The following is a 144,179-nucleotide window of genomic DNA, read 5'->3' on the forward strand; positions in this document are numbered from 1 at the left end:
TCCCCACTTCTTTAAAATTTGAGAGTTGGCTTCATCAAGTCCCCCTTCCCCTCTTCAGGGATTTAAATGAGTTAAAAGAACCCAGTCGTTCCTGGATAGGTTTATTTCAAATCATAGCAGCCACAGCATATTTAACCATTTGAGAGCTCGGTTTGGTCGTTCTGTGACAGGGTCTCGTTGCCACGGTGGGCTCCGGTGACACTGACCAAGACCATGGGAGTGGCATTGGCGAGAGCAGCTCAGTGGACTGCTGCTGGCTCTGGAACTGGCACACTTGAAATCACCCCTTTGAACGAATCCCTTTTAAATCAAATTATTAAGTTTGCAGAGGACTTCAGCACTAAGCATCCTCAGGAAGCAGCGTTTGTCTTCAGAGAGCCTCTTGAGTGGAAAACGCAGTTGGACTCTTCAGTGTTTGGAGAGGGTTATGAGATCAAGTAAGTCTGAACTGCGGTGTGTTTTCAAATGCAGATGGTGAGCTATGATGAAATATTGTCTTCATTTAGCATAAACAAAACCTTTTTGTATTTGGGAGGCTGAAACAGGTGGAGGTTTTTTTGATATATATTGAAAATTTTGAGCTAATATTAGTAGAGTGTAAAAACTTGCTTTTTGAGAGTTTGAGACAGTTCTGTTTGTTTTGTGATGCAGACCTCTTTAGCCAGTGATCTATATAACTTGCCCTGTCTAGTCCCAAGATTTTTTACAGCATGTGTCTAACAGTGATTAACTGTGTAATTTTTCTTGGTGTTAGGAGTTACTCCTGGTTTGGTGGGTTGACCTTGGCTGGTTGCCAGGTGTCCAGTAAGCTGCTCCCCCTCCTATAATGGACAGGAGAGAAAAGTACAATGAAAGGCCCATGGATTGAGATAAGGACAGGGAGAGATCACTCACCAGTTACCGTCATCAGCAAACCAGACTTGAGTCACGGAAATTAATTTAATCTACTGCCAATCAAAAATCAGAGTAGGATAATGAGAAATAAAACAAATCTTAAGACCTTCTACCTTTGTCCCACGCCTACCTCTTCCCAAGCTCAACTTCACTCCTGATTTTCTCTACTTCCTTACCCCCGAGTGGCACAAGGGGACAGGGAATGAGGGTTGAGGTCAGTTTTATTCTGATGTTTCTTCCTCCTCACACTCTTCTGCTCCATCGTGGGGTCCCTCCCACAGGACAGTCCTTTACGAACTTCTCCAATGTGAGTCCTTTGCAAAGCCTGCAGGTCTTCACAGCCTGCTCCAGCATGGGTCCCTTCTATGGGGTGCAGTCCATCAGGAACAGGCTGCTCCAGTGTGGGTGTCCCTCAGGGTCCCTAGTCCGGCCAGCAAACCTGCTCCAGCGTGGTCTCCCTTCTCCATTGGTTCATGGGTCCTTTCAGGACCCTGCTTATTGTGGGCTTCCCATGGAGTCACAGTTTGCTTTGGGCCTATCTATCTGCTGATGTGCTGTAAATAAATTGGTTTACCTTGGAAGTTTTCTGAAATACAGTTTAAAGAAATTGTATGTCATGCTTTATTATGTGATGCTTGAATAACATTCAAGATTCTTCTCTATTCAAGTTCTTATTTTAAAAAGATAACAATTTAATTTTTCTAGTGAAGCGACTGTTCAGTCTGAAGCCAAAGGTAAAGATGGCCAACCATTGCTTATCCTCTCGGCATCAACTCTCAGAGTTCGCAGTTTTGACCAGCTGTCCCGTTTGCTACAAGTTGCTATGGAAAAAAAGTTAAAGGAAGCACAGGCATGCCTTGAAGGTTTTCTTTCTTCTTTTTTTTTTCATCTCTCCTCTTTCTTAAGAAGTATATGTCTTCTTCAGTTCATATTTATGAAATGTCCGGGAAGGAAGATATGCCTTCATTTTAAGTATATGAGAAGGTGTTAATTCATGAAAGTGGCTAAAAGTGCTGATCCAGAAGTAATGGAGTTTCTATTTCCTCTTTTATTTACATAGAAATTAATAACCCAGAAATTTGGAATAAAGTTAAATAAAACTGTTGAATCTCATATACAAATTCATGTATACTGAGTAATATCCCAGCTATTGCAACAGACAGTAGATTTAAATTTTGAAAAAAAAAAGGAATGTTTTATTTGAGGCTAATAACAGATTTTCCTATGTATGTAGTTTAATACTCCTTTAAAATGCTACATCCTTTAAAGATAGCCAAAGAAAAAATAATATGCTTAAAGCCATTCTTACCTGCACAAGGTTCACTGTGAGCACTTCTAGATTCCTTCTCACAATGGCTTTAAAACAGAGGTACAAGTACTTCCACTGTGTCATCTTCAAGTCCTAGATTTTCAAACTGACAAGACTCTTGATATGCTAAACTACTTATCATTCTCCTACCTAGAGGTAGAAGAAATCAGTGGTATTCTTTGATAGTAGTAGTGGAAACTGCCTTAATAAAATATACATACTGGATCAAGTTTCAGAGCCATCTAATTATGGGTCCTGTCATTGATCAACCATGAATATTAGGGAAGAATAATATGGACAGTGTATCATGCAGAGCCATTCACAGATGCATGGGACTTCATTTGCAGGAACAGAGCAAAATGGTTTTGTAAAACACATTGATATGCAGTTATGTCACTGTTTACCAAGAAGAACAGCTGGCATAGCTGAGGAAGTAATGGGGCCATTGGGAATGCTGTTAGAAAACCTAAAGATGTTCTTTAACACTAAATTGTATTTCCAAAATGATCAGTTTTCAGTGAGTTAAGCCCATTGATTTCCTGTTTTGGAAATCAGCCAGCCATATTTTTGGATAAGGAGAGAGTGTTGATAAAAGGAGCTATTTAATATTCACCCCTTGGTTGAATGAATCTTACAATCTTTGCTTTGAAAAGGAATTAGTTTGTTAAGGAAAAAAAATCCTTTTGTTCTTAATGTTTTCATATTCTTAAAAGTACATTTCAAATTACAGTAGAGGTATATAAAAAAATACATCATACAGTAATGTTTGATGAATAGCTATGCACATTATAAACTTTTTATTGAAAATTAATAGCCTCAAAATCATTGAGCAATTGAAATAAAAAGAGTTTGTCTTACCTGAGCATTTTAAACATAGTAGCACATAACATGATTCTGTTTCGTGTTTACAGCTAACAGAGATCCTATAGTGAAAATTCTTGGCCCTGAATATGGGACTGTTGAAGGAGAAGATACGTCCATCTTGCATTTATTTGACAAAGTGAAAAAAGAATCTAATTTTGAAACAGAACTGAAAATGAAAATCGTTCTTCTTCTTCATCAGCTGGATTTGCAACTGCTTACTAGTTCTTTGAAACAGATTTCACAGTAAGTGCATTTCAAATAGAAGCTAAGCATCTTAGGCAGTACATTTTTTTGGGGGTTTTTTAAAATCAGATTGGTTTCAACCCACAACATGTGTTTTTGGTGTGACAAAGAAATTTATTGAAATAATTTTCACTGTTTTCTAAGTTAATGAAAAGTCTTTTTTTTCTGAAGTTTTTTCTATAGATGTGGGTATGTAAGTGTGTGCCCACAAGTGTGGGGGTGTTATTGCATTTATTGCATATGTTTTGCATTTTGTTAGCAAATTGAAGTCATTTGTACAAACAACAAAGTCACAGTTAAATATTTTCGAGGAACTGTTTATTTCTTCATGGAATTGTATTAAGTATTACATCGAGTCTGTTTCAGAGTTACAAGGACTTTGCATTAGGTATGGAACTAAAATTTCACTAGCCTATGGACAAAATTAAGAAGATGGAAGATAACCCATTTTCATATTTTTGTTGCTTCTATTAAGACTTGGTGTAAACGAAAAAAAAAGTGTAATATTCTCTGAGTACATCCTTTTCAATGAGTACATATCGGACCATTTTCTATTAATTGCAGAGATGTAAGACTAAATCCAACTGCTGTAAATAATGAAGTGAATCTTCTCAAGAATTTCTCTGGGCAAGGAGAAGATACTGTACTGGAATCACTGGAATATACATCAGGTACCAATCTGACCATATCTCACATTTACATAGACCTTTATTTAAGTACTTGAATTCTGTGTGAAATTTTCTGAATTAATTTCAATAATACATTTGAGGTGTTTATTTCTACCTTGAAGTTATAAAGTAAAATAAAAAGTATTTTCTGATATGCAGTGTTGTTCCTCAGCCTTTACATACAGAAATAATCTCTCAATTATATGAATATTTTCAATGGAAGCAGAGGAAGAGATATGAGTCCCTGATCCTGAAAAGTGCTAAGCACAGTTATAGTTCTTGGTTGGATTGGGCCGTGGGTCACAGAGTTTTGGATGATTAATACTTAACAATATGAATTCTTAAGAGCAAGGTATTGATTTTGGAATTTGATTTGCATACGTGTAATATTAATCATCAAGCATAACTATTAAAATATTTTTAAACTGGATTCAAACACTAATGCTAATTGATTACAGATTACATGTTCTCTAATGGATGCCGAGCTCCTCCCTGGAGACAAGTGCATGGAGAAATTTGTTATTTAGTCATCAAACCACATGACACTGATCCTTTGTATATCACTTGCAGCACAGCAGGAGTGTTTTTAAATGGAGTAAGTAATAATAAAGGATGCCATGGAGTAATGAATATTTTTATGTGCTAAAATCAAAACTCAGTCATGTTTAGGGTGGTTGTATTGGGCTGTAAGACCTGCAGAGCTAGTGTTTTGGTACAGGAGGGAAAGCCACAGTAATAAATGTATGCTAGTTTGCCCATATGTTTTAAGTGCTTTTTCTAAAAGTTTTATACTAGGAATGTATTCTGCACTCTTTACTATCAGTGTTTGATTAGTCTCTAAATAAAAGTTCTTCACACTATTCCTATTTAAAGGTACTGTGGGACTTGATGCCTCTCTGATGCCTCATTGCTCTTGATCTGAGGTGTGATATTATTATGTGAGGCTAGTAGAGCTTGCTTTGGTCTTTTTATAAATGATAAGCCGTTCCTCCTTCTTTCAGCAGAAGTTTTTTAGAAATTACTTCTCTCTTTTCTCCTTCTTTTCCTTTTGGCTTCCTTTTTCCTAAAACCTAAAGATGTGTTTTATTTAGTCCCTTACATGTGTTAAGTGGTGACCAGAGCTCTTACATTAATTTTGAAGAGAGATTGATGTCTGTCAGGCATAACTCCACAGATTGATTTCCTAAGAGTTGAAAAATCCAGGGAAGTTTTGACTTGGCCCATTTTTAATAGATGAAGCTCATAAAGCTCAGGCCGTCAAGTCACGTTATTTTCTGTGCCTTTTAGACATCTGCCATACTGCACAGGAAACTCATATTTACTTGATTGTTTGCCATAAGCCATAAATTCTTTTCAGTGGAACTACACAGTGTACAATTAAATGATGGTTATTGCCTGCAAAATTCTGTGTAAGATCTTGATCATTTGTCCATTGGGGTCCATGGAGATGATCCATGTCTCTTTATGAAGCATTTTTTGAAGTTTGGTCAACTCTGCTGAGCATGAGACTTCTTTATCTAATCCATTACAGTATGACCTTGGTGCTCTTTTGCACTATTTTATGATGCAGATTAAATTATCTGTGTAAGGCATAACTATTAACAATTTTAAATGTATTCTCTTTTTAAGGGTCAGCTAAAGGGTAAAGATATTGACTATGAAAGAAAAAGTGATCTTTATAAAGACATAGTCACATTTTTAAGGGAGAAATCACCTAGATTTGTAGAAAATATGGCTAAACAGGTATGTATTTATTGGTACTGGGTGTACTTCTTGGTGCAAATATACATTGATAAGAGTTACCTTGTAAACCTGGCTGAACGTTTATGTTCTTTATCAAAGATAAATCTAAGATTAAATGAAGAATTTTAAAGACTGCAGTGCTTTTTTAAATTATTATTTGTTTCAGTTTCTAATAAATAAGTTTCTTTTGTAAATAGCAAATAATACACCATTTCATGTATTGTTCTATCATACTTTATGGTGGGGTTTGATCCAGCATGTGAGGTCAGCTTCTAATTTTGCATGAAATGTTTTGCCTGTCTTCTGGTATTGTTCTTTATGGAGCAGTGGAAATGTTAAAGCAGGAAAATATGATATCTGTATGGAAAAGGTCAGCTTTTTATGACAATATTTTTCTGTGATCAAAACCACTTAAAGTTTTATTTTCATTCTTTGTAACCCAAACATAAATAATTGCCCAACTTTTTTTATGAGAGCTGCCTGATTTAAATATCAGAGCTCTGAGAGTTAAGTATCCAGCTTACATACTTTGTCTTGCTTCAGACACTGTAAAATGCAAGTGTTTTGGCTTTTATTTAAAACTCTATACTAGCTAGAATCACACATTACCACTACAATTTTAGTTGTTTCATTGTTCCTGATAAAACTATTTTTTTTTTCAGATTTCTAGTGTGGTTTTAACAGATTAACTTGGTGGTAAAATTCATCACAGGCCAAAACCTGTCAGGAGTTTCATTGTGATTATTTTAATACAATTTTAATTATTGAAAGAAGGAAGTAATTAATGGGGAATTAATTATTCTCTAGTTCTGATTTTCTGGGATGTAGGGCTGATATTTATTTTTTTGAGAAACAGACATTTGACAGTTTTGAAGGAACAGAGCATTCCAAGTTGTGCACATAAATACAGTAGTTTATATTAACAGTAATGGAATGGGATGGAATTAATGGAAAAATAATTTGTGAGTTGTTCTGTTTGAAAGGGTATTAAGTTCCAAATTTTTTCATTTATCTCATAAGCAAGTATTTTTTTAATGTTATACCTAGATATTGGTTTACACTTTATAAATAGGACAACATATGAATGTTTTTAGACATTGGCTTAATGTATTTGCAGTGATTTGGTTTCATTTGATGCTCATAAAAGGTAAAATATGGTAATATTTTACTGGTTTTTCTGTTCTAATCCTAAATGTTAATATAGATTAATGTTACTATTGGTGATAGAGATAACATATCTTTATTTACTAGTTTTCTGTCCTTATATGTTGTAACTATTTAAGAAATGTGTGCACTTATTAAATAAGAGCAAATAAATAGAATTTATCCTGTTTTTCTTCAATTTTCATGTAAATCACATACTGAGTATTCCCTGGCTGTGTAAATAAGTTAATGCAGAAGAGTATACATTATACCTTTTTAATGGTTTAGGAATTTCATATCATCTTGCCTTGCTGAAGAGCAAGTTTAGTATATTTTGCTTTCTAAATCTAGAATTTGAACAAGTTGATACCATAGAGCTGCAGCATATTTGTACCTGAGGGAAAATCTTCTCTGCTCTAGAACTATGAAAATGCAGAGAAAAACTGTAATTTCAGGTTTGCCTAAATGAAGTGAAATGTGAGTGGAACTAGTTTTGATTTATTTTCTGAAGAGAAGAGAGCTTCAGAAAGCTCATTACATACACATATATTGCAAAACCAATTAACTTTTATATCTGCCTGGCCTTGTTTAAGCTAACATTCAGAATTGCTGTGTTGGCATATAGTGCTGTAGCAAACACACTTTTAAAAGTATGTTTAACTGATCAAACTACAGCACTTATTCCCCTGTGGTTTGTCTAGTTTATCATGTGCTAAATTGTCTTGTCTAGAGTACATTTTGAGAATGAGAGAATTAGCATGAGTTAGTTTGGAATTAGACACTTGTGTTGGCAAGGCGTCAACAGCCGATTCTCATCAGGGACAAGAAAACAGACCCTACTGTGACAGTCTCCTTAAAACTGCCCTGAATCAGTCACATAAAGGAATGTCTTCACCTATCTGATACTGACAGCTGCAATAACAATAATAATAATAAGTAACGATCATATGTTGACTTTCCTGTAAGAATTGAATGTGTTCCAATAGAGAATAAGAGTTGACAAGAGTCTTTTCTGTTCTGTATATTATTGATCAGCCATGGTACTAGACACTGACAGCTGAAGGATTGGTAGGTGCCACTCAGCTCCATTCTTGTATGTGACTTGTTCAACAATGTTTTCTCCTGAGACGCAGAAGATGAAAAAAAAAGGAATGTGTTTATATTAGTTCTAAACTATATCAAATTAAATTACTTGGAACTGAAATCTAGCAGTTTATGATAGCCTATTTTCAGTTTTATGTTCATTACTTTTTTGTGGGAATTTTTTGTAAATCCTTTATGCAGGGAAATAGTTTTTATGTAAATGATCCATTGAAAGCAGAATGGCTGACTTTGCAATTCTAAATCTTAAAACTCATTTGGACCTAGGTTCTGTAAAAATGCTTGTGTCACAGATTTTTGACATACTAGAAATCAAAACCACCAAATATGTTCTGGAAGTTCCAAATTTATCAACTTGATTTACTTAAAAGACTTCAATTTACACATGATAACTGCAGCTTTCCAAATTAATGTTTTGTTCTTTTAAAGACAATATAATTTTGTGCTTAGCATCTAATTCTACATTTAATGCATACAATTTTTAAGCACGGCATCCTAGAATTGTGCTTATAATTTACTGTTTTAGTGCTCATTATTCATATAGCAATGAGTGACAAACCATGTCTCCTTTTATTAGGAATATAGTTTTTTCAAAGAACCAGCACAGGAGAAGAATTATCAGCATGTGGAAGGTGCTGGGGTTTCTGGCCAATCACAGAGCCTTCATGATTTTGCAGAAAAGACTTTATGTGAGAAAGGGAAAAGTTCTTCAGCAGGGGGAGGATCCACTGGCCAGAGGTTAAAACCATGTATGAAGTGGAAGAGCAGTGGGCTTTCTGCTTCCCAAAGATAAGTAGTTATCTTTAAAGTTGAATTTTCTTAAAGATCTCTCTAAACTGTGGTAATGATTGGGCTGCATGTTGTAGGTTTCCATTATTGTCTTAAGTTAGGAGGAGTAAAACAAAGCTGACTACATGTTTATTTCTAAAGAGAGAGTTTGGACCACCAAAGAGAGTTGTCAGGTTTTTTCTGTCATGCGACAACTTTGATGTCATTAGGTCATTTCCACAGCAAGGCAGGGAGGAAAACTTGCAATCATCTGCAGTACTGGTCCTCCAGGGCTGTGATATCATCGTATTTTTGGTGTAAAATGCCTTTTAAGGCAAGACAGAGTAGAAAACCTAATCTAAACCACAGTTTCTGAGGGAGGTAAAAGAGGTCCAGGATGGAAAATCAGAATGAATCTTACTTATTACTACCACTTTATAATGATTTCTTATTGTATGAGCTACTTCTCTAGCTCTGCTTAGACATGATATTCACTAATGAGATTATCTCAAAGTTTGAACACCCAAAATAGAGTATACATATGTTGGATATTGTTGGATTTTTCTTCTGAAATCAGAACTCTGTTATGATTTCATGTTTCCTGATTTTGTGTTAGTGGAGGAAGAAGAATATCTGCAGAAAAGCCTTTCAATGTCATCCTACAAAAAAAATAGTATTTCTCAAGTCTGCCAATTTAACAAGTTGCAAGAAACATTTTAAAGAGGTTTTGGATGTGACCTATGGTTATCAGTTAAAAAAAAAATTTGCTTTCCAGAGCAAGAGCTAACCTATTTCTACAGTCATTGTTAAAGTCTTGATGTAGTGAAATTGATTGTAATCATAAATAATATTCTCTTTTTTTCTTGTGACTGTGATAGAGTGACCAGCCTAGGCTCAAAAAGACATTTTGCTTTCATGACATTGTAATTTAGGGACAAAAGGAGCACCAGAGATTGTGGCCAGCTAGGACTAGAAGTATTTTTGGAATACGAGGAAAGCAATATATGTTGTATTCAGCTGATCAAAGCTATGGAACATCTCAGTGTGTGGAAGAACTAGGTAGACCAAAACTGCCTGGAAATAAAATTACTAAAGAAGAAAGATACAGAAAATCATGTCTGGGGATGGTAAATAGGGAACACATAGTCACTGTCAGTTCTAGGACAAAAATACAGGACATCAAATGAAAATGAGGCAGAGAGATCAGTCCTGAACAAAGGAAGAGACTTCTTCATACACCACATAGTTAAGCAATTCTGTGCCAGAAGGTAGTAAATTCATTTGTTTATGTGAGTACAAAAAGCAACCAGAGACATTAATTGAACTATTCATCCATCCAAAACTGTTAATGCATGGACAATCAAGAGTTTTCTGAATCACAGTATACTGAAGAATATTCTGGAAAAAATAATTTCTGTGTTCTTTTCTTTTAAATAAACCCAAATCCGGTAGCGTAAAGGCTTCAAAAAAAAACTCTGAAGAAGAAGGGAAAAGTAGTACCGTACCTCTGACTACAAAAAAGACAGCCAGTGGCAAATCTAAAACTGTTAAAATTCAACAGACTTCAAAATGGTATGGGTTATTTATTTTTCTTCCTTTCAGTTTTAAATTTTTATTTTCCCTATCTACAGTAATTATCACTATACTTACTATTTGGTAATGTGAATTGTATTTTTCTAGTTCTTTTATTAGTCAGTGTTGTCATACCTGTTTGAAATGTGCTTGTCCATATTAGTTTATAACTATTTGAGATTGGTGATTCTGTTTATTTATTTTAGTAAAACATCAAGCAGCCTTGAAGATGTTGGTGAAAGTTCCTCAGAGACTGATGAAGATGAACAGCCTGTACATCGTCAGGAAGGAGGCACCGATTTGTCACCAGAATACTGGGGAGTTCAGAAACTTGCGAGATATGTAAAAGTAAGTAAGCACTGATAAACTGTATAAAAAATAAAAATAAAACAGTTATGTTTGAGGACACCAGACCAGTTCCTTATCCTTATCCACATTCATTATTTCGTATAGTCCTGCAGTATAGTGGACTTTCTTATCACACACTTTCTTTTTAATCTGCTATTTTTGGCTTATATAGCCCTTTAGATTGAACCATCTGTTCAGTGTTATTTAAAACGTAAGATGGCATAATCTCTTTATTAATTATTTGGTTTCTGCTTTTCTTTTTGTATGAAACTTTCAAAGAGATTTCTTTATGTGGATAATAACTTTCAAGAGTTTTTATTAAAACTGAATAGTTGCCTAAAGTCTTTCATCAACTATGATTAATGCATGTCTGAAATAATTCTAACATGGTCTTGTGTCTGGATAGATGCTTTAGTGGACAAGAAAATGTATGATAAACAGGCATCTTCTAAAACAAACCAAAAAAAAGGTTTTTACAGAGACTTGTTGAAAATCTTTTGGAACCTGTAAATATAGATAGTTAGAATCCTGAATATGTCTGAAACAGATCAAAAACCCAACATCTCTTTACTGTTCTGGAAAACTAATTATTTTTTTCCCTCAGGAGAAGTTCCTTTACAAGTTTGTACTGGAATTTATGTTCTGTTAAGTTGCTAATAAAAGCCCTGGCTTATTTATTTTTTTGAGTACAACTACAGAGTATACACATCCGACTGATAAAATGATGGTGCTGGCTTTTGGTACAGCAGAAAGAGTAAGTCATACGAGGAGCAGCTGAGGGAGCTGGGCTTGTTGAGTCTGGAGAAGAGGAGGCTCAGGGGCGATCTTACCACTCCCTTCAACTGCCTGAAAGGAGGGTGCAGCCAGGTGGGGGTCAGCCTTTTCTCCCAGGCAGCCAGAGACCGGACATGAAGACCTGGCCTCAGGCTGTGCCAGGGGAGGTTCAGGCTGGACATCAGGAAGAATTTTTCGCTGAAGGGGTTGTTAAGCTTTGGAACAGGCTGCCCAGAGAAGTGGTGGAGTCGCCATCCTTGGAAGTATTCAAGAAATGACTAGATGTGGCACTTGGTACTGTGGTTTAGTTGACATGATGGGCCTCAAAGGTTGGACTTGATAATCCTGAAGATCTTTTCCAACCTTTATGATTCTATGATTCTACAATTAAATACTTGTGAGGAGTAAGCAAAGTTTTGGCTCCTCACAGTCCATTTAACTATTGTAGAAGAGTAACTCAGTATTTCAAAATGTGTTGAGTACTCACACTGCTTGTTCTCAGTTCGTGTCTGTGGGGCCTTTTAGTGGACCTGGCAAAGAGACGCAGACAAGCATGGATAATGCAAGCCTGTCTACATTTATCTTTTCTAGGTTGGACCTCTTTATTTTTGTCATCTTGGCTATGGTAAAATAACCCTTTGCAAATGTAACTTCGAGCATGTTGACTTGCTCAGCTATTCCTAATGCTGAACACAGCATGTATACATTTTGCATTATAGAATTCTCCCAACTTGCATGTAATTACAGTTCAAGAGGTTGTTTTCAAACCTTTCAGTTTGCTAATAACCTTTCAGCTTGCTTCTGTCTATGAAGCAACTCTTTGTACTTTTCTGAGAGCTCAGAAAAACAACCATGTTACTTTTTAGTAAAGACTCAAGGTCCTTCTGGGGAGGATACTTGAGATTCATTACTGTTGATGAATTCCCACTAATCTTTTCATTGGCCTATTTATGTACCACCCTCTACTGACAAGGCTCTTGTCTCCTGGTTACTTAAGTCTCAAACTCCCTTTCCTCTCTAGAATCTTCATATAGTCATGTTTATATTTTAGTATTGAACTTAAATCAGTATTGAAATTCATATCTGTATTTGCATAAAACCATTCTGAAAGGAGAGCGAGAATGACAAATAGGAAAGCATATTTTTCATGCACCTCTCTTTTAGAAATGAGTATATTTTGTTCCAGCTGTCAACTAGCAAAATTACGTCATGGTTTAGAACTAGGAAATGACAGGGCAGCATTTTTGATCAGATAGTGAGTACCCATTAAGAAGTTTATAATATAAAATTCCATAATATGAAAAGGTTTTGTTGTGAAAATTCAAATATATACTTCTTTATGTATTCACTCACACCTGAGTCTTCCAATAGTTTTTTAAGTTAGATATAAATTAAACTAAGTATTTGAAGATATACTTAAAATAGTTCTGTGTTCAGTCTTAGCTACATAAAGCAAGAACTCCCTAGTGTCAGATAAAGCTGAAAAGAGATGCTTCAGTGCCATACCACAGACAGTGGTTGAAATGTTTTATTGATGGAGTGCTACTTTAGCTTGCACATGGAATTCATTTTAATTCAAGTATAAATACTGCACTTCTGGCCAGACTTGGGAGATTTTTTGGCATTCTTGTTGTTCATGTAGGCAACTGTTCATGACACATGCAACATAAGAGAAAATAGATTTATGACTGTGTTATTTAAGCATCTACAAGCATATTTATATAGAAGCACAAATTTCAAAGGGCTTGTGTTATTTGCCCATCTGAAAAAATTAATAAAATGCCTTAAATAATAGATGTTTGAGATACCAAGAAAATACTGTAATTTGTAGATGCAGTCATTTTTCAAATGTCTGCTAAAGTGAATCACAATTCAGCAAGACTCTATAAATCAATTTGCAAACAAAAAACTCCCATAAAACCTGAAAGATACCTACTTTTTTTATGATGTTAGATTGTCATTAAATGTTAAAAAGATGGTTGCTCTTTGTATAAAGCAAACTTGCAAGATGCTGTGAGTTGTGCCTGTGGGCTCTGTACTTGTATTCCTCTTCACGGAGAGAAAATCCAGCACTGGGGAAATTCCCTTCTGACTTTTTGCCCTTCTCCACTCCCCTTCCTTTCTGGGAAAGAGTATCAGGTTGGAATTGTTCCGCTGGGAAGCAGCTGCTTCTGTGGTCTGGCTCCTTGTCCTACCTTCAATCTTCCCAAGGCTGTGAAGTAGGAGATGGAGCATGTGTGTTCCTGCCACGCTTCCCCATTGATTTAACAGAGAGCAGAAAAATAGATCAGTGAGCTTGGTGATGGCCTTGTGTTAGGCATCCTTTGGGGCCAGAGTAGATAAAATTGGAATGAAGAGCTCTGTTGATGTTTGTCACAGTGAGATTCACCCAGTCTACTTCAGATTTGACATTATTTATTAAATTGGTGCTTCTGAGGAATTGGATTTCTAGAGGAAGGACTACATTTTACATCGGAATAGTTTTAGGAGTAGGATGAAGGGGTCAACTTTTTCAGTTTTCCTTTTACTAGAAATGGGGAACATCAGGTAGAAATGCAGAATATTCTTTGTGGCAGAGCTGGGGCTGTTCACTGAAAAAAAAAGAAAAAAATGGTGAGAGCTGGGCTTTGTGCTGCCCACTGTTGAGCACTGGCTATTGCCAGTTTTATGATAAAACTGAGATGTTGAGATATGAACTGGGGCTGGTGACTGTGCCAGGAATAACACCAATATCCAGAATAAGTCTTTAATCCCTTAAGAACTTTTGCTGTTTGATTTTGGTTCCCTGCAAGGGCGTGATTTATGTGTACACCTATGCCAGGATGAGGATGAAGAGAGTTCTGCAGGACCATTCGGTTTCTTACGTGGAAAGTCATTCTACTTTTGGCTGTATTTCAGGAGTGTGCTAGTGAAACCAGTCAAATCTCACACTTCATGTAAAATATCCGTTAATTTCATATCTGTTTGGAATTACTCCAGTGCAAAAGACCTCATTCCCAGAACAGCACTGTGTTTCTTTTCTACTTTGGAATAGTATCTGGACAAATCTGCTGTCCCTCCCTAGCTGTTTGTGTCCTGTGCCAGGCCCAGGAGCTGGAGAAAGGCTATGGCACTGCACAGGTGCCAGGAGGGATGTTCCTGGGTGTGGCCTTGGACAGCAGCTCCCAGGTGCCCACGTGCAAATGAAAATTGTGTGGTTTAGCAGCTGATGTATACAGCAACTCTTTTATAAGAACCAGTGATAAATTTACAGCACTTGTGAAGACACTGATGTGGCTTGTAGATTTTTCTCAAAATTTACATGCAATAGAGGACAGACGGTATTTTTAAACTGCATCATGGAAAAGTATAGCTTTGTTAAGTTGTAATAGAATTGGAAACATTCCGTATTATTAGGATTACACTACTGCTCATTATAAAAATTTAAATCAGCTTCATGAGCCATGTATTAAGAAATTGATTGTATTTTGGGATTAGCAGAAAAGTAATTCTATTTTATTCTAATGTGCAGGACCTCAGAAAAAGACATGAACATCCCACCCAAAGGAATAAGTAGAAGTAATTAGTCTTCAAGTACTAATTGTTTAAAGTAAATTACACAAAAAGTAATTACAAATTTAGTAAGACAAGGAAAAATAATGTTAGTGTTACAGTTTACCTACTGAAGTACCAGACATTTGGTTGCTTATTTTGCACATTGTAATGCTACTTTTAAAGTTTTTTCATTCTCACAGAAGTCTTAAAATCTCTGTTGTTTATGGGTGTTCCTGTAGTCCTGAAATCTGGCCCTGTATGTATGATAGATGCAAATGTTAGAATCTAAGAGGAGGAGTAAAAGTCCCTATTCTCTGTAGGACATATATTGCACGTCAGTTTTTTCTACAATCTGTGGATAAGAGCTAACTGGTTTTTCTTTATAATATCTTATTGGCAAGACTTGCACAAGATTATATTTTAGCTGGTAAATACATAATAAGCATATGTAAATGCATGCAAAATATATTTGTACATGTAATAACTTTGTCTCTGTATAATGCCTTTTTTTAGGAGTGATCAACTTTGACCAACTCACCTTATTAGTAGAATCTCTAACAACAAATCTTTTCCCTCATGAAAGTATATGGTGGGATAATCTGGAGGAGATTATTCAACTGGACAGAAAAATCAAGATGAAAAATAAATTTTTCTTTAGTTTGGCTAAGGCTATTATTTTTCAGCAAATACCAAATGTATGTGACATAATTGTGTGCCACCTGCTAGTATTTCCTGGCACGTGTTTGGCTCACCCTTCAGTCTTGGCAAACCTATCAGCCTTCCTGTCACTCCCTTCTCTAGTGCTCATGAATGTCTCTTGCTCCCATCTTCCAGTACTAGCCAAGATTTTATTTTAAAATTTGGTAAAGGATGTGATTACTGAAAAAAAAAAGGAAATAAAAATATGTGAAAAATGTGTTTTATAGGTAAGATATGTATTTTCTAAAAACCTAAATAGTGCTGATCATGAAAAAGAAATATTTTTGTGATAACTTTACTAGGTAGGAAATACTGGCAAATGGCGAACTCTCAATTTATTATTATAATTGGCAACTCTGAAGCACTGGAATAGGTCTCTGCTCAAAATACCATACAATCATTCTTCATCCCAAGAGACATATAAAATTCATAATAACCAGTTGAATTTTGACCATTAACACCAACACCAACTCTGATGAATTTCTGTGTAGTGAAAGTTTAATTAATGTTCACAGGGTCACACATTCCTTAGAGTTTCATACCTGATGAGATGAAAGACAATCTATAAATGAAGAAAAAAAGTAAACAGAATTCAGTAAAAAAGGGGAAAGAAGGGATTGTAGATGAAAAAAAAAGGATGGAGGAAAAAAATGTAAAATAACTTAAGTTTGATTCTCCTCTTTCTGCAGGGTTGTATTCTATGATGAAAGCAGGTAATGAAATTAATGAGCTATGGTTTTGACACCATAACTGTAGTACCTCTAAAATAGTAGTAAATTACCACTGTTGTCTCAGTCTGACTTCAGGTTTTATATTCATGAAGTAGATAATCAAATTGTTATGTTTCCTAAATAATTAGAATGGGATTGTGTCCGAAAGGTAGCAAGAGTTTTAAGTAGTGAGAACAACATTCTGCATTGTTTTTAAGTGTTCCACATTATTCTAGGCTCAATTTAATCACAGCTCACTATACACACAGTTATCTCAGAAGCGTGCCTGTGCTTCAGCCATGTCTTCACCCATATTTGTTTTTCCTATGCTCTCACTAAGCCCTGTTTCTAAGTTTGTTTTATTTCTCCAGAGAGCACCCATCTCTCAGTTTTTCATAAACTATTTTTATAATTTTGTTTTCCTTGCAAAAATTTTTTTTGGCCCGTTTCAAATGAGACTGTCTCTTCTGTCTGTTCAGTGCTTATAAAGCTTCAACAGTGTGCAATCTCTCCAGTAGTCTGGAGAGGCAAAGGTCCTTCCTGGTTCAACCTCATTAACTTTTCTTCTCAGATTCACATCCACTGGTTTCCTAAATTAGTTGGATACATAAAATTAAAATGGCTGTAATAACATTAAGGCTTTTATCCTCTTTGTGAGCCAAGTACTAGGCAAAATCAGAAATGCTCAGGCAGGTCTGACACTGTCAGGTAGCACACCTGTGTTACGGACAGCATATGTCTCATCTCCAAGCCTGCAGTCAGAGTTTACAGTGTTAAATTACTGTTGACAGTAGTGCTGTTTGTATAGGGTTTTTTTCTTTTTTGAGTTTATTCTAGACCTTTTTCTCTTCCTCATTCAATCCTATTTCCTTCTAATTTCTACATGTTCTTTTAAAACACATATATGCTTTATTTTCCTCACATGAAGTGTCCTTATAAATTGTCCAGATGCATCTGGGGAAGAAATGCACCCCTAAAACGAAAATTTTACAATGGACTAGAAGATAAACTTGCACTGTTAAAATATTATATATTATCTTGGCCAGGTTTTCTGTGGTTTTGGGGTCACCATTTCAGTTCTTTCCAAGTCTGAGGTTTGAGAAGTTACTAGGAAAAGTATTCTATTATTCCTAGTCCAATGAAGTAAAAGTTCATATGTTTGTACATGAACTGTTAGACTCTTACCTCCTCTATAGCAGAATCCAATTTCTATGAATCAGAAAAGGAAAGCTTACAGAATGGATACATGTCTTGGAAGAGTTTTCAAGAGGGAATCAATGCTTGCCTAACAAAACCTCCTGGTTCACACAAAAAATAATAGACATTCTTTCTTTTGAAAACTCATTTATTTTCAATTTCATAAAATATGACAATTTAAACTGTATCTGGGTCATGATATATGTGTCACTTCTGCCACTGTGTAGGATCAAGGTCAAGATATTAATCTGCAACTAAAACTGTGCAGCTTCTGTGCATTGTTGTAGTCCAGTGTGAATGTTTTGAAACTTTGTGATGCCTGTGATTTTCCACTGGCTTTACTTATATTAATCTGTATGGTTTACATACTGCCAGGCTGGAGCTAAAGAACGCCAGAAGATTCAGGAAGTGGGTCAGGGAATTATTCCATAACTCAGTTATACTTGTCCATAACTCATGTCTTAACAAGTTGCAGCTTGTATGTTTTATAAACTAAGATGAAAAATTTGAACTAGTATTTAAACCATAACAAAACTCAGAGTGTTTAGAGATTCACTAGCATAGAAAAATTGCCTTGCTGAAGCATATTATGTATTTTATATTGCAATACTCAGTCTTTCATTAAGCTGTATCAAAATTTATTTAGATGTGGAAGTATTTTCTAGCAGAAAATTACAAAAGGGTCTGTGATTTAAGAGAGTCAAGTTCAACAGAAAATAAAAAAGTCACTAACCTTTAAACTAAGAATTCTGTTTCATACTTTACTATTTGTTTTGGATTTCTTGTTTTATAAAAATTACAATATTACTTTGGGCTGGGATTCCACTTAAACAATGCTCTTTTTTCTAGGAGGTTTTTTTTGTTCCCTTAATGAATTCTAATTTAAGAAGTCTGATATAACAATAATATACCTACTTTTTTGAGGCTATCACATTATGCTATTTTGTTTGTTCAGTATTTTTAAAAAATATATTGACTTGGTATGTTTGGTCTTAATTTTGTCAAGTATATTGTAATTTCCATTCAGATTATATATACTCATAATCAAAACAGTGGTATTATAAAGAAGAATGAAAAAACTGCCCACAAACAGCAATTTTCTTTCCTGTTATTTAGCCATAGGCTTGTTATCATAGACATGCACATTTAACTATCTATCCAGGATTTACTTAATACAGTAGAGAAAATACACTTTTACTCTGGCAAAATATATTTCAGCCATTGCTCTAAACAGAAAAAAACCAAAGGTCTTTGACATTGCCATGCAGAGTAAAACAGTATTTCATTTTCTGGTAGCATTCAGTCATGTTCACTCTAAATCGTAAACCAAATGAAATTGGTGCCATATTTATAGAGATACTTGTGAGCCAAAAGCTGTATAATTTTCATTTTACTTAATTTTGCTTTGTCTTGGGAAACTGTAACTTTGTTGTAATGTTTATGTATTTCTATGCATAGACTTCCTGTTGCTACAACTTGGGCTACAAATTTGGAATAATCTTCTTTATAATCCTGTTCATACTTCTATTACTTGTACTCCTATAATGCCTTTAGGTTTCAGCTGAAAGAGATGACTCTAGAGGAAATTTTGTATCTTTCTTTCCTAGCCTGCTAAACTGACATCATCAGTTCAAAAATTAAAGCTTTGTATTGACTAGGAATGGTTAAATTGGGATGGGACATGTGCTATTGAAACTTAAGCTTGTATATTTTATTATCTATTATCTGTATCTATGCTTGTATTAGCTATTATGGGTCTACTATTTTTTTAAAAAAAGAAGTAAATATCAAAACCATTTATTATTTCCAAGATTTCATGGTAGTAAAAGTTCACAAAAAAAAAACCCAAAACCAGAAAATAGGACTAGAGCAGAATGTAGGAAGTCATTGACTCCATCTGCTTGCGAAACAGCATCAATGTGTGTCTTCTGGACAAATATTTCTCTACCTTTTCTTTCCTGCCATGGAGATTTTATGACTGCTGTAGGCAATATATTCAAGAATTCAAATGTTCTTACCAATAAAGCTGGTTTTGTTGAGTCTTTTTTATTACCTAGAATAGATCAACCCTGATGCCATTAAACCCCATTATTTCTTGTCTGGACCTGGAGAACAGGTGATTGGCATTGAAGGTGTTCTTTAAACCTCCTTCTTATTCTCCAGAGTAAACAGCTCCAGTTCCTTCCATTTTTTGGTGGTGATCATAATTCTGAGATATTTTGGTGTCCTCTGGACTTCATCAACTTTCTCTGTATCTTTTTTGAAGTGTAATACCTAGAATGAACGTAATACGTAAATTTGGTGCCAAACCAAAGGAGGATTTCTTGTCTCTTACAGGTTACAAATCTGGTTATAAGTCTCTCTGTAAAGTTTGTTTTTTTGTTTAGCAACACTGTGATATTGATAGGTAATATCAGTGTTGTGTTCTGTTGATAACAACAGATTTCTTTCTACAGTTCTGCAAACTAATCATGGCATCAGCCAATTCTCTCAGTACCGTAGAGCAGAGTCCATTGAGCTCATCTAGTATGAAAACACCTAAGTTATCTAAGTACTAACTGACTAGTTATGTCCTTAGCATAGTCAGAGTGTTCACTATGCCATCAGTGGCATTAAGTAACCTTTAGCAGAATATATTAAAGGTTAATGCAGAAAAAAGACCCCTTAGTGTTTCTGCTTTCTTGGTTCCATTTGTTGAAAGCTTGCCATTGACTAACAGAGTTTTTCCTCTTGATTATTACAGAAGTACCAAACAAAATGATGGTTTGAACTTGTGTGTTCCTTGGTAATTGTATTTTGGTTTGTGTCTGTATTTGCTTGTGTTTTTCTTTTCTTTTCATTCTTTTTTCATCTTGTCAGTAGTTCTTTAATTCTCAGTTCCGAACTGTTCTCAGTTGTGAGTTTGAGTGTTGTAACAGAGACATTGCACATACAGTGCACAGATGTTCTACTGGTACTGTCACAATGATACTGGTTTATTTTCATTTAATTTGTGGATATATATGTTATACCAATATATAGGAAAAGAGACACATTTTTAACTAAGTCTGTGTTCAATTTCAAGCCTTAAAATTGATTGTTGATCTGCCAATAGAGTCTATTTTGCTTCCAACATATCAGATTTCAAATGGTATAGCAACATGATGCAGATTTTATGTCAACTTAATGGAGAGGTAACTATTTCCATGCATGTTAGAATCTATGCTGTAACTACTGCAAGACTTACTGTAATAACTTCAAGAAACGAATAATAATTGGTGAAACCATCAGTAATATTTCTTATTTTGTAGAACGGATGCTTCAGCACATATGAAAAATATTTGATTGTGGTTTTACATTAAAAACCCTTAAAGTGGTGTGTTAGTTTTTGAAGCTTAAAAAATAACGTGCACATATATATTTTTTAATATATACAGTTGTATTTTTTTTCAGTATATGAAAATAAGAAGCTGTTTATTTTTTAAAAACCTGGTCCATATTAAATGTCATATGCCAACCCTTATACATGTAAGGTAAGGGAATTACTGATGACTCTGTTATGTGTCAATGCAGTTTCAGTGTAGGAGAAGCAGTCCTCAGAAAAAGAGACATCACTTTTCAGGTTAGCAGTATACTTCCTACACTTATGTAAAATAATAAAAAGACAAGTTTTCTTTTAAAATACCTGTTGTAAATTTTTTATCATGCAAGGCAAAGTAAAAATCAAAGTCTAATCTATGTGAAAAGGCCACAACTTTCATAGAAGGACAGCTGTTAGTTTTTTTGAGCCGCAGAATATTCTGTGTAGTTTTGTAATCATATTTTACAGATTTTTAAAAAAATAATTTAGACTTTTATATGTGGAGATAAACTGATTTCTCTAGGAAACTGCTTGAGAAATTGTTACATTATTTTATACTCTAGGACATATTTTCAAAGTAGATGAAAATATGTTGTTAAGGAAACACACATTTCATTCTCCTGAAGTCGAGATGTTAAAAAAGATTAAAAAAAGATAATTTTTTAAAATTGTAGGCATCTTCCTCTAGGACACTCTGTTACAGATGTTTAAAAATTACCTTTATATTTAACCACTGTTTTGGGGGAAATTTTGTGGTATCTATTGTTACAAGAAATTTAAGTAAAAATTATGAAGTGCTATGAATATATACTTTATTAGCAGTTTTGTCTGATGTAAATTACTGGTCTGAAACTTTATGAAGTAGTTCTCTCACATTATTTTTGGATGTTTTTTCTCACTTGTGATTCTTTACTACATTTATCATAACTTGAAGAGCATATTAAATTTAAATTCCTTTTGTACTGTATTTGTCTTACTGTTTCTGTTTACATTTAAGAAAAATATGCTTCAGAAGTTCTGTTTTTGTTAGATCTGTTTCATGTTAGCAAACATTACTCAGTTTTTCTATATTCTATGTTTCATTATGATGTCCACAATTTAGCAGAACACTCCTCTGGGAATGGATGGCTAAAAATCTTTTACAGATTCAAAACTCTCATTTAAAAGAGATGGGCTTGGGCAGCACAGTTCGGATTGGGATGGGAGCCAAAGCTTCCCTGGAATGCAGGAGGTGGATGCTGTAGTTTGATTTACTAGGTACTCTTAAGTTGTATCTTCCACGTTAGTACCAGCTGGCAATGTTGATGCACTCCAGCTTCTGTTGCAGCTACATGGTAGCTGATTTCCATGCAAGTCGGTTCATCCCTGATTTTATTGACAGTAAACCTATATTATAGGCTCAAAAAGATCCACTGTCATATGGTTTAACTTTCTGTGTTGTGTTCTTTGATATTTTCTTTCTTTTAGTCTGGTTGCAGTGACTGAAATAGAGCTTATCATTTAGAAAAACATCCAATCTGGTCTGTTCTCAGCAAACCATGTTAGTAATTTTCCACCTGAGCTATGCACTCATTTGAATCTTTATGCCATTTACAGACTTTATCAAGAGCTCAATTTCTTACTATGTTTGTGTTTTTGAACACCATAGAAACAAAATGGTCTACGTTTCTTCTTTAGTAGTAGTTTTACTAGCACGAGTAGAAGTGATTGAATTTTATATTAAATACACTTTACACATCTGTTAATTAATTGCTTTATTTTAGGGAGGTGATCCAACAGCTACTGTAATTGCACTGTGTTCAATGAGAGATTTAAATCTGTCTCAAGAAACATGTCAGCTGGCCATCAAAGACACTGGATGTCTTGAAGTGTTAATTAATTTACTTGACACAGAAGAAATTAAATGTCAGGTAACTAGCTTTGTCAAAAAGAGCAATGAATATGCCTTTTCTATCAGAATATTTTTTCAAGTTTCAAAGTTACAGAGTATAAAGAAAATTCATTTCTTTTCTCATTTCTGTACTATCTTGTTTTATTCAGATTTTTTAGAAAGACATCTCTCTTCGACTTTCAGTTTCCTTTTCCTCTCCCGATTAAATACAAAGAAAAAAATGAAATAACCCATCATTTTAAATAATGTTAATGTTTTTGTATACCTAAATAATGTTTAACTTTTATCATTTCCCATTATTTAGACTGGTTCATTAAAAATCCTGAAGGAAATTAGTCAAAATGTATTGATCAGACATGCAATTGCAGATCTTGGAGGCTTAGAGATCATGGTGAAAATATTGGACTCTCCAGATACCAATCTAAAATGTTTGGCAGCTGAAACAATTGCAAATGTTGCTAGATTTAAACGAGCACGAAAGACAGTAAGGCAACACGGAGGAATCAAGAAATTGGTAAGCAGACATTAGAATTTGTACCCTTGTCATATGCGTATTTTTGTTCAAAAAATACATCATGTGTTGTGAACATGATTATTGTAGTGTTTACCATAATTAGAAAGCAGTGTGATATCAAAGTTCCCTGTAGATATTAAGAAAGTCGTATTTTTTTTAGGTTGAGCTGTTGGAATCTATTTCAGCAGGATCAACACACCAAGCCAAAGACACTGAAACAGCACGCTGTGGGGCTTTGGCACTCTGGAGCTGCAGCAAAAGCACCAAAAACAAGAAAGCAATCCGTAAAGCTGGTGGCATTCCATTACTAGCTAGATGGCTCAAATGCTCACACACAAACATCTTAATCCCAATAGTAGGCACACTACAAGAATGTGCCTCAGAGGTGAGTAAACATATATAGCTAAGTTATTTCTAAGCATTAAAGAAATTGGCCACTAAAAAGAGGTATTACATTCTACAGTCACTTAAATCAGATCAGTTATGCCTTCAGAAAGTAGATGCTTTGTGTAATCAAAGTTGTTTTGAGAAGGTCACAACTTGGATTGAAGTAAAAGCCACATATTTTTTATTTAAAAAGCTAGGAGTAATGCGTGAAAGAAAAAATGTAGAAATGAAAGTCTTAATCAGTTTCTTTTTTTTATTATTTTTTTCATCATACTTTACAGATTTCGCAACCTAAGATGCTGTATTCTGGTTAATCAATGCATTTAAATTCTACAAAACTAACCTGCAGGTGTGGCCAAGAAGATCCAATGCAGTGCAGGGCAGAGTGGTTTACAGTGTCCTTGTGCATTGGGTCTGAACCATTGCAAATAGAAGAAAGGAATATATGTGATTTTTCTACGGATTTCCATGACACATTTTGCAACTTTGAGTATATTCAGTTTTTAAATTTGAATACAAATATTTTTTACCATGACCATGTAAGGGATTACAGGAGTGGGACAGTTCTGTTTAATATCTTTATGAATGGTCTGGTTGAGGGGATCAAGGGCACACCAAGGGTGGGAGTGTCAATGTACTAGAGGGAAGGAAGGCTCTGCAGAGGGATCTGCACAGGCTGGATCAACGGGCCAAGGCCGGTCGTCTGAGGTTCAGCAAGGCCAAGTGACAAGTCCTGCACCTGGGTCACAACAAGCCCTGCAGCACTGTAGGCTGGGGAGGAGTAGCTGGAAGACTGCCGGGTGGAAAAAGACCTGGAGGGCTGAACATGAGCCAGTGAGTGCCCAGGTGGCCTAGAAAACCAATGGCATCCTGGCCTGTATCAGCAATAGTGTGGCCAGCAGGACCAGGGCAGTGATCATCCTCCTGGCACTGCTCAAATCCTGTGTTCACTTCTGGGTCCCTCAATTTGGGAAGGATCTTGAGATGCTGGAGTGTGTCCAGAGAAGGGCAATGGAGCTGGGGAAGGGTCTGGAGCACAGATGAGGAACAGCCTGATGAGGAACAGCTGAGGGAACTGGGGGTGTTTAGCCTGGAGAGAAGGAGGCTCAGAGGGGACCTGATCACTTCCTCCAACTACCTGAAAGAAAGTTGGAGCCAGGTGGGGTTGTTCTTTTCCCCCAAGTAACAAGCAATAGGATCAGAGGAAATGGCCTCAGGTTGAATCAGGGGAGGTTTAGATTGGATATTATCACCAAAAGGGTTCTCAAGCACTGGAGCAGGCTGCCCAGGGGAATGATTGAGTCACCATCCCTGGAACTACTTAAAAGATGTGCAGATGTGGCACTTAGGGATGCGGTTTAGTGGTGGACTTGGCAGTGCTGGGATAATGATTGGACTCAATGATCTTAAAGGTCTTTTCCAACCTAAATGATTCTATTTGTTTATGATTCTGTATCTTCATTTGAATTTGAGGTATATTGCATTTCAGATAAAAAAAATATAATTTGTCTTGGTGAATTTGAGGCACTAAAGATACAATTCTTCAAGAGATTTTACATTATTAAATACTTCGTCTACTAAAAATTAGCTTCTTGAATTTCACAAATTTATGCATGTTCCATGAGACACAAACCTGGCAGATTTTAGGTTCAGTAAGTATATATTGAGAAGGTGTCATTTTTGAGGGTTTCTTGTATGGCCTAACTTGGAAGGAACACTAAATGCATTTCTTACACAGATGTTTCCCTCACTTAAAAAATGATCCTGTTACAATGCCTGTAGGTTAAAATTTGGATTAAAATATCACTAAAAAATGTTAATCCTAAGAACATGTTTTTCTAACCTTGTTTTAGGAATAGATCTGTTGTTTTGGCTGCTGGGTCTCGATGAAGTGAGTGGGTACTTCTTGATCCCATTCTGCAGCATCTTTTGCTTTCTTGGGTCTGAGCAGGGAGTCTGGACACCTTTCAGAATATTCTGCATTCTGCGTAAGCCAAGTGGCTACAAGATAGGCAGTGCAGTACCTCGTTTTACAGGTGATTTGAAGAGCACTGCAGAGAATGTCTGTATCTGCTTACCTTTGAGATCATCAGTAGTATTTTCAAGGCAATGATGACTTGTACTTATGTAAAGTACAAGGCTTCTCAATATGAAACCCTAGAATTGCAGCATTGTATTATTATTGTGACCTATTAATTGTTAATATGCAGGATCTAAAAGATGCAGTTTATCTTTTTAGCCAAGTTACAGACTTGCAATAAGGACAGAAGGCATGATTGAGAACCTAGTGAAAAATCTGAGTTGTGAACATGAGGAGCTCCAGATGCATTGTGCAAGTGCCATATTTAAGGTAATTGTATTATAATCAGTAGATCAGAACCAGCATTAGCCCTTTGTTTTCATGTCATTGGCAGTTTTAAATTTTCTTAATTTCACTATTTCTCTAATGCGTAAAAAATTATGGAAATGTTGTGAATATTTTAGCTTCATATTTAATATTATAATTAGATTCCTACTTGCTCTTCTTGTGTGCAACCCTTAAGTTGCACAGGTAACCAGTGGAGAGAGGTAAAGCATACTGTGCATAGAGCTGTTTTGGGTTTTTTGTTTGGCCCTAAAGTGGACAATGTGACAGTACAAGCACTGCTGCAAATACAGGAGCAGTTTACTGTCAAACTCACTTAGTGAGTTGTTAGCATATTCAGATGCTTGAATATAATATTTATGTTTTCTTCTCTATTAGCTTTTACTAGTTAAAATGTAATTCAGCTAGCTTTTGAAGACATCATTTGACACATTTTTACATCATATATATGTTTAATTCTTTTTTTATAGTGTGCAGAAGATGAAGAAATACGTGACCTGGTTAGAAAACATGAAGGTCTACAACCACTATCTGTTCTGCTTGATAACAGTGAAAACAAGCAACTTTTGGCAGCTGTGACAGGAGCAATCTGGAAATGTGCAATCAGTAGAGAAAATGTGCTAAAGTAACAATTTAATTTTACAAGCATTTATTACATTATCATGTTTTGATTTTACGGGCCTCTATTGTTTTCAAAACTGTTGTGTCATGCTTCTTCATAATCAGTCTTTATAATCAGTTGGGCTTTCAACTTAGGTTTTATAGTACTTAAAAAATTGTCACCTGACCTCATAAGGGTACAGTGTTAAGGTCCTAGAATCTTAACAGTCAATGGAGACAAGTGGTGCCTCTAGTTAAGCTATAGGACATGAGTCAGGAGCTGTACTGGCACATACCAAACATTTGACACGTGGCCATATCTGGTATCGCCCTCCTGTCTGTAGCTTACAAGCCAGAATCACTGCTGCATGGTAGAAAGAGTATGTAGTACACTTAACTTTAACATTTTACATCAAGAGAAGCAGAAACCAAATTATCTCATTGTAGGATAGATATCTAATATGTATTAGAAATACACTGGAGTCTAGGATAATTAGCCTACATGCCTCTCTTCTTGACTACAGAAGGGGCTCAGAAAAGTAGCTTTGTCTGGAGACCCAGCTTCTAAATGAGTGGAATTAGCTGATGAGAGTCCTACTGTAGGTACCAGCAACCCCTCAGTACGAGGGTCCTGAGTAATTATCTGAGAATGTGACAGTAGGAGTTGTCACTCTCCACCTTCCATGGAGCAGCGTAATGATTGAAAAGACTTTACCCTCTCATCTAAAATTAATTTATCAGATGCATGCACCTTACCAAAAAAAGGAATTTGGCTCCACTGCATATGTCCTAAGTTTCCTGCTGAAATTATGCTGCTCTGTACAAAAGAATGAAAGATGGATTAGAAAGGTTAGAAAGAGTATTTGTAAGCAGTAACATCTTCCTGCTGCCCTAATTTTAGTGTACCTTGCTGGATAAGCACATATGACAGATAAAGACTGGATAAAAATTAGGAAGATTTCCAGGTTTTGCATTCTGTCTTTTTACTCTCCTAAATGAGTTCTCAAACTGTTGGCATACAGACCCATGGTCTTTACATCCTTTACTGCTGTTCTACTGCTTTTTTGCATTCTTGATTGCGCAGTAAAATAACTTTTCATGAGGATGTATCCTTCTTTTCTGTGGACTTTGGGTATGTGCAGAGGTATCCTGATTTTGGATCAATCAGTGATGAGATGGACTGAATGGCTCTCTCTGTACTAGTTAACTAAACAGGGCCAAACGTTTCAAGGTTCAGGCTCTGTGTTAGGATTATCCATACTGTTTAACTACCAACACAGTCCCTTACACAGTTTGGCCTGTGCCAGCAAGCAGTCTCCCAGATAATGCCCAGACACTCTTTGGGAACAGTGCAGGCAACAGATTGTTCCCATTAGACAGAATGGGTGAGGCCACCCTGCATGGTGAGGATAAGAGATTTTAGCTGTGTGGATGCTATGTTGTGCTTCTTGTCCTCAGGGCTAGAGAACGAGCCCTAGCCTGTTTTATTTATTAGTATAGCTGTAGGCAATAATTCTGTCCAACTGCAAACAGATTTTTGTTGGGCTACTCACATGTCTTTGGCAAGTGCTTGATGCTCCACAAAGGTTACTAGCCTGGCGCAGCTCAAGCTGAATCCATGTGTTACACAGTGCTGAGTCTGAAGCAGTAAACCCTATCCAAACTCAAGATGGGAGGGCACTAAAGAAAAGGGAGCGAGGATAATACGAAAACACCTAAGTAGATCTGGAGGGATGAGCCTGTCTGGCATGAAGCTAGAACTAACAAACCCTGCTGGCTCCTGCAGCAGCACTTAATTATCTCTAAAGTGCTCCAGAGTATTTCCTGTGCCTGAGGTTCACTGCTGAGATGTTGTGCTGACTCGGCCGTGATCGGGTGCAGGTGCCTGTGCCCGTGTAGCTCCGGGTGCAGTGGGCGTGGGAGCAGCCGTACTGCTCCTGGACACAAGATGGCCCGAGCCAACAGCTCTGTCAGACTGCAGCCTGCCTGTTGCAGAGCCAGCTCATGTCATTCCATCTGTGAAGCAGTTGAAATGCCAGCAAAAATTCGTTTTGTTTTGTTGTGTTTTTTAATTATTTGCTTACTTTATTGCTCTTTTTTTCATTCTGTTGATGTTTACTCTTGAAAAAAATAGTTGTGGGGATACTTCCAAATTACAGTGAACAAAGAGGAAAATTTCTCTTTAAGCAAAGGTTTGGATGATGAAAAACAAAAGTTTCTCATTTCTCAGTTACTTTAATTATTATGCTGATAATCCATCTTGAAAAGATTAGTTTTTATTGAAACAGATCTAGTTCTGCCATAAAAATCTCAGAAATACCAATATTTTTTTGTATGAAAGAAAAGCCACATGAGAAACTGATTCCTGGAAAATAGTTCTTGTAGCTCAAGTAGACATTCCCAGAAGCTAGGGGCTTGGAGGAAAGCACAAATGAGAATTCACTACCCTCAGAGAAATTTTCTCAGATAATTAGATTATATACAGGTTAGATCTAGCTTGATATACCACATGGAACTGTCAAGGTGTATCAGAAAGTGTATAAAAGGAAGATGCAGTATTTGTTAAGTGTTAAGAATCCTCTTAAGTTTTGAACAACAAAAAATAAAACAACTTAGAAGATGATTCCAGAACCGAGGAAGAAGTCCTGTTCTGAGTGATGAACTCCTGAGGTTTAGCACACATCTCTTTGTAGGATAGGACCTCCAAGATTTTAAAAAACATGGTTTTGATTCTCAGTATCAAAAGTTCCATGAAGAACGAGGAAAGTATTAATATAGCAGTCAAGTCAAATTTCTGTCAACTTAATTTTTAATTACAGGTTGGAATCTAGCAGTGTGCTATAGAAGTGTACTAGAACTATGGTTCTGACCTCAGGAAAATGCAATGTATTAGGCCTGAACTAAGTATAAAACTGGTCAGGGTAAACTCTCTAAAAAGCTGATGTTTAGTGAAAAGTAAGGGTGATCCTTTGGTTCAGAGAGGTGGAGGAGGGTCTGGTACAATACTACTCTAGCTATTGTTAACGCAGCAGGGAAAAGTGCTGGAAGTTAGGATAGCACAGTAATTGCCAGTCTTCTGGTTTGTTTTCAGCTATTTGTAGCTGTTGCATGCATATGTGAAGTGTAAAAAAACTCTCAAACTACTCAGGAGATTCTTAGACAGCTAAATTAGAGAAAAGTAATTAGAAAGGTAGAGTAAGAAATTAGGCTGTATGTCACAAAGTGTTTGGAATGGATTACCCGTATTGGGATTTCTTCAACGAGATGATTTACATTCAGAAATTAAAACATATACTTCAATTATAATAATACTTAAATTATAAAATCAAGCTTGTAGTGGTAACATACTGAAAATAATAGCTTTGGATTTATTGTTGTCTTTTAGATTTCAGGAATATAAAACTGTAGAAGCTTTGGTAACACTGCTTACTGATCAGCCTGAAGAGGTCCTTAAAAATGTCATTGGAGCACTGGGAGAATGTTGCCAAGAGCAAGAAAATCGAGGCACTGTCCGCAGATGTGGTGGAATCGCACCTATAGTGAAGTTACTGACTACAACTGATCGGGCACTACTTGTGAACGTCAACAAAGCAGTGGGAGCTTGTGCAATGGAACCTGAAAATATGATGTAAGTTGTTAATATTAATAGAATTTTAAATATTGAAAAAAATTAGTTATTCTGATGCAAAAATAGTCAATTTTAATCTGACTTAAAAGATATTTTACGTTTTTGCTTTTTACAGAACTGTGTGGGTTAGTTACATCCTACTGTAAATGTGCTATAGATAAAAAAAATATTAAGGAAATATATAGAACGTAAAGCTTTTGTATTTTGAGAAAAATCAAATAAACCTTTAGGAAATTGATTTTTGTTGAAGTTGAAACTCAAAGTTACAAAGCATCATTTTGAAGTGCTGCATGATAGGTCCATGTTTTACCTTCTCTTTCTACATCTGTTCTCAAGTAATTAAAAATAGCCTAAATTAGAGAAAGTTATTCTAAAATGAAACATGCACATTTACTGTCATGAAAATATACTTCATTTTTTTGTAGTAGAGTATTACTTGCATTGTATGTCTCTTTTGTCCCTCTCCATCATTCCTTCTGTGAAGTCAGACAGTTTGGGACTCTTTTCTCCCCTTACTCCTTTGCAAAACCAAAGAAATAGACTGTCTTTGATTTTGTGATGTAGATTTGTACAAATTATGAATATTGTTGAGTTCTATGATTAAGTGTTTCAGTTAAATGTTGAGGTCGGCATTTGCTGCACTTACTGTTTTCTTACAAGGATATTTACTTCAAGATTCTCAGCATATTTCCCTCCTTATACATAAGAGAGGTCAGAAAGAGAGTTTTATTAAGCTCCTCCTGTTCTGATTTGCATAATTCACTTGATATTCATATAGCAGTGCAGGGAATTCTTTTCCTGAATAGGGCTTTTGTTTTCATGCTTTGGCTGTCACCCAGTGGCAAAAGGCTGGATGGTACACAACCGTAAACATGGGTTGTATGAGCAGTTAGCCATGTAGCATAAAAGTATAAATAAATGAAATCATTTTAATGACATTTCTCACTAAAAATCAGCCTTTAGCATAAGGTATTAACCTAAGAGAATTAGCATTGCAAATACTGAGAAACTTAAATGCCAATAAATATAAATTGATATTTATAAAACCTCAGACATACTCCAGTACTCAGAACTGTCACTTGTAGTATCCAGTATGGACTGCTTCATACTGGAATGTGTTCAGTATAAGCATAAAAAAAAATCCGAGTTGCTGCTTAAATTGTGATAAAACAAAGTCTGTCTTGTCTTTAAGCAGAAAGTACAGGTTTGGGACAAAATTTATATTCTAGAGTTTATAAAGAGTGAACAAAGGAGTCAAATACTGAATTTGATTTGTATAAAACATTCTCTGTTGATGTTCTCAACTTTAGAAGTGTTTCTAAAAGTATTTCAAAACATTAGCAAGTAAGCAAGATGTTAAATAAGTGTAGAATATACTTTTTGCTACTGCAAAAAAAAAGTTACACAAAAATTATTATCAAAACTGTGCCATGTACCTGATGTATTGTGCTAGCTATGCTTGTAGTACTAGAAGAGATAATGCTGCTCTATTTTTCCCAAAGCATGATTCATCCAAGTATGGATAAATTTGATACTAATTTAGCAAAATGTTTAAAAATACTGCTTAGTTAAAACATTGACAGCAGTGTAACTGTTCGTATGTTTAAATGATTTTCTTGATTGAATGCTCTGCCTCTCACAGGGCAATTACAAGCAACCTCCCCACCCATCACTGACCCCCACTTCTCTCTCAAAAAAAAAAAAAGAAAAAGAAAAAGAAAAAGAAGTATATTCATTCCTCTATCTTCTCCTCCTCTCAGACCAGTACAGCAGAAGTTGAAATTGTATCTTCTCATCTCCTCATCCAAAGTGTTCTCCTTTTGGGGAAGAACAAGTCACCAAAGACATGAAATACACACACAGTCTGTAGTATGGCTCTTTTCCATTTACTAAACTGGGGCCTAAAACAATAAATAGCCTTGCTAGAAACTACTGTGGAGTTCAGTCTCTTTCTGTAAACATCTTCTAGAGTTCTTAACCAAAAAGACACATCTTAACAAGGGTGTGGAAATGTGCCAAGATTGCCTTCTAGAAAGAAGCAAAGCCACTTGTAGCCTGTAAGCATTTACAGGTGATGAGAACTTTCTATTGCAGCAGGTTGATACTTAGCTGTTTATGGTCTTTCAGATTCATGTAACTGGATCCCTATTACACTTTTTATTTCATAATCACTTATTTCTCAGAATGGTTTGACAGGTTCTAGGTAATCAGTTCTTCTCTACTGCCTTTGTCCTGTCAAATTTGGCTGGCAGGTCTTGAGGCTTGGGGGTTTTTTGTCATGTGGTACAGACAGGCTCTGTTTTACAGTGTAATGTTTTTCAGTTTGGCATTATAGAAACTTTGAAAATTATGATGATTTTCCTGGATTCTGCTATCATTGACTTTCATATGTAGAAAAATTGAAGCCCTCATAAGGATTGAGAATTTTCAGATATATTCTTAGTTTCATTAGCTGCAAGTGTGTTTAAGAAAGTGTGGCTTAGAGACTAAATAGTCAGTTGAGCAGTCTTCTACTTTGAATGTGCTTATCCTTGCAGCAGCAGGTATGTGAAGACCACACAGACCAAGAGTGGAGCCCACATAATTTCTGTAAATGATTCAAGGGTATATAATGAAGAGGTTGTGATTAATATAAGAAATAAAACCTCATTATGGACTAGAAAAAGCTGAGAATATTCTGTGAAGCAGTGCAGTTAAGTCCTGAGGGACGTACTATGCAATTATCTTACGTTCCATGGAGGAAGCTTGCACTGACAGAAAGACTAATAGGTGAATAGGTGAATCTACATCTTCTGTATGTCTTTTATGTATTTTATTTCTGCTATGTTTCCTAGTTGACACTGTGACTCTTGCAGCTACTGAATGGGAGGTACACTAGTGTTACTTTTCTGCACCAATCCTTTACTTCAAGGCAACTTGAAACAATTAAATGATTCTTACTGTCTCTATTGAGCTATTTAAAATTAAAAAAACAGCAGCCAGCTTCTCTCACAGCCAAAAATAAGTTCGTTTATCTAAAAAACCCAACATAATTATGTGACTGAACTCCCTTACTCTTACGTAGACAGCATGAAGCTGTTCTCCATACTTGGTCTTCTGTACTAACACTGACAGAGATGCTGCTGTACATTTTCATGTATATTTATTGTTTTGAGGAACTTTTTATAAGTTACTCATTTTCTTTTACTAAAAACAAAGGACTAGTGCTTATTCTTCAACTGACTCTAGATTTATTCATTTGCCCTTTCCATTTGAAAATCCGTAGACTGCATCACTAGCATTCAAAACTGAGGGCTTAGAATCTTATAAACTAAAATGTACAATTATTTTAGCCAAGCAGATGGAGTTTTAGTCATTGGTATATAATACTATTTATCAAAGCAGTCAGCAGAAACTAGTGAAAGTTTTAAGAAAAATGCTAAATTGTGGTTTCAAAAAAGATGAGATTACATTCTGATAGAATTAAACCCTGTAATCTTACCAGTGAGCACAATACAGAGTCCATATAACTTTGTTTATTTACATTTGTATTTGTGGTCTAAATTGGCACGCAATTAAACTGAAGTTCTCAAAGTTCTGGTAAGTAACATTGTAGCAGAGAAAGATGATAGATATGACAAACAGATGTCTAGGCTGTGCGTACACATGTGTATTTAAGCAATTCATGTTGACATTTCTACTGGAAATGTTCAATATTAAGTTTTAATTTGAAAGAGAAGTACTATTTCAGATTAAAGGCTTTGGTAATTTCAGATACATTAAAAAAAGCAAAGTAAATTTCTAGAATTTTAAGCCACATCTTGCTCATACTGTTCAATGATTTAATGATATTGAGATTCTTAAATAATGTGGAAAATCTTCATTAAGCAACTTTTGCCTGTGAATAGACAACAAAAGTAATTAAGAAAATTATCTTAAATTGACCAATCTGCACTGGTCAAATAGCAAATACCAATTCACTTAACCTAAAAATTGCAGTCATCTCTGAATGGGTTTAACTGCATTAAAATTATTTGCCCGTAAAACCTATTCTGTGTACACCATACGTATGTTCTGTGTTGGAAGCAGGGAGATGTTTTGGTCCTACACCTTGCAGTTGCCTTTTGGTAGGAGTGATGATGCCAGCTGAATATATCCCTTCACCTCTACTATGTCTGGCCAGCGCAGGAATACATGACAGGAGTGCCTCTTCAGCCAGTTCTAACTGCCATTGCAACTTCTTGTAGTTATTTTGAGGAGCAGAATAATCTACACCTATTCTAAATTTTATCACTGATCAAATAAGATCAGTCTGTGATAGAGGGCTTTGAATTAGAAGAGGTGGTCCGCTTCTGTTGTGAGATGCCTTTGCTATACTAAGGAATAGAAACTGGATTCTTGCTTTTGAATTCCACATATTTATATATTGTTACGTACTTACAGTGAAGGAACAAGTGCCAATTACTTATAATAAAGTTTACATTTCTACTTTGGGTGAGTTTCATTCCTGTTAAGATTTTGACTATTAATAATGTCCTGTACATTATATACATTACATACATACATAGATACAATAGCAGATCAACTATTCTATAAAGCAGTTAAATATTTGAATATTAAAGTATTAAATAAAGATTTTTATATCAACTAAATATTGTATTATTTCAGCTTTTATGAGATTTCATTCCGCTTTCAAAGAAAATGTTTTACATTTTTATTAAAAAAACCATCTTTTAACAGTCCCATGAGTAGTTCCTTGCTCCAGATTCTACTGTAGTTTAATTTTATCATCAGAATATCAAAAAATTATTATAAAATACATAATTTAACTGCCTGAAACCACAGAGTGAATAATGTGCTAACGATGAATGAATACAAAATTGAATGCCAACCAAAGTAAATTTTATATTTGTTTGTATTTATTGTGGTAAGAAGCTTTATTACTGCATCCTGCTAATAATATTATAATACATTTTGAGAAGAAAATTGGATACAAAAACTATATACAAAAGCAAATCGTAATATTGTTTAGCATAATGTCATCAAAGCTGCAATTTTCAAGATTACAGGACTGTTTTCTTCTCTCTTTCTTTGTTTATTTGTAAAGAAAACTGAATGTGTATTTTTGTCAGCTTTAAAAAGGAATTTTTACATAGGAAGGACTTTAATGTCTAAGCCCTTTTATAGAGGAAACATTGTTCAGGACCATTTATTTTAGTGTTCCCTTTGCTGTTAAGGCAAATACACTCATTCAGCACCCATTTTCTTCATCTGCTGGATTGTGCAGTGAAACCATAGGGAGATAAAAAAATTGAACTCTTTAGCAGTGCTTTCTAGATTGGCAAATGTATATTCTCAGCCAGATGAAAATAGCAAGATTTGTGCTTGCATGATGATTACGCAATAATAATTCTTCCAGAATGAGAATTTAAGAGCATCATTCCTGTATGTGGAGTTCTTTTATTTTTGTTAATCTGGTGTAACTCCAAGTAATCAGAGATGAGCAATGTAATTTGGAGATTTTATTGTTTTGTCTCTACTGTTTCCTAGTTTAAAATTATGCATGTTGAATGGTCAGAGAACTATACTTTCAGGTATTCTGAGCTGGGTTCTGTTGATCTAAGACAACTGGTCTTTCTGGTCCTTAAGGGAAAGGCAAAACACTTCAGAAAATTGACGATAGAGTGAGTCTATTTTACCTTGAAACACTGAAGAGAAGACAAGAAAACTGAAAAGAAAATGAAAGTAAACTTTCAATTGAAAATGAGCTTTAAAAAAAATAGAAAGGAAAGATAAATCAGCCTAGAAGTTGTTTTTTTAAGTGTGGTGGAAAAATCTGAGCTCAGTATTTGGCTTCTATCTCTTGATTTTTACATACTTGTTGGAGCTGGGTCATTTATATTTAGTCCCTCTTGGGAGGAAGTACCTCATGTTGGTAAATGATCAGTAGTCTGCTTGACTAGAGGAAAGATTCATGAGTTCTTTTTTAATTAATTCCAATATAGGAAAAAATTCCTTGTACTTTCTGAAATGACAGGAGAATAATGTTAAAATTGCTTAAAAGTGTTTGGGGTTCAGAGGGACTTAAAAGTTCATTTTGAAGCTTTTACTTAAGTCATCCTTACTATGTGAACGTATATGTGTAGTTGTGTAGTTTGTGCTCATGTTGTTGTATTTTGTTGTGTTAAGACTTCTGAATTTGTCCTTTGCATGATGATTTTCTTGCAGTTGATTTGGAGCTGAGCGTGTAAAATAAGCTATACTGAAACTGGCAGATCTTAAAAAACTTAGGGTTTTTTAGCTTAACCATAGTTTTGTTGAAAAAGTATTATTTTGAAAATCATAGTTGTTTAACCAGTTTGCATAAAAATGTTGTGAATAAAGTCCTTGCTTATTTTAGACAGACTTCATGTCCTTATTTATTTTTTCTGCTTCAAATGATGATAGAATTACATACAAGGTTCATTTTATAGTTAGTTTGAAAATTTCCTGGGAAAGCGTAAATAGTGAACACAAATTAAATGCTTTATCTGCTGTTTTTAAGCTCTCTTAAAAATGTGGTTTGAATTCTCTTGCATTACAGTTAAAGATACAAACATGTTGTATGCAACTGAATTTTTTACTTTTGAGGTTAGACAATTTAGGTGTACTTGCTTTTCTTCAGCTCATCTGCTTTGAGTTTAACACAGTTTTTTGAAAAAAGGCATGTTAGTAAAGGCTATTAAGTTTTGTTTGACCTTCCTTTCCATTTAGGGTACTCACTGGAACCTAATGTGAAATTATGATCCCCAAGCCTGATCAATATGTAAACATAACACAGATGGTGTAGAGATGATTCTGATGATAATTCATTTCTCAGCTAGTCATGAAGATACTTTGATTACAGTATGTTTAAGTAGTTATAACATAGTGCTCAGTGTTGGTCTTGTTAGTAAGGAACATATGGGAAACAAGTTGCACGTTATTCGTGCCCAACAAAGGATGCTCTGTGGTGTGACCATTTTAATTTCTAATGCTTGATTAGAAACATAGTATTTTAAAATATGTCATAGAGCAAGGTAAATACATTAAGCATAGACTGAATAAAAAGTTAAGTACATAGTTTTGGGCATAAATATTTGTTTTGGAGAGTATTTGTTGCTATATGAAAGAAGCCAGTATACTCAAATTCAGATTTCACTTTGCATGCAGATCGTTAAAAAGTCACATGCTTGTTTTCACATTTATGAGTTCTGGTTATAATGTAGTTTACTTTATCTTCTATAAGAGCTCTGAATGACAGCGCTGGAAAAAAATAAACAACATTAATGAGATTTAGTTAGAAAACATTCTGTCTTTACATCATTTGTTCACACCCATCCGTTGTAGTGGGCACTGTTTGCTGAGCATGTTGATGGTGATTAGCTGACAATAAAACACAAGCACTTGCGTAAAGCAAAACAGCGTGTCAAAATCATGCCAGTGTTTCTTAGAGCAGTGTTCCAAACAAACTGATATAATTTGAGATTCAGCATTGTATACTCCATAATTAATTTTCCCTTTTTGGTCTGTTTCTGGAATAGGATAATTGACAGTCTAGATGGAGTTCGCCTACTCTGGTCATTGTTGAAAAATCCTGACCCAGATGTTCAAGCAAGTGCAGCTTGGGCTCTTTGTCCTTGCATTGAAAATGCTAAGGTAAGAAAGTATTTGAAGTAGCAGTTTTGTTATATATATACTCATGTATGATTTTTATATTTGGATAATTTCCAGTAATACTTTGCTGTTTGCTACTTACACACTTTTAATTCTGTTAACTGCCTAAAAAACATATGTATTTACTTTTCAAAAGTGAATAGTCCTCCATCTAGCACCCATTATATAATCTGTTTTGCCTTTACAGTGTTTTCTAGATTGGCAAATATATTTTAATAATTTACCAGGACCTAACCTTACTGTTGCCAAATAAAGCATGATGAAAATCTGAGAATGCTGAAAACAGAAAGCTTCTACTCACAGGCTATGAATAGCATGGGTAGTTCTAGTTGTTCTCCACTGTGAGGAACTTCAGCTGTGTTCTCAAGAGACCATCATTTGGTTTCAGAGTGTATTTTAGACTCGGTGCCAATGTAATCTTCAGGTTTTCTGCTCAGACTGCCAACAAAAAGTGCCAGTTGTGAATAGTGGTAGTTGTGCAGGTCATTTGTGCACAGAAGACTGAGCTATTCATTTATTTCATGTCAGTTTCCAAATAGAGATAAAATAGTGAGGATAATCTGCATGTCATCTTCTATGTATTCTTAGCACTGACATGTGGTAAAATAAACGGGCAAGGTTTTGTTTCCCATTAGAAGTTTCCTAGAGTACTAACTTTATTCCTTAATCCTTGTACAGTACTAGATTCCACTTCTGATTTACCTCTGTGTTTAATGCAACATTTGCATCTTTTCTCTACTATACTAAAATATATATATCCTTCCACACAAAATTGGAGATCCTGACTATGTAAAGAATAGTAATTCCTTCAGAGTGCTAGATATCCAGCATCCTTCTTGGGCAGTTTCCTGTTCGGAATTGAGCACTGCTCAGTTGGCTGCTATTAATTTATGTAGATGATTTGGTGTAGTTAGAGATATATGGATATAGAGATATATGGATATATTGTGAGAATATTTGGTCTTGATTTTTATAACTTAAGCATTTTATATTTCTTCACAATGATTTCTAAAATGGCAGCTTGCTTGTCATTTTTTGCACATGCTAGTTATTCTGAATTATCTTTTCATCCTTTTATCTAAATGTACACTCTAGTGCAGTAAAGTTTTTTGGTACCTAATGGTACAGTCTAAACATGTCTCCTCTGTCAAGATACGAATATACCTGCCTCTCTCTTGAACAATATTGCTATAACTGAATGTTAAAATACTACTTGATCTCAGTACTGAGGTGATACTTCCTGTAGGTAAGACTCTGTGACTTGAAGGGCCAGAGTAGAACTGCACATTGCTAGAACTTCCACTAAAAGCACTTTTTAGAAACTAAGGGAATAGAGTACAACTACTGAAATAATGCATTACATGGATTTTTTTTCTTCATTTTTTTCCCTGGGGCGTTTGATGAGTGCAAGCTATGTACACCCTTAGTGTAGCTACCCTCCTTTCATCTCTCTTGGCTGTCTGCCCTAATGCTAATCTGTGATCCCACAAAGAGTTCTTTGTGTGACACTGAGACCAAGTGTCTCACTGAAACAAACCTACCAATAATACCCTTTCCGCTGACACTGAATAGAAAGAAATATGTATAAAGCAGCAACTACACCCACACTGACAAAGTGCAGCAACTATTTCTATCTAAAGAGAATTTGGGGGTTTTTTGGTCAAAGTTAATATTATTCAACAAATTACATGATCTTCCACAAAGAAGTTTGGTTTATGCAGTGCTTGATTCAAAAGTGGTAATAAGGACATGACTTTAAAGGGTTATGTGTGTTCTGGCCTTTCTAAGCCTGTACTTGGGACTGCAAACTGTGTTTCTAATAGCTGTGAGAATGGAGTCTGTTTTCTTTTTGTGTTTTGTGGAAGCTGTAGTGGTTCTCTTCTGTGTTGTGGAGGTTCACAGATGAAATTGAACTTGTTAGTAGTATCATAAACAAATTTTTATAACAACACAATGCAGCATCCATTTTTCTGCACAGACATTTTCATTTTACAACCAAGTTAAAGGTTATTTTCTGTGTTTATAAAATCTTAGAAGCTAATCAATCATTCTGATAGGATGGTTATTGTCATAGTATGTGATTACATGTTTCTCTTTCATGCTTACTTTCACCATAATCTGTTTAAGAGTACTTCCCACAGAATGGAATTTTATCAGTGTGATGTAGCTAAGTGATATTGTTTATTACAGAAATATGACAAAGGTCAGTGATATTTGGTCCATGACAGATCTACAACTTTTTAAATAGAGGATATAAATTGTACACTCTGGTACATAGACTGTTAGAGCTCTGACAACCACAATATTGGTTTCATGTCAATCATCACCTCATATGCCAGCATTAGTTCTAAATATTTTTAGCTTGATGAATTTCTTGTAGAGTGAAGATCTTGCTGTCAGTGGTATAATTTGTGTAATAAAACTCTCCTGAGAAAATTTGCACAGTACCTGAAAGTGCTGCTTGGGAGTTTTAGACAACTATCTCATGATTTTGGATAAATTAGTTCATACCTTTCTTTAAAATACAAGACATAAAGAGTCACAAATGTCATTTATTCAAAGGAATTATCTTAATAGAAGCAGATTCTTATTAATTAGTTCCTTACTTCCAAAAGGAAAAGTTGCTACTGCAGGCACATTGCTAGTGGCAAAGTGTAAGTGCACTGTCCAAGAAACACAAATGATTATGAAAAATGAGTAAGAGATGTCTATTCAACCCTGTTGATGTTGGAACAGCAATATTTGGTTATGATGCTCCTTTGAAAAACAGTATTTGTAATGTTCTCCCAACATACATCAGCCCAAACATAAACATTTGGAGAAATTTTGCAAAGATATAATTTGGGCTATTATAAAAATCACCCAAATGTATTGTGCCAGTAAGAGGAACACTGCCAGCTTGAGTCTGTATGAAAATTCCTGTTTCCTCACAGAGGAACTTTCTACTAGAATCTTTAAATAAATTAAAAGAAAAAAGAGAAAAGGGAAAAAAGTTCTAGGGGTTATTTTCTGTCCTCATATTTAGTAGAGTTTTGGGTGCAAACATTAGAACATGAATGGTAATGTCAGGCATCGTGGTTTTCTGTCCCATGTGCCTGCGTATCAGCTTTCAACTTTCAGTTTTAGCCTTTTTGTAGCTACAACTGAGAGGCTTTCTTAAAGAACTTCATTAAGCCATCTGTGTATAGAGTTGTCCTGGTTTCAGCTAGGGTAGAGTTAATCATTTTTCAGTAGCTGTTACAGTGCTGTGTTTTGGCTGTCAAAATAATTCAAGTAAAGAGTCAGAAACCAGGCATTTGAAAAACAAGAGTGAGAAAGTTATTCTGTTTTCTTAAAATATTGTAGAATGACATCTCACCCTTTCTGATAAATTGTGATTTCAGTTCTACAGGGGAGTATCATGGGTGTGATGAAAGATCATGAGACATCTGAAGCTGTCTGTGTATTTCTTTCATAAGGGGATAGAGAATGCCCATGCTGACACGAAAAGACCCCAAACCAAATCAAAACTAAACCAGGTTTAAGAGGGAAGGGTCACAAAATGGGTTCATGTGAAGGTCAATTAGTCTTCAGTCCTGCAACAGTATTATGTAATGAGGAAGTGAGTTTTGTAGTCATCAGCCTGGAGTTAACCTATGGGTAGAAAATATGCTGCTGATGGCCTATTCTTACATGGATTTTGCTTGTTATGGAAAGTTTAACATAACCATATGTGTAAAACCACAGAGAGCATTTCTTTTCTAAGAATAACAAAGAAATGTAGTTGAAGTTGGAAATTCTTACAATATTTTAAAAATAGTAAAACCATTTGCTGTTTTAAATACATTAAAATGCTTTGATTACACATTTTACTAATTTAAAACTATAGTGTATAATCATGCTCCGTACTGCACACTGTTGTTCCTTTGTTTTACATTTAAATATTTTAGTTAACTACTACCAATGCATTTTTGTTTATGTACCATTCTTGGGTTAAGCCTAAAATGTCAAAATTACCTTCTTGCACATGTACAGCATTTTCCAGTTTCTTTGTTTGCCTTGCTGTGCTTCTTGCAATTTTCCACAGAAACCTTCGTGGTTCAAACTTAGTGCTCTTACTGCTCTCCTTCCATTTTTCTATTTGTTTTCTCTAGACATTCAGATTTTTTACATCTGTCATACCTACTTCTCTGTATTTGCTCTCATTTTATGCAGTTTTTAATCCCTGATATCTGGATTTAGATCTTCCAAATTTTTAAGCATTTTTTATTAACTAAGCATTACAAGCGTACCATAAGAGAGACAAAAAGGAAATTTTGGCTTGCACCTGAAGCCTTCAAGAGAACCAGGATCCTCAGAGATTTAGGAAGCCCAGGAATCCAGACCTGGCTTGGTGAATCCATGAGTGACTGCGGTGCTTACAGGGTACATACAGAACCAGCTCATCCAATGACTCTTGACACAGGCTGCCTAGTTGAGTGAACCAACTCTCAGGAATTATTTGAGCCTCCTGCAGACATGCTTGAGATCTTGAATGGACTGACATAAATTACCCTGAGGTCTTTAATGTCTACAAATATAGGAGTCCAGTTTCTGTAAAACACATAACGTGGAAGCCGGAAAGCAAAGGGTGTAGCCTGTATCTCCCTCACACAGGAGCCTTGGGCCCTAAGTTCCATGCAAAGCAGCTGCCTGAGAGCTTGGAGACCACGAGATGTCAGAAAGCTTAGGAGCTCCTGGAGACCTGGATTTCCAGCTGTTTGGCAGCCCATCAGGCAAGAAGTCAGGGATTCTATGAAAACTAGAAGCCAAGCAGCCTGGCAGGCTACTCACCAGCCATCTGGCTGACAAGAGAAAAGATGAAGAGACACATTGGTTATTTAGCCTGCCTTTCTGCCTGGTTTCTGTCAAAACTTTTCAAGAAGTCGTTGTGTTCTTATGGAAGGTTTTGGTTCCATTCCATTAGCATTTTCTGGTGGAATACTGTTCCACTGGAAAATATTTGACCAGCTTTTCTTGTAGCTTGGTTTATTAACAGCTACACATGCTAGTCAACAGCGTATTGTGTAGTTTCTTTACTTTTAAGTCTGACTCACTAATTCAATTTTAAAAATCTAGAACAGGATTAAACCCCATCTTCTCTAATTTTTTTCCTCCCTTCTTTGCTTTTCCTTTTTGTCCATGTCCCTCTTTTCCTGTCTTTACCCTCTCACTTGCCACGTGGGACTTCCATTGGTCTTAAAGCAAGAAAAGAGCATGGAGATCATTGTGTTTCATTTGCTACATAATACAAACCAGAAGATTTCAAGCAATCATTTTATCTAGTGATGAAACTTTTAATTGAACTAAAGCATATTTTATGCTGCTTGTTCAGATTCTCAGTGGTCTGTAATGGTGAGTGGTACAATATGATACGATTGCCTTCTTATATCCCACTCTGTTTTTGGAACCATGCCAGACATGCAAAGACAAACATTAACTATTTTAACAACTTCTCAGTTTGTGTTGTCACTGCACTGATTGTTTAGCTAGACTGTCCTCAGAACATCCTAATATTGCTGTCTTGCATCTCTACAATATTGAATTATATATTAGTGATGACTATTTCATAAATGTATTAATGATTATAAGAAGTTTGCTTAGACGTGTTTGAATTCAATTCAACACAAAAGCAATAGAAATGATGTTTTCCCGGTTTTTCCAGTTATTCAATGTTACCTGTTTCTCCTACTTCCATTACTTAAATGCTCCTCAAAATAATCTAAAATAATTGAGACAACTGTAGCCTCAAAGGACTTTGCTATTCATTGTTTCACTGCTTCTGTGAAAAAAAAAATAAAAAAAATAGGATTTTGGCAATTACCCAGGACTGAACTTCAGGTATAGTCTGCCAGACTGAAAAGTAAGGAAAACAACAGACAGAAGGACTACTAAAAGTTGCATTAGTGACTAGGTACTGTTTTACCCCTGCCATTTTTTAGAGAACATGCATTGCATGCCTTCTTGGGCTGTATGCTTGGATAATTGGCTTTGCTTTGTCTTCCTGAAACTGTCGATAGCAATACAGTTGCCAATGATCAAATCCCTGAAGAGAGAGAGGAAATTCTGAAGAGGAATCCTGCTCTTATAGGCTATAGAGTGGCATTGGAACCGTATTAAAGCAACTCTGCTGTGTTGCTTTGTCTTTAGTTGGTTCTGTGAAGTAAAGAGGACAGGAAAATCCATGTTCATTGTCTGCTCTTCTTCTCCCAACACATTGCATTTTCCAATACATTGCATTTTCACACAGAAGAAAAGTTGTGAGATGTAGGGAAGTAGTTTCATCTTACAGTTTCTTCATCTGTTCTGCTACAGTGGAAGCCTCCAAGTTTGTATAGGCGGGAATAAGATTAGCCTTAAAATATAAAGTAAATTGATCAATATTACCACTGAGTTATTTAATAAGAACAATGAATAGAAACTTCCATGTACAAATTGCATTTCCCATTTTCACTAAGCAGCTATGATATAGAAACTTTTTTGCATTTCTTTATTTTGAACTTTAAATTGCCTTGTGCACTAGAATGAGAAGTTATTCCGTTAGAAATAGAAAATGGAAAGGAAAAGCTTCCTTCATTAAAGAAAAGGTAGTTTAAAGATGACTCTTGATAACTAAAGTTTGTTTGCATAGCCACACCATCACTTTTTTGGGCAAAAGTAATTCAATCTGACAAATTAGCTTTGACACCTTAAGCTTTTTAAGATGTCCTAAGAGTGAAATATTACTTCTCTTTAGTGGAGAAACTTTTATCTTTCAAGTGGAGTATATTTTAAAGATAAACACAATGTGTTTTTGTAATAAGGTGTTTAGCTTTAAATCTTTCAAATAAAGAAAACACTTCTTGCTTTGGAAAAAATAAGAAAGGAGTTATGTTACAAAAGAATCCTGTAGTTCCTCTATGAGACCTTTATGTCTCAACTTAAGACTGATGAACTTTATTTACTTAATGAAAATAAGCACAAAAAACACAGAATATGACGATGAGAAAACTCAAAAATCGCAAATTTTCTCCTTGTATAAATACCACAAAGATCAAGTCCTGCAAATACCATAACAGTTTCTGCTCTTATTTTAAAAAAATATGCAAAGCTGGTCTGTCTCACAGTATTTTTTTTCTTGGCTGAAGCTAATACAGAAATAAGTGAAAAGGCAAAGTTAACTGGATCTTGTTAATAGTCATGCAGGCCAGCAAGATGCAAGTATGTAGTAAGAGTAGTGGGATGAGGCTTTTATTAACACAGCAGGTAACTTTTCTGGCCTCAGCATCTATGCCAGATAAGTGGTTTTTTACTGCTTGAGATTGCAAACTCCTCCTCTTAAATCCAATTTTAAAATAGTATTTTTCATACTTTCTGAGGACAAAACCTTTGCTCTCCAATACTTAGAAGATGAGGTGACATGAAGTCATGAAAGATTCTGTTATCTCTTTTTTTAGCCACTTAAAACGTAATTTAACAATCCATGTTTTTTCATATGTCACCTCAGGTTAAGTGTTGCATTAAAAACTATAATAAGGATGAAGATACAAAATGAAGTTTCCTCCTGTAAATACAATAAAGCTCTCTTCCCCCTTTCAGTTTTTTTTTACATTTTTATTACTTCTTTAGCTGTCTTTGAATTTGGCCTCTTACTTTGTTCAGCTCAGGAAATATTATTGTTAAAACAGATGCATTCAGCCTATTGTTAACACATGCACTCAGATATACAATGAAATTATCTATTCATTGCTTTTCAGTGATTTTATCAATGTTTTTCTCTTTAATGACAGTTTCTTAAGCTTTATTCTAGAATTTTTTTCCTGCCTAATTCTACCTGAATAACCTTATTAGGACGACCAAGAAATAAGATTTTGTCACAAGAGGTAAGGGAGTGGAACACATGGATAAAATATAGTACAGATAAATATGAAAGCTTAACACACACCAATAGCTGGAAATTACAAACCCTTTAGGTTGTCGGACAAAGTAAGTTGTTTGTCAATTAATTCAGAAGGTGGAATTTAAGGATAGCATTTTTTTCTAATTGAAACAAAAAGTAAAGGAGTATTTCCAAAGACATGCTATATATTCTTTTTTCTTTTATTTTAATAAAAAAAAAATAAATGAAAATGCCTGAGAGTATTTGAAAACTGAAGTCACAGAAGTTACTTTAGACTTTACACTATGAGCAGTATCTGATCATTAATACAAGTATACTCAAAGAACTTAAGATTCAAAAGAATTAAGTCTAGGCCTCTGCAATCACAGGCACAACTTCATATAAATTTTTTTTTAAATATTGAGATATGGCAATTAAATATAGTACATACAAATACTTCAGTTTAAAAAAATAAATCTATAAATCTATCATACAAAGGAAGTGTGTGGTTTTGCTTAAATGATACAAAAAAGATCATGTTTGTTGTTTAAATTTCTCTGAAAAAAAAAGAAATCTTGTACATAACATCATGGGTTTTAAAGCTCTCATTTTGGTCTTTCTTTCCACTCATTGTTCTTCAAATTTCTTGCTGTTTTGCTTTTCTCTTTGTCTTGCACAGACCACCAGACTACACCCACAATCACATTTGGGAAACTTCCCTGACATGTGGTTTTTGCAGTTTCCCTCTGCTTTTCATCATTGGTAGAAAGTTCAATCCTCGTGTTTAGTTGGTTTCACAGATGATTATTGAAGCTCTTTCCTTTTTCTTACTGCTGGATTGTTTATATGTTATTCCATGACTTTAGTTGGATGTACTCCATTACAAAATGTGGAAAGTATAAGCTTGTCAGAAGAGAAATTAAACAAATAGGGTTATAATCACCTGGAAAGAAAGTATGTACAGGTAGAAAAATAAAAAAGGTTGGTATTGGTTCATTAAGATGAGATAAAGGCTTCATGGAACATCTTTCAAAAGCAGGAATAATAATACATAGATATTGGAACAATGCAGAAACACAGAATCATGTTCAGGGTCCCTTTCAAATCTTAGACCTTGTACTGTAGCATTTACCTGTTGAACAGAAGCCTTTCTCATCTGTTGAGCCAATATTTATACCCAAGATAATGCTGTAGTGACTTTCAAAGAATGAAAGTAAATGTTAAAAGATCTCATTTTCTTTCCTCCTCCCATGTCTTGTCATTTAGCTTCTACATGAATATATGTAGCTAAGAAATTTTTGTGTAGAAAGCTTTCTCAGTAACCCATTATATATTGCCTTGGGTCAAATTTTAAAATTTCAAGACAAACATGAAAACTGATGTGGAGAAGCAGTGTTTTAATTCAGGTGGTTGTCTGTAGATGCATTATATTGTGGTATGCAGCCACTAGCAATGATAGAGGAACATTTATGCTGGTGTATCCATGGGAAACCCTCTGTTAAGCCACCTGCCTCTACATGCAGCTCACATGGTGATAGAAGTGGCAGAGCATTGCCCTTCCTTCTCTTTCTCAACTGCTTTTCTGAGCCACAAACCTTTATTGTTGTTCTTCTGCATTTAGATTCTATTTTAATTTCTATGAGGACCTCTTGTTTGTTCATTTTGGGGGTTTTAGGACTTCTGCATGAAGTTTGCTCTTGGATGCTGCCCTTTTCCCACATGCTGTGGCTTCTGTTTTTCACCATTACACAGTTTGGCTTTAACCTCTCCCTTCCAGTCTCAAGATTTGTTCTGCCTGTGGCAAAAAGTGTTTCATTCCCAATGGGCCTACCCACTGCTTTTGCTTATTGTGAGAAGGAAACATCACAGCTAAGAGTTCTGTTTGACATTTAGACCCCAAACTAAAAAAAAGATAAAACTGAAGCATCTTAAGAAATCTTCATTTACCAAGTCCCTGTGTGATTTGATGGATTTGCTCAGCAAAGCTAACACAATACAGTTGGACCCTACTCTGTCCATAAATCAGCTCCCAAAAAGAAATAAATATAATCAAAACCATGCTTGGTCTTCAGGGTCACTCCCTAGCCCTAGGAAAGTTCATACAATCCGTGTTTGCACTTACATGAAGTCCAAAGGGTTTCAGGAGTGTCTGTTAGTTTTTATTCAAAATACTCCTATTGACCTGTTGAAAGAAACAAAGTAATTCCACTTGCAGACCTTTCTTTCCATTGCTCCACATTTATCACCACTGAGAAGCACAGGCTGGAATTTATCCTACAAAGTTACAACCAACTTGACTCTCGTTCCAGTGTAGTAACAGTTTGACACTAGACCGTCCAATGCCACCCTCAGATGTGCCACCATAACATCGCTTCAGGACTTCTGTGCTCAGGAAATTTCTAAATCAGAGTGAATACTTTCATATTGAATAACCCTTAGGGGATTTTCTTTTTTTCTTTGAATTTGTCTAACATGTAAATTTTTTGAGAGCCATGCAATCCTGCTCCAAGGACTTCCAACTTCTCAACTGCACATTGTTTAAAAACAACTTTGATTTTGAACAAAAATGCCACCTATTAATTTCTTCTGATGATCCCAGATCTTCTCCTAGAGGAGAAATCCTGGTGTGCTCTTCCTACTCTACTCAAGGTTCTGTACATCTATATCACACTGCTCCTTCTTTTTCTTTTATCACCTTGAGTGTCCTAGTTGGTTAGTCATTCCTTCTACAGAGCAGTTACCTACCGCTGATTATTCTTGTTGTCTTTCTAAACCATTTTTAATTTTATGGTAACTTTCTGAAGATGGTAAAAATAGACCAGGTCTGCCCACTGTATTCAAGATCAAGGCACGCTGTTTCCTATTTCATTTTTATGGGCAAACTTAGACATTTTTCCAGGGTAATTTTCATGTCCTTTTTGACATTTTACATTGATTTTTCATACTCTGAGGTGCACCATGGTTCTCCCACTGTTGCAGTCATGACTGGTGGGTTACCCCCTCTTAAATATTCCTGAATACTCATTTGCATTGATACAAGAAAATGGTATTGTTGCTCCTTTGTCTTAGATGTCAGACTAAGTGTAGGAAACAGGAGACACTTTGAGAGCCTAAACAGCAGTGTGTGTTGCTGTGTTAGATGTCCTAAGGTGTGCAAGGCACCCATCTGGCCACTTTGATACTACTGATAAGAGTGACTTGCACCCTTCTAAAGTGACAGCTTGAGACTTTTATATCCCAGGGTATGAAAAATGATAGATAGCTTTATTGAGGCATTGAGTTTCTGCCTGGATGGTGGTGTGCAAAACAGTCTAACTCTCATGTCAATCAAAAGAGCTCCAAGTTCCAAATTAGCCATATTTCTTGGTGAAGGCAACACAGCAATAGCTGAAGTTTTGAATAAATATGTCATGCCAATCTCTTTTTTAAACATTTGCATATAAATACTGATTGAATATTTTAAAACTACGTTTCTTTTGATTCTCATTTAGAATTCTGGGGAAATGGTTCGATCATTTGTTGGTGGCTTGGAACTGATAGTCAATTTGCTAAAATCAAAGGATAAGGAAGTTTTAACAAGTGTATGTGCAGCCATTGCAAATATAGCTAAAGATGAAGAAAACTTAGCTGTTATGACAGATCATGGAGTCGTCCCTCTGTTGTCCAAGCTAGCAAACACAGTAAGTAACATTTAAACATATCATACAAAGCATTGGAATTTCTTACATCAGACTGCATTATGCCCAACTAAAAGGTTATCACAAGAGCAGTGGATTTTGCAGCAGCTACAAGGAAGAGCTGTATAATCATTCCTCTATGGGACATATATTGGACATCAAAACAGTCTGTGTCTGCTACTAAAATTGTATTGGAAGATGAGCTTCATTTTAATAGTTACTGTTGCAGAATATTGCTTTTGAGAGGTGCAGCTGCCATATGAAAAAAGCACAAAGGGTTGAGAAAACAGTAAATCTGAACATGCAGAAAATCTCAATGATGGGGCTATATTTTACATTTTAATGCTGTCTTATCTAATTTACAGTCAGTCTAAAAGTACCTTTGAAATAACATAAAAATTCACAGCACTTGCTATAAAAAGAATATTAAGGGACTTTAATAGCTGTATCCCTTACAGCTCTCTCCAGTTTTAATTGTACTGCAGTTAAATTGGGATGCCTTAAAGATGTGTGAGAATACAATTCTGCTTTCCAATGACTTTTTTGTTGTGTGTGTTGACTTAAATTTATTATGTTTTTACCTTCTTCAGAACAATAACAAATTAAGACGTCACTTAGCAGAGGCCATTGCCCACTGTTGCATGTGGAGCAGCAATAGAGTTGCCTTTGGAGAGACCAAGGCTGTGGCTCCTTTAGTACGTTACTTGAAGGCAAAGGATCCATTAGTTCATAGAGCTACAGCTCAGGCTTTGTATCAACTTTCAGAGGATCCCAACAACTGTATCACCATGAATGAAAATGGAGTGGTGAAGGTGAGGTGGAAGATTTGTCTTATTTGGGGGTCAAACTATTGAAGGGGTGTGGCATGGTCAAAAAAAAAAAAGATCTTTAATTTGAAATAGTTCTTTAATACTGCTGTGTACCTCAAATTTTCTAAACTTTATCCTAAAAATGTTCAGCTAATTAGTGAATTAGGAAACAGGATTTTGGTGCTAAAAATATTACAGCTAGGTGGGTTTTGGGAATAGAAGTATGATGTGGACATTCACGTTTACTTGTCTCTGACCTAGGCTGGTAGTGATGGCATCAGACTTTGACATTCTCGAGTGACATTTGCTAAAGAAGTTGGGTTATCTTAACGGATGGTTGCCTAATATTGCAGAAAGTCACCTAGGAGCTGAGTGTAACTGGATTTGGGTACAAATTAAAATAGAATAATACGAAGGCTTACCTGGAGCTGTTTCGGTGAATTCTGCATTTACTTATAAAAATTTTTATGTTAGGAGTTAAGCACAAGCACATTCTGCAAAGACCTTATCCTAGAACAAAATTTTCTCTCATAAAGATTTTTCTAGCAAAGTTTTGTCTCACTAGTTGAAGGCAGAAGAGTTATTCCTTTGGCACAGGAGAGGTGAGCATTATGGCTTTAGAGATTGAGGTAGTAGGAGTTCTCAATTCTCATAAATTCCCTGAAAGATTCACTATATGCAGACTTTTCATTTTACTTGATGTTCAGGTAAATGTATTCTCAGTAAGAGTTGACTTACAATGTAGTATTTTTATTAATGTTGAGTTTATGCCTGCATTTATGATAGTGTAGTGTATTGTGAGCAGTTTCAATTCTAGCACAGTTAATGGTCCTGAATTGTCATGCTTTTATCTGTAGTTGGCTTTAAACTACAGGATTGACTGGTCAAAAATACTTAAATATTCAGTTTTTGAACTTACTCAAATCTAAGCTACCCTTTCAGCACTGGAGAGTAACACCTTCCTATCACAGTTGCATTATATTGGCAACATATATACAGCACAGAGGAATGAATATATGCTGTACTACACCACCAGCATTTGTCGACTTTTTGATCTTGCTTCTCTCTCCATTCAGCTGGCACAACCCATTTTCTGATCTTCTTTAATTTTATTACGCAGATTTCAGGTTTCATAAGTCATAGCACACTGGACATTAGGCAGATTCTGTTGATCACTTTTAGAATAATTCCATCTCACTCTAGAGTCACCTTCACTTTTCCATCCTAGTTAAAGCATTTAGACTAATAAAAAACATTAATTTGTACTTCCAGATAAATAGGGACGTACAGAAAAGTATAGCAAGTGTTTAATGTTTTTGATTATTCACAATATTCTGGATTGCCTATAATATGATATGGAAGAGAAAACAGAACTGAAAACGGAACTGAAAACAGAAAAAAGAAAGACAAAAGCTGCAAAATAAACCTGGATCATGTTTGTTACATCTAAACTTTTTATCCAGGGTGCACTTCTCATGTACAAGAAACTTGTGTTTTTGTACTAGGGTGGACAAGTGTTTGAATGTGTTGTATGTGGTTCATTACAGAACCAAAGTGGAAGTGCCTCTCATAACTGATGGATGGCCTGAACACGAGAGAATATATGGCTGAATCCCATGTTTGCCAGTACACACATGTATTTGTGTCATACAAGCAGATGTGCATTAGTAGTGTGACAGGAAGCAGCTGCATGTTGAGACTCTCAGCCAGGGTAGCAGTTCTGAAAAAGACCTGGAGTGGAGGTTAAGCAAGTTGAACATGAGCCTGGTGCCCTGGGAGAGGTGAAGGCTAACAGGATCTTGGGCCATGGTAGAGTGAACATAGCCAGTAGGTCAGGAGTTCAGGTTAATAGTCTGTGAAAAACCTATACCTCAGCCTCTTCTCCCTAGATCATAAAGTGACAGAAGTGCAGTGAGAGTCATCGGAGCTGGGTCTCTTGAGCTGTCTTGAGCTTTCTTACCTATCTAGCTTTGATAGCATGGAGATCAGTGTCAGATGATTTGCTTTCTAGTATTACTACTGCAGCATAGGTATATCCATTTTACAAAAAGTATTTCGTTCGGTTTGTCTTTGGTTTTCAGGGTATGGAATTCTCCTACCCACAAGAGGACAACACCTATGGTCATTTAGAGTTTCTAACTCTAAATAAAGTCTGATTTAATTTGCAGTTATCCTGCTGTAATGTTTCCAAGCACTTCCTGATGTTTGTGTGTTGTGTTATACGTAAAATGGCAAGGCAAAGTGAAGAAACAAATAGACCTTTTTGAAAGATATACCAGACCAGTGAGACATAGTGTTTCCTGTCCAGTGAGGACAAGTAAGTGAAATGTGGTGGGCAGTCTGAGACACTATGTTCTGTTGGACCTATGATCGTTTTTCTAGATGTGCTAGTCCAAGTGCTTTTGTTCTGTGTTGCCAGAGCTGAGCAGATCGTGAAGCAAATCAGCACATGCACCATGACAGCTCAGGGCACAGATGACCAATCCAGCACTTACAAGCTTGACTCCCTTGCTGGCACTGTTGGAATTGCCATCACGAATCAATAACTGGAGTTTCAGAAAGGCTAGAGAGGCATTCCCAGATGGCAAGAAGAGTGGGTGGAGGAGATTTAGTTGCTCAAATGCAAGAGTTAGTACAGTGCTGAGTCTTGCCTGGCCTATGCAGTTGGTCTGCCCAGCACAGGGGAGACAGTAGTTGCAGCACTGTGTCTGCACCGTTGGATATCTTTGCTCAGTGCTTTGCAGTGATGACAGAATGTCTGGGTGTTTTCATTCTTCTAGTCTCTCCAGTGAGTAGTTGACTGAAAGCATACTTTGTATTTGTATAGAAGTTGTTATGTACAGGTTATTCCAGGACCAATCATATTTTTTCTAGGAAACTTGTTTGGATTTGTTTGATATTTTTTCATCTTTTACCAGATATCTGGTGTTTCAGTGATCATGCCCAGTTGGATTATTGTCACAGCCTCTGTAGTTCTGACTAGGTTGCAATACATGCCTATTCCCAGGTGTTCTTCAGCACATGTTCATGTGCTGTGTTCACATACAAAGAATGTGTGATGCTTCAGGGAAACATTTAGCCTGTGTGAATGACACAGTTGCTGAGTGCTTGAACAGTTGGCCAGAGACTTTCTCAAAGCGTTAGACTTTCTGACCATTCCCTACTCAATGTGTATATACATGCTTTTGTCCAGGAAACCAGTAATAAAATTATAAACAGAAAGTAATTTTAATCAGATTCTTGTATTTCACATTTTGCCACTGCTTCAAACAGTATTTGCTAATTGCAAAACAACAGTTGTGAGAGAACCAGTGTTGTAAGTTTTCACCTACTTGTAACTGCACCCAAAATACATTCAGTTTTCTCAAGTGAGTCTGTATAAAAAGCTTGGGATCACTGGTGTATGTCAGCTGCCATGTGAAATTCTGAGGAGACAAACGGGGATTTTTGAGAATGTTTAGAAAGGCAGTTTATGAAATTTTTCTTTTATGTTCAATTCCACGATCAATGTTCTTATGACTGGGAATGGAACAATGGTTATGACCTGTGACAGATGAATCAATGCTTTCTTTCTGCCAAACACCAGAACATATTTCCTCTTTCTGAAGTAAAAATTCATGGCTGTGCTGGAAAATAGATTTGCATTTTCAAAGATCCAGTAATGACATGTGGGACAGTAGACAGCAGGAGAAATTGATAGACATCAAACTAAGGAACAAGTATGAATTTGAATTCAAAACTGGGAGATAGCCATCCACAAACCAAGGGAGAAGAGAAATCCAGTGAGGATTTGGCAGTTTACAGCTGAGATAAGCAGGAATATCAGGCAACATTCTTTACACTTTGAGTCCGTCACTGTTACAGACAAGAGAAATAGGAAAATTCACAGGAAACTGGAAGTATCACCAAGCCATCACCACAGTCTTCAGGAAAACAGCAGAACATTACCCTTAAGGCTATTGCAGGGGAACAAATATGTCCACCTATATTTGCCTGCTGCTGAATCTTAGAACAATCAAGCTCGTTCATGAACATGTCTAACTGGGAGCTAAAGAGTACAGGTTTGTTATAGAGATGCCCTTGTAAGATGAATTGTAAAAAGACTGGGGAAGAAATGGGAGACTGAGGAAGTGCAGATAATTGAGTAGTGAAAAGATGAGTGTAAACATGTTTTAAAGGAAGAATTAAAGTCATCAGAAGATGCTAAAAAAATATTTAAATCTGTATCCTACAGACCATGTCAAGCTAATACAATGCTACTCTGTGCTAGAGTCACTCTTTTTCTTGGTCATGTTGGCAAGATGTAGACTTGGATTGTTTCGGAAATGAGCAAGTGAGGATGGTGGTGTGGTCGGATGGGTACTCATGCAACTGCTCATCACATACCTTCTAAAAAGCTTCAGAGATGAAAAAAGATTCAAAGTATATACAGTTGAAAAATATGTAGCTGATTATTCCTGGTCATTCTTCCTTTGCAAATGAAGAAAGATGAAAGATAATCTCTTATAGAAGTTAATTTCTACTATTGCAGAAGTTAATTTCTCACATTTTAAGTGATATAAAGGATTTGTTTTTGTGAATGATGATGATGATCACAATCATGATGATTATTATTTCTTTGTAGAGAAGGCCTAGGATGTTTGAATGGCCTCATCACCTACAGAGTTGAGGCAAGTCTTTTATTATGAGGCTAATGAGACTTTGAGGAGTCTCTGAGGAGATTATTAAAGTAATGAAAAAAGTTAGAACAAGAGAAAATAAGCAGCCAAAATCAGGCTGTGGAAAAACAAAATTCATCAAATTAGTAATTCATCTTAACTTTAAATGTTTACACTGTGCACATGCCAAAGTGCAATAGTCATCCCAATTCATAAATAGTCAAGGAAGACGAATAGGTTTTTACTGTTTCACCTCTCTTAATTTGGACATTTATGCAAAGATAAGGCACCTTGGTTTCTACTGGCAATATTTTGTGGTCTCCTTCAGCTGTAGTTGCAGTGCAGGTTCAAAGGTCAGATCTGCACATCTATGCTGTAGGTATCTATGCTTAATGGGGTGAATCCCATCCAAGGCAGTGGAGAACTTAAAAATGAGCTTACAGTCCATTTCATTATTAGATAGGAATGAAAGAATTCTGACTAAGAGTGCAATAAGAAAGAGCTATTAAAAATATTAATTTTTCTTCTCCTAGAAGAATACAGATGAGTTGAATTTATATTGCTATGGTGGTGATGAAACTCAATCCCAGCTGTAACTGAAGCACACTTTGAGTATGATCTAATATTGCCAGATGTTTTAAATTAGTGGATCTAACTAACTTGAATCCAAGGATTTTGAAAGAGATCTTTGGAGTATTAAGGATGGATTCCTTTCATCTAACTTTGGCCACTTTTAGGTATGGAGTTTAAATAGTCTAAACTAAGACACCTTCTGTAGTCAATGGAAAGAGAGAGACACCTGCAGACTTATCCTAGCTGAAAATAGATGCCCAAGATATCTGCAAGGAATAGACTCATGAAAGTGTCTAATTTTCTCCACTGAATATAGAAAGGACTTAGGTGACTAGCTCAGACTAAACAGCCAGCTCTCAGACAGCTGAATTTAAATTAATATCCTCCTGGATGTTGATTTTTGACAAGCTGGTGGTACAGGGGAAGTTGCAGTGCTGGTAATGTGCCAATATTTAAAATATTTATTATAGTCTGGTAAACTGGACACTGTTCTCACGTTACATAGTTGTAGGTCCATACATTATAATACTGGAAGGATCATTTTAATGACCCAGTCTGACTAGCCTTGCTCATGCAAACCAGAGACATTGCTTCATTTTTTTCTGTTTGGAATAGAGTATATCTTTTAGAAAAACACTGACTCTTTACTTAAAAAATTCCAGCGATGGAAAATCCACCAGAGACATCATAACTTGTTCCAGTAGTTAAATACCTTCCCCATAAAAACATTTGCACCTTGTTTGTAGGCTAAGGTTTGTCTAGCTTTATCTTATACAGTTACATGTATGACACATTTTCTTGGTAAACTGACAAGCCCTATATAACTTCTGTTCTCATATACATTCTTATTGAAAAAAATTAAATTGCTTATCTCAGTGTCGTATTTTTAATTAGCTAAGCAAGTGTAATCACTGATGGAATTTCTATCTTTTTAATTCTTTAATTATATTTGTATGTCAGTTCTGAATTTTTTATTTTTGAACTCCCTTTTTGGACTGAGTTGCAACATACTTAGAAAAAAATTCAGTATTCCAGTAATACCTGTATGAATACTTAAATCAGGTAAAATAACTTCCCTGTTTCTGTGTAAGCTCTGCTTGAACATCAGAGATTTTCATTATTCTGTTTGTCCACAGTATTGCCCTCAAAGTTCATATTTGGCCAATTTTGTACTTTGATTTTCATGTCTTTTTGGAAACGGATCCCCAGGTTAAATCTTTGCATGCTATAATGTTGGCCTTCATGAACACAAGTAAAAATCACCAGTGAATTTAGACCTTGTGATATAAGCTGATTTTTTTTTTTCAGGTGATGAAATCATGTTTTAATTTTTGTCAAAACACTTAATAAATGTCAGGTGACTTAGCTCTCATTTTTTTAAGAATAATTCACAATTCAAAAACAGCCACAAAATATATTCAAGCATTTTATTGTTTTAGAAAGGAAAATTTTCAGAGACCAATATACTGACTCTTCTTGTAATGTCTTTAAAACAAAATACTGCCTTTCCACAGTAGAGGATTGCAGGTTTAGCAGAGATAAGATTCATTAGAAAACTGAAGGAGTTTACTGGCTGAGAAAGTGGTAGATACTTTTGAATTATAGAGACATAAGTGTATTAAGGCCTGTGAAAAGAATACCAGTGGCTTTGAAGCTAAAAATGCCTGTTCTGCCTGTCAATGAAATTCTACCTTTGCAGGTACCCAATCAGATGGTACATAAATATTCTAAAAGATTTAAGGAGATCTTCCCAGTGAGTTGATTTCCAGTATGATGATCCCTTGATATTTTGACTTGAAGTTTCTGCTTGAATTCTGAACTAATTAACTAAGAAATAGTAAAGTTACTAATTTTTCTATTTACGCATTTATTTCTGTGTACTGTGATGATGCTTAAAGGCATTGATCACAGATAAGTAGTTCACTTCACTAGGGAGAAATGTGTACCCACATGAGAAGATGACTCCAGAAAACTTTCAATTTAAATGTAACACACAACGAGGTGGAGGTGAACAAACAGATAGGAATGGAGTGCTAGAAAAATTATGTAAAATATTTAAATGGTCATATTTCATAGTTCAAGAAAACCAGGATACAATTACTGCTAATTCGTATCTGCAACTCGGTCATCTTCAGTAAAAAATAAATAACGAATACTGACTGTAAGCTTTTTGTAAAAATCTAGAACAACTGGATGGTAGCCAGTCACCCAGACTTTAACGCACTCACACCATATGGGAACCATAACTGGTGCTGTTGGCAGGTTTTTGCATGTGTGTGCCTGTGCTGAAGGCTACATGAAGTCAAAGTAAATTAGTCTCTGTTGAGCTTTGCATTGTTCTGAGCAGCTTTTATTTTCCAAATTTATTTAAAGATATTTTTCTATGCTGCACTATGAAAAGGTCTATTTTCTCCTGTTCTTGTTCCATTGTACATACAGAACTAATTATTTTTGGGCTAGAGGAACCATTAACTTAATGATTGAGGTACATACCCGAAATGCAGATGATCAGGCTATTCGTTCATGTTCTGATATTTTTTTATCCTTGAAAGTGTCTACCCAACCTACCCATGCATAAAACTGCTTTACTCTGTGGTCTGGTTTATGCTATTATTTGCCCTACATGGAAGTGCTCTGTTTTCTTAATACTCCAAAATAATAATAGATGCCTTCTAGAATATCAGTTGTGGTAGCTTATAAGAACATCACCAGGGATACTGAAAAACAAATTTCAACTTCTTGGTACAATAAAGTGGACAAAGAAGACACTCATGCCTTAAGAATGGGACTTGATTTGTATAATCATACCTCTTAATATTTTTTTTTTTAATTAGTCCATCAGATTTGTCTTTTCATCAGACTAAAGCCTCAAGAGATGCGTGGGAGGGGAGGTGGGGAGAGGGTGGATGTGTTCAGCTTGGGCTTGTTGGTTGGTTGGTTTTGGTTTATTCGGCAAAGAAGGCATAACAGCTATAATGTATCTTCTGAACCCTGTGTGGAGTTAATAGGAGATATTAGTGCTTTTTGAGTTTAGTTCTTAGTGGCAGGAAGGTTAGGCTCTTCTATTCCCTTGTAATATTCCAAGATATAAAACCAGTTTGTTTAACCACAATTTCTGAAAGTTATTGGAAAACAAAGATTTCATATTTGGAAGGTTTTTTATAATGACTGTGTTAAAAAATACAATTTCTGTAATTTATTGTGCAGAGCTTCCAGAAAACTGGTCATTGTTTGCTAAAGTCATAAATCCCTACAAGAAGTTTTGGCTAACCATTTTATGTGCAAAGACTTTCATAAGACCATCTTTCTGAAATAAATAGATGTGAATTACAAAACATGGAAGACAATTACTGGTAATTTCTACTGAAAACATTCTAAAGCCAACCTTTTATCACATACTATATTTATCTGGAGTATAGAATATGAAATGCAAAAGCACTGGCACCTACTTCTTTACAACTATTTGGCAACAGGTTTGATTGTTTTCTTGTGGGGACCTTTGGTGAGAACATTAAATACACAATGTGGAGTTTTACATTATAAAGCAAGGTTTAAGATATCTTCATAAATCAATCCAAAATATTTCATGTAATATCTATGCAATACTACTATTGTGGTATAATAGTATGTATTTGCAATTTACATATTTATGTTGTAATTTTAAGTTTAGAAGAACCCCCTTTGTAACTGTAATGGTTTGCTCTGTTCAGGCTCCACAGTTCAGGCTGGAGATATGGCGTGTCTGGCACATACTCCAAGCTGATGCCTGTTGCTTTTTGTAACAGTTGTTACAGTTCTTGGACATCAAGAAAGAGGGCACTAGATTCCAAAATTTCTGCATGTCTGTTGTCTACAGAAAATATACCAAATCCCTTCACCCACAGATGTATTGATCACATCACACTTAAATTTTGGATATAAGAGATTTTATAAACTAAGTCCCACAGTAGCATATTTTATTCCATTTCAGAAGGATTAATGTAAATTGACAGTGTGACACCAGTTTCTTTTGTGTTAGCAACTGCCAGGTTGCTTGAAACATTTTGCTTACAGTTTCAGCTCCAGGAAACAGAAATCAGTAGCTGTTCTACCTTTATAATAAGCAAAATGTCACCATTCATAAAATAAGGGTACTTTTATGTAAAACATTCTGCTTTTGCACCACTGACAAAGGTAATGAAGTTTGGCTTTAGTATAGATTAAGCTTCAGACTTTAGATTACTTTTTTCAAAATTTCACATTACTGAAGTTTATGATATGTAGCAAGTGTTCTGTTAAAATCTGGCTGACTGTGGATGGGAAAAAACAGCAGCCTAAGGGAGATCAGCTTTTTTTTGCCCAAACTCTGTGCTTCAGGAGATCTCTAATTTTGTAACATTTGGATAACAAACCTAGAGGCTGGCATAAAGCTCCTCTTGGCACATTTTAAACATCTTTTAGTCTTATAAAAAGAAGCTTGTCCCACTAAGCTGTACGTTTGTTGGAGCTGTTTAACAGTAGCTGTGCCCTGCAGCTCTTTTAGTGATAAATGAGCCATTTCAAATAAGGGCAATTGCAGCCAACTGTGCAGAAGGAAGCATTAAAAAAAATTTGAATAGACATTTTTGAAGCTTAAAAATGCACAAACAAAGTATGTTAAATCAAAATATATGCTGCTCCTTTTAATGGAAAAGATTGCTACTGGCTAAGTCTGCCAGCTTCAATAGGTGTGCCAAAAAGCCAAGGAATCTGGCAGAATCCACAGATAGCAGTTCCATCTTTCATCTATATTTCTTTTCTGTATTTATCTTGCTTTAGAAAATGCAGAGAATGTCTTTTCCTTCCGACTTGGCACTATTTCCAAACCACAGAAATACACAGAGCAGCTTCTTGCAATTGTTTAGCTCCCTGCACCAGTCTTATCCTTGTGACTGTGTGAATCATTTCTTTCTAATTTGGCAATAATAAGAAAAAAAAGCATTAAAATATTTTTATGTTTATGGAAAAATATCTTAGCTGAACTGTCAGATATAAAATTAGTTTTCTTAATTGAGAGACACTGAGCTTAATGTGTAAAGACAGAATGCCAGGTAATTATTTTTGACATTCAGCTGATCAAAAATAGTTTCCTTGAATGTAAGGAGCTATTCAAAGAATCTGAACATAAGAAATACCAAGAACAAAGTTCTTCCTGTAGAATCAATCACTCAGTTCAGCTTGGCTTCAAGCCCTACTCATTGTAATCTCTCTTATGTCGCCATTTCAAAGAGCGCTCTGTGGTATCTTTTAAGTGATAGGGCACATCTTACTGATGTTGCTTTCAAGGTAAAGATACTAAGGAAAAGTCCATTTCAAGTGTGTGGATTATGGGATGGGCTCTAGTGTTAATGTTCCTAGTCAGTGTTCTGTACTTTGGCATCAAATCTAAACACCTGACAAGGCTGCCAGGTGGCATGAGGCTGATGAGAATTCTGTCCTGACTTGAGTGAGGGCAGGGACAGGATATGAATTGCTGATGCAATTATGCTCATTTAACAATCAGTAGCATGTAAAAGCTAAAATGTATCTTCTCCTGGACTATGAGTGAAAGTCCATATGATTTCATTTTATTGAAAATTTTATTTTAATTAATGGTGCTTTTATCTGCAAAGATAATTACTGGCTGTATTTATCAGCTGCTAGTCAGTGCAGAATTTCTTGCCATGGTTTATGATAATTCTTGATCTCTGGAAGCTTTGAAGAAAAAATTGTAATGTTAAAGTGAGAGAATATTAGCCAGTAACACTATTTAATTACCAAAAGAGTCTGATGCACTGCAAATTATATGCTACCTTTGGATTTAGGGAAACTGTAAAGCTAGATAGATGGTGCCTTTGGGTTCATTCTAGTCTACTCATTGCATTTGTGTTGAAGGTATAGATAAAAATAAAAAACCTCTCCATGACATAGAATTGGGAGAACAGCAACTCAAAAAGGTGCTTCCATACTGCTATATAGGTATGACAATTCCAAATACTGGACTCAGGCTAAGATACATAATTAGGGTTCTGTGGAAATAGAGAAAAGTTTAAAATATCAAGAAGGTCTTTAGAACACTTTAAATAAAAACTGCCCCTTTGAAGGTCCTGTCTTTCACCAGTTCTTGTCTACTGTCTACCCTGACCACAGGTGTGTGGGATGAATCCAGGTTTATTTGCTCTTTTTATCTCTTACATTGTATCTGTGCAATCTGCACAAATAAAACATTAATTAGACTTGATTAGCTCCTTCTCAGAATTCCAGAGAGGCGTAATTGCTGGACTCTAGAGGCATTATAAGCTAAGGGACTGTGTATATATCCAAAAAAAGGTCTGTCATACTTTTGCACTGGATCTACTGAACATTCATGGTATAGAGAATATTTTATTAGTCTTTTGCTTCTCAAAGCATGTTGTCTTTCCATCAGTTGATTACTCTATGTAGCGGGTTGAGTTCGAAACCGGGCAGAAACACCAATTAAATGTAGTGGTTTTGGTTCAAAATATTCATTACTTACTTGTTTTCCTTCTGTGAGATAAGAATTAGGAGAAAAGCAAAGCAGGCACAAACCTTAAACAGTTGCAGTACAATGAAAAAGCTTTATTACTAATAGAACTAAAAGTAAAGAGACAATAACAAAACAAAATTAAAGCAAATCCCCCCCCCCCCCTCCAGCCAGCACTTCTCTCCTTTTACCTAGCTCACACAAGGGATAACAAAACATGGGATGTTAGTCAGTGTTCCAGTTCTTGAAAAGTCTCTCTCTCATGCTTAAGGGAAAAAAAGGTTTTTCCTTCAGTTGCACGTGGTTCCCAAACTGCCACTAACAGCAGATCCGCCCGGAAACAAACAATCTGCTGTGTGTAGAACATCTCTCCCATGAAAAATCTCACAGTTCCTTCACACTGCAAAACATGGGCCATCACATGGGGTTATTCATCTTTTTAAGGATAAGTTCTTTTGTCCTGCACACAAAGGCTCTTCTTCGCCACAAGTCTCTTAACAGCCTCTTACTACTATAAAGCCTAGCATCGGCATTCTTCACAATCTTCACAGGCACACGAAGATACTCCATCCCCCCATGTTCTTCAAATGGATTAAAGAGACAAACAGTTTGTGGTATTACAATTTCTTACCACGGCATGCAAGAAGGTTTCTTTTAAGCTGCCCGCCAGAATCGCGGCCCCGCCCTCTTTTCTCCCGTCGCCATTTCCAGCTCCGTCCCATGTGACTCACTTCTTTTTCTCTCTGACTCTGACACCGCCATGCTGAAGGGTGTTCTTGTTCGGGCTTTACGGTGGGGAAAGCCTCGCTCCCTCTGTGCTGCTGGCTGCGTGGTGTCTTCTTCAGTTCAGCACGAAGTGTGCTGGCTGCAGACAGGAGGCTCTGCCGGCTCCCGTTGACTCCGCCGGCTCCGCGTGGAGAGGAGAGGGACCCGCCGGTCCCCAGAAGCCGCGCTGGATGGGTTTAGCTGTGAGCAGTCCATGGCTGGGTTTAGCTGCCTGTGGCTCTGAGGCAGCCCCCCCCCAGCCACCCAGGGATCGTGCCACAGCGTGGGGAGAGGGGGAAAGGGGCAGTGGCCCCGGCCCGGCCGGGCCCGGCGGGGCCGGGAGGCCCCGAGCTGCCCCCACCTCCCAGCAGGCGAGCTCCGACCAAAAAGGGGGAAGTCCCGCCTTTCTGTGCGGTTTAAATATGTAAATTGTGAGAAGCGTAATTGGTCTTAAAGACTGTCCATCAACTCAGGGTCAACCCAATACACTCTATTTGTGTGCAATAATCCTGTTACTGTTTGGAAGAATGGAATTGACCATGCTTGGATTTTAAGAAAGCATTGAGCAGCACTCTTCACCACGAACTGTTAAAGAAGTTAAAATGCTATGTGGTGAGAAGGCACAGTCCCAAAGAGGATAAATAACTCTTTAAAACTGAGGAATCAAAGTGTAAGAATTAGGATGAAGTTTTGGAGCCAGGGGATCTTGTCATTTAGTATTTCATAAATGATAATGGGAAGGGTGGTAAATGGTGGGGTCGCAAACTGCTGACAGTACAGTTCTCCATGGTAGTGCAGAGACAATTGCAAACTGCAATTCACAGTGCAGAGCCATGGAGGTCAAATCTCCTGTGCAAATACATCACAGCTCATTGCAAAGTTTTTCCCTTTCATGGATTTGCTACACTGAACAGTTTTGCATACTGCATGTGCAGAGGGACTGCCAGTAGTTATTGGTTAGAACTGAAAAGATGTCCAAATGTTTGGGTGAGGCAATAAAGTCCTTGCAAACAATTTGGACAGAAAAATGTTCAATGTAAGATACAGTTGGGGACACCATGAAACCCTGACTTTGATTGATCAGGCTGTTTCTGTTAATCTTTCTGCTCTTGGTCTCATAATCCAAGAATCCTCATAAAATTTGCAGTTAAATATAGGTGTTATTTATCTTTAAATTTTTGTTGACATCCTGGAGTGTGAGGGGAGAAACTGATAGTCTGTTTAATTCTTCAGCATCAGAAATTCATATGAGGGAATTGTATTTTGAGAAACCACTCTTTCACAAAATTTATAATATTCTGCATAAAGATACTTCTGTTCAGGGAAGGATGTTAAGTTTCTTAATTGTCATCATGAATCAAGCCCATGATGCACTGTTTAAATGAAAAAGTAGCATGTTTGAGTGGGGAGCTGGTGAAGTAGAGAGTACATTCCCCATGTGGGAGTAGTACTTTCTCTTAAACCAACTTCCACATATTGTTATTATTAGGTGGCAGAATGCCCCAAACATACTCACCCAAGAAAGTCCAACATGTGGTCAGTAATGTTCTTGTGCTTGCCCAGTGTTTTGAAATAATGTCTTGGGTAGCTGGTTAACTCCAACCATTTCATCCTACCTGAGAGACAAAGTAACCACCACACCAGGTTTAAATTGTGATTCTTTTTACCTTCTGCAGTAGAATTCAGGTAGAAGGTTCACATGATTTTTTTTTTTCCCTGTGTCAAAGCACAGAGTTGCATGGTTTTAGAAAATTAGTTTTCACATCTTCCCCCGCATGCTTTAACCAGCTTTAGCAAAGCTTTTACGCATGTGGTACAACCTCCACTTGCCCAAGCACAACTATAACTTTCTTTTTATAGAACTAAAAAAGCTCAAGCAAATGAATAAGCCAAAAACATTTCCAAAACCTGAAGCTTGGAATTGAAGTTGAAAATTTAATAAAAAAATTGAGAAAGAGGCTTTTGCTCTAATCAGAGAAAGTTTTAAATTTAACCTCAATTAATTTTTCATTCCCTACTTCACAGTTACAACTTTAGAGAGGGGAAGGAAGCAGTCAAGCTCTCTAATATTTCCTGGCTGACATACACAAGTCAGACAGGTATTATTGCTTGCTTGTTTGCATGCTACGCAGTATTTTTAAAAGTCTGTGATCTCACAAAGCTTCCAAAAACCAGCAGCCATTCAAGCACTTTGTGGACAGAGTCCTTGAGAGGCTTTGGAGAGATGTTTTGCTTATTTTTGAAAAAATATCTAACTCCCCTCTAAAGAACTGTATGCAAATCAAAAATACTTTGGTTGACTATGGCCTGACTGGAGTGCTAATTCAAGCAACTCCCTTTGTTTTAATCACCAAAAAACCAAAGTATGTATCTGACACAGTAAGTGTACATGGTAATGTTTTTCCACTACACAGACTTTTAAAAAGCACACAAATTTCCAGCACTTGTAAATATATCTATGACAACTGACCAGACTGTTCATAAAGAAATTTGGGTTGGTTATAGGAAGTTGACTCCGTAGTATAAAATAATCTGGTTTTCTCTAGTAACAAAAAAAGCAGTTTGAGAATCTTGGCAAATAAATGGTATCATACATTTAATTTTCTGATATCATACATTTAGACTTACCAGTATGAATGAACCTATTCATGTTCATGGACTATACATGTACCTTTGCCCATGAACAGCCCCAGATCTTTTCTTGCTTCATCACATTCAGTTTCACATTTGTATGAATAGAGCAGATCTGTGTTCATACCATCCATACATTTATTTACCCCGAGTTCTAATTGAACATTTTCTAGTACATTTACTTGTCTAAAATCAGATTATATGTTGAACAGTACCACTCATCTTCCAGTTTATGTAAATGTATGCACTGTTGCCACCCCCACATCTTAAAACATAAGACTATAGAACAGTCTTCTTGTGTGCCACAAAAAAAAAAAAAAACCAAACAATTTTAAAATACCCTGGCTCCTTATTTCAAATAAATGCTATTGTACAAATTCACAAGGAGAACATCCTGCTTTTATCCCCAGACTTTAATATGTAAGGTTTACTAGCAAAAGCACCTCACTGGTTTTGATTATAATGATTGTATATAGGAAGAGAGACAGACCTTTAGACCATTGCACCTAAAGCTATATTAACTTTAGAGATCAAAATCAGCACCTGCAATTGAATACAGAAGAGAGTTTCAAGTCAGTTCATGCATACCAATAGATCTAACACACTTTTAAAATACTGGTGCAGTCAGATTATGCTCTCTGACCCCTCTTCTCAGGATAAGATGCACATGAGAGAAACACGGCAAAATTTGTTAAAAGTCTGAAAACTGTAGTGTCCCTTTACTGCAGTTCAGTGTTGTCTTCAAAGACAGAATAGTTAGAGTGCATTTCAGGAATATCAGACAAACCAGAAGGAAAAAAACTCACATCATGTTTTCAGGGCATTGCTGAGAAATCAGGCAGAACCATTCAGAATGTCAGGGTTAAGGACAGCTTAAACCTCATTTTTTTCCTCTGACTTGCAGCTGATAGTTTATTTGCAACTTCCCCTGATTAAGGTTTATATAATCTTCGTATGATTGCTAGAGATAGGCAAATTTATAGTATTTCTATCCATAGTAATGTTAACAAATTTGAAACAAAACTGAATTAACAATTCTTTCTCCATGTCCTATACTACCTCCTCAGTAATGTTTGAGAAGGAAGGGAAAGGTAAAAGTCATGCTCCTGCAAAATGAAAAGGAAAGCAAAGAGTGAAAAAAAGGTAAGTATGGAAAAGGAGCAGGAAATACAAAGAAGAAAAATTGATCAGGCTTGCAATGATACAAAGGAAGGATAGTCCCCAACATGTTCCTGAGCCAAAGTAAATTATGAAAGGAAAGGGACATCCATGACATAAGTTCACTTTTTAGAATGTCCATTCCATATAATAAGTAAGCAGGCTCATAATTTAATCTTAATAAAGTTTATTTCCCATGAAATTAAAAAAAAAAAAATTGAACTGTCACTCTATTGAAAATACAGAAAAAGTTATTTATTCTCTCTATGCCACCAAAAGCCTTTTATATGTTAATCTTCTTTTGAAAACAACAATGAAATAAAAATAAAATACAGAAAGTGGTTCAAATAAAACTATGCTGTGAGACCCTTGGCTTCATCACTTTTGGATTATCATATCTGCCAATTGTTTTTTTATGGGATGAATTTCATATCCCATAAGACTTTTTGTACACTGGAACGTTCATGATAATTGAATTCTTTCTTAATATCGCACCAAACATCTTACAGCTGAATGTAGATTCAAGCTGTCTGCCTTTAAGGTCTTCAATTAGTTACATATAATTGTACCTTTTAAACAAAGATTAGAAATTATTTTGATCACTACTTTTATTTAGTTACTTCATCTTTGCATTATATGTTTATGTGTAGTTAGATTTACACCTGGAATAGTTGTCAATATTCCTCTGAAATCCTGTAAGTAGCCAACTGAGATGGGAAAACCTTTAAATTTAGTATATTTTAAAGTTGTCTGCAAATTTGCAGTTTTTAAACTATTCTATATTTCACCATTTGGCATTTTGTTGACTTTCTCCTTGACATTGATATTCACAGTTCTCTGCCCATTTATTATGTCTTTGCAGAGAAGGAGGGAATCCTTCTCTAAATAACTATGTAAGAAATGGACAGTAAAATAGATGAGGTGGAGAAAGAGCTGTAGAGTTTATTCATATTTTGTAGCTGTATAAACATTTGCAAGTATGTGTGTGTGTACCGTATTATAATTCCCTTTAGGCATTCGGGTTGTATGTATTTCTCCAAAGTAATGCAGTGCAACATTTAACCATATTAGTGAGTATGACAACTATATTCTTATTTTGTATGTTATTATTTTGTGGTCAAGAGATTTCTTTTCAAGAGTGCTGTTACAATTCAGATGTTGAAGAAATATGGCCCTTGTCCCAAATGCCTTTCAGTTTAGTTGTAACAAAAGAGGGGGCTAAACAAAATAGACAAAAATGGACAGCAGGTAGGAAAAATGGAAAAATGAAGCTGTACCCAGAAGGATTTTAAACTTCAGATCTATCATGGTGTAAAATCTGTTGTAGCTCACTGAAGCTCTTTATTCTAACAAAATAGTAAACATCTCATGGTAAAGTACCAGTAATCATATATTCAGAATCCTTTACTGAGACTATCAAGCCCTACTCTTCTTCTTCCCTCATTTCCTGGTATTTTGTGGGATTCATCTTGCCAACAGTCGTTTTGTCACAGGCAGTCACGTAGGAAAAATGACTTGCCAAGGATGAGTCACCTGTCCTAAGTCCTGAGAAAGTTGAGATGGTTTAAGTGCACAACAAACTGCAGACAAGTTTATTCTCATCATAACTTAAAGTCCTGCACCTCTTTGCAGGAAGTGCACAGGTTTTCTGGCTCCTGTACTCTTCCTGAGGGAGGAAGGGAAAGATGAGAAAGAAGAGACAGTTCCTGGCCAGCCTGCCAGCTGCCACTGCGTTCAGGTGTGCCTTAGCCCAAGCTGCATCCTTTGGACCTCCTCATACCCCCCAGCCATTCTTGAGTGATTCAGAAAGTTGTCCTTTTCCTGTGGCTGCCAGAATGGAGATGTGCTTCATGGGAGAGAGAAAAGACAGAAATAGGACAAGAAAGGAAAAGAAACCAGGTGTAATCTTCCCAGAATTTCTCCCACACCAGCCAGAGAGCTTCAGTTTTACCTCTTTATGTTCAGAATGAGTGAACTAGGCTGCACTAGAGGTTGCTCTGACTTTAGTCCTGGAGAGGAGAGACCCTGTGCAAGGGGGAATCAGCACAGTGAGTGTCAGCCCTGCCCATCCTTCCCCTTTACTGGAATTTCTTGGTACTGGATTTTGTACAGCTGCTAGCTCAGAGTGTTACCTAGTGCATGGGACTTTAGTTTGAAATCTGTTTTCTTTGCGCCCCCTGAGAAATGAAAAAGAAAACAAAAACACGTCAGAACTTACATGAGCATCTTCTTCTTAAGAGTCTGGGTATGGTACATGTTGTCTTACCCTTTCATTCAGCTGAAAGGGGAAATCAGGAAATTGGCCTGAATTTTAGTTTAGAAACAGTGACTTAGCTTAACCTTCATTATGCTTTGATTGTGGAGTATGTTTTATTATTTATAATTTAATTTTATGAGAAGTATTTTCATAGGAATATGTGTAACGTAACACTCAAACTAGGTGCTTTAATATTTTCCAGTGTGCAATATGGTGTTGAAAGTTAGAAAATGCTGGCTGGATCTAGACTGATACTTTCTTGGATAAGCTTCTACCATATGCTTTTATTTAAAGCATTCTTTTTTTCTTTTAGGTTAGATTTATAAAAAACACGTGAAAAATGTCTTTTTTATGTCTTTTTTTGTAAAAGAAGTGTTACGCAATTAGAAAATCACAGCACTAGAAATTTAGCATCCTTCAGGAAATGTTGCATGTAAAAGAAGCCAGATACTAAATCTAAATTTAAAAAAAAAAAAAAAGAAGAAGGCGAGTCCTACCACCAACTGGAAATGCTATGTCAATCTACAAGATGTTGTACTGAAGTATATGTCTTTAGTTCCAGGAATTTTAAGCTCTATCTGAACTCTGAGTAGCTTCCCAGTATAGATATGAATCTTGTTGAAGGAGTTTGTCCATATTTCCTTCTGATTAGAAAAATTCAAATAAGATTTGCTTTACAGGGAAGAAAACCTAAAGAAGCCAGGACAAAAAGGGCATAAATATTTTTTTATATAGTTATTCTTTATTCATAATTTTCTTTCATGTTCACAAGACTCTGGAGTATTGAATAGGCTGATCTTTTATCTGTTTTGTGTGAGCAGGGGAGCCTCTTTATTACAGCTTTGTTTTACACTTTCCATTGTTTTAGAAAATTTGTTGTGGACACATCCCATGACTAACCCCTTATTTAGAGATTATTCCATGCGAACCTCTATACTTCCTGAAAACAGGACACCCTATGCTTCCTGCCTCCCCACTCCAAGTCTGGAAGCTGCAGTGACTGTGGCTGAAGGAAAGTGAGTAATTCTAAGTTATTGTAACCAGTACATGGAGACCGTCTGAGATTTTTTCAGATTTAGGGTTTGTTGGTACACTACTTACCTCTGCTTTTTCTGCTTTTAAACCCCCTTGGGCTACTTCTTTATAGAAGTTAAAAATTCTAGAAAGACATCACTGTTTGCAGTGATACAGGCTAGAGACCACCATGCTGAGGAGCAGTTTCACTGAAAAGGGTATGGAGATTTTGTAGACAAAAAGCAGAACATCAGCCAGCAATGTGTACTGACAGCAAAGAAGTCACAACACTACGCTTACAGCAGGAGCACAGCCAGCAGGTTGAGGGAAGTGATTGTTCCCCTCAGTACTTATTAGATCACACCTAGAATACTGCACCCAGCTTTGGCCTTTGATGTGGGAAAGATAAACCATAATAGGTTCAGCAGAGGACCACCAGGATGGTCAGGACCTGGAGCACTTGCTCTATGAGGAGAAACTAAGGAAACTGGGCCTTTTCAGCCTGGAGAAGAGAGAGCTTTAAGTGGACTCAGTAGCAGCCTTGCAGTTCCTACAGGGACTTCAGTCATCAAAAAGGTGGGCTAGGCTTTTCACAGTGATGCATGGCAAGAGGATGAGAAACAATGAGCATAAACTAAATCAAGAGTAACTGACTGAGCACAGGGAAAACCTTTTGCCCTACCAGGTCAGTCAAACACTGCACTAGGTTGCCAAAGATGTTGTGCCATCTCTAGCCTTGAAGTTTTTCAAGATCAGACTTAAAAACTCTGGGCAACTCAGTCGAACTTTGTATCTGACTCTGCTTTGAGCCTGACACAAGGCTAGAGACCTCCTGAGATCACCTCCATTCTGAATTACTCTGTGATTGTGTTGTCAAAACATAGTATCACAATTCTGGGGTAGTAATGGCAAAATCTTAATTGTTCTGAATATTTAAATGATTTGGCTGTGCATTGCTTTTGGAATCCAGAAATGCTACATATGCCCTGTAAGTTCTCCAAACAGCTTGTATTTGTGCTTATTTACTGGTGTGACGTGCAAACTGTGCAAAAATATTGGACTCTAGCCTTAGAATAGAGATACCTGCCAACAGAAAATGAAGGCTACATGGCGCTGCAAATGCTTTCTCTGTCTATGGAAAGTGCCTTTTGTGTGCCAGAAAGAAGCATTTATACCACATGCTTTTTTTACTGCTTCTCACATCTGTTAACATTTACATGTGTCAGAAAACAATACCTGAACAGTAAAGGGAAGGGATACATGAAGTTCAAGGGTGTTATATCAAGAAAAATGACGTGCCATATTGCACTAATACTTTGGAATAAAAAAAAAGGAAAAAGATTTCTTGTCAAATACACTTAATACATAGGTGTAGTTTGTATATGCTATCTAAGAACACATTTCCATACCTGAACTGGATGACCCAAATGGCCAATAAATGGAACTGAACCCATGAAAGGGTCAAGGAGTGATAATCAGGAGGTGAAAGAATTATAAATGTCTCGGTTTATTAAAAAAAATAATAATTTTTTATTTCATTTAAGGTAGGATTTATATCAAAATCTTCCAAGTTGGATTCCTAAATACAGAATTACCTACTTCTATTGAAATATTTTGCATTTTTTATAATCTTCTCTTCAGCTGTCTTTTTGTTAGTACAAAAGGAATAGGTTAACTGACAAATGTTGCTGTATATCCTCCGTCCTTAGAGGCAGCTACTGTATTGGGCAGTGTTTCCAAGAATAGTCCTTTGAAGTCTCACTGTGCAAATCCTGAGAAACAGTGTAGTACTGGATTTTGTATGACGTGGCAGTTCTTGCAGATGTTAGTTACCACTGGCAAGTGATTTAGAAGAGCAGCAAATTAGAGAGAAACTGATCCTTGATCCCCTGAACACAGAAGGAAAAAATAAGTATTTGATACCTTTGTAAAAATTGGTGTTTGCATTGATTGCATTTGTAGCACTAATTCTTTAGGCATCTGTTTGGGTCCTTGGAACCAGTGTCATGCAGGATTCTGTTCTTTGATGCCTCACCCTGATTTTCCAAAATGCACCTGCAACAAAGAGCACAGACCCTCCCCTACAGCTATTGTCATTGCTTAATATTGAATTCTCTGTGGAAAGAGACAGAAAAATAGCTATTCTCCTATGTCTTTTCAGCCTAGGAAGAACTGATGGCTAAAATAAGAGAGAATTAAGCTTGAATTGAGTCCTACCTAATGTGTAGTCATAATAAAGGCAAAGGTCAATTTTTGTTTTTTCCTATGTTTCTACTAGATATGTATCTCCGAAACATTATTTTTGTGATGAACATCTGCTCTTCCACATGGATACAAGTCATATATGAAATTATTATGGATGTTAGAGTTCCACACTCACTACACTGCAAAAGCCTTGCATTAGATCTGTGAAGATGCAATGAATAATCACATAAGGCAGATAGTTTCCTTGCCCCCAAATTTAAAACCTTACCAAAACCACCATATGAACAGCATGTGCATACATATTTTTGGGTTTGAGTCAGGGATATGAAGGATTTATAGCAGTTTTCTTCTGTAAATTGCACAAGAAAGTTGTGAGGCACCCAAGGAAGCATTTGGTAATTTAAGGTGGTGAGAAATCAGCTCATGGCAAATGGCAAAAAAGAAAGATCTTCATCCAGCAGTATTTCTGAAGAAAAAAATCAAGTTAGGCATTTGATACGACTTGCATTCTGGTCTTTGTGCTTTGTAGAGCAGCTTTATCATTACAGGTAGACCTGGGGTCTCCTTGGTCTTAAGTCCACTGACTTCTCTGGTTGCTGACCCTGGCCCACGTTTTGCACACAAAATAAAGTATAGGAACATAAACCTTTCTTGTATCATTTCTTCTCATGTCATTTTAACTCTGGCATATCCTTTCAGAAGTGTTCATATTTTAAGAATCCTACCTAGCTACTTGGACCTAGACATCTGATTACAGTAATGGAAATTTTAAGAAGGATTGCTAGAAAAAATTATCATTGATGCTTAATTGACATAATACTCTCTCTGATGTAATTCAAGCCTATCACAGGCACTCTTACATGTTGCATGGAGGGGTCAAAGGGTGAAAGGTGACTGGAAAGATGCTTGTTTTGTACATTTGGCTAACACAAATACTTCCTCAAGTACAAAATGCTTTGATCTCCCTAAGTAAATGCCATATGTGTGCAGCTGTGGCCCATGCCTCACGACTGCTGGAAGGTTAGGAAAAGGTAGCGTATGAATTTGATGTCTGCATTCAATTTATGCTTTTATATTTAGCAGTTCATAATTTTGTGTAATATTTTAGCTGTATGAAAAATATGCACCAGAGTTGAGTGATAACAGATTTCTCTGTGGTTTAACTCAACATTGTTTGGGTGAATACAGATTCCTAAGTATTGCAGACTGAAAATACAGGTTTTAATTAGAGTTGTCTGAGCTTCAAAATACCTGAACGCACATTAAGCCTGGCAAATTTTCAGAAATCTGGGGATTGCGTGGAGCTGATTTAAGCTAAGCAAGAGTCTTTTCTTTTCCAGCTCTATTGCATTTGCAGTTGCATCACTGACTTGCAACACAGTGAAGTGAGAGCCAAACCCATTATTAATGGTTTTCTGATATGTAAAAATGTTTTATCACCAAGGCCTGTCTTCTGTCATACTAATGTTGAACAGTACCTTACTCCCAGGGACTTTCCACTGAAAAATTTGAATGATTTCCAGAGTAAAGGGTCTACTACACATGACTGAAAAGTTAAAGCAGCTCCAGAAGTTTGGTGCCTTTCTTGCTTGAGCTTTTGTTTTTCACTTCTACATGCAAATGTTTAAGACTGATATGCCCAGATCTATATCCCTCAAGATGTTTAACATGAGTGTTTTTCTGTGACAATAAAGAAACCTACTGCAGTCAATGGGACACAAGGATCATGAAACCAGTTTCATGATCAAGACCAAAAAAAAAAAAAAAAATCATGGCTTTGTTTATTAAAAATCTTGAGCATGTACAATTATACTGGTGTACCTTGGGGGGAAAATTGTGACTCACATAAAACATGTGCAATTTCTCCTTATAATAAAAAAAACCAAGTCACAACCAATAGACAGACATGTTACAATAACCAAAAAATAAGACATGAAAATATCAATTCACTGGACAAATATGATAAAATATAGTGCATTGCACTTTTATGTGGATGTTAATACATATATGTTTACAGAAGTATACATGTAGTAGATACATGCCTATATCTAATGCAGTGTTGTTAATATGACTGTTGGTATTTTATTTACCAGGAGTGTGAGTAAATTCATGCATTGTTCTAGATATGATTTGAACATCACTGAAACAGAAGCACACTGATTTGGTTTTTTCTGCTCTGTGTTTTTGCTAGCTCCTACTGGCCATGGTAGGCTCTACAGATGACACTCTGCAGGAGGCAGCAGCTGGTTGCATAGCAAACATTCGCAGATTGGCTCTGGCAACAGAAAAAGCAAAATATGGCTGATGCTTCAGCAGCTTTTACCAACACACTTGTTTAGCAATTCAGCTACATTTAAATACATGATTACTCCTTCTAGAATCTGTATTTCATAGCAGAGCTTATCTAGCTGAGGATAATTTAATAAAAACAAATCTGTGGAAACTTAGGTTTGTTTTTAAGTTATTGGTTTGTCGCCCCTAGGTTTGATAAAATACTTATACCTAATTTTCTGTGTCTTTTAGCATTAAATCCATCAAAAGACTATCAGTTAAGACTTGTCAAAAACATTTTCTACTTTTGATATGCTTTAATTTTAATTCATTGTGGGTATAAATATTTTTGCTTATCTGTGACATAACAATAAATTTTCCTTCTCTGCGTGTGTGATTATGCAGCAATTTATGAATGTCTTGAAAAATTCCCTGCATTATAAACTTGCCCAGTCATCCTCTCGTGCTTTTGCATGTTTGATCACTTGTGAGTCATGGGAGAGCAGAAAATGCAGATACATGAATCTCACATCTGGTGTTATATTAAGACTGCAAACAGCTGTAGCAATAGACATCGCTCCAAATTTCCCATTTCTACCAACATCAAACAAAATAGTGCTTAATTTTATAAGTAGTGGTGAAATGTATTTTAATTAACACGTTTAACTCAGCTCTAAATAAAGAATCCAATATTAGATTTAGATTTGCACATTATTTTTTTGTGGGGTTTTTTTCATTTTTTCAAGACAACATTGTATTGATGTAGTTACTTTTTATCTATATAAAATTATGTTCGGAATTACAGTTGCTTTCAAAAAACCACAGAAATTATTATTGATATTATAAATTGCAGACCCACTGTACATACCATGCTAAACAAATAATGCTGAGGTATTTCTTTGAGAGCAGTAATGTCTTAATTACAAGCACAGACTGCTGACAAAAATGAAAAAAAGCAAATGTTTAAATGACTTGAATTTGTCAAAGACTTGCTTCTGAATTATTTTTTTATTTCCCTTAATAATGAACAATTTTCTTGGTTTAGAAGCATTTTGTAACTTCATTATTTTCCTCCAACTAGCAAGACTTCTCAAGGAGACTAATTTCCTTACTGACAGAACTTTCTAAGGAAGACATAATGCCAATCCACCTTTTTATTTGCATTTTCTCTGAAGCAGACATGAAGATTCATTTAAAATTTCATTTTGGAAGACTCGTGCAATTCTGAAAAAGGAGAATTGCATTGGCCCCTTAGGGAAGGTATAGAGACTATTTTAAAGGAAGCCAGCTATGGACAGATGCTGGCAGTGTGGAAATAAAAATGTCAATCCAAGTAGTATTTTTTGATCAGTGCAAACACCAACATAGTCATGGGGTCCATCACAAGCTCCATCAGCATCCAGTGACCACCATGCTATTTTAGGTATTTTCCAGCTCTGCCTCACAGGCCTGGTATATTATTTTGAATAAATGTGTCTATATTATTATACTGACGTCACAGCTGTAGTAGTATCATATGCTTCATTGTTATACCCAAAAATACTTCTAAAATAAATGCTATTTGCCAAATTCATTTGAAAGAGAAGAGGCTTGATTTTATTTTTGTCTTTTCTGTGAGAGAAGCTGTGGATACAAATAGTTTATCACAGTCTCACTTATGAATAACATGTAAAATGGTAGCTTATTTTTCTAACTGTTGAGGGGAAAAAAACTCCCCAAAAATAACTCTTGTCCTTAACATGACCTCTCAAGGAACACTTGACTGTTTAGCGTGGATTTCAAATAGAGTAAGTTCTAAAGCAAGCTTAATTTTATGATACAGGTGTCAGGGCAATAAATGTCAGATTTCTGACAATGAAATGGCTTCAGTTTGCCATTCTCACTCACACTGGTAGCCCTTATGCCTCCAAGTAGTTAATCTGAAACCTTTATTTTAAGACCTCAGACAGTTAATCCCAGACTTAATATAATTTACTTGTGCTGTTTTCTTTTCCTTTACCATGCCTGCAGTTTTTAAGTTCTCTACAAGGAGAAGAACTGTTGAAATAGATACAGATCACCACACAGGCAAAGAACCAGTATTTTAAAAATACATCTTTTTTGGCCAAAACTGGTGGATGCCATGTAATTAATATAAAGAGATTTAGTTTCTGGAAAATGAATAAATTAATGTGATCCCTTGCCCCTCTGAGCAGTGCAGTACAGCGTGTACATTTGAAAAGCTCCCACATTGTCCACAGATCTGCACTTTCACGGCGCTGCAGCCCTCTGAAAAGGGATCCTCACAAAGCTGGGTCCCCCACGCTACTCACACAGCCCTCCACCCCTCCTGGCAGTGCCCGCCGGCCTATTCAAGCCCTGGCATCAACCCAAGGCGCTGCCGCCGCCCAGGCCCAGCATTCCCACCGGGTATAACCAGGCACCAGCTGGCTCCCGCTCCCTGGCTCCCATGCTTGGAAGGGAAATGCCTTCACTCTGCTCTTTCCACCACCTGCTACTTGTCCATGTAAACCTGTAGCCTCTTAGGAAGTATGGTTGTACTATATAGGGGACTCAGTATTATCTTCAACACAGAGCAATTTGATGTACAAATTATCTTAGCTGCAAAAATGTAGTGATTTAGAAGGGGGAATCAGGCTTTGTCCTGTTCATTTACTAACATCTGCTCAGTCTGCTTCCTTCTCGTTTTCTCTGTGTGATTCCTGTAGTTTCACTATCTTGTAATATGTCCTTTTTTCCAGTTTATTTACATTGATGTTACCATCAGCAGGGGGTATCCATCGCTTGTCACAGTTTCGGGAGCCAGCTCCCAGCTCTGCACAGAGCACCATGCTCCAACTGGCAGCCACAACGCCAGGCCTGCTCTTCACCAGCTGCTCATCGTCAGCTTTGTTCCTCAATTACATTAAAATGTCAGAAAACACAGAGTCCAAGTAAGAAAAGTTGTCACAAGAAACTGTTGTTTTGAGTATGGAAATACTAGAGTTGATGAGAAAAAAGCAAAAGAAATCTTTCACCTTTATGCAATTATTTCTAGAACCTTATAGGCCCACCACATCTTTCAGTCTACACATCTGTCAGCAGCAGGATAGCTTTTCTTCTACCACACCATGACTTTATGATTTATTGCTTGGTGACAGATAACCATTATCAATAATTTAGTTGTCCCAGGATGTTCAAACTATACATTTGAATCTGGGATTTATGTTCATTTCCTTTTAGTGTTCATGCTAATGGCAAGTGCATGTGCTCTGACACATGGTATTGTCTCCAAGTTGTAAGAGAAATATAAACTTCACGGCCTGGGTGCAAGGAATCTGTGATGTATTACAGGCTTTGTTATTCTGCTCCATCACCAAAACTTTCCTTTGGAAAGTAAATGAGCTTGAGACTCACAGGACTGTCTCAAGATTTGACTCAGTAATTTGCTCTAGGGTAACAGATCGCTTTGTGTGAAAGTGTGGTACCTCTTTCATTACATTTCTCCTAAAATGAGTTGAGTGAGCTGCTGACACTGGGGGTCAGATGTGAATCATCCCAGGAGGCTGAACTAGATAATATGTTAGTTTAAGAATTTCATCTCACAATAAATTAAATGGTTGTTCCTTGCACATTTCCACCAAAATAATCTTTGTTTTACACGTGACAGCAGGAAGACTGTGAGGGAAACATGTAATGTGTTTCTTCGGCAGTGGAATTCAAGTTTCCATGCAGGCTGTTTGCAGTGCTTATTTCCAGAGTCAGAAGCTCACTGCTCCCCAACTGCAAATTGTGGTTTGCCTCTTCTTTAGCCACTTAAGCTTTTCCACACACTGCTCAGGATCCAGAACAACAGAAGGAGGCTGTGCTGCATCTTGGGCACTCTTTAGTTCAGACAACCTAATTGTGGACTGTTCAGTGATCTAGCACAGGCCAGGACCAGCATATTTCAGCCATAGCCATTGCAGTGGCAAGTTACATTGCACCATTTCTAAAGGGATTAATTTTGACACTTATCGTTCTCACCCTTGCTTTAACAGTGATGTTCCTCAGTGCTATATATCTTAGCTGCTTTGGCTATTGAAAGCAGCCAAAAGTCACCCATTTTCATGAACCTTTTCCTTGAGTGCAATTTTCATTGTAACTTGTGCTTTGCCTAGTTATCAGTTCAGTAATACAACTTTCTGGGAAGTATTTCCATGGACATCATCATGGCTTGTGTTTATCCTCTTGACTTGTTTTTTGTGTTATCTGCCAGACACCTTTCAGTTGGCAAGTTCCTTTCTCTTTTCCAGTTGTTGTCATTGGCAAGTTATGTGTTTTTATCCTGGTCTACATAGTGCAGAGGACCCTTCAGTTGCTTGATCTTTTACAATCACACTCGATTCTACTTTAAACACAAATGTTTTCCTTCTGAAAGGCTCATCAATGCATGTAAGGAAGTCGACTCTGGCTGCCATACAATATGATGTGGCCTAATCCTGCCATGACACAAAGACATCTTCACTAATTTGCAATGTTTTCTTCCATCATTTGAGAATCCCGACATGGTGACAAGATACTACCTGGCCAGTCAAAACCTTTGCTTGTTGTTACTTTGAGTCTGTATTGGAAAAGGAGCATAAGAATGACATTGTACTAATACTGAACCATGAAACAAGAGGTCATAAAACAACAGTTTTTGGTCAACTCCCCATTGCACCAGGATGCTGAATGCCTTTAAAGCTGTTCCATCCTTCAGTAGGTGAGAAGTGGCCAAGAAGCTTTTGGGGGTCCAAATTGTTCTTTGCAATTGGTAATGACGGTTAAGTTTTTGTCCAGCCATGCTGTATCACACCCCACTTCTGCAAGGGCTTGGTGAAGGCAAGAAAGCAACGCTGAGCACCTGTGCTCCAGTGGGTGCATCTGGCAGCAGAGTTTTCCTTCAATGGCTGAGCCTTGAACTGTACCTTCTAATATCCAGATTAAATAGCTAGGGATTTGTGTCCTGTTTCTGAAGGAAAAAAAAAGAGGCTTTAATAAAAATGGTAATTAAAAAAATACAGATGCTGATAAAATTAAAAACACATGTTACGAAGTTGAAATGATTTAGTGCTGAAAAATGTTGGTTGATTCAGTAGTAGTTAAACTTCCAAATAACTTGTCTTGAACAAGCAAATAGTTATAAGTATTTGGCTGTGTGTCTTTTTTAAAAAAAGTGAACACAGATCATGTTGCTGGTTCCCTCTACCACTAACTGGTAAAGGCTGCACTATAAAATTAGTGCAGTAAACCACTCATCTTTCCCGTTGCCGCATTCTCTTCCCCAGTTGACAGCCTTTTGGGGCCTCCTTGGCTCCTCAGCAGAAAGCACCAAGTGCAGTTCTGTTGCTCTAATGAAAACATAACAACAACGTCTGGGAAGCCATAGAATGATGCAATAACCGTACAGCTCTGCTTCCTTTAATGTGATGAAGCTTGCATATTTGCCTGGCTCCAGAGTTTTACTCCTGCCAGTATTGTACTGTAAAGAGACTTGGCAGAACACGTTCAAAGGCTGTTCGTGGTTTTTCACTCAGCATTAAACCTTCCAATGACGGAAGGGTGGGGGAACACATATTGGGACAAACAGACACTCAAAAAGTCAAAAAAGAAGAGGAGAAGGAGGGTGGTGGTAGATGGTCAGCAGTTATGTAAACCTTGGTTATGGGACTGGGGTTGATCAGGGCCGAGCTGAGACACACTGGAGGACAACATCGTGTATTAAACCATGGGTCTTCTCTGCCTGCTTTCCTAGGGGGTGATCAGCCCAAAATAAAAACAGTTCCTAATGTTCAGAGAGAAGAGATCAGTATTGCTTCATTCTCATAACCAAAGTTGTGCTCTCCTTGATAACTGCTCAGTCACAATGGTTGCAGTAGTCAGAGGCTCTAGGATTGCCTTTTTTTGTGCTTTCTTTGTCCAGTATAGGGAAAATCTCTGTCCCCATGGCTGCCAGTCTTGATCTGCAGACCTTCATTGAACTCATTTATGGCTGACTCTTCTTTTTAACTACACCATTTGGAAAGCAGACTACCTAGTCCTTACCCATGCATGAGGTTAAGCAGGAAAATATTCAAAGTGAAGCTGGAGCAACTCTTGGAGAGAACTATTCCATATGCACTTGCAGATGAGGGGCAAAATATGTTCAGAAAAAGAAGTTATGGTCAGATTGATGCCTCCTTCCAACCCGTTCCACAACTGTCTGTGGTGGGGTGTCATGTAAAAGTAAAAATATTTGGAAAAGCGGACATCTGTGGGCCAGCCTTGGTATGCTTCCCAGAATGTAATGACTAGGTGAATGTTTTTCAGCACAGCAACTAAGGAATATAGGTGACTGCCAAGCGCTGGATCTGATGTGGCGTGAAGAGGTACGAAACAAAGAGGAGTGATTTGTCTGAAGAAAGTGAGGTTTAATTATTTCCAAACTTGGCATTAAAAAAAAGCAGTACAAAACAAAGAGGAATGATTTGTCTGAAGAAACTGAGGCCTAATTATTTCCAAACTCAGCATTAAAAAACTAGCAACGCAAAACAGAATTCTTTCCAATCCCTTCAAGTTGCTTTTCAGATTTTTGCATATCTTTAAGACACTTCCATGGTGTGGACATGCTCTTTTCACCAGTCTTGGGGCTCTACAAGTATGGCTGTGTACTCCCTACTGTGGACATTTCTACATCAACAGTTACTGAGGTCAATGTTATGATTTTAGTTCCACTGGCAGTTACTGATACCTAATTACCACTTAATCTGTTCTGAACTTTGTAGGAATGTGTAATAGGAACCACTTCAACTTTTGCTAGAACTGCATTTGAATTGTGTGTCTCCTCTCCTGCAGGACTGCCACATCCATACCCACCATCCCAAAACAGCTGAAATGTATTTCAGTTTTAAGAGGAAAATACTCTGTACTCTACCATGTACATTCTTGCTCAGGGAGATGGGAAATGCAGGCTCAAGTGTCCCACAGCACCCTCAGAAACTGCAAGACTCAGAGTCCTCATCAGAGAAAGCAAACATGAGCAAGGACCCTTGTGACCTTGAAACAGCTATTCCGTATCATGGACAACCATTACAACTAGGACCAAACACAACTGTCATGCTGGGGCCTCACAAAGTGCTGGCCAAAACACTGAACTCCACAAGCAGTTTTAGGGATGTGAAACATCTTTTTGCAACCTCAAGTGTGTAAGTCCTGAGAAGCTGAGCTCAAGCACAGAGCTTCTCCATGGGGTTTCCCAGTACCAGCAGCCCCAATGGAGGTGTTAGCACCCTGCAGCATTGGGCAGGGGGCTGATAGGCAGCCTGGGCTCAGGGCTTCCACCGTGCCATCTGGCAGGGAGTGCACTGGGTGCAGAGGCATATATTTTCATAAGAAATCTAAGTGGCAGTTTAGAAAAATTTACCCAGCCAAAGAAAACCTTGGAAAGCCCTGCAGAATGAATCAATAAAACTGTCTAAAAATTTAATCCAATGAGAAAGTTAGTAATTGTCAGAAGTCCATGAGATTTACATTTCTAAATTAAACAGGCCAACGAAGTAACAAGATTGTGCTTCTGTAATCAACTAGTAGCAATTTTACAAATTAGGGAAAATGTGGAGGGAATTCAGTTACTAAATGTGGCTGCCACCTGCAGATACCCCTTCAAGGTTTCAGTCAAGAAAGTCTGTGGAAAAATAGGTGAAATCTCACTTTGCTGAGACAGGTAACATTTTGCTTTGGCCAGTAGCAAGAATGATTTGGGTAAATATGTCTTGAATAACTGCAAATGAAATGGTGGCAAAACAGCTGAGTGAGAGCCAAAGGGAGGCTGCAGGCTACCCCTGGAGAGCTCCTGTTGGCTGAGGATGTGCTGCAAACCCAGCCTGCTGTGGCAGGAACACTGCCCTGGGCAGCCCTGGGTGATAAGTAACAGCATAAAAATTCCAGACATGGATTGTAGGATATCACTTGTCCAAGGAAACTTTAAGGGGAGGGATAGAGGAGTCAGTTTCAGTGACTCCCACTTGTTGAGCTGATGTGCAAGCACCCAGTGTGCTCCAGCCCTGGGAGAACCAGGGCAGCACAACTGCATTCATGCTCTCTACCTCTCACCTGGCTTTTTGCTGCAGGGCCTAGGTGAGAGCAGCTGCACCATCAGCTGCAGGGGAGGTGCTGGTCAGTCACACTGCTGTATGGAAGAAAGTGAGGTGGAAAGAAAGGTTTTATTAAGGAAAGACCTTAGTAAGAAGCAAGGAAAGATGATGTGGTTTCTTAGCTTGATAAACACAGATTTTGGGATCCTGCACCCAGGCAACCCAGGCTGCCCGGATCCAAAGCCAGGCCCTCTTTTGGGAAATCATTCTGGACAACAAGGGACATGAATCAATGCTGCACCTACTCAGAAAAGGGGTATATGGCCTATACTACTCTCATGCTGCTCCGTTTTCCATAAATACACAAAAGTGCATGGCACTCTGCTATGAGAGAGAGCTTCAGGAAGTTTTAAATTTTTTCTAGTGGGGATCCCATCATCCCATCCCTGTGAGCCAAATGCCTTCTGTCTGTTACAGCATTAGCTGAATTTTATGGGGATGCATCTCATGAGGGCATTACTCCAGCCTATCCAGATCCTGCTGCAGCGAGACCTTGAGTTTGACAGCCCAGACAAGTTGCTGAGACATGAGAGAAGCAAAAGGACTCGAAGAATGAATACGTGCACAGGCTGTCCTGCCTCCAGCTCAGACTGTTTCCTTCTGTCTCAGTCTGATAACCATGCAGTCTCCCAAAACCTTCTCAGATGGCTGCTGTCCGGCAGATCCCAACAGAAGCAGGGTGAAAAAAAGCTCACAAAAGGCTTGGTATCTCTATGAGCAGTCTCAGTCTCTGGTAGATTAGCAATCCAAACAAACGCAAGCGTCTTGGAACCAGCCAGCGACTTCTGGCAAACCCATGTGTTTGTGACTGCTACCTTCATTGGAGACAATTGACATGACTGTGTCCTTTCCAGGCATTTCGAGCATTTCTGTATTATCAGCCGCCTGATCCAGGGCTTCAGAGTCTGTCCAAGGGAGGACTGAGGTATGAGGACTGCTTGAAGCAGCTCCATGAGTAAAAGCCTTAAAAAGCTGGATCTTTTGTGTAAGAAATCATATTCCTTGGACAGTTTGTAAATGTTCATTGCAAACTATCTAGTGCTGCTGCCAGACAGAATTACCTTAACTGGGACTTTATGGCTCAATCCATGGAGAGTCTCCCACATAAACACAGGCACAAATCAAAGTGCCTTTTTTTTGAGAGACAGTGCTCCAAGTGGGCCCAGGCATCCCAGTTGCAGCCTTTTACAGGACAGTAGCTGAAACAACATTGAAAAAGATCTCAGAATTGAGTTCTCTGAACTACAGGAGGCCCAGTGGGTGTCGTCCTCAAGGCTTCTTCAATAAAACCAGCAGTATGTTACTTGTGCGCTGCAGAAAGCCATCTGTTCCTTCCCAGATGTCTGTATCCCAACCAATGGAGGCAGGTGTTACAGACCACTGAAGGAGAATCAACAAATGTTGAGAAGGAATCAATTTTTAATTCAAATACTATGTAGCCAGGTGTTTTTAGTCCTGTTATTGTCCCTAGAAAGGTGAACAGCAAAATCCTCTTCTCGGATTTGGCTGCTCTGGAAGTGCCCTCTTGATTTGAGATCCTAGGATTCACAATCCCAGGGCTGGATCTGCAAACCCTGTACTATATCTTGTAAATGGTCTGACAGCTCTTGGCTTGCCAGGCAGGTATTTTCACATTCCAATTCACCCATCTGCAGTAAGACAGTAAGATCTCAGCTGTCCTTGCGGAGAGTATCAGCAAAAAACTAGAAGTCTTCTCTCTGTTATAGCACTGACTTGACCCTCCCCAGCCAGGACCTGACAGGGTGACAGCTCTTTTAAGGACACCAAGTGTTTGAGCTAACCGCCTGGTGCTATGTGGTGATGTGAGGTTAGTGAACAGATCAGTTCAGGAGACCTGCGCTTTCATTGCTGCCCTGGGCAGTCCAAAATTCTGTTCACTTTCCCTCTGGTTAGAGACTAGTTCATGGGCAAGGTTGTCAGCTCCTCACCAGTGGCAGCAAGGTGTCCCTGCAGGTGCTGCATGGACAAGTTGCTCACCACATCCCTGCATTCCTTTCCTTACTGAATGGGTGAAGAGAAAACATAGGCAAGTAAGGGATGCACCAGTCTATTCAAACAGGCTGGGATATGCCTGCTGGAGAAGTCCAAACGGATTAGCTGACCTCCTCTGTGCCCTGGGAAGCACCCATGCTCAGACATCTGGAAAACCTTGCGTTGCAGAGCAGGAGGCAGTGACCACTACAGCAGAGCATTCAGAGGACTGGTGGGCACGCCTCCAGAACACAAGAGGTCTGATTCTCACCCCTTGGTTACAGCGAGTTCCCATGTTCCTAGTGGTTCTTGGTTTACATGTTTAAAGTTTATGGGTTCAGGAATTTTCCACCCAGTTTTATGTATAAGTTCATGCTTATGTATTTCCCCTAGTTGCTTATGTATTAGTTCTGGAAAGTTCTCCCTTCTTTGATGCCCCATTGGTTGGTTCATATAATTCCCCCCTTTAAGTTATCCCCATTGGTTATTCCCCTGTTATCTCCGCCTCCTCAGTCGATCCCCATGGGTTGTTTCTCTTTGTTCCACCTCATATAAAATGCTGTGCTCGCCCCTTTTTCCTGTCTTTGTCCCTGGATCTTCCAGCGGTTGTAAACCAGCTGGAACCTACACAAAGACCCCTCTCTCATCCTTTGCCTCCGCTGATGCTTTTACACCACCTTTGTTTGGGGCTTGCTCCTTGCAAAGGAGCCAGCTTTCCCTGCAGGCTGCAGCTGACCCCTGCCTGCAGCAGCAGAAGCCAAGGACGTCTGCAGCTGGACGCTGTGCTGCCTCAGACAGCCCCAACAGTGTCAACCTTGTTCTTCCGAGAGATTTGTAACCTCGCCTGATGCCACCACAACTCCAGAGTGGGTGGACAGCCTCTCTCTGGGAGAGGCCAACCTGCCATGTGGCAGAGCACATATTCAGCCCATCACTGTGAAAGGGGCAGGGGCGCCTCAGCGCAGCGCTGCAAGTACTGCACGGGCACTGCCGGCGTGGGGCAGGCACAGCACCAGGATCTGCCCCGTGCCTGCTACGGCTGTCAGCCCGGTGCACATCCCACACTGGAGGAGCCCGCAGGAGCAGGCTACGGCCCTGCTTTGTGCTTGCGCTTAATCCCAGCATTTACCCTGGGAGCTGAAGCAGGCAACTTTATACGTTTTCTCTACTTTGTGGAAAGACTGTAAGGTGACCAGCACCTGAGTCTGTTGACAGCTTTGAAGGAAGCAATTTAATTATGCAAACCTGAAGGTGAATCTGTCCGTACCCCTGGGGCACATCCCCACTGATGGCAGTTGCAGTCTTTCCGTGGGCATCCTAGGGCACCTTCTGTCCCAATCCTGCAAACACTTACTGGAGGCTTAATATTACACCACTGAGGAATTCTTGCAAAGTCAATGGGAGAGCCAGTGGGATAGCCAACATTTATGTGTACATTCAAATGTGCAATTTGGGTCTGAGCACTTGGTCATATCCTTGGCCTGTGTTTAAAAAGAAAAAGAAAAAAGATGAAAACCCACAAATCACATTTAAGATAGCAGAATGATTTATTAAGAAAAAACACAGATTTTTGAAGTACTGAAAGGGTTGAAATAGTCTGAATAGAATGAAAATTGACATGAATTTTTACCACAATGCAAAAGGAACTTGAACTATTCTAATAAGAGTTTGCTTTAATGTTCGTGCATGTCTTCACATCCTGCTTTTGGCAATGGCCAGAAAAGAACTACTGAAATACTGTGAGAAAAGCTGTTCTTGTGTTATTTCTGGCCCTGTTGTAATGCATGAAATCAGGACATCTCATGAGAGAGACTGATATTCAAGATTTTCAGTCCATTTTTCAGATAAAAAAGTCTGAATATATATCTAAATTTCTGGGTTTAGTCATGACTAGATCTCAAAGCAACAAGTAAAGTATCTGTGAGGTCACAAGTCAAATAGTCACAACTCAGAAGAAAGTATAATAGTTATATTCAAGTAACTTGAGGGAAAAAAAACCTGTGAAGCCAATATTCACTTGCCAAGCTAAGGTGGATGTCTCCTCATTCTCAAAATAACCCTTAATGCCGTCGGGGAATTTCTGAAGTTTATTCATAGGGTGGACAGAGGTTATGATTAAACCTAAAGTGCTTGGAGACACAGCAACTGTCATAGGCATGGTTCTGTGCATGTGTGTGGCTCTAATCTGTCTAAAAATCATTTTTGATAAACACCTTCAGGATCCAAAGAAATGAGGGCTCTATGAACTATATGTTTTCTGGTGCCCCTGCCAACTCTGAATAAATACACCATGTGTGTAGCCAAGGTCTTGGAGAATTATTTCCTGAAAACTACTTACTTTAGAACCAGAAGGAATTAATGAAGATGTGCCAGCTATTTCCTTTGCTGGCTTGCATGCCTCAGCCTCACCAATAATAAATAGTAACAGTGTGTACATGAGTTATGCTGTTACACCTCATGTTTTGCACCCTGCAGAATCCATCTATTCTGTACACAAGCAGGAAAGCACAGACAGAGTGTGAGTTTGTTGTCTCTCTTTGGGTATCCACATTTGAGGCTGGCGGTAGCTATCAAAACCAAATTGCATTTTGAGTCTCTGGCTTTAGCCTCTGCTTAAACAGCATTTGTATATTTTACAGCTATTTACAGAGGTTTAACCTCAGTTCTGCTAAAAAGGAGATAATACAGCTATCAGGACTGGTTAAACAGATTAATATCATTGGCCTGACTTTTTTATCTGCTTGAATAAACATATTTATTATTACTGGACAACTTTCAGAAAACTTCTAAATCATTAGAGGTTTATAAATTATCAATTATGCAAGAACTAGAGCAGCTAGGGAGATGTTTATGTATGACTGCAAGCAATGAGAAAGGAGATTTTCAAATTCAGGCCAAAAACATTAATTGCAAGCCATCTTCAGAAGAATCTTCCCGCAACCTTGTTTTACCTTCAGATTTTCTCAGGCTTCCTTTGCGGGAAACCAACTCCCCACTATGTGACTCCCAAGCAGAGCCAGAGAGAGTGGGATCCTGTGTCCCAGAGGAAGCTCTCCCCAGACAGCTCCGGGTGCCTGACTCCACAGAGTCTTTATAGAAACTGGCACTAACTTTGGGGTTTTCCTTCAGGACACAAAATCCCCTCAATCACATCTGTGTTGCTGAGGCAACACACTCCAACTCTTCCTGTCCTCTCCAGGACCCGATATCTACCAGAGGAGCTTCTAGACAGAAAATCATCGAAACCCTGACTCAACCACACGAGGTTTAACGCCATGCAAGCAGCCAAGAGGCCGAGGATAATTCAGAGGTTTTTTATGCAATAACTGGAGGGCCATCAAACTGAAGCATGTTATGACGACTACTCCCTGTTTAAAATCCTAAAAGTCAGCTTGAATCTTGCATCCTCTCTGTCTTGTGTCCGGAAAATGCCTCAGATTTGGGGTTGAAAATGAATACGCTTTGGGCTGACATGTTGGGAGCTGCTACCCCGTGCAGAGCTCTGTCAGTACAAAGGAAAGAGGAAACGTTTCTACTGGTATTATTAACATGTCAGTAGCAGTGATAGATTCCAACTGAGATCAAGCCTTCTTGTATTAGCAGTGTGCCAAAAGCAGAGTAGGAAGCAGAGAAAGGGGAGGAAGCGTTATTATTCCTGTGTTACAGCTGCAGAAGAGAAGCATGGGGATTGTGAAATCCTCGAGGTCACACAAATCCGCATGCAGCTCAAGCAGGGAAGGGAGTCAGACCCTCACAGCTGCCCCGTCCGTCCCCTCAGCCCACGCGTGTCTCCCTGCCTTGCTGGGCTGGTTGACATTCCTGGGTATTTGGGGATACTCAAGACTTGAGGCTGGTGGAGGAAGTCCCTGGGGATTGGTCCTAGGCAGGCACCACATGAATCACAGTGTCCTTGCACATTGCTGCACTACCTTTGCTCTTATACATGTGCACATCCTCTTCTCTTCCTGCCCAAAAAAGACAAATTTGAGCAAAAATTCATCATGGTTTGAACCATTCTGCAGATAATAATTTCAAGTTATGGATTGATCTCTGTATCTGTAATACTGAAAAATACTGGTGGCAAAATTACCTGACTTTATGCTTTCCAGTGGAGCTAGGTGGGAGAACAGGCATAAAAAGTAGGGAATTCAATAGAACAACATGGTTTATTTTTGCACATGTGGCTGAAGAAAAATTAGATTTATAATTATTATTGTTATCAACTGTTCAGCATTTATGCTTAACTTCTCAGAGCAGTGATTTCTGCAATGTGACCTGTACCATTAATGTTAAATCCAAGCAAATCCACATTTGTTTTCCAAACGTAGAACAGACATCACCCATCTGAGATACTACGTCAAATGGAACTGAATCATTCCCTGGCCAGTACAGACACCAAAGATGTGATTTTCCTCTGAGAATATTAAGTGCAGAATTTAAAGCTCACTTAAATGAATAAAATGTATAAAACATAGCAAAATTACTGATTTTGATTATATTGATACATTACATGTAATTAAGAACATCATCTTCTTTGGGGATGTTTGAACTACTGATGGTCTTTTTTACAGAAAAAAAGAGCTCATGTATGTATTTAAGGCTTGAGTCTCTGGCTTTGTATCCCTTGGGGTTAAAGCAAAAAGCTCTAACTGAGAGGTGATGGTATAGACTGGAGCCGCACATACAGCTTGGCTCCACAGAGGGCACAGAACTGAAGAAGCCAGGCAGGCCACCAGTGCCATCAGTGGAGTCTCCAGTGGGGCACACACAGACCCCACCTGGCTCCTAAGCACAAAATGGAGAACAGCTCACACACATAAATGAAGCTTAATAACCAAGAGGCCTGATCTCAGGACAATGACTCTGTTCCAGGCCAAACTGCAGAACTTCTCCTGCTGATCACGTTTCCTCCTAATTAACACTGCATTGCACACCATTTCCATACCCAGGGAAACATCTGGCCCCTCTCTGGAGCCCTTTTGCTCTTGTGGCTGGTCACAGAGCCCCAGCTGAGCCTCAGCTTATGGGATGCTGGGAAAACACGTCTCCTGCAAACACCATGGCCCTCCTCCTCCTCCCTGTGCCCACTGCACACAGCAGCTGATGCACAGCAGAGGCCTTATGGAAGGAGTTTTGTTTTACATGGCCCAAGGGGATGAAAACCTAAAAAATGCAATAAAAAATGGAGGTGGGGCAGAGAAGTGAGAAAAAATAAAGACCTTGAGCACAAGTTGGGAGATTGTTTTTCTGGCTCTTTGGGGATGTGTTCACATGGAAGTAGAAATAACTGAGATCCTTGGTTGGAGACCTTGTTTTGGTTTTGTTTATTAATTCTTAAGACAAAGCACATATGTAGAACAGAACTGGATCTTCCACCCTTCTAGATAAAGCAACAGCTTTTCTGTTGGGGGCTTCCAGGTTTGCAGTTTGTCTGGGGCTTTTGCTGCCACCAACCCCAGTTTGAGGGCATTATCAGGGAGGCCACCCATAGGATCCCGTGTTTCTTAAAAGAAACAGGGGCCAGCCACAGCTTCTGAAGAGGTACCTGCCCCCTCCTCGTGTTTGCAGGCTTGGCTCCCTGACTTCAGAGTGGTCTCAGCCCCACCACACCTGACAGCCATGACTAAAGCCATGTTTACAGCTTCATGGTTAACCTCTTCCTGCAGCTGAAGCACCCTGGCCACTTCCCCTTACAATATTATATGTTGTAGCACAAGTCCTCTCTACAACCCCAGCCCATGCCCTCAACCTACTCTTTCCCAAGCACAAATTGCATGCAAAACTTCCTGATTTGTGGAAGGCAAGAACTGGACCTTCACACAAGGTCATCTCCTGCATTTGTGCAGGGCTTGTTTTCTGGCTTTCTCATCGGGTGACACCTGGTCCACCTTTCTGCAGCATTCAGCAGCCTGGAGACAGCAGACCAGCTCCCTTGGTGGACACACTTCCCAGGTATGCATGGTAAGGAAATATCTGAGTTGTGCTGAGTGCTACACTGGAGTTACAGTCTATAATTTTATCTCAGGCCAGTCTCATTTTACTTGGAATTGAAGCCAGGGTTTGATTAATGGTCACATCAGCCAGGTTTCAGAACATCCTCTTGACAACCTCCTCATTTCACCTTTGTGCTGTTGTTGCCCTCCTTGCTCACACAAGTCCCCACAGTCTCTGGATCTGCAGTTTGACAATATTACCTGCTGGAGCACCAGCACCAAGGCTGCTTTAGGGATGGTCACAGATGACATTGATGTGTTTGCTTCCTGCATACATCATTCCAACATACCTTATTGCCAAATATTTGGTTCCACCAAACCAAATATCCATAAAGTAAATAAATAAGAACATATTTTGTCTTCCAAGTGCTCCTTCACTCCGGTTAAGAAACCTTCCAAAGCTCGTTTCTTCACAAGTCTTTGCATGCAAAAAGACCTGTAATCAGGTGGCAACTTCAGAACCTCTCTTTGCTTTCTAGTGACCTAATATAATTGTCTCCCCTCACAGATGTTGTATGCCCAGAATGATGACCTCGCTCATCCCAAGGATGGAGCACTGAGCCCCCGCTTGCTCCTTGTAAGACAGTGGCTATTGGCACTGGTCCAGCAAAATCTTCAAAGGAGGCAGTTCTTCCTTTCTTAGGACTCTTCTTAACAAAATGTTGCTGCCTGTTCCGAGCTTCCCCTCCCCCCTCCCAAAGACATGTGCTCCGAGCTCCTTTGTTGCAAGCGCGGGCAAAGCCAAATGTAACTCAGACTCTTCAGCAGTGCCTGATTGGCCGCTCACCCCGGGTCTGCCCCCAGTCCTCCCCTTTCCCCTTCTCCTAATAAAAGATGGTCGAGGAGAGGCCACGCCCTCTCACTCAGCTCAGCGACTTTCCTGCGAACACCTCTGGTTGTCTGTCTCGTTTGAAAGCTTCTAACTGCAGGGAATTGAGCGAACAGGGAGCTATATTTCTCCCTCTTTGCTTCTGCTGATGGTATTTGCTCTGCAGCTGATTCAGGTACCGATTTTAGAGCTACTAAAGTGCTAGATCGCCCTTGCTACCTCTCAAGGCTGCTTGGGGCTTTCTAAGGCATTGAAATACAAGCGCTAGCCAGTATAAAGCTGAAAAGATACCTTCCACAACAAAACTCCATACTACAAGATTTAATTTCATCCCTACATTATCTCATCCCAGGGATCTGGGGGCTGCCAGACTGAGCATGAAGAGCCCATTCTAAAGCTACTCTGCCATCTCTGGCTCCTCACAGAAGCAGACCAAACCCCTTTTAGCCACATGGTTAAAAGCAGGTTCATCCTTGTCTATATGTGCCTCAGGACTTTGCTCAGCAGTGATCCAGCTGCTGTGAGGGATAACAACAGGTCTCTGCAGCTGTTTTCCCTGTGAGTGTGGCTGTTTTGTAGTTTGGATAACATCCAATTCGGCATAATCCTAAACAATTTCTCACCTACACGACTTCAGGCCTTTCAACATACATGGCCATAGTTATTTAGCCACCCAGCCTGCCATAGCACAGAGCGTGCCAGGGACGTGAAGAAATGCTTTGAATTTCAAACATACATGTTTACTGTGAAGGAATCTGTGACTGGAGGGAGGAGCTGTGAGATCGCAACACCAAGGAAATGTTTGATGATAGCACATAAAAGATAGCCAGAACAATGGACAAAAGCAACATTTTGCTGGAAGTGGACACCAGAAACAAGGATTGTATTTAGGAGCATAGATGGGACCCTACTGAACTGGTTTGGGATTTTCACCCACTCATGGCTGGAGAAGGGGGGAACAGACACAACAGTGCTCACAGCCAGCCCCAGTGGTGCCGTCTGAGCTCTCTGGCATGGCTGCCCACCCCAGGCAGTAGGGCTGGGGCTGCAGCCTCTCCAAGGCCTGGAGCAGGGCTGGCACTGAGGAGCTCCATCACTTGCAGCCTCCGGAGCAAATTCTCCTCTCAGCTTGACAGCACAGTTGATTTTTTCCTGGCTCCTCCAGTGAGACACATTAGGACCCAAAGCACCACTTTTAGGCTCTTTCTGCACGATATCCCTTGGAATTGTGCCTTGCTGCCACTTTTGGCATGCCAACCTGGCCTACCAGCTGTCTGGAGCTGGCACACAAGCATGGGCCAATAGAGGGGTGTTGCAAAGAATGGCAAGGAGCTGCTTGCAGCTCCAGCCTGGCAGGTGCCTTAAGTCCCGCTGTGCCCCGGGCCCCTGTCCCACTGTGGGATGCAGGGGAGCCACAGTGCTCCCATCAGCCAGAGCTGCATCCTCGGGGGAGCCGGCTGCAGGCTGCGGTATGCAGCCAGCAACTATTGACTTCTTTTTCCGTGCATGGCCGGGTAAGTAACCTTAATTAAAAACATGAAGCCCACAGTTTGTATCACATTCACGATGTTAAACAAGCTCTGGAAATAGAAACACTGTTTTCATTTAAGCTTTTCAACTGTGATCTATGTAATGAAATATGGAGGGGGCGGGCGTGTGTGAGATTTACATGTGATGATTTGGGAGATCTCACTGCTTTAGAGGCTTGTGAGGCGCCGCAGTGCCAACTGCTCCTGCCACTGCCTCACCGCGTTTGGCAATGCCTGCCCCACACAGACTTTTGTTTTTTTCCAGAACTGCTTTCCAAATGGTGACTTCTGCCCTCAGCTTCTGCTGCTGTGATTTATTCTGGGTGTGGGTGTGGGATCTGCCAGGCCCTCAGCAACCTGCTGCCCTGGCTGCCCATGCCCTGCCCAGCTCTGGACAGGCAGGCAGGGGAGCAGTGCACATTTCCACTGCTCCTGGGGACCATGCACGTGCTTGAGGACAGCCACATACCCTGCAAGTGCAGCGATCCTCCAAGCCCAGGCCCAAACAGGTAATGATCAGAGCTGCATGTTTTGCAGGAAACTCCTAATCATCAGTAGACCTAGGGAAGGATTATTTTTGCCTTTCCAGATCCTCCTGAGCCACCACACAGGGAATGAGCATCCATTCCACCACAGTGGACAGGCGAGAGGGGAGGCTCTTCCAAGCACTTGCTCAGTACTCTGCCAGTGCATGGATTTCCGCTGCTCCAGAGGCTGCCTCAGCCTGCAGGGCCTACAGAAACCTGCCATGCCCCATCTGCACCTCCCCTGAGGGTCTGGGGACCAGAACCTGTGCTGGCCTACTAGAGGGGATCACCCCTGCCTTGCCAGAGGGGTTGGGCGAGGGGAGTGGGATGACAACAGAGCAAACAATTGTCTAAGACTGCAAAGGACTGAGATGACCTTCCTGCAGGAGCTTGGTTTTGGTCAAACCTGTCACTTTCTAAGATTCCTTTTGCTGTGATATAATTATAGCAATACTTCCCGGGTCCTAAACAGTTCATCTGGGCATGGTAATGATCAGAGCTGCATGTTGTGCAGGAAGCTCCTAATCAGCATGTTAGCACAGCCTAACAGGAGGCATTTGTCCCACACTGCTCCCTTATGCCCCCTTCCCCCAGTTGGTTCTTGAATGCTCTGGCCATGGCACGTCCTGAGGGGCAGCCTTACCAGGGCTTTGCCCAAAAGTCCGTGAAAGTACAGGATGCACAGCCTGCACAGAAGCACTCCCGGGGTTATTTACTTTTTTCTACCCTCTGTTTTCTCGGCAGGGAACTGGCAGCAAGATGTTCATGTCTTTTCCTCCCGCTCTGGGGACAGTAGTTTTTCTCCCTGGGCAATGGGGCATCTTCGGTGCATTGCCCTTCCCCAACCGCTCCCCTGCTTCCCGTCAGCAAATGCAGAAATTACATTCAGATCGGTGAATCCCGATACCAAGGTGCTCCTCTTCCAGGAACCCTTTCCCCAATGCGTGTGGCTGTGTGACGTCGCGGAGAGAGGCCGTGACGCCAGGCACCCGTGACAGCGGGGTGCGGGGATGGGGGTGAGCCCCAGGAAGGACACCACGGTGGCTGAGCCCTGGGGGGCGGCGGGGGGGGGTGGTCCTCGGACCGCAGCAGGAACCTGCCCCCTCCGTCCCCACCGCTCCAGCGCCAAGCCAGTGGAGAACCGCGTACCCCTCCGCGGTGGCCTCTGCAGCCGGGGAAGACGGGAGGGCACGAGGCCAAGATGATGGTAGGGGGCGGGGGGATACAAGTGGTGGCGGAATGCAGACTCAGGTCCTTTGGGGTCACGCTTGCCGGGACAAGGACGGGGACAGAGCGGTGCCATGGAGAGCGTGGAGTCGCGGGTGGTGCCCGCACGAGGGATCCGCGCCGCGCACGTCCCGCCGGGCCCGCAGGCGCAGACGGCTGCTCCCGTTCACCCGCGGCGGTCAAATAACGTCTGAATTACATCCTTGTAAATATTGACTGTGGCCATCTTCTTCGTTTCTGCGCACAGAAAACCAAAATTTTAAGCCCGGCGGGGCCGGGCTGCTGCGCCGCAGGGCTGCGTGGGGTGCGGGGCGTGTGGAGCGGCGGGGCCGGGGGAACAGGGGCACACCCGTGGGAGCGGGCCGGGGACGCCCGCAGACATCGCCAGCAACTGAGCATCGTATCTCCGTGGGAGCGCGCCGAGGATGCAAAAAGCAGCGGGCTGTCTCCCCGCTTGGACTGGGGGCTAATTTATAACCCTTGGGCGGGGGGGAGAGGGGGATGCACGACACACAAGAGAAGACGGAGAAGCGTGGTGGGAGATGGTTCCTGGTTTGGCATCATTAAACGCCGGTGTTAATGAGTGGCACGGGGCTGCGGCTGCGCCCCGCGTCCCCGACGGGAGTCTCTCCCGCGGTCAGCGTGACACCAGCCGGTGTCCTCAGCCGCCTTCCCCGGGAGACTCCCCCATACAGACGGTGAACTGCCCAGCCGTGCACTGCCGTACCCTCAGATGCCCCTGGCCGGACTCCTACCGCCTCTCCACGCACCGCCCCTCGACGCCGCTCTGCCCAGGCGGGGCCCGTGCCCTGGCTGGGGCTCCTGGGGTCCCCTCGCCGGCGGTGTCTCCCCCCAGGGATGGGGAGCGGCAGTCCCGACAGTGTGAGTGGCTGCGCAGAGGCTGTGCCTCCGGGCGCCAGCTCTGCGCATTTGGTGGTCGTTAAAAACAATTTGCTTCCCTCCCCGTTTGGGGAGGGGGAAGGGGAAAATCATTCCGGGGGAGGGGAGGGGAGGGAAAGGGAAGGGAAAAGGGGGGGGGGGGGGGGGGGGGAAGAGTGAGAGAGAGAGCAAGCGAGACAGAAACACCAAACCCGACAGAAAACCCGCGCTCCGAACTATTGCGACACGGAGCGAGGAGCGTGGCGAAGGCTGGCGGCGAGGTGCGAGTGGGAGCGGGCCGGGCCGTGGGAGCGGGCCGGGCCGAGGAAGCGGACCGGGGTTGGGTGGGGGGGCCGTGAGAGCGGGCCGGGCCGTGGGAGGAGCGGGCTGCCTCCCCCCGTGGGTGGGCAGGCGGCGCCCGGTGCCTCCGCGCTGCCCCCCCCGCCGGTCGCGCCGGGCGGGTCTCGGCGGTTCGGCGCGGCTGCCCGGTGACCGCTGCCGCCTCCCCGCAGCGCACAGCGAGCCCCCGCACCTCGGAGCCGGCGGCCAGCACGACGGCGGCCCCCAGCCCCCCACCATGAACACCATCGTCTTCAGCAAGCTCAGCGGCCAGGTGCTTTTCGAGGAGGACGCCAAGGAGCGGGAGCGGAGCAGCCGGTCCTACGTGGGGGTGGTGGAGGGCCCACACCACGCCGAGGTGCTGCTCCCCGACAGCCCGTCCATCAAGGAGAGCCTCAGCCTGCGCAACCGGCGGACGGGGTATGCGTGCGCTCGTCTCCGCGCCGCGCACTGGCTTCGGGGTCGGCCCTGCCTGCGCTGCCGGCGCTACCGGCCGCCGCGTCGCCGATTTGGGGTTGCAAGATGGGTTTCTAGCTGGGTCCTTCCCCGCACCCCCGGGTCCGTATTCTCTGGGATTCTCATTCCGCATCTACGGTGGGAAATTCCGGCAGTAGGTGATGCAGGGGCGTCCGATTGGAATGTGCCAGACAGAGCGCTCCTGTCCTGCTGCGCTTGACTTCCCCCTCTGCCTCCAAACAAAAACAAACCGGGAATACCGGGGCTCCACCGGCTTGTTCGGGAGCTTCATGCAATTAAAGTCTCCAAAACGGAGGCGCCAGGCGGGACGTGTGAGACCTCGGGGACGGGGCGGCGGCGCGGCCGATCCCCGCCGGCAGTGCCGTGGCAGCGGGGCTGAGGCGGGCGGGCAGTGCGCGGCCCCGGCACTTGTTCCGCCGTCCCCGCGGGTTCGCAGCGCGCCGAGCGAGCGGGCGGGAAGGAGCGGTGTTGTCAGTGCGTTCCCAGGGATGGGATTTAGAACGGACTAGCGCGATGTCAGTCAGGGGCTGGATAACGTGATGTTAAGATCGGGTTTGCTAAAACGGCAGCTGAGGCTAAGCCGCCCGAAGCTGGTTTTTTTTGGAGCGGGGACTTTTTTTTGGTTTGTTGGTTTTTGGGGGGTTAGGGGGTTTTTTTTAATGCTGGAACAGGTGAAATAGAAGGTGATGAAAGGACGTGCGAGCTCCGGCGTGTTGTCAGCCGTAGCTCGGAGGGTTGAACTGGCGAGCGCTGACCAGACATTTCGGGTCAGTGTTACAAAGTAAAGATCGAGGAGTACAGTCAGGCGGCTGCGAAACCGACACGTCTGGGGGAGCTGCTTGTACTGACGAATTTCCACCCTAGCGATTGCATCAGCTCGCAGTTTTACCGGCGGTGCTGGCCGAGACGACGCAGGTGTGTGTCACCGAGATGTTACTGCCGGCGATCGCGGCGGAGCGGGGCTGCAGCGGGAGCCCCGGGGCGGCAGCGGCGCGGCCGCTCGGCCCAGCCCAGCCCGGCGCGGCCCCGGGGCGCCCCCTGCCGCCGCCACCGGCACCCAGCGCCGCCCGCAGCCTCCTCCGCGCAGCGCCGCCGCCGGCCTTTTCTTAGGATTCCCCCGATTTTGTTCACTCACTTTTTATTGTAGGCCTTTATTTACAAAGGGACACCTTTTTTTTTTTCTTAACGGGACCCGGGTTTCGTTCCCCCGGCATCCGCTGTTTCCCTCGGCAGGCGCGGGGCTTTGCGCGCTGCCTCGCATCGCTGCTGGCGGCGTTGGGAGCGGCACGCCGGCTCCTCCAGGAGCACCGCTCGCCATCGGCTCCGAGGAGCGAAATGGTCCAGGAGCTGCTAGGTGACGCGGGTATCTCTTGAGTAGCGACGGGAAATAAATCCGGGATGGGGAATCAGGCTGGGCTGGCCCCGGGGGCAGCGCGCACCACTGCTGCGGGATGCGGGGCCGGCCGAGCGAGGTGCAGCCTGGCCGCGCTGGAAAGCTCCTCTGTAAACAGACTGGCCACACGCCTGTCAGGTGCCGAGCACCGAAAACATCGGGACACTCGCACCGGCGAAGCCCTGGCCCCGCTGAAAGACTCGTGGGGCCACCGCGCGGGTCCGCAGCATTATCGCGGCCATTCACCAGCTCTGGGTCCGCTCGCCCAGACCCTCCACGGGGAGTTCGGGGAGCTGGTGGCATCACCTTCTCTTGAGCAGTCGTCTGCGCCGAGGGTTGCGGCTGTGGAAAGTCCCTGAACGTCCCCCGCGAGGACGGGGCTCGGCTCCTCCGGGCAGGGCGCACCCCGGAGCTGCGGCACCCCCGAGCTGGGTCCCCCCTCGAACAGGGCGCATCTACCGCACCCGCGCAGGGGAGCCCGGGGCCAGGCGGGGGGAGCGGGCAGGGCCCGGGGCCGGGCGCGGGGAGCAGGCGGGTGTCCCGCCGCTCCGGTCCTCAGCGCCCCTTCTCCGCGGCAGGGCGCGGCAGAGCGGCGGGAAGGTGCGGCACAAGCGACAGGCGCTGCAGGACATGGCGCGGCCGCTCAAGCAGTGGCTCTACAAGCACCGCGACAACCCATACCCCACCAAGACCGAGAAGATTCTGCTGGCCCTCGGCTCCCAGATGACCCTGGTGCAGGTAAGGAGGGGAACCCCTTACCCGCACCTCCAAACGCCGCTCTGAGACGTTTCATGGACGGGAGGGATGGGGACAACATCCACCAAAGCTCCTCTGTGAGCTGAGCAAGGGACAGTGCTGGGTGTTGGGGAGCATCCGTGCAGCCAGCCAGAGGAAGGGTCCTGTGCACATACTTCTTCCACTCTCCCCTGGGCTCCCCCTCCCCAGCAGGACTGTCTCCCTCAAACAAGAATTACTGCATCTGAGCTATTGTGGCTGGAGAAGTGCCACAGACAATCAGCAAAAAGTGTGTGCTTGCCCTCTTAGGAATAGATGCCCTCATCCTTTCATCTCATTAATAAATACAGTGAAAACATTTTTGCTTAGTCTTTAAAAATTCTCAAGTAAAAAAAGTCAGTCATAAGAGATTTCAGCACAGAATAGGAATTGTTGAGGAAATTGCAGGGAGCTACTCTTTCCTTTTGAAAAGGGGCTAGGATGGAAACTGTTCTACTGTTCTGATTGTAATTGTCATCACCTGTTGCACAGATATCAGCATTACCATACACACTGTGTGCAGTGGCTCAGCTCACGGTGGATGTGCTTCACAGTCTTGCAGGAATTATTGTAATGTAATTAGACATGGGGAGTAATTGTTTTGCTCTCAGGTAATACTCCCCTGAAGTGACTGGCAATTGTCTTGCCATAAGAGGCATAAAGTTTGCTGCAAATGTTTATAAATCTCACTTCTTTGTTCTCTTTGCCATCTGTCACTCTACTGAAATATGTGGTTCAATGCTATCAGTTGCCGAGTGATGCTATCTCAGGTCTGGATGCTGCAAAGATTTATGCATTGTGAATAATCTAATTTCCTTACTGCAAGCTACTGGTAGGTGTGTAAAATGAAACCCATGTGTTTGCAGGTTGGGTCCTCATCACTCTGCCTAACACATTATGTGTCACTTTGCAAAGGACACAAAGAGATCAAAGTAAACTAAAGTATTAGAAAAAAGCAGGTGGTAATTCAACTTTATTTTTGAGTGCTCCTTCAAAAACTCCTGTGCTATGAGCTTTAATTCTAGTAATGGCAAAATGGGAAATTTTTACACTCAGTACCTCACTATGAACATATTACACTAGGAAAAACACTATAGCTTTGACAAAAATAATATTAATGTCTCAGAAAATGCCAGTTATAACTGGAAGATATAGTTAAAAAAACTTCTCTTGCTTTAAAAAATATACTAGAAAGGTTTAAACTATGATTAAATAAACACTGTCCCGTCAATGGCACAATTCAATAGGAGTACTTTATTGGACTATGGCTCTTAGAATATCCCTGTATTTTTACATGAGATTTAAAATATATATCCAGAATGTGTGTTGGGACACTTTCACATTAACAACATCTTGAGGAGTTCTGCTATTCTTTTAAAAATGCATTAGAATGAACAGAGAAGGGAAAAAATCTGGTGGGTTTTTGCAGAATTTCTCTTGTGGCAGCTTTGATAAATCCTGATAGGGATAGATGTATTAGCCTTTATAAAAGCATCAAGTGAGCCATGGCCACTACTCCACAGAGTTTTATGATCTATGTAAGGTGTAGAATAAAATTAAGAAGAATCAGGAAGGGCTGCCTTTAGCTCTGTTAGACCCCTGTGACTCTACTGGGTTCTGTTTCTATGAACTGTAATATTTGAAAGAACTGTGCAAACAGGCACATCTATCTTCATTTACAGAAGCACAACATCAAAGAGAAATCCCAGTTGTTTTTTCCATCATTTGTGTGCAATGCTCTTTTAATCCAGGAATACGATAGCATCTGTAGGAGATGTAAATACATATCTCTGGCACCAGCACTAATTCCTGAGTCTCAAAGAGCTAAACAACACACACCCCACACCTACTTTTTGGATGCTCAAAAAGAACAAGATTGTAATCCAGTTCAAAATTTTTGTTCTCTTAAGAGTGAGAGAGGGCATGCCAGGGTGTGGTCTCAGTCACGCTGGGTACATCTGACGTAGCTTTCCTGAAGGCTGTGCTCTTTCAGATAAGTGGTATAACCAAGAGCAGGTTTGGGACTGGGCTTTGGTGTCTGTTGGAAAGCTTTACTTCTGTCCCAGGAGGGGCACTTAGCAAAAGCATCAACCAGGGTTGCCTATAAATTGTTTTTCTAATCTAGTAATATTGTTAGACATTGTTGGAGAACCAGCAACCAGTGTATGATGTTTCCTCTGGGTTAAATGCCTTCACGTTTGCTGACCTGTCTCATATTTACCACACTTTTTACATTTCTCAGTGCTGTCCCATGGTGTTTGCTCCCACAGATTTCCACTCCTGTGGAGGCTGTTGTTTGCTGACAGCTGCTACCTCTTCCCAGCATCCCTCATGTGCTGACACCTTGTCGCCACAAGCCCTAGGAAAGGCAAAAGATACTGTTGAATATCTGTTTGAGTTTCTGACAAATGCCATTTAGGGAATGAATGGTTGGGGTTTTTTTTGTTTTTCACCTGACTGATGACCTTGGAAAAGGTCTTCAGCAGCTGCCAGGAAGATGATGTTGGTCACAGTAATATTGATAATACAGATGTAACTCTTCTCCCTATGCTTTTCTTTCATCTAATGAACCTTATTCCAATATGTACCATCTATCCAAAGGAGCTTTTTCGGGACCATGTCATAGATAAAGCCAGTTCTTCTGTGAGACAAAGAGGTGAACATCCAGCTCTGTTTTTTACTTTTGTTATTGGGACAAACTAATAACATGCAGATACTAATAATTGTTGTTATTAGTATCTGCATGTCAAATCTTCCACAACTTTATTTTTGTTAGTTTTGCTATCACCCAGTTGGCTGATTTTAAATTAATTTGTTCTACTTCAGTAATACTTCAGCCTACCCCCCTGTTCTTTGGTGCAGTGGGACAGCAAGGGGACTGTTCCAGATGCGTGTCTGACTGCAGTGCTCAGTCAAAGAAAAGTCAAGACTCTTCCAAGGATTTTGCAGGAATCATAAATCATCTTGTTTTTTGAGTAGTAGGAGCAAAACCTGGGGCAAATTCTGGGCTGACTTACTCCTATGCAGGCCAACAAGGTCTTTGGGAGTCCTCAAGGCAAATGTTATTGCAGATTTCAGTCCAACAGTCCAAAGTTTTCTACTTCCACAACTGCCAAAGCAGGAAACCAAAAAAGCAATATAGTTTGAAAAGGCATTTTATATTTTACTCCAATTAGATTTCAATTCAGAATCCAATAATTTGTCCTATTAATATGCTACATTTTCATTTGTATTATTACCACAGTGCTTGATTTATTTTATTTTAAATTTTTGTTTAGATGTTCTTGTGAAATAAAAAAGAAAAATGGCTGTATATTCCTTCCAGAAAGAAATATGAATGGGTATATTGTTGAAAAGAAGGTTTTTTCAATACAAGAATTAATATATCAGTCATGTGCTGCTATGGATTTAATAGTACTCAGATTTATAAAGGCATATCTGGATTACTGGAGGAGGAGAATCGCTTGATGTCTGTTCCCTTTCTGAAAGTTTGGCCACTCTTAACCACTGAAGCAGAACAAATTACAATAAAATTGAAGATGTGTCTTCAGAAGTAAAGCCAGAGGGTCAATATTTTCATGATGTTGATATAAGTACCTGATGCTCTTAGGGAACGACTGAACTGCTGTAAAAAAATGAATGCTGGAAAGCACATCTATTATCGTTCCCCTTGGGTTTTGTCCTTCTACTTCTCAAAGAACTACAGGATTGTTACTTTACAAGAATAGTGAGTTTCATCATGTGTTTTTTCAAGATTCTTAGATCTTGGGAGGTTTATGTGACAAAGATTTTCCCACTGGCTTTTATCTAAATCATTTATTGGGTTTTTTTTAAATTACTTTTGGAGATCAGAGTAGCTCAGCTTGGGACTGTGGGAAAGGTTGGATGTTTTTGGCAGCTTTGGTTGTTTCTTTTTGTAATGGTTTAGGTAAGTGGTGCAAACTGGCACTCTTTGTGAGTGGGACCTACAGCAGTAGGCAGGTTTTTAAAGACCACATGGATAGACAATGTAACATTTGGGGCTGGTTGAAATGGATGGTAAAACTGTTGTTGTCTTTGAAGGAGACAGGTGGTGGCTGGAGGTCAGGGTGAGCGTGCTGACTGGTGCAGCCCGTGGCCATGCATCCTGTTCCAGTCCACACACCTGGAGGTTGTCCAAGACTGAGGAGTGAGAGAGGTGTTGAATCTCATGATGTCTTAGAAATCAGGATTTTCCAGCAACATGCACCAGTACCCAAGAGCAGGAAAGCACCTAGAGATTACCACATCATAGATTAAGCCTAAAAATCTCTTAAATGGATTTGACTAACTTTCCTTTCATCCAAGGCTTTAGTGAGCCTTGTTGTAATTGCATTTGAGATCAGAGCTTCTAGAGTGAATTTGCTGCTTTGTGCTTTAGTATAGCTGACTTGAGGTTCTTTCAAAATCATAGAGTCGTTCAGGTTGGAAAAGACCTTTATAATCATCAAGTCCAGCCATTAACCCAGCACTGCCAAGTCCACTGCTAAACCATGTTCCTGAGCACCACGTCTACATTTCTTTAAATACCTCCACGGACAGTGAGTCAACCATGGTGACTTTCATTGGGCAGCTTGTTCCAATGCCTGGCAATCCTTTCTGTAAAGAAATTTTTCCTAATATCTAATCTAAACCTCCCCTGATTCAACCTGAGGCCATTTCCTCTTGTCCTATTGCTTGGTACTTGGGAGAACAGACTGACCCCATCTGGCCACAGCCTCCTTTCAGGTAGTTGTAGAAAGCAGTAAGGTCTTCCCTGAGCCTCCTTTACTCCAGGCTAACCCCCCCCAGCTCCCTCAGCTGCTCCTCATCAGACTTGTGGTCCAGACCCTTCACCAGCTTTGCTGCCCTTCTCTGGACTCTATCCAGCATCTCAGTGTCCTTCCTGAATTGAGGGGCCCAGAACACAGCATTCGAGTTGTGACCTCACCAGTGCTGAGTAAGTGCAAAGGTACAATCACTGCCCTGCTCCTGCTGGCCACATGTTACGGTCCAGTTCTTAAAATTATTAGAAATTCCTCTGCCTGAATTAAGGTGCAAACGAGACCATATGCCAAAGGATTCCTGTCTCTGACATCACACTTGCTGATCCAGGCCAGGATGCCATTGGCCTTCTTGGCCACCTGGGCACATGCTGGCTCACGTTCAGCTGATGTCAGCCAGTACCCTCGGGTCCTTTTCCACCAGGCATCTTTCCAGCCACTCTTCCCCCAGCCTGTAGCACTGCAGGAATTGTTGTGACCCAGGGGCAGGCTCTTGGCCTTGTTGAGCCTCATACCACTGGCCTTGGCCCATGAATTCAGCCTGTCCAGATCCCTCGTGGAGCCTTCCTTCCCTCCAGCAGATCAATACTCCCACCCAACTTGGTGTCTCTGCAAACTGACTGAGGGTGCCCTTAATCCCCTCCAGATTAATGATGAAGATATTAAACAGGACTGGCCCCAGTACCAAGCCCTGGGGGACACCACTGGTGACCGGTGACCAGCTGGATGTAATTCCATTCACCAACACTCTCTTGGCCCAGCCACCCAAACTGGTTTTTACCCAGCAAAGAGCACACTCATCCAAGCCACGAGCAGCCAGTTTCTCCAGGAGATGCTGTGGGAAATGGTGTCAAAGGTTTTACTGATGTCCAGGTAGACGCATCTACAGCCTTTTCCCTCATCTACTAAGTGAGTCACACTGTCATAGATGAAGATCAAGTTGGTCAAGCAGGACCTGTCTTTCACACATCCTTGCTGCCTGGGCCTGATCCCCTGATGGTCTTGTACATGCTGTGTGATGGCACTTAAAATCATCTGCTCTATAAAGAGCAGGAGAACAAGGTGCGATATATTTATCTCATTATGAAATAACAATCAAATACTACTATTCCCTTCTCTCATAGCAGAAGACTTAAAATATGACTCATATTTTCATATTGATATGCAGAAAGCAAAGCAATGGCATGGGAAGAATGAGCTCAAAATAAACCAAGAGTACCATGCAGAAATCACTCCTGCTAAATTTAATTGCTTTTATGTATGAATCACACTAATACTACCCTATTTTTCTTTTCTGTAAATGGCATTTCACTGATGAAAAATTTCAGTATGTAATAAAATGAAGCATAATGAAATCTTTCTTGTGAGAGGTTGGAAAGCTGTCAGTTTGGTAAAATGCTGCAGTAACTGCAATCCTGTTCATTGGGATCCTGGATTGATCCATCTCTGCTGTTAAACACTTGATTTCAGAATTACACTGTCATGCAGCAGGTGACTGCTGCTTCAGCTGAGCAGTCTGGAGTGAGTTTGTTAATGGCATTAGAAAGTGCATGGATTCCAGCCCACCCAATCTCATATACTGTAAAAATTTCTGTGTCAATATGATGATTATAAGCAAGTAGCCTCAGAAAAGAATGAAAATTACTTACTCTGCCAGCTACATTTTTGGTTTTCCAACCTGTTGTAGTAAACTACAAGGCTTATAAAGTTACGTGTTTGGCATCTGAGCACTGATCCAGGGCTCACTGTATTTTCAGTGGAACCCTGTTTCATGTAAACGTGATTTTAAGTAAAATCAAAGTGACAGGCATAAGGCACTGCTAAATTTTAGCTGGGATTCTGAACTGAAGCTTTGGGTTTTTTTTAGGCAGATAGTGTTTATTTTTCTCATAATCACTTTAGAAGAGATTATTGATCCAGAATAATTAGACATACTTCTGTGTGATTTGTACAGTAACCTTAGCTACAATAGACAGATGACAAAACTAGGGCCAAAATCCGACACTAAGGTCTATAGTCTGGCTCTCTTCTAGGTGGGGTAGCATGTATTGATAAAATGTGTATGAACTTGCTTTGCAGGTTGATGTAAATTAAATGGTATGATCATTCCCAGGTCAGAATATGATGACCCTAGTCTGGCTTCCTCTGTGTGCATGTTCACAACACAAAGATGTGAGCAGGGCTGTAGGCTGCTAACATCCTTTGCATTCTCCTTTGCAAGTGGTGCTACTCTGCCCCCTTCTTGCAGAGGTCATGTCAAAATGCACTTATTCCTGCAAAGGGGTAAATAGCACTTTAACATCTTATTTATCATTAAGCAAACATTGTTAGAATGTAGGTCGCTTACCTCTGTTCTTGCTCATAGTTAAGATACAGTTGTCAGTATTTTCTATTTTCTATCTTTTTCAGTTGAAGTAGAATCAAGGCCATCATTTTCTTAGGTGTGCTTTCATGCAAAGTCACTGCAAGAACATGCATCCCATTTAGTGATTTAATTAGCACTGCTGGCACAGAAGGGTAGAGTGTGCCCTTTTGCTCATTCAGTGCCTAAAGCACTGTGAAATACTTGTGTTTGAGCCTGACTTTGTGATGAGCCTGTATGCTAGAGGGGTACTAACATGTATCCATTTTGCTACGTCAAACTCTAGAAAATGCTCTGCAGTTGGGAAGGAAGACAAACCAGACTATTGTTTAATAGTCACCTTGAGAGGAGTCTGCATCTTCACTGGTTTTTAGGGTGTCCACAACAAAAAGAGTTTGTAAAATCTGCTGCTCTGTAGACCAAGGGGTTGATATCTGCAGTGAGTCAAAATATGTTGTACTCTGTAAGATTTTCCTGATGCCCATGGCTTGTCAGAGTTCTGTTAAAGTACAAGGGAAAACTTGGGCTTTTTAATATACAGATTCAGAATGTCTTTTTCTCTTCCACAGCCTTATTGTAGCCTATATAAATACCAAAGGAAACTCCTGAATATTAGATAATAGTTTTAATTTAGAAAGTTGGTGATATATTGAAGGTTCATATTGAAAGTTCAGGGCTTCATCTTTAAAATAAAAAAAAAAAAAAAAAAGAAGAAGAAGAATACAGAACCAGTATTTGGGACATCTTAATTGAAATCTTGTGATAATGTGGTTTTGCTAACACTTGGGAAGGGTGGGATGCCTGAGCTTGCCTTCTTGTATGAGGTTCCTGCTCTGCTCAGTGGTAATTTCATGGACTTCTGTTCATATTTCTCATTTGCTGTATCCTTGAATCATACATAAAACTCTTGAGAGCTCTATGGATTTTTTTATTTGTGTCATTTTCAAGGGAAACTAATACACTCATTTGTATGCAGGTATCAAACTGGTTTGCCAATGCAAGACGTCGCCTGAAGAACACTGTCAGGCAACCAGATCTTAGCTGGGCTTTACGAATAAAACTGTACAACAAATATGTTCAGGGAAATGCTGAGCGACTCAGCGTGAGCAGCGATGACTCATGCTCTGAAGGTTTGTTGATGCTCTTTTATCGATTTTGAACTGATTAAAATATATTTAGAAAGTATTAGATACCCTGAGTTAGCTCTAATTTTTAATCACAAAATACCGTCAGTGGATCTGCCTTTATTTCTTTTGTGAATTAGGTGCCTATATTGGCTCCCAGCTACTATGCAGCCTTGCAAAGCAGGATTGTGTAAGTTGTTCAAGGTGACAATCTGGCTGCATGTTGTTATATTTCATTTTTGCTAGAAAGATAATTGTTAGTTCATTACATTCTACAAGCCTGTTCCTTTAATCTGTATCAAAGGAAAAAGACTGATTACATTTGTTGGTATAAAGAAATGAGAAATCACTTGGCTGTTACTTTCCTTGATGGAAGGGTTATAGCAATATACCTCTTTAACAGGACAATCTGATTAACTTCAGCGGGGCTTATTAGATGGTAAACAGAATATTACTGTTATTTATTTAATGTATTTTGCTAGCAACTGTTTTCCATAAAGGGTGCACTGGAATTCTCTTTCTTACTCAAATTAACAAATGCAGGATTTTTTTTTTAAGTACCCTGTATTTTTAATAGAGCTCTTGTATTAATTATGTCTGTGGGTACTTTTTTTAGACAGTTGTGACATGGAGATACAATGACAAGAACAAATCCTACAGAACATTGTCAGAAATCTGTATGTGAATTTTTAGAAGAGTATGTCTCAATTTGCACTCAGTTTCAAATATCTTTGTTCCAATTTCAGTCTGTACTCACATTTCTTGAAAAATGTGAGAATATACTCACATTTCTACTCACTTCCCTTGAAAAGATTGCTTGCAGAACAATTTAAAGAGTACAGTTTAAGAAGATGCACCTAAATATGCTGTGGTATTCAGGCGAACCAGATTTCAAGATATGATAGTAAGAATTCAGCTTATTCACACAGCTTTTTAAATGCTTATTGTTGAGTTAGGGCACTTTTCAGATTTTTTCTACCCACCTTGTGTTACTCATGAACAAATTAGACTCAAAGACTGCTTTCTACAGCTAATTAATTTAGAATAGCTGTAACATCTGAGAACCATGGGAACTACTATGAGCAATGTGTGAACAGAAGAAAATGAAAATCGGTGTCTAATGCTGAAGTTACTGTCTAGTTTTAGTTATATTTATCACAATTCAAAATACGTAAAGAAAGCCTCATGTTAAATATTAGGTACTCAGTGTATTACTGTATCTTTGTTCTTTTGTTTTCAGATGGAGAAAATCCTCCAAGAAACCTTATGAATGAAGGGGGATATAACAAACCAGTTCATCACACTGTGATTAAAACTGAAAGTTCAGTAATAAAAACAGGAGTGAGACCAGAAACAAGTGCCAATGAGGATTATGTGTCACCCCCCAAATACAAAAGCAGCTTACTGAATCGTTACCTAAATGACTCACTGAGACATGTCATGGCTACTAATGCAGCTATGATGGAAAAAACAAGGCAAAGGAATCATTCCGGTTCATTTAGTTCCAATGAATTTGAGGAAGAACTGGTGTCTCCATCATCATCAGAGACAGAAGGCAATTTTGTCTATCGGACAGGTAAGGGATATTTTTCTGCTTGATTTCTATTACAGAGAACTTCAGTAGACAGTGTCTCCTGGAATGTCACCTGATTGTGCCTTTTATGAGACTGGATAACTTCTGTCCATTCTCTCATATGACAGTGGATAATTCCTGTCTGTCTTCTTGCATGAGAGTAGATGATTCCTATACATCCTCTCATATCAGAGTGGATAAATCCTGTCCGCCCTTTCATTCTCTGGAGAAGTTCTACCTGCAGTATAACAGTTGAGTGCTGTTACTGACCACTAACTGGTTTGTTTTTCAAATGGAGCAATGGGGATAGTTTTTGAAATGACATTTACAGGGCACCTTTTGCCAGCACTAAGACGAGCCTAAGGAAGGAGAAAACTCTTCAGCATTCTATTAAAATATGTGAGGACTAGAAGAGAAGGACTGAAGTTCTTCATGGCCCCAGCTGGGAGGAAGAGGAGGGCTTTGAAATTTCAAGGTGGCTGTTTGTGGCACTTACATGAGTTATATGCTCTTCAATGGAGCGCATGTGAACACCTTGCCCTGTTGTACTGCACCTTTCCTGTCCCCAGAGTGCCTTGTCCAGTATGTGACCCTTTGGTGCTCATGCATCTCTTAGGAATATAGGCATTGCTGTAGACTAATTTCTGCATCACTCTCCAGATACAGTGCACTGAGCTAAGGGGACACAGACTTGGCCATTAAATACCTTGTCTTACTGTTTTTGAAGGGTTACACATAGTTTATTATTTTAATCTTATCAATAAAAACATAAAAACATGATGTAATATCATCCACTGTGTTACCAGTCAGAGCAAGGCACATGGGACTGCCCGGTTTATGCCAGTAAATTGCTGTAAATCAGGGCAAGATCAGGACTTGCTCAAGTCCCTGTGGGGCAGGGAATTCTGGAAGGCTCCTCTTGTGAAGCTTCTTCTATATTTCTTTGGGACATAAGGCAAAAAAAAAAAAAAAAAAAAAATTGAAAAAAATGAAGTTTTGCACCCCAGTCTCTGAAGGTCTCCACCAGTGTCTCAGGGTTTCCACCCAGTGCAGCAACCCGTGTGTTGTTCTGGGCCTTTCTTGTCAGGTTATTCTGCCAGGGACCCCCCTGAGGTGAGCATCACTTAGGGATGGATATTGCTGAAAAGTACTGGAGGATTTTGCCATAAAGTTAACACAGATTTAGATTTTGTACTTGGCTCCCCTTGGCTTCCCTGGCAGGCAGGTTTGGGTGCCTTTGCAACCTCTCAAGTTTTCAGCCTTTGCTCTCTCTTTTCTGGCACATTTCCTGTGGGCTTTTTTTGTCCATGTGGAGAGGCCACAAGGCTGAGTTCTGTGGTGGGGATTGGGAGGATGTTTGTGTGCACAGGTTGTTGGAAATGACCAAGGAGATAGTGGGGGCCGTGTAGAGAAATGGGGTCTCATGGGGAGGAAGAATAGTGCATGCACAATTCATAAATTTCAAAATTAACTTTCTCCGTTCATTTAATTTCGTTTTTCTCAACATACCAAATGCATTTGGTCTTCATTACAAGCATATTGTCTGCCAATTTTTATTTTTAAGTGAGAAGTTACTCAAGAACAGATGCAGCAGCTCAGATATGTAAACTTCTGTTTTTCTGTACTTTATACCATAACCTAGAAATGGACACAATGACTTTTTAAAATTTATAATAAATTTGCTACTGGATTAAGTTCTTCTTGACAAGTTTCAAGCTGCACTGAAAAATATGGTCATTAATGTGAAGGCTGAGAGAGGCCCATTGTAACTGTGTAAATTCACCAGCTGTGCTGGAATGACTAAAAACCTAGTATATTTGTCCTTAAGTTCGTGACATTCCTGGAACTCCTCTTGAGACTGTATTTAAGTCAGTTTCTAAATATCTTCCTTAACATTTTCACAAATGTTGAGAACAGACCAGCAGCTCTTAGGTTATAGTTTTATTCTTTTTGCACTTCGAAATTAGAGATGTAGTATATAGAAAGAAAAAAAGATCATGTGTATACGTGATATTTTTTGTTATATCATTGCTATATATGTGCGTACATTCAGGAAATATAGGTAAAAATGGGCTTTTTTTCAGTTACAAGATTACAGTTCCCATTAATGATTTTCTGATGATCTTATAACGTGCAGGAACGAAACTTCATGAACAAAGCAGATATTTTCAAGTTATTGTCCATTTATGAAACTTACCTTCAAATAGATGAAATTATTAACATGAATGTTAGGGAGAGATAAATAAGGATGATTTACTTCTTAAAATGTTTTTTATTTGTAATTTGAATACCTGGGTTGGCAGTTCGCAGTGCAGTTGTGTACCAGACCTGTATCTGTGTTTTCAAAAATAGCTGTAATACATTTTGATTAAGCAAATAATGGGGTATGGCTGACTTTACCACTCTTACCCTCCTGAAAGTGGCAAGTGTATTTTTAAGTGAGATGTCTCCTCTTAGAAGGAGTTCGCCATGGCAATTTTTTGTAGAGCAAAACGGCTGATTTTTAACACAAAGGAGATGTTGCAGGATTGTCAAGTCCCTACTAGATGTTTTCATTTATGAAGACATTTTGAGCAGTATTTCAAAACGCACAGAGTGAAAACTGATTGATGTTTTATTTTTGAGAAACGTTTGGCAAGGTCGTTGTGCCTCTAAGGACAGGCAGTCACTGGAGTTTAAACTAATTCTTTATTGTGCTTCCCTGGAAGGGTAACTTTCCGTGGCAGATCATAAGCAGAAAGCTTACTCACCCTGTCTGGTTCTGATTATGGGCTGGACCCTGATTTCAGGTACATCAGTGTGTCTGGAGCTACTTTGTTCACACAGCACCCGGGGTCAGTGTGGCCATGTGTGTCTCAACAGCCTGCGTCAAATTAACAGCATACGAGGGCAGTGTCCAATAACAAAAACAAGAAATTGCAGTTTAAAGTTTATAAGGAAAACGGGTTGTAGAATTTCCCATTTCAGTCATTAACATGCTTATAAACACGGGACCATATGCTACTCCAGCTTCGTGCAACTGGGAAATCCCACATAAAGATCAAGGACAGGCTATATAACTGACTGTCGGCAGAGCAGCCTCGTTTTCTACCTCCACACAATTATGGTGAGCTCATGGGAAAGAGTTTCAGTGCTGGAGAGGGGCAGCAAACCCCCGAGTCGGAGCCCTCGCAGGTGCGGTGCCCTCACTGCCATTCCCCCGGGCCTGGGCAGCCAGGGAGCTGCTGCGGGAGGCGGCGCGGGCAGACAGTGCAGGGAGAACAGAGCAGCCAGGGATGAGTGCAGCTGCCCTCGGGTGTGTCACAGGTTTCTGCAAGTCTTTCTGTCGTAAGCTGATACTCTTATGTATATAACATATACACAGGTGTATTCACTTAAAGCAGAAAATTTCAGTTCAGATTAATCCTGGTGCGGGTATAATATAAATAGATATAGTTGGTCAAATGTGCATCTTAAACTGATGAGTGAAAGGCTTGGTTCAGTGTTTTTGGTTAGTTAAAAAGCTGTGTTGGAGAAGTAGTTTTCACTAACTACTTGCCATGCTGTCACTCACAGCGGGTTCTCTGTGTGACAGGAATAACTGAAACCAGACTTGTCTACCTTTATTTGTTGTACAAATGCATGCAGAAACAACAGTCTTGACTGCAACAGGCACTCCAGAAATCTACAAGGAAAAGATCTAATAATGTTTGTAGTGAGGCTGAATATAAATCTAAAGAGGCAATGTCAATCTTTGGTTTACAGAACACTGAAATGCTGGCTGTTCTGTAATCACGCTGCAGTGCTCCCTGAGTACCCTATCATCAGTCACCTGCAGAAACAAAATGTCCTGCATCATTGTAGCACAAGGAAATGAAAAATTAGCAGCTTTCTGGCATACTGTTGTCTAGTGAAGGAAAGCAAAAATTAAAACAAGAGAAAAAGAGACGAAATGGCAGGACAGGGAGTCCTTTTTCTCTAGGCAGATTTTTCATTAATTTCACTTTATACGTTACTTAGCACAGTAGAAAAGCCAGGACAAACAAAAACAGTGAGGAAACTAAAGACTTGCAGGCCTGGAAAAGAGAGTGGTTTTAAACAAATGCTTGAATGACTGGCTGATTTTTGAAGATGTTTGATCTCTATTTTTAGACATTTATACTCAGGAGTGCGCTCTATTTCTGATGTTTTCATTACTACTGACTTTTTCTTTCCTCTCACCTTCCTTTCTTTCTTTCCTTTGGAGCCTGCAAAGTTGGTGATTCATAAGGCATGATCCTGGGTCGTTTATTCCAGCATGCTGAGCACCTCTGATGAGACCTTTGGCATACTGCAGGATCAGGCCCACATTCCTACAGTGCACTTAAATGTAGGGGTGTAGCCATGCACATAAGTACTATTGAGAGACACACGAGCTGCAGAACAGTGCTGTGATTTTGTGTGGTCCTTGCCAACTTTTCCTCACAACTGAACATTTTTAGAAATTAACATGTAATTTAAAAATAAGCCATAAAATTTGAGAGCGTAATACAAACACAATGGAACCTGTTTTCAGAAACAACTCAAGGGACCCGCAAATACTGCTCACAGCAGTGACTTTTGTAAGTTTGATCTAAACGGTGCTGGAGACCTTGGGGATACTTTGAAATAAATGGTAACCTGGGAGAGCTGAAGGAGGTCTTTTTTGCAGATCCTAATATCATCCAGAAGTGAAATGTAAAAGGTGAATGTCAAGTACAGTGTTAAATGCACACAGCAGCATAACTGCAATTTGAAGGTTACACAGTTAAGATCGTATTTCTGCAGGAATTTTATTATTACATGACCTGATTTGTCAACACTAAAATAGCATGGAATTGAGAATTGAGGAGAAGATTATGTTTAATTTACTGTTCTGTTGTTTTTTCTAAAGAAAGAATAAAAGGAAATGTCTTTACAACACAGGAAGTGTCAGGTTTAATATACCAGATGTGATAGCCCAAACCTGAGAACTTTAAAGATCCTACCCATTCCCTGCTAGTTTGGTTCACTTTCTGCATTTCTTTCAGTTCAAACACCAAAAATCAAATAAGCTGTTTTTTAAATTCTCTTTAGTTTCTTGGTTTCTCAGTATCTGAGTTGCAAGGGGAATTGGTCAGGATTATTTCCACATGACCCTGAAAAACAGTGCTTCATCTGAACTGAATCTTTTTTGTGGGAAGGTAGCAGTTCCAACCTCTTTCAGGTAGGGGAATGGAGGAAGAGAGCACTGGGTAGGCTGGGAACAACAACAGCTGAGGGTAGAGCACCGTCCCAAAAGCCTGGGCACCCAGGGAGTGCCAGCTGGCTAGGAAGAGCTTTGCCTGGAGCGAGCCCTGCTGAGAGGGGAAGAAGCACTCCCAGCAGTGTCAACTTTCCTGTGCCACTTCTCTCCACTCCCTTCTTTTAGTGGTTAATGTTATGGGAAAAGAGAGTATTTGTTTTCTCACAGGTGCTGGATGCACAAACTATGCATCCTTGTTTTATCTATTTGTTTTCAGATGCAAAAGGTTATGAATGTTTAAGGCTTTTTTCCCCTTTAAACCCAAAATATTGAAGATACCAGAGATTGGCCTCTATGCAGGTAAGATGTGCTTCAAATAGCAGCATATTTGTGCCTGTTCTATAATTCAGGTATCATTGCTGTGGAGACCCCACAGAGCAGAGACTGTGAGCATGTCTTCTGGTTTTGCTTCTGTTGATGTCATGGCAAATTTTCCATATGCTTTCCAAAACTATCTTGAGCCAGTTGTTTGGCTGCAGAGGATTTTCTTCAAATCAGCTTGCTTCAGAGCAGCACGTGTCAGGACTCCTGATAGCTTTATCATTGTAGAGAATGAGATGTTCTTGCACGAATGATTTGAAATGGAAAAGATTACAACATCTGACTGAAAAATCAGAGACACCAAAAAAATCAGGGCACCAGCCATGTTTCCATGGCCACATGTTGTCACTGCCCATGCCAATGCAGCAAGCCTGCCTTTGTTTCTCCAAGACCATTAAAATTTTCCCAATGCAAATATTCACAGCAGTGGCCAAAAAAGCATCAGACCCCTGTGCTTGCCCAAGACCTCTCTCAGACACAGCAGGAAAAGTGTGTGGTGCTGTCACCAATCTCTAACAACTATATATTTTAATATTCCTCTTTAGAGTTAGTCAATGCTCCAGGCCTCAGCAAGGACTGTTCCCTGACAAGCCTTAGGCCTCACTCATTTAGTGAAGGTGTTTTCAAGGAGAAAAAAATATTTATCCCCATTTTCCCATTGTTCTGAATGTCTTCAGAATTATGCTTGGTCTTAAAACCTGGGGCCAGCCAAAATGTGAATGTTTCAGGAAATTATGTGCATGGAAAAGCACATAGTCATAAATCAGAATGTTTTCCAGTTTTAGCTGTAGACTGCATGGTTAGTAATGAATATAATAGGGAAATTAGTTAGAAAATTAGCAGTTAATTTAAGTATATTTAAAGAGTGTGAAACTACAGCTTGGGAAAACTCATTAAGTAAAATGGAGGACTCCTTCTCCCCTTCCATTGCCTGAGCAGGATTTTCCCCAGTAGCCAAATTTGTGTGCACATCTCTTGCAGGAGAAACCCAGCTCACGTGCTGCCTTGCCATGGCTTCTGCCCTGATTCAGGGGTCCCTCAGCCTGAACGTCAGCCAGCTGCAGCCATTGCTGCAAAAAGAAGCACTGCATGTGTTGCAAAAAGAAACACTGCTCAGAGAGGAGGGCAGAGTGGGGCTCAGAGGGCATAATGAGATGAGGTAACCAGCAATGTACCAGCTCAAGCAGAGCAGCAGAAAGCCCGGGGTGCTGCAGCGCTGGTGTAAGAGCCAGGGACAGAGTGGGGCAGCACCAGGCAGGAGCAGTGGTTTGCATCCTGTGGAATGTCTCTGTAGCCTGGCTGCCTCACGCTGCCTTGGTGTGCATGCAGAGGGGCCTTGGCACTGCAGCTGTACCCCAGCATGCTTCTGAAGGCACAAAGGAGCTGCTCTGTCCCCTACCCAGGAAACCCAGTGGCAAAATGCGACTATCAGCTGTTAGTGCCAAAGAGGAGATAGGGGCCAATGAACTTGAAAAATATGGGATGATTTTATACATGGAAGAGCAAAAAAGAGGAACAAAACACAAGAGTGTTTGCAAAGACAGGGATGTGGGCTGTCACCTCATTAGATGTGGCTTTGAAGTCCACACCTAAATTTATATATCAGTGATGGGGAAGCACTTTTGAGCAGACAAAGCCATGGCTGGAGGCAAATCACTGAGTTGCGAGCAGGACTTGTGCTGGCTCCAACGCTGAAATGTGCCTGTTCTGCTCCTCAGAGCTCTTGTGCGACTGCAGCTGACTCTGCTCCTGCACCAAGACATCTGCCCATGGCACCTGCATGAAGAAAAAGAAATTACAGGGACAAACTTCTTCTTTATTGCCCAGTGGATCACTTTTACATACAAAATCTATAATCTTCATCACTAGTAACCACTGCCTTTGGTGATTCTTACTAACATATTAATCTGTGTGCAGTGCAAGAAATGTGACCAGGAGAGGACAGGGTGCAGACAAGGCAGGCACAGGCGAGACAGGGTAGTAGCAGGAGGAAAAAAAGAGCTGGACTTTTCACATTCTGGCTGGGGCAGTAAACTTAAAGGAATGGCAAGCCCATAAAAGTTTCACTTCTTTCTGGAAAAACATCTGAATTGAAACTTCACACCTGGCATGGGTTTTCTGCATGTCCCAGCCTCCTTCCGCCACTGCTGGGGAGAAATAATGCGACTTTGGGTAACTCCTGATGGATTCTGCTTGTAGCACAGACTGTCCCTCGTGCAGTGTTACATTGCTGCTGTTCATGTTGCTGTAGTTAAGGTTGTACCTGTGTTTCCATTAGAACCCTTTTAATCTGCAAATTTATGACCCAGCTGTAAAAATTCAATCCAGACTGAAACTTGGCATGAACAGTGTTCACTCTCCCATCTGTGGAAGGGATTTAAGCAGGTACATCCCAGTAATAACCATCTGAGTTAGGCTTGTAAATTTGGAGCATGATGACTGGTGAAAAAAACTGTGAGCTTCTCAGTAGTCCTGGAGTTTGAAATATTTTATGCCTGTGGTGAAACTAGTGAAAAGCAGCTTGTTTGTATTCAGTCATACAGCTGTAAATAAAGAAAAGCGTTTGGGTCTTTCTGTGTTTGCTTATATGCACAAGCACATGCATTTTCCTTACCATGGCAAATTTTGATATGAACATTTGAAAGTCTTCAGGGTCTTGCACCAAAGCAGTGTTTGATGATTCTCAAGTAGGTTAAGAAATTGTATTCATGCTGGTGCAAATGGTAGAATTTATCTCTTGATTGTAATAGGAAAAGTTAGGGAAATAAGAAGACCGGATTGCTTTCTTTTGGGTGAGATTTTTTTTTTTTATTCTTCTTAAACTACTGTAAAAACTGATACAGTATTGAACTGCAAAATTAGTTTTATCCACCATTTCTTCCTTCCATTTTAATTTTCTTTTCTAAAAAGCTACACACTGAATGTGGCTGACCAGATAGACTAGTAATCTTATCTGATGCAGCAAATCCTATTTCCCTTTGCAGGTTTGTGGGTTTTGAAAGTAATTCTGTAATTTGAAAAAAAACCCCAAAACTCCTTTGTGTGTTTAACTGAAATTTTTTAGGTCATTTGTCTGTAATGTGAATACCAGAAACATGATGATGAAAGCAGTTTTAGTGAGACCAGACTTCTGATCTTCCATGTGTATTCACAGAGAAGCTTTTGGGAGGGTTTTGACACAATTTGAGAAGTGAGCTGAAGGGATATCTGCATGGACTAATGCTGGGCTGTGGATGAGTTTGCACCTGCAATTCAGGAAATGTCAGGAACTTCCAGATACTGTTTGTGAATGAGAGTTTTGTCATCTTGAAGGAGAAACACCTGTTCTGGAAAACATTGTCTAATGTTCATCTGTAAAATTCAATTTCTAATTATCCAGAAAAGCAGAGTTGGATTCAGTAATATTAAATCCACTTCACTACAAACTTAAAAATTTGGGTATGAGATAAAGAGGCAGATGTGGAAGTAACCAGTGATTACTGAAGACCTGTTGAGGTCTTTTATGCTTTATGGCATTAAATTGGCATCAAATCACCAATTTAGATCTGCTAAAGGAGAAATATGTCCTAACAGTCAAAACATGCAAAAGGCTTGTATGAGTGAGTTTTATGTGAGCTACAAAAAAAAAAAAAAAAAAAAAAAAAAAAAAAAAAAAAAAAAAAAAAAAAAAAGGAGCAGGAGTTTAAAGCAGGGAAGAAAGTTGGAGAGGTAAACTACGTTGTAGAAAATCTGGAAAAGCGTAAAAAGAATTCAAACAGAAAGAGATCAGATAAACAGCTGAAGCTGGAACAGCTGAAAAGAAACACACAAAAGTAGGTAAAGCAAAATTCCAGTGAGCCATGAAATTTGTTTTCCTTAATTTTTCACAGTGGCCTTGAAACCTGATGTCAGAGACTCTATCTCTGTTCTTTCACTGATGGCCAGAAATTGAGGTTATGATGACCAGATCGTTTGGTATGGCACTGACATTTCAAGTTAAAAGGGATTGCCAGGACTCTCAGTTATGACACTAAAATATACCGCTATTTCAAGAGCCAATTTTCAGTCCCTCCCTCATGCCTCCACATTGATTTAGGCAACAGATGCATGAAAAGCAAAGCAATATTCAAAATAATCCCTTAGCTGAGGCTGGGGGAAGGCTGGCTAGTGGGCTGTAGCCAAAATTCCTTAAATGTTACAATGTTTTACATTTCTAAATGTAAAAACTTTCTTTCCAATGTGAGGTACCAGCCAAATGTCTTAGTTACGATATCTCAGAGTGAAAACTGGCATGTGGCCTTGTGGTCATTTGTGGGTATTGACAGATTTACACCCTTGAAGATCAAGTTAAATGTTGTCGGTTTCTCCATCTCCCCTAACTTTGTCAGGGTTTTTTTCTGTCTCAGTTACTATTTGTCAACTTAAATCCAGTTTGCTGGAAAAATGAAGGCTCCTCACGACCTGGCTCTTCAGGAGCAAATTGCCTCAAATTCTTTCTGCTAGCCAAGGTATTTTGTAATGTGTTGCAAAACACCAGCAGGATCGCTCTCCTTGCACTAGATGTACTTTGTGGGCTAGACACTGCGGGCAGTTTTAATGAGGTCTTGGTGTGCTGGAGAATGTCTCAGCCATTGATTTCAGGGAGACTTTCATCCCAGGTCCCTGTTTGTCTAATTGCTCTTCCTACCCCAAGGAGCAGGGTCTGGCTCTTCCCATTGCAGGCTGCACCATAAGGGGTCTGAACTGGCAGCTGCTCAGGGAGCCGGTTCTGGAACTGGTGTGCAAATTAAATGGTCTGCTCCTGACTATTTATGGCAGCTTTGTACTGTGGTGGATTGTCCATTACACAGACACACTAAAATTCATTGTCCTGCTTTTCTCCCTCTTATGCTGTCTAGCTGGTGTACTTGTTGATTTCTGTGTCACTAATTCATTTCCCCAGGGTCATCTTCAAATAGGAGCTTCCTCCAGAAGACAACAGTCTTTGTTCCTTTGTCAGAGAGAGCTCTGAGTGTCTGCAGCACTGTTTGTGCCAGCACTGTCAGAGAGAGCCCAGTGCAGCCTGTGAAACTTACATCAGCTGCGGGAGCAGGGGTGCTGGGTGAAGCCTGGAGCCTTTCTCTATCTGCAATATCATAATTACAATAGGCTTCCTGCTTGTTGAATCTCAGTAGTGCTGGATGTTTAGTGACACTTTTTGAAGTGCCAGCACCTGAGATTGTAGTGGTGTTTGTAAGACATGCAGTCTTTCAACTCTATATACACACAGACGCACATATATTTCCTTAGTGCTCTATTATGATGATGATATCTGTGGAATACAATTGTGTTCTCTTGCTGTTTTGCTGTGCTTACTCCTTCAGCTCAGAGCTGTGCAGTAGCTCACCATGGCAGTGAACTTTGCAAAGGCAGAGGAAAAGAGGCTCCCAGCTCTGTTGTCTACAAACAATGATGTATCTTACTTTCAAATCCCATACCTCACTGACTTGCTTACTCCAGATTGCCCCTGCAAAGCTGAAAATCCTTTTCACAGAAGTCAGCAGAGAAGACAAGGCTGACCTGCAGGTATTGATCCCAGTAATCCTTTGTTTTATGCAAAGGCTTATTTTTGCTGTCTAAGCCAAAATGAAGAAATGCTTGTTTAAACATTTTAAGTGAATAAAAATAGCGTGTGTCTTTATAAGCCTGTTTTCCTTTTAATATTGTGTCACAGCCTTTCTACTGCTGTTTTCATTCCTTGTCTAATGAGACTGAGTGATAATTCCTCCTTGCTACAAGGGCACATGAGCATTAATTTGTGTTTATTACCTTTGCTGTGAATCTACATAGGGAAAAGGTCATTAATATTTCTCATTCCTCTATACCTCATTCGACTCAAAGATTCACACCCCTGATTCTCTTCCCTCTTATTTCAGAAGGGGCCAATAATTATATCTGATACCCAAGTCAAAGTGCCTTTTCCTTCACCTGATAAGTGATGGACAGACACTCAGATATGTTTTAAAACCAACCCTTTGGAAGTGCTTGGAAGTGCAAAAATCCAATCTGCCAAGATGTGGTCTGGGTTTTAAGTGTTTTGGCCCCAAATCATGCTACATGATTTGACACACAATGTTCATGTATTTGCAAGGCTTTCCAAACTTCATTTTGTGAACTCCTGCTGCTTTCAGTGGGATCTTTGCTCACACATCAAAGACTGCGACCCTCGGAGAATGTAACTGCTCATATTTGGGTACTCCTCATCCTTCATTCCTTGCACAAAATAGGAAGAATAAAGGCTGTGTTCAGTGCTGCGGTACTGCTGCATTTGCTGAGGTTTGAGGAGCTCTGTCATCTCTCCATGGGCTTTATGGCTGCTCAGAAACACCCCTTCCCTGTCCAGAGCAGTGGCAGTACCCAGCCTGATGTGACCAAAACCCTCTCCTGCCTCATGGCCATGTCATCTTTCCATCCTGTCTGGACACCCTCGAGACAGAGGCTCCACATTCCCCACAGGACAAAAATCCTTTTACAGGTGGTGTGGGAGATGGGTCTTCTGAAGTAAACTCCCCATGAGCCACTGGCTCCTGCCCACCCTTGCCCATGGGGAGCCCATGTCCCACCATGTAACGCCTCCTGGCCCAGCTGGGAACAGGAGGTCTTGGCATAAAGCCAGGTCTAGGTGAGCTGGCCAAAGGGCGGGAGAGGAGTGTTGGAGCAAGGTGTCTGAAGGGAGTAGTAGGGAGAGAGGGAATTGTCCTGCCCCTCAGGGTGTGAGGGACATGCGTGCGGTGGGTTATCCGGTAATAGGGCTCACCTTCATCCTTGGCGAGCTCTGCTTCATCCAAGGATTTTGCTCTCTTGGCCCCTGCATATCTTTGCAGCTGGAATATGGGTTTAGGTAAATCAGACGCCCTGAGTTCACAAATACAGGGTAACTGTGAGGAGAGGAGAGGAGAGGAGAGGAGAGGAGAGGAGAGGAGAGGAGAGGAGAGGAGAGGAGAGGAGAGGAGAGGAGAGGAGAGGAGAGGAGAGGAGAGGAGAGGAGAGGAGAGGAGAGGAGAGGAGAGGAGAGGAGAGGAGAGGAGAGGAGAGGAGAGGAGAGGAGAGGAGAGGAGAGGAGAGGAGAGGAGAGGAGAGGAGAGGAGAGGAGAGGAGAGGAGAGGAGAGGAGAGGAGAGGAGAGGAGAGGAGAGGAGAGGAGAGGAGAGAAAATCAACAAAGGCCTTTGATATATTGTATGTCATCTGTACGTGACACTCCAAGACCTTAAAATACTTAAACTAAAAACCTAAATATAATTTAGTTAGTAAAAATATACCTTAGTTATAATAAAATGATAATAGTGGAACTTGGCAACAGAGCAGCTAATAAATACTGCACTTTTGAAATGTGCCTGGGATCCAAGTACATACTCTTTTACTGTGTAGTTAAAGCATGTGGCAGGACATGCTAGACCAAGATTTTCTTTTTGTCTTTCCAGTGGAAAACTAAAGTTCTTTGTTTAAGTGAAGCCCATTGGGAATTTTTCTTAAGTAAAACAAGGAGCTAAAGAATTCCATTCCCTTTTGCCAGCTTTTTTTTCTTCCTTCAGGCCAAATTATCGATTAATGGGGCATTAAATAACAAATACTGCCTAGTTAGAATCATACACTTTTTTGCTTAGGCTCTTTCAATACTTTCTTATTGATGCTTCAAACAGCTGAATTAAAAGATGAGATGTTTTGTTGGGAAAATACTACCCTTTCTAAACCTTTTTGACCTTATAAAAATAAAGGTCAGTAATCTGAAAGTCATTACATTTGCATACTTACCCCTATTTCTGAGTTTTTAAATGAAAAAAAAATCTGTACTCCTTTAAGGTCTTCTTCCTGAGATTCATTCTTTGCCTTCCTCATTAGCTGTCTCCATTTCGGTACCCTATCGTTTTGCCAGCAGAGCAGCCAAGTGAATGCTTGACCATATTTTTGTCTGGCTCTAGTGAAACCGTGATCTGACAATACAATACTTTTCTCTGGGCTTTCCTTCTTCCCCCGGGGAACCATACTTCAAGGGCAACCTGCTTGTCCAGCATATGAACATGTGGAAAATCCACTGCTATGCACTAATGATTTTCAGATGGGCAATTGTTGCTGAAAATCATCCCAAGAGCAGCAGCTTCTCCAGTGTAGCACCTAACCACTTTGGGATCACATTGCTTGTAGCTGCTCTGGAATAAACCCTTTGCATTTTTATATAGGGTGGTGACATTTGCTGCATCACAGATATGTGGTGACAAAATTTAGGGGAAAAGGAGGTAAAAGTTACAGTTGTGGTTATTTTTTGGCCATTGAAACATGTATCAAAATCTGACACTTATTTTAGATTGAAAATATAAATGTAGGAAAAAGTTGAGCTATGCCAAAGATTCACAACAGCAAGGCAGAAGCACCCTAAATATTGTCCACAAATTAATAGCTTTCAAACTTGTGTTTTAAATATTTACAAGGAGACTTGTCACACTCTGGAAGAGAGAAAAATGAGTTTTAAATATTAAATAACTTCTATTACTGTTCTTAGAATATGCATTCTTTTTAAACAACTTTCACTTTTAATCTGTAATTAAAGCCAAAGTTTTCTTTTAGTTTTAAAAGCTTGTCCTTGGACTAAAACAACATGGAACTTTTTTAAACATTGGTCCAGGCTGCTGTAGATACATTTTATTTAAACCACAGAGCCTGCAGTTGGATTCCTTGCTTTGCCAGATCGGCTATGAACTGTAAGTGTGGCAGTAATGATTGTGGAGTCCTGGATGCTTCACTAACAGTGAGGAGGGTTGTTTTTCTGGAGTTGTTCCTCCCTTTGGGCCCTGTTCATGAATGACTTAATCTCTGTCTATGATCAAATGTCATGCAAGTTACTGTGCACAGAAAAATCAAGGAATGCTTCTCTTTCCTGCGTTCCTTACATGGAATTGCTGTGCCTGCCCAGCAAGCAGTTGGAGAGTGGTAAGGGTGGGAAGCAAGCAGCAACAAAAACACACAGAGAAAACCACCAGAAGCAATATAAAAAGAGTGAGACAAAGAAAACAGAGAATATTTTGTAAGAGCTGGTGTGCAAGTTGGATTGAGCCCTGCACAGACAGCTCCAGCTTGTCCAGGCAACACCAGCTGGAGGGGAAACTAGGCTTTCGACTAGGGAGTGTTACAGGGGCAATTCATTCACCATGAAAAACAAAAGTGTTCCCCAGTTATCTTCTCTGTAGTGTTGGCCATAAAGATGATTTCTAGTGCATGTTTCTGTTAGCTTGTTTTGTCTTGAGAAGCAAGCATTTACTGTTTTGAGGGGCAGATCTCAAGAAGTTCAGGGAATAATGCTTCTTAGTCTTTTTATCCTCTTGATCTAATTGCTTGTGTGGTAATTCTGTCCTTACAGAGGATGTTACACCACTTCATTTGAAGCCAGGAGAAAGACTTTCATTACTAGTGATATTGATTACACAGTTTATGCCATGCAAGGAACTTTCCTTGTGATGTTTTGGTATTTTGTTAGAGATTCAGCAGAATACTGGGGTGAAGTGGTGCATAGCCGTCTCCGTATTTATACAGGCCTCTTCCTTACTTTTTAAATTTCAACAAAGTTTTCACTTCAGTTAGGTGCTGTTCTCAGTTAAGAGTGAAGAAAGGACTTCTGTTATCAGAGTTGTTTTTCTCATCACCAACACCCTGCAGCCACTGCATGAAATTCTGTCTGTCTCCCTGCCCTAGTGTGAGGACAGATTGCTATAGCAGGACTCCCACCCCAAGCAGTCACTGGTGGCAAATGGGAAATAACTTGACTCAGGTGCTGAACTCCTCCAGCTGTTGATGGAAGTTACACTTGTTTGTCCAGGACAGTGACTGGAATAGTCATTTAGTTCTTTTTGAGATATTTTCCATCCCTTTAGTACTGACAATGGACTTAAAAGATGTAACTCTCTTTTCAGGTAGGTCATAGCTGGAGTATCACTTTAGCTTGAGAAGGGAAAAGATCTAAGAAAGGAGGGGGATTGAAGGGAAAAATAAAAACTCACAGCCAGGAAATAAATACAGGTAGGAAAATAAAAGAGAAGAAACTTTTGGAAGATTGTAATGAGAAGATAGTGCTGGGAGAGACGCGGAAAGGGGAATGCAGGACAAGAACAAAAAGGAAAAGGAAAGAAAAGGGATCAAAGGGATGAAGGCAAGAGGATAAAATACTGAGGAAGCAGGTATGGAAATAATGGTAGGAATCTGGAGCGTGACAGGGAAGGGTTCTAGAATAAATTAGAGAAGTATAGGAAATACTAGCATTTTTCACAGTCCAAAATTAGAAGTTTCATATTTACCTTTTCGAAGTGTTTGAGAAATGAGGGTAGATAAGCATTCAAGATACTGCCACCCTTCTTGGAAGGAACCTTTGAGTCTACTGTGTCTTGGCATTTTTTTCCATGTTACACAGGCTAAGAGAAAGTACACTTCCAGAAAAGAGTATGACCTTGCTTAGAATACAAGCAAATTAATCCTAACCATTGCTCCACAATTTAGGGCAAAAACACAGCTTAGTCTGGCACTGGGAAATACTCTAGTGCTGGTGGCAGTGGTGGTAGTGATGGAGGTGTCTGTTTGTGTGAGGTATGTGGTTATTAATTACCCAGTCTCTTGGTGCATCCACAATCCCTGACTAAGCTGGACACAGAAGTATAGAATGCTTCTCATACTTTGGCTTAATCATACCCAATCCAGACTTTGGCAGATTCCACCAAGACCTGTTTTGAAAACTCTAAGTAGTTTTCAGGCTACTGTGAGACAACTGGCCAAGTGTGGAGGCTTCCTTGGCCCAGTGTTCCTGAAAGTTTTAACTTCTTTTAGGTCTGCTCCTTTCTGTAAATTTTTCAAATCAGATATTCTCTTTGAAAATTTTTCAAGTCATCATCTGTAAGTTACAGAGAGAAATCTTCTTAACCTAACGCATAGTTGGCTGGGGGCAGTGTCTTTGTGCTCCTCCGAGACGAGTAGCTGTCAGTAGTGTAGAAAGGACATCACCTGGGATGGACTGATAGTTTGATCCTGTATGTCAAAACATGCATTCCTATACAGTTCATGGTATATATGAATCTAAAATATGTCATGCCAGATCTGATAATTACACATATAATTTTCAAGTTCAACAAAAGGTTTTGTTTCTTTTTCCCTCATCATTTTTTAAAGAAACAGAATTTATCTGAATTAAAAACATAATTGGTGATGGTGAGTGGGTGGTTCTGTTTGCCCTGCCACATTATATAGTACCACTTTTACTCCTTGTTTGGATAGCAGTCACAAGACCCAGATATCAAGCTGTGAAAGTATTTTTCTTGCAGCAGCCTTTCTTTTTTTGGCAGGCAGTGGCTTTGGAGATGCCTCGCATTTTGTCATGTGATTGGACTGCTGATGAGGTTTCTGTGCTGCCTCATTTTTCTGGATTCCATCTGAATTAACTCTTCTTTGGGTCACAGTCATTAGCACACTTCTGAATGAGTGCGGCTTTGCATCATAGTGTGATGACCTCTAATATTTAATCTCTGTAAGGAAACACCCTGTAAAGAAGAAATTTGCTGCATTTGTTTCATGTGACAGAAATCTGTTTTCTATACCTCCAGCTGTCCACATTAAAAACACATTCCTTCTTCACAGTAATATTCCTTCATGAAACAAGGGAAAATGAGGGGAAATGACTTGTATGCAATCGTTCTATCTAAAAATATTCGGCTTAGTCTTGTAAATACATAAACTAGTTCTTTGTAAACAAGTCTCCTAATTTTCTTTAAACTGAATATTTAGATGTTATGTTAGAGAAGCTGAGTACATCAAACACATATGGTTCCTATTGCATCAGGGGCTTTCTTAATTTTGGTGTTCTAATTGAAGAGACAATTTGAAAGCATGCTAACTTTACAGAAACTAATCTATCTGACTCTGTCGGGTCTAGGCTTTATTCTTCCATCTATCCCCACACTCTGGAAACATTTTCCACTTTAAATGTGCAACAGAAACAATATCCCTCATGGACTTTGAATTGTCCTCAATACTTCCAGTGTGTTATGTGGAAACATCATTTGGGGTAGTTGATGTTGGGGAACTGACAGCAGGTTGCTTAAACAGGAGAGAATTAGGAAGAGGCATGAGGGAAGGAATGGGAGTAGGGACTATAATTTATTCATAAGTTTTTTGCCTTATTCATGGATAATTTATAACACAAAATACCCTAGACTAAGTAGTATCTTTAACTGGACGAAATTTCTATCCACATCAGAGAAATACTGCATGTCTCCTTTAAAATATAAGCTATTCCATAAATGTCACAAAACAACTGTTTCCCTTGGATAAAGCAAAATTTCAGTTTGGCATCCAATAGGTATTAACTTTCCCTCCTAAAAATAATAGGCAGAGAACTATTAAGTTTACATTTGAGGTAGGTACATTTGAAGTAGAAAACACTTTTCTATCTCAGGCAGTGCTGTTATAGTTTCTGCTAGTGTGGGCTTCCACTGCAGGTGCGTGCTCTGCAGAGAGCTGAGCAATGCCCCTGTGCTTGCAGGTGGTCATGGGGTGGGATGTCTTGTAGAGCTGAGTTAAAGCCCCGTCTCCAGAAGCACCCTGAGCCCTTTGCACTGCATGTGCTGGCTCTGAGCTGCTGCAGTGAGTTGCACCAGGTTTGCCACTGACTTGGGTCTGAGTTCTGGGTAAATCCACCCTTCCCAAGCATACAGACTATTTAACAATAAATTGTCCTATTTTTTTTAATCACTAACATGTACAATATAAAGTCCACAAAGGTCATAGAGGTAAATTTATTTATTAAGTGGAAATACTTGGGTCCAGAAACCATTATGAATCATTTTGGTGTTTTAAGTTCAGGATGCAGGCTAAATTATTCCAAAAATAATGGTAGCCAAATGTCATTCCCTCCAAACGTTTGTGTAATATCTATTTATCTGTGGGCAGATGACTGCTATGTATAATCAGAGGCAGACTTTTGTCAAATTGAGACTAAGTAAACACAGCTGAACACAAGCAAGTTGGACTACAATTTTTTGAGTTCTGCCAGCACCATTATGACCTTGAAAATGAATGTTTTTTCAGAGCAATCTGCTTTCAATATGGGAGAATTTTTAGTGTTTCAAATTAACAAGTGTTGATTGAAAATTTGTTCTGTTTAATTTTAATATTTTTGTCCAAATAAATGAAAAGTGTGTATTTGTCCGAAGTAGGGCATCCTTTCTGCTGCTTAGAAGGTAGGGATGTTTTGTACAGAAGTGTTTCTTGCATGTGTCTTTGAGAAAAAGAACAAAAGTTAGAGATAGAGCTGTAAACTCATCTGAAACTTCATTATATAATCAGAGAAAATTTTCGGGTTTTTTTTTTTTTTTTGTGTTCTGTGCAAGTAAATGTAGAATTTAAGCAATAGATTTTGTGCCATTACATAGATACTGTTTTCATCATCCTTGAAAATGTAGGACCCCTGTTTATAACTTTTGCCCATTTTTCTAGAGTTTAGTATCCTTCTAAACATTTCATACAGACCATGTTTTACTCTGATACCCAAAAAGAAACAAGTCTGATTTTATTGCCAAACACTACAATTTAAATCTCAGTTTTAGCACGTGGATTTTCTGCTTTTACAGTACCAGTCATTAGAACAGAGAACATTTTGCTCCCTTGATTTTAAAGGTCACGGCACTTGGAGCTCAGAGAGGCTTTGGAGAGAATTGAGTAAGGAGTCCTGATCAAAAATCTTGTCTTTCAGTAATTACAGCGAGTGTCATCCCTTGCCAATATCAGTGTTTCAAGGCACTTCTTTCAAAGGGATTTTTTTTTTCCGTTTTAAGTGCTGTATAGAAACCAGCTTACTAAACTCAGGGGTAGGACATGTGCACACAATTATGGCCAGGGGAAACTTCCCCAAAGTCTTTGTGCTTTGTATTCACAAGTCATACTTCCCAGTCTGCCTCTTTGGGGGGCAGCAATTACCAATTTCTACCCAAATCTTACAGAACAAGAGTTTAATGCCAGCAGTTGAACACACACAGCACCTCATATTTGATGGGTTGCTACAGTGTGACTTTGGCTTTGCAAGCCAAGTGCCTTCCCAATGGGTAGTCTTGAATGTTTCTTGAAAGAACTGCAGCAAAGTCTCTTCTTGCTTTTCTCATCCCCTGTCATAGCAGAGAAAGAAAAATGAGGATCCAGTTGGAAATGGGGAGGAAGTGGAAAAAGACAGATATGATAGAAAAGAAGACAACACGATTGAGAAGCAATTTTGATTGAGAATTGCAATCACTGGATATGGCTGAACATTCCTATATGTTCCTATACTTTGTTCTCTCTACTGAAATGCAGATTTCACAAATGAAGCAGAGGGTGTTTCACCCAGGCCTATCTGAGTAATGTGGCTTCCTAACATTAACCAAAATCAAATGGAAAAGTCCTTGATGCCAGGGTTTTTAGACACTTTGTTGTTTCTTGTAGGCAGTTCCTCCTTGGAATCTGAGGGTACAGACACTCACATTGTCAAGTGTCCTGGTTTGTATTCTGGAATTTCTGCTTCAGCACAAAGGCTAATGAGTCTTATAAAAACAAAAATAAAGGAATGGGGCAGGTGTCATCTAAGCCCCAAATTGGGCCTCTGGGTGTTTGAAGGGTGCAAGGCTCATGTTATAACAGCTTGAGGCAGCCAGCTGTGTCTGAGGTGTGAGAGGAAGGGAGAGTGTCTCTGCAGATGGGGCTTTGGGTGGTCAGCAGCCTTCAGGGTGCTTTGAGCAGCTCTCAGGATGCTCCTACCTGAGACAGTAGTTGCCTAGGAAGTGCTGTCCAGAGAGTATTTTAAAAAGATTTGCTGAACCTGGAGTTGCAGTTGTGGTTGATGGTGTCTGCCAACACTAGCCAAGCCCTGCCTGCGAGCTGGATGAGCCCCTCCCAGTGGTGCTCAGCGGGGCTGGTTTTGCCAACACCTTACTAGTTTGTCTGAAGTAACATGACAGTGCCACCCAGCTAGGCTGGTGTTTGTGCATCCTAATGAAACCTGTACTTTCAAATACAGCATTTGCTGGTGGTGCAATGTCTGTTTGCTCATTGCTGGAGAAGGATGGTGGGCAGGAATGCAGGCGGCTGTCCACACATGGGATTTGCTGTGTCTGCTTTGCAGGCCCTCTGCAGATCCCCATAAACTTCACATACTGTGATGTATATGCAATCGTTCTATGGTAAAGCTTTGGCTCACGGGCAAAAATAAAAAATTCTTGTTAAATGAAAGAAAAAGCCTTTGTTGTTATAGAAGTGGAAACAGAAGTACTACTAATAATAGCAGCAAGTTAATTAGAAAACATGAAACAGTTCACAGAGCTTAGAGAGTTTGTGTTGTAGCTGCCTGGCTTGCTTGGCTGCTAAGAGTCTGCCCCTTATCCTCCATCCAAAAGCTCAAAGCTTAGAGTTGAACTGTGTTGGAGGGATCAAAGGATCTCTCTTCCTTTCACCATAGTTATATTCTGAAAAATGTGAATGTTCTTTATGTCTGGAACCGTGGCTTCCTGTCTTACTGATTTTCTCTATAGAAGTGGAAATTCCGGATCTTAATTCTTAAAAAGCAGGTGAGAATGCGAGGGTATCTGTACAAATATATGATTGTTGCAGATGCTTAGGAAAACATCTAAGTAGGTCAGGGAAGACCCATAAAAAAATTCCATAAGTGTGAATTACTCTGAGATAAAATTAATTAAATTGCTCCTTGAACAAGAAGTTCACAGTGATTTCCAACTGCATCTGTGTAAGGAATTGCTTTCTATGAATGCAGGTATTTTCCAAATTTTTATTCACATATATCTATAGCTCAGTTTCCCATTGCAAACCTTGTTGGGTGAAGGGTTGTTTGGTTTTTTTTTTTTATGGTAACATGAGGGAAGACCAGTGATTTATACATGCTAATAAAGCTTCTGAGCTGGTTTTGACCTATAGAGCTTCCAAATTAATCAAAAGCCATATTTTTTGAAGTATGTCAGTTGATTTAACCATAGATACCATATGGCTTTGCCATAAATATGTATGTGTTTTATGTCTGATACAGCAAACAGTTGCAGGAGAGAATTCCCCAGCAGAAATCTCCTGGCTTCCAGGAAAACATGTATGAGCTAATGTAAAACAAATACATAGTAAATATGACATTATTGCTTTCTGCACCTGTCTTACATATTTTTGAAGCACATTATCTCTGCACCAACCTGACATTTTTAAACAATATTTGCCCTATTTGGGGGGAAAATGTTACTAGGGGCTATTTTGGATACCACTGTCTTTCATCTTGGAAGCTGATAGCCAGCAATTCAATTAGGTTTTAGAGGAGGGAATTGGCTTTAACTGCTTTTAGATCACATCCACTGGTCAATGTGTTGGTGCCTTTTTGGGAGAAATATATTTAATACCTATGGATAGTACATCTTTCCTTTGGTAATAATACACTGTGTGCCAATAATTCATAATTTTATTCATACAAAGGGAATGGATTACTTTTATCACTCATTATTTAAAAGATATGTATTATTACTGTCACAATTATTATTACTACTATTTTAGTCCAGTCTCTATTTAGGTACAGCTTCCAGTGGCTAGTGTAGCTTTTTCAGGTGAGAACTGTTGGCAGTGATCTCAGAGAATCAGCATCTTCACTCAGAGAAACTAGCCTGAGCATATTGCCTGTAGTTCAAAAACTCTGTTTGAAAGCAAATCTGTTTGCCTTGAAATAAAGTGGCTTAGGGTCCTCCACAGCTCAGCAATTGCGTCTTTGCGAGCTGCTCTTCCTGAGATGAATGGCAAAGGGTTTGAATGAGCCTCGTTGTTATGCAGCGTATCCTGCAGTTAGAGGAGCCGAGCAGAACAGAACTAATCTCTGCAGCACCAAGGAGCGAGCTTTATAAAGGCTCTAAAATTCATGCAACTGTGCTATACCAAGAAGAGCAGGCAGTACGTCAAGGTTGGGATGAGCTGGTAAGCCCTGTCTCTCAGCAGCAATGTTTGTTGCAATGCAGGTCCATTCTTGTGGCGCAGCGTTGCTGTCACGGCTCAGGCAGTGCTCTCTGCCACGTGGATACTCAGTGCCCTGCTACGTGGTGCTCGTTTACTCAGCCTGCCTTAGCAGCTGAGGCCCGGCGTGCAGGGAAATCTGAATCCAGTCCCTGTCTTGTTATCAGTTGACGATGCTTCCCTGCTGGTTTCTTGAAAATCACTGTCTCCAAAAGCAGCAGTGTGTGTTGAATAACAAACCCCTTCACATTCAGGCTCTTCAGGTTTGGGAACAGAGCCAACATTCTTGAAGAATGATTTAGTGGCCAATAAACATCTGCAAAGTCTGTAAGACTGTCAGAAACAGTAACATTGAAAGTAAAGATCATATCAGTAGCAATTCCCCTATCCTGACAAGGCATTCAGTGCAAATATTTGTTCAGTCATCCTTGCTCTCATTCCTGTTATCACAGACTGTTTCATACCTTTTGCCAGAGAAGCAATTCCTCCTTCTTCCACAAAGCTGTTCACATCCAAGGCCTTTGCAATGTTAAGTACTGGCCTACTACTGTTTCAGACCTCCCACATGTGCTCCCTCAGAGAGCAGGAGCCTCATCTGTCTTAGGCAAAGACTCTGCTGTGAAGGGCGCTTACAACTTTCAATTAGTGAGCATCTGCAGTGTTCAGGTTTAGCTGCTCCTTGAGAATTCAAGCACAGTCTGGCTGATTCATTACACTGCATCATTCTCCATGATAGCCTGCATAGGCTTTCAGCTCTTCTAAGTATGATTCTTCTGCAGAGTTACTGGAATTGCACTGCACTGGGACTCAAACCATTTTAAACACAACATGATGTTTGGAGTAGAAGGAGGTGTTTCTGCTTCTTCAAAAGCTCTTGGCAAATAGGTACATCTTCCTGAATAACTCTGGGCATGCTGTTCCGCTCCAAGAGCCTTCTGCCTTTTGGTGCACTGCCTCTCACTCACTTGGTGAATAGGAAAACTGAAAACACAACCCTTCTTGGGATACCTCCCAATTTACTAGAATCTCTGAGGGCCTGTTTAAAAGGTGCCTGGGAATATTTAGGTTTCAGAAGAAATCCCATAATGGAAATAATAACAGTGCAAGTTGTGGTGAGCAGGAGCATGAAGACTGCAATAGCTTCACAAGGTAAAGCAGAGGAAACAGAACTGAAGAGTTGACTCAAAAATAATGTTATCAAACACTAAAATCACTTTTGTGCAGCTGGAGATGAGAATAATCCACAGGCAGCTCTTTTTCCTGCAGCTCAATCAGCAGCTTCTTTCTGTGGTTATTCTGCATATGGTCAGGGAGGTGTGTGACGACAACTTTCTATGTATATTGTGATAATTCCTCAGGATGCTGAATAAAGGGGTTCCCATCACATTTCAAGCTAGATGAGGAAAGAGATACTTTTCTGACATATGTAACCTGGCCTGGTTGGAAAGATGCCTCAAAACCCATCTTATATCCTCATTGGGTGCTCACTGCTGGTTCTGTACCACCAAAGCCATAGCATGAACACATCTGACCCCCTCTGAGGACAGGATGATTGATTTCATGATGTGCTGTTCAGTGCAACTTGATACATTCTATCTGGCCCGTTTCAAACTTTAATGAAGGTGTTTCCATAAGACATCTGTAGGATTTCACAAATGGTAAGTAAGGCACCAAACAATTACAATTTAAATTAATTTTAGATACGTAAGACCTTGTGGATGCTCATGATTTCATGGCTTTTTATGCATGTAAAGCAGCATAAAAACCTCATTTAACCTCCTTTGCACCTGTGAGCGCTCAGCACTGCTGAAGTTGAAAGCTCAGGCTCTCAAGTCAGAGTCTAGAGACCGGGGAATGTACTGTGGCACTGTACTGTGAAAAGGTCAGTTAGAATGACTTATTGAGCCCCACACAAACCTGTAGCACAAGCAGAGAGACTGTCAAGTCACTAACGTGATTTACTTAATGTGCTACGTCCACCTGACTGTCTTGTCTCTTCTTGTGTCCTCTTCTGGCAACAGTGTCAGAGCTGCTGTGTCATGGCACCGAGGTTGTGCAGGGAAAGGTGTCACCAACTGCTCCAGGTTCAGCCCTGGCACAGCTTCATCATGTCCCTTCAGGAAGTGGTGACCACAGAAAATACCATGTGTGATTGTACTGCTGTATCTCATAGTATACTTAGTGTGAAGGCAGATTGCTTAGCCATTCCCATTTTTATACAAACATAATTTAGAAGCAGATACAGGTAGGTATATATTTGAAAATATCTGTATCTCCCTGGAGATATAAACAATGTTTTAAATTTCACATGTAATCCCTGGATTTGCAGGGTCTGTTGTGCAACAGTTGTCTGGGTTACCGTGAGGGTCTTTTGCAGCTTACAGTCATTTTTATGGCTATTTGATTGCTGGAGCCCTGATGATGCACTTTTCTTACAAGCTGCTTGAATTTGTGTGCTTATGATCTCACAGAGCACAGTAAGTTTGGGACACTACTTAGGTATCTGGGGTTTAGTATTTGCACAGGTGTCAGGGTGGTTAAGGTTGGATATTAGGAAAAGCTTTTTCACCCAGAGAGTGGCTGAGCACTGGAACAGGCTCCCCAGGGAAGCGGTCACAGCACCAAGCCTGCTGAAGTTCCAGAAGCATTTGGACAATGCTCTCAGGCTCATGGTGCAGTTCTTGGGGCTGCCTGTTCAGGGCCAGGAGTTGAACTTTGATGATCCTTGTGGATGCAGTTCAGGGTATTCTACGATTCTGTGGGAAGTATTGTGCACATTTCAGTACCCCATGCAGTGGATGGAAGAAAGTGGATGTTTAAAGAGACCATATTTGTTAGTTCTTTATCTTACAGGCAAGGGAAAGAAACTGGATTTTGTCACTCAGATAGACTTACCCATTCTTTACTCCATGCTTCTGGTTAAACATGCCATGGAAATCAGTTCTGACATTCACTAAGAAGTTCCTCCACTTGCCTGAAAATACAGCACCTTATAATTTAAATTTTCGTTGTACAGCATATGCCATGTCTGAGCCTGCTTGGCTCCCAGGAGCAGGAGAGGAGCTGGCTCCTGCAAGTGGGGCCACAGGAATGGGTGGCATGTTCCTCTATATTCTGCAAGAGGCTTCTGAAAATATCCTGTGTGCATGCATTCATATCATAACATTACACTGCATATATAGGGTCTGCTCCCAAACCCACAGCCAACTAGCATAACAAAATCAGATTTTACTGCTGTCGTGTCAGCCTAGGGTTGAAATATGGCTTTGAAACCCTCCCTTTCACCCTGCTTTTTTAATGAAAAACAATCGTGCTGGAGTGTAGTAGTGCTTACCCTGGCTGCATTTGACTTTAGCTTTTTATTTTTAAAGCCTTATTTTAGTCTTTAAGAGCTCCCAATTAAACTCTTTAGATCCAGAGTGAAAGACTGAACGTGCCTGCCTGCACAACAGCAACTTTCCTGGGTGGGAAAAGGATATTTTTGTATTAAAAATAAAGAAAATTGACATAGTGGTATGTTTTCTCCCTTCATATTACTTACTCTTCTTTTTCCTGGTGAATCTTCATTTTCCATTTTGTCATTTTCTTTTTTTGTAACATCTCCCATACTCTTTCCTTTATTTATTTTTTCTCTTCCCCTTCTCCTTTCTCCTCTTTTCTTTATTTCAGCCTCCCCCTTACCTGCTGCCTAACATGGTTTTCAGTGTTAACCCCTAATGGTTTGCAACAGAAGGGCAAACCACTTCATCTGATGAGTCAGCACAGCACGTGTTGTAAATCCCTTCCCAAATAACACACACACACTCACACACACAAAAAAAAGAAGCCTAGGTCAGATGTTTCTTTATGCATTCTGAAATGCATGTGGGAGACTCTCACCAAGGAATCTGACAACATTGCACGACTCAACGAGAAACATGCCAGCTCAATAAGAAAAAATTTTATTTCAGTCAGCTTTGCGGCAAACATGAAAAGAAAATAAAACCATATAAGCACCAATTTGTTAACAGCTCACCTCAGTGCTCACAGCCCCAGCTCCCATTTTAGGCTCTGCTAAGTTCTGGCTAAGAAAACAAGACTCACAAAGTGCCCTGAATCTCACCAAGGAGAACACACTGTCAATGGTCAGGGGAAATTTAGAGTCAGCTGTGACTGAACAGTGAAGCGATTTACACCAGGTTTTGATCTATTTTGCTAACTCATGAATTCTTACATTCATGTGCATAGTTCAAGACTGTAAGACCATTTGCACCATGCCTACTATTATGTGGGGCTTTCAGTGCACTTATTAATGCAAATATTAATATAGACTTGCAAACTCAAGTTCTCTTTTACGATTTATAAAATATACCTATCACAGTCTCTGTGGGCTTGTACACTCATTTTATAAAAATCACATGTATTAAAATGTAATTAGATGCCTACTCCCACTGCATCAGGCTCCAGGCTGCATGAGGTAAAAACGTCTTCAGGTTCTCAGGTATTCAGGAAATAACTTGAGTGATAGCAGTCCTTCACACTTAAAGCTTATATGTGAAGTTTGATGCAAGAAACAAATTGCAATGAAGTGTTTTCACAGAAAAGGTTTGGTCTAGGGCATGATGGCAAAGGGATGATGGCAAAGTTTCTAACACTGGCAAGACCCACTGTATGGATCTTAATAGAAGATGTCAGACCAGGGCTATAGCTGTTCCTGGAAAAAAACCCACTGGGTGAACAGGGAAAAAAATATTCTCTCTGGCGGTCACTGTGAACATAAATTGTCATTATGCAGTTTGTTCATCTGAAAGGACGTAACAGCTGATGACAGGTCAGTTGTTATACTTGGTGTCCCTGTGAAGCCAAAGAGTGAGGTAACAGAGTTGTGGGGTTGACTTCATTACAAGCTGCTCTGTAACCTCCTCCTGGAAGGAAGAGAGCAGTGGTAAAATAAAGCTTTGCTGAAAAGGAGCTTTCTCTAGAGCCTGGGCCCAGAGCTCATTCCTGCAAGTTTCTGACAGCTTCCTCCTCCCACCCAGCTAAAGGACATGGTAATAAATCTTTGTCAGTAGAAATCCAGTATGCCCCTGAGATCAGACCAGCTGAGATTGGTATCATGCAGTCTCCCAGGTCACACTGCCATGCTGTGTCTGCAGCCACAGGTCACCTGAAACTCCAACAGGGACTTTCATTCCTCCACCAAAAGGTTCTGCTGCATGAGTGCTGCCAGCCCCAACCAGATGGTTTCACACAGACCTTCCTAGTCCAGGACCTGCTTTGGGCAGGAGTGGCCTCACAAGGGACAACAGTGAAGGGATCCCATGTGGAGGTGGCCTGGGGTCGGCAGGATATCAGCCACCGGGGCGTGTTTGGGGAAGTTTTCTGTAAGAGACTCTGCGGTTTGGAGTCTCTTCCAGCATGAGCTTTCCTGTCTGCACTTCTCCGTAATTCATCCTTAATAGGTCTATTGTCCCTGAGGAAGAAACAGAGAGGATGGTGCAAAAGGAAAAGGATTTTAGGACTTTCAGTGCTGGGTGGGATGAGTCCTGCCTGTGTGTAGAAAGCCTGTGGTAGTGTGGGTCACTGGCTGAGCAGTATCCATGTTTACAAACTCATTTGTCTGTTTACATCAGGCTCAAAACGGGAGCCTGCGAGTGTAAATATGGGATGGCCAGCTCCTGCTGCCTCCAATTAAAGTTAGAGAAGCTGAGGTTTTCTTGATGCTACAGTCTTTGCACCAAGATTAAATGACATTTTTTATAAGAGCAAAGGGCCTGGCCTGCAGCTCTGGGCTACAATTTCCCCTCCCGTGCATTGCTGAGCAGCCTGGGCTAAGCCACGTTCCCTCCCCAGATGTGGGTGAGTATTAGTGGTGTTGTGTGATTCATGGTTTACTTTGGGATCCTTTGGGGTAAAGGAGCTGTGTCAATGCAGAAGAGTAAAGGAATATTAACTCAAATTAACCTAGCTTTTTCCTTGGAGAAACAGAGATCTGAAAGTCTTACGTGCCCTGAAATTGTGGTTTGGAAAATACTGGAGTCAAGGTGTGTGTAAGTATGTGACCTACAGAAATACCTCATCTCACCACTAATTTACTCACACATGTAATGTTCATTTTTCTTTTCAGCTGCCCCAGTTTATTTCCTGTTTCTCCTTCTTTTTCCTCTTCTTGCTTGTTTTGAAAATGCTGGTCAACACATGTTAAGCCAGAGTCTCCAAAACCAACAAAAGAAAGTTCAGGAGAGGCAGTGAGTGAAACAACTGAATAATGTTGCCAATTTTAAAATTAAGATAAGTTATACAGGACCTTTTATTGAACCAACAAATGTTTTATGGTGTTCACCATTTGAGGCCAGCAGTTCTTTTTTTTCTCTCCATTTTAAGCTAGACTAGAAGATGTGTAATTCATCAGGAATCTGTACATGTTTAAGTAGCTTCAAAAAGTATGACGGTCATGTGAGACTGACCTACTGTGTCTTGACTTGCATGCCCATTTTTTCCCCACTACATAATGTTCTGTACCCTTCCCTCTCTGTCTTGTTCCCTCATTCACACATTCTTTCCCCTATTGGTTTCAAGCCATCTTTGCTTTGTCAGTGTTACCTGATAACACAAAGCAGGGTTTAAGCCAGTTATTGTGGCTCAGCTTGAGCCAGATACCACAGTGAGTGGGGGAGCAATGTGGAGGCTGCTCGGTGCCACGTAAGGGGTCAGTCTTGCCTTCGCTGTTCCCTGCAGGGCCTTGGGTGAAGTTGGTTCATCACCACACACATGGTATTCTTAGGTCAGAATTCTTATATCCAAAGGATAAAATGTAATTAACATTATTTAGCACACCTCTGAAGTTGTCCAAGTATATAAAAGTTATTAGTCTGGGTGCAGTGAGCAGTAAGCATCTGAATTGTTCTGAAATATCTGGATGTTCTGCAAGCTCTGTGTAGCCAGACAGCCTTTGTGCACAGTAAATTAGAGGTGTGTGATGCTATTGTGCAGTTTAAGGATGGTTTGCCTGCAAGAACCCTGGAGTTAATTTTCTTTGGCTGGTCCTTTCTGATAGCAGAAGAACAAAGGAAAATATTTTAAATATAAGAGAAATCCTGGAAAAATCTGTTTTTAAATGCTTCTGAAATTATCAAAATATTGCCTAGGCAGTATTTTGTCTTTGGATTTCTGAGACTCATTTCCATCTCTACTAAAAAGGGACTGCAGGCTACCTTGCAAGAGAGTTGTCAGGATCAGCCAGTTAATATTTATGAGGAAATTTCATGGTGAAAAAAAGATGCCATGTATATTATTAATAATGTGAGTCCTGAAAAATACCATGCTAAAATACCATGTATCACAAAGCTGGTATTGTCTGGTGTCTACACTCTTGGCACTATGTCCTACAGTAAACTGTATACTGAAAACTCATACTAATGGAAAGGTATACAGGATTCCATTGGTAGGTGATTTATAGTGACTTCCTATTATAAACAAGAGGGAACAAATATCCTGCCTTGCTGGTTTCTTTGGGCGGATGTTGAGAGCAGAATGAGACATTCTTGGGTAGGCAAAAGCTGATTCTCTGGATGCTTGCAACTGGGAGCAGAATGAAGCACCAGAAAGTGAAGTATAAATGACAACCCCTAATTTTAAATGACTGAGTTTCCATTTTCACAGTGTTTAAAACTTTATGGTTACAGAGCAAATGACCACTGTTTTAAGTGATTTCCAGACCTGTAGCAAATAGGTATTTCTGATGTTTAGTATTAAATATATTTATTATACAATCTCAATATACATTAAAAGCCTACTACCATCCTTTGACAAGAAGCGTAATCCTTTCTGAGACACTACAAAACACTTTCAGCAGCAGCTTGGTTTCAATTACTAAATATGATATTGAACACTACTGTTGTTTGTTTAGCAAAATTATTTGTGCTGGCCAGTTGTATGCTGTTGAAATGTATTTATGTCTGTATGCAGTAGGGTAAACGTCATTGTTTAACCTATCAAATGAGTCTTGGGAACGATGTGGAATACAGTAATTCATCAGCGTTGGCTTTCCCTAGAGTCACTTGACACACTGATCTAAGCTTGGCAAGTCTGTAGGGGTTTAAATTTGTGTGACAGCCTGCCTTGATCCAACTACTGAAAGAGCCACACTCTTTAAGAGGAGACCAGAGGTGCTGCCACCAAAGGTGTGTGAGATTAAAGGTAACCACAGTGCTTGGAGAGAACAGCTCTGCAGGAACCTTGGTACCTCAAGGCTGGTGAAGTGCTGCTTCTCATGTAGTAGAGTGGAGTGAATCATGAGTGGAGTGCCCATCAGCACTTACTCTGGGGCCAGTCCTCAGATGAAGCTACTCAGTGAGATTCAGTATGCTCCATCGTTTCTCCATTCCTTCCAACCCCATTGCCAGAGAGGTTACCCAGCCCCAGTGCCATTTCCTTATTGCCTCAGAGATGAAATCTAGGAACATGTTGTGTGATGGTCAAGAAACTGAACACTTTCCATTTTGAGAATGAAGTTCTTTGATCACTTCCATGAAGCAATCTCACGAAAATATTGCTTTTACAGTTGAAATATACCTTGCAATTCTTGTGCAGATACCTCAAATATCAAATGCTTTAATTATCAAAATTTTTAATTAGTAGTTGGGGGCAGAGCAGATAGATTACAAAAGATGAAGAAAGAGCAAAATATTGGGTAAGACTCAGAATTTTGTGGGGTTTTTTATACATCTGATAACATTTTGTCATCTATGTTCTTTGGCCAGTGAAGAACCAGACATGACCAGCCCACATTTCTTCCAGGCTGAGCTAAGCCATTAAGGCTGTAGTTATGCTAGCAGTGTACTAAATCTCTCTAAATAAATATAGATATGAATCATAGACATACTGAATATCCAAAGGAGAGATATGGTCCTCTCCTCATCCAGCTCTCAGCATATCCACATGGATGATAATGCTGTCCAAGGACAAAGTGTGAGGAAGGGACCATAGAACAGAACCTATGTATTTGGCTTCACAGCAGCACTCAGGGACATTGGACTGCAGTGTTAAATAGAATGGCTGAAACCACTTCTTGGAGGAGATATCTGTTGTTTATGAATGGAGTCTGGACAAGATACAAAGATACATGACAGATGGCAGATTCATGGCATGTGAAGTGAACCTCACTTTTGCTTTGAGTCACATTAGGTTGGTTTGACTGGCAAGATGTCAAGAAGAGCATAAGGAAAGGTCGTTGTGTCTCTCACTGTGGTTATCCCCAATCAAAAAAAGATGGTAATACTTCCTTTGCTAAGAGCTGTTCAGACACGTGGGAGCTGCTTGGATGCTATGGTAATGCAAACTGGGATATGCTGTCAGAGGTTTGGTATAGGAGAAAAGGATTTTTAGCAAGGAAAAAAGGCCTGTGCTTTGAAATGATGGCTTTTCAGACTTCATTGTACTAATGTGCTTTTAGAGCAGTTATTAGCAAGCGCTTTTGCAAATTGCCAGTGATGGTTTTATTGTAACCCAGTTTTGAGTTTCTTTGACATAAATTATTTGTTTGAAAAAAACATAAAATCTGAACAGAATAAGAAAATATGTGTGATTCAGGAAAAATCTTCAGCAAAGTTAAAGAATGGGCAGCTCTTTCCTCCTGGATTTTATTTTTTAGCTTTGCTACTGCTATTATATACCATGGGCAAGATGCTTTCTTTTAGAGCTGGCTAAACACCAGTAAAAAATATTTGCAAATACTCCTTCAAATAAACGCTGGAATTGGAATGTGTGTCACCATTCACACCTACTTCCCTCAGAAGTTTGTACAAGCAATTTTTTTGTTCATAGGAAATATTTTCCAACTGCAAAAGAAACTGACAAATGCTTGAGAGAGGTGTATTTATACCCAGGTTTGCTCTGGCAATGATGTTCTCTATTACTTGCTATTTCCATTTCTATACCTACTGACCTATTCAGTCCTAAACCTCTTCTTTAAAATTGTCTCTAATTAAAAAAACAATGAAGCAGGGCTGAAGAATTCTTCATAGCCAAGTATGGCATGAAGAAGGAGAATTTTTGTGTCATTCAGTACCTCTTTCTGGATCAAATGTTTCTTTTTTCCTTGGTTCCTTGTCCTCTGCATAGGCTGGACTTCCCATCTTGAATCCCATTCAAGCATTGATCTAGGAGAGCTTAAGAGATACTGATTTAAGATGTGCACTTTTGGAACAAAACTTAAACCTTGGTCACCTGTGAGCATTTATTTATAAAGCTGTTTTGCGAAAGGATGGAGGCCTGCTAGATCAAACAGTTTGACAAACAGCTGATCTCTGAAATTACAGCTGGTGTCCCTGCATTTCTTTAGTGGGACTGCGGTCTCCAGCAGTCACTTCCAAGTACTGTGCAGTGCAGCTGAGCTGAATTATTGGCTGTAGGAGACAATGGGCTGCTGGCTGTGGTGAGCAAGGTTGCTCCTAAGTGGAGGGCTACCAACGGTTATTCCACTGGAAACTCTGTTTAAAGACAAGATCAACTTTAATAATCTGATGGAAATCTAGCAATAAGGTTGATTTGTATTTGGGAATCTGGTGTTGCAAAGATGTGCATTCCTTGATGAGATTTATGTTGTGTTTAGACGCTTTTTGGGTCTTGTAGTCATTAGCGCTCATGCCGTTGCTGTTTCTTTGGTTGACTTGTTTTGCATAGGTATTGCATTTGGGCAGCGGCTTCTTGCTCCTCTATAATGTATTTCTGTGTCAGGATAGCAAACCCACTGAATAAAGCTTATACATTTCTGCCTGGTAAATATTTTTGGCTTCTCTGGGACGTGAGGATTTAGTGAATGAACAAATATGACTCTTGATGAGGAAGTGCAGTTTATGCCTGTGATGCAATTTCATCTTTGAGGGCTGTTAACCAGGTGTGCTTGTTACTTGTGTCCCTCTCAGCTGCCCCTGTGACTGAGGCACTGCTTGGGCAAGGGGCGCATTAAAACTCCCACACATCATGTGTGCATGGGTGAGAGTCCTATTTTTAGTGCATACTGAAAGGCATTCACTGAAGGGCAATGAAGCTGATTTTTATTTTTAGGTTTTGCAATTACTTATGTCTTTGGTATTTATGTTTTGAAACACAGCTCTATTACCCTGCCAAATGTAGGTGAACCTTCAAGAACAGCTACACCTTCAGTGTAGCCTTCTCTAGGCAGATGCCTGCATGAAGCTTGTCCTTTGTATGGGTCAAAGCAAAGATTTTGTTTTAAATCTGGTATCAATTTTGGAATAAGCCTTGCGTTATTTTTCAATATGCCTATTCCCTGAACATGCTTGTTTTTAAAACTATTAAAATAAAATAGACTTTTTTTTTTCCTGTTTACAGAAAATCTGGAGAATGGACCAAATAAGTGTGAAAGGTGAGTAAGGGACTTCACAATTTTCCAAAATTATTGCTGTTATTACAGTTTTCCTGATACCATGTAGCTATGTAAGATGTGTGTGTAAATATTTGTTGTTGCTTGTATCTAGCGCAGCTAACAGAAAGGGATCCAGCAAAGATGAAACATACTGGAAGGAGATCAACGCAGCTATGGCCCTAACGAACCTTGCCCAGGGGAAGGATAAACTTCAGGGAACTACCAGCTGCATCATTCAGAAATCATCACATATATCAGAAGTAAAGACTGTTAAAGTGCCATTAGTTCAGCAGTTTTAAGAGATGGGTCCTCTTTCTTTTTCACATCAAACGGACATTTTCCTCACAGGATTGGTTTTCAGCAAAATCAGATTCACTGATATGAGGAAAATGTGGAAAATAGGTCCCCTTTTACAGAATGGTCAGTTAAAAAAATTAAGGTCCCTTCTGACCCAGATGTTTTCATTGTATTAAATGAAATGTTCAATTGCTTCTATAAAAGTCATGTAAATTATAAAAACCCTGTTTTTATCAAAACATTAACTTATTTTATGTTAATCAAAGTGCGCATAAGATGTTTGCATTGCTATTACAGTAAGTGCCTTGCTTTGAAAAAATAAGCTATAACGTGGGCATAGTACAACAGTGTTATGCCTCAAAATGACAATGCCATAATGCTTAAACTTTGTATATTATTCCAAGTGGGCTTAAGCAGCCGAGGGCTAAACACATTACTGCTGAAGGCCCTGGAGAGTTGTGCTTATTTGACTTGTACAAATTGATGAGTCTTAATGAAATTGTTACATCATTCTCACTCTCTTTTTTTAATCAACAGTGTTATAAAAATTGTACAGTATGTTTTGTCAAAGTGACGATAAGGTTGTTATGCATGTTTCTTACCTGTATATGCAGTATATTAAAATACCAAAATCATTTCTTTGAAAAGTGCAATACTCTAGAACACACAAATTTAGGAAATAAGTTAATTGTTCAGATTATTTTGAACTTATACATATGATCTCAGCTGTGTTGCTCTTTAAAAATTTCTAGTTGAGAAGGTTTTAGCCAGACTAGTTGTAAATTCAAGTTGAATTTCTATAAATTTAAAGCTTTACTAGTGATTTACTGAAGTTTTGATAGAAGTAAAATTGGTTTCTTCTTGTACAAAACTAAAACTATAATGCCATTCAGAAATGTTTCCATGGTGGAACTTATTACTTTATCGTGGTTTAAACATTTTTATTTTGTATGTACTGCATAAATGAGGACAGTTGATTGACATTTCACATTTCAGTAAGAAAAGTCTATAATATAAACTATCAAAGCCCAAACAAGAATCACAAGGGAACTGAAACATTGAAAAATATCAGCATTTAAGGCAGGAGGGTTTTAAGAAGATACTAAACCATGTATTAAATGTCATGTCTCTAAAATTGACTGCTATTGAGTGTAATAACTATCATAAAAGCAGGTTTATTTTTAAATTTTATCTGGAGGTGTACAAGTTATTCTTAAGTCATATAACAATAGTCTAATGAAGTTTACAGTGCTTGAATAAACAGTGGCAAAGCCAAAACCAATTTATGCTGAATCAGTTACAGAAAACTGGAAAAGAGCTGATTGTTGCTAGGATTTGGATTTTTTCCTGTGGGTATCCTGTCAGGTTTTTTCCTACTTATCCCTTTCCTTGCTTCTCTTTGTGGTGAGCCATCAATGAACAAGGCAAGAGTTTAGTTCTGCTCCTGCTGAGTGTAATGGCAGAACTCCCACATCAATGGAAGCAGGACTATGCTAATGATGTAACTAACTTGCAAATAGAGGCTGTTTCAGTTGCACTAAAATAGTCAAGACACATTGCAAATATCAGCCTTGGTGTGACTTCTTAGGAAACTTCTTGATGTAACATAAC

At 39.6% G+C, this 144,179-nt stretch overlaps 2 protein-coding genes across 2 annotated transcripts; both read left to right on the plus strand.

Moving 5' to 3' along the window:
* Positions 1-213: 213 nt before the first annotated feature.
* Positions 214-74,396, plus strand: ODAD2 (outer dynein arm docking complex subunit 2; the record flags this gene model as incomplete). Its single annotated transcript, XM_082295241.1, is given in 20 exon segments — positions 214-437; positions 1,600-1,757; positions 3,115-3,310; positions 3,875-3,981; positions 4,437-4,573; positions 5,608-5,721; positions 8,543-8,752; positions 8,754-8,758; positions 10,186-10,305; positions 10,512-10,653; positions 22,671-22,817; positions 23,103-23,312; positions 23,473-23,697; positions 25,939-26,049; positions 26,535-26,689; positions 30,050-30,292; positions 37,834-37,948; positions 49,334-49,522; positions 50,110-50,331; positions 74,283-74,396. Coding segments are annotated over 20 exon segments (3,144 nt in total).
* A 21,642-nt stretch (positions 74,397-96,038) lies between these two features.
* On the plus strand, positions 96,039-142,570 carry MKX (mohawk homeobox; the record flags this gene model as incomplete). The annotated part of the gene is made up of 6 exons (XM_082298736.1): positions 96,039-96,229; positions 98,258-98,417; positions 106,573-106,726; positions 107,961-108,296; positions 142,238-142,271; positions 142,384-142,570. The coding sequence occupies exons 1-6, from the start codon at positions 96,048-96,050 to the stop codon at positions 142,568-142,570; spliced, it is 1,053 nt and encodes a 350-aa protein (XP_082154862.1). The 5' UTR covers positions 96,039-96,047.
* Between the last annotated feature and the right edge of the window lie 1,609 nt (positions 142,571-144,179).

This window comes from Coloeus monedula, assembly GCF_965178545.1.
Source record: "Coloeus monedula genome assembly, chromosome: 1".
NCBI classification, from domain to species: Eukaryota; Metazoa; Chordata; class Aves; order Passeriformes; family Corvidae; genus Coloeus; species Coloeus monedula.